Source organism: Thalassophryne amazonica, chromosome 9 (genome assembly GCF_902500255.1).
Source record: "Thalassophryne amazonica chromosome 9, fThaAma1.1, whole genome shotgun sequence".
In the NCBI taxonomy this organism is placed as follows: domain Eukaryota; kingdom Metazoa; phylum Chordata; class Actinopteri; order Batrachoidiformes; family Batrachoididae; genus Thalassophryne; species Thalassophryne amazonica.
The window spans coordinates 17,114,641-17,246,009 of NC_047111.1; the positions used below are offsets into that span (position 1 = coordinate 17,114,641).

The 131,369-nt window shown below is 41.5% G+C and overlaps 2 protein-coding genes and 1 long non-coding RNA gene across 5 annotated transcripts; 2 read left to right on the forward strand and 1 right to left on the reverse strand.

Moving 5' to 3' along the window:
* Positions 1-28,178: 28,178 nt before the first annotated feature.
* Positions 28,179-36,786, reverse strand: LOC117516825. The gene is made up of 4 exons (XR_004562551.1): positions 36,772-36,786; positions 35,800-35,808; positions 31,822-31,828; positions 28,179-28,491 (listed from the first exon to the last, which is right to left on the reverse strand). It is a non-coding gene; the product is annotated as an uncharacterized LOC117516825 (long non-coding RNA).
* rabep1 (rabaptin, RAB GTPase binding effector protein 1) lies at positions 35,641-92,916 on the forward strand. 3 transcript variants are annotated; one of them, XM_034177685.1, is made up of 19 exons: positions 35,641-35,800; positions 46,435-46,566; positions 55,003-55,206; positions 55,925-56,085; positions 56,349-56,468; positions 57,707-57,842; positions 58,754-58,932; positions 59,095-59,205; positions 61,380-61,841; positions 63,413-63,517; positions 63,714-63,830; positions 65,307-65,405; positions 65,550-65,684; positions 67,836-68,025; positions 68,755-68,766; positions 82,899-82,954; positions 84,790-84,888; positions 85,765-85,881; positions 92,537-92,916. In XM_034177685.1, the coding sequence occupies exons 1-19, from the start codon at positions 35,755-35,757 to the stop codon at positions 92,636-92,638; spliced, it is 2,583 nt and encodes an 860-aa protein (XP_034033576.1). In that variant the 5' UTR covers positions 35,641-35,754; the 3' UTR covers positions 92,639-92,916. The 3 variants fall into 3 exon arrangements, with proteins under 3 accessions (XP_034033576.1, XP_034033578.1, XP_034033579.1); XM_034177687.1 differs by lacking the exon at positions 68,755-68,766; XM_034177688.1 differs by lacking the exons at positions 82,899-82,954; positions 84,790-84,888; positions 85,765-85,881; positions 92,537-92,916 and adding an exon at positions 68,850-68,892 and having other exon boundaries at positions 68,755-68,809.
* A 3,709-nt stretch (positions 92,917-96,625) lies between these two features.
* mpzl1l (myelin protein zero-like 1 like) lies at positions 96,626-128,137 on the forward strand. The gene is made up of 6 exons (XM_034177689.1): positions 96,626-96,782; positions 97,873-98,054; positions 103,645-103,855; positions 119,273-119,402; positions 126,614-126,719; positions 127,089-128,137. Exons 1-6 carry the CDS (start codon positions 96,710-96,712, stop codon positions 127,182-127,184), a joined length of 798 nt encoding a protein of 265 aa, XP_034033580.1. The 5' UTR covers positions 96,626-96,709; the 3' UTR covers positions 127,185-128,137.
* The last annotated feature ends 3,232 nt before the right edge of the window (positions 128,138-131,369 follow it).

Here is a 131,369-nt window from a genome sequence, read left to right on the forward strand (position 1 = left end):
GCTTTTAATTTGACAAACAGAGACTGTGGAAAAAGACATTAAAAGCAATACACTTTTCACTTATGGTACTGGGACCATGACACCAAAGTCACTCATGGTAACAGCAATATAACACTTAGCTAAACTGATTAAACCGATTGAACTACAAAAACACAATAAATCAAAAACACTAACAACACTGTTACAGTAACACGAACCACAATAACATTTAAAACCCCAAAACCCAGAACTCCCATGGTGCATTGCAGCACAATGTCCATTGTTTACTGGTTGGCTAAAATCGCTAATTTCTCAAAAGTATTTGTCCGTTTCACAGAGTTCATCCTTGACCCAAAATACATAGGCATACCAAATGGCAAATATCAGCTCTCCCTGGTTTTGCCGTGATCAAAGCCACACACATGCACTCAGAGGCCACTTGTCTATTATAATATAGATGTTTCTCTTGTTTTATTTTCCCTTTTTTTTTTTTTACTTTTCCCTTTTTTGTCATATAATTTTCTTTGAATCTTTGGGGGGAGAGCATCTCCAAATCTCTCCCCCAGATCCACCCTGGCATTTAAGGATGAACATAAATAACAAGAAAGGTGCAGTTATTGGGGCAACTATGGAGTCAGATATCTTTGATTAAACCTGTTTGCTTTGTGAATTTGGCCGCTGGTATCATTTATGAATGTTACACTGAACATCACTGATTTATACCCCAACACAGGTATAAAACAAGCCATGAGTATTTCAATGTTGGTAACAAGAACCAGCCACGTTCAGGTCATTTTCTCTGTTCTCTTTGTCTGTGACGCTGTGCCCGCTCCTGCCTATTGTTATGTCATCGATCATCAGCTGTTTTCTTGAAAAGGACTGTTATTAGCGTCCGCCACTCTACTCATGCTGTTATGGTGCTGTTCCATTAGCGGAGGACACCTGCAGGCTTCAAAATGTCCTTCAGAATGTCCTTAAATCTCAACTCCTTTTGAACTCTCTGCCAGTTCTGTATATCAGAGAACCTTCACCAACTGTAAATGTTAACTGTGACGTTTGTGGTCTGGCTGAGAAAACTATTCCTTTCTTTTTTTCAATGTATTTATTGAAAAAATGTTTTGGACTGATGTAGAAAATTATTTCACATGTACAGTTGAGATGGATAAATTCTTTCTCTCTTGACTGGTTGAACAGAATCTTGATAAAGTTAAACATTTCTTTTAGAAAAATGTTTCCACCATTCTACTGAGGCCTTACACCACTTCTTCATAGTCCCTGTCACAGTCTTCATCTATGTCATCATAGCCGATGGAGGAGGAGTCTGAACCACCATCTGCTGCAGGACTGGGATGTGCAGGATGCAGGACAGTCTCATCCTGCTCCACCTCCACATAGTCAGGTACCACAGACAGGTCCTGCTCGTAGTCAGGCTCCGCAGCCAGGTCCTGCACATAGTCGGGTACTGCAGCCAGGTCCTGTTCGTAATCAGGAAGGTTCCGCTCATAATCAGAGCCATCTGCCAGGTTCTCATAACTTGGGGCCTCTGAAATAATAAATGACAGTCTCAGTCTAAATGGACTGTGTGAGTGTGTGTGTGTGTGTGTGTCTGTATGTATATATATATATATATATATATATATATATACAGACAGTGAGGAAAATAAGTATTTGATCACCCTGCAATTTTGCAAGTTCTCCCATTTAGAAATCATGCAGAGGTCTGAAATTTTCATCTTAGGTACATGTCCACTGTAAGAGACATAATCTAAAAAAAAAAAATCTGGAAATCACAATGTTTGATTTTTTAATAATGTATTTGTATGTTACTGCTGCAAATAAGTATTTGAACACCTGTGAAAATCAATGTTAATATTTGCAACAGTAGCCTTTGTTTGCAATTACAGAGGTCAAATGTTTCCTGTAGTTTTTCACCAGGTTTTCACACACTGCAGCAGGGATTTTGGTCCACTCCTCCATACAGATCTTCTCTAGATCTTTCAGGTTTGGAGTTTCAGCTCCCTCCAAAGATTTTCTATTGAGTTCAGGTCTGGAGACTGGCCAGGCCACTCAAGGACCTTGAAATGCTTCTTACAGAGCCCCCCGTTAGTTTCCCTGGCTGTGTGTTTGGGGTCATTGTCATGCTGGAAGACCCAGCCATGACCCATCTTCAATGCTCTTACTGAGGGAATTGAGGTTGTTTGCCAAAATTTCGCAATACATGACCCCATCCATCCTCTCTTCAATACGGTGCAGTTGTCCTGTCCCCTTTGCAGAAGCGCACCCCCAGAGTATGATGTTTCCACCCCCATGCTTCACGGTTGAGATGGTTTTCTTGGGGTTGTTCTCATCCTCTAAACATGGTAAGTGGAGTTGATTCCTAAAAGCTCTATTCTGGTCTCATCTGACCACATGACCTTCTCCCATGCCTCCTCTGGATCAGATGGTCACTGGTAAACTTCAAACAGGCCTGGACATGTGCTGGCTTGAGCAGGGGGACCTTGTTGCCCTGCAGGATTTTAAACCATGACAGCATCATGTGTTATTAATGTAATCTTTGTGACTGTGGTCCCAGCTCTCTTCAGGTCATTGACCAGGTCCTCCTGTGTAGTTCTGAGCTTTCTCAGAATCATCCTTACCCCACAAAGTGAGATCTTGCATGGAATCCCAGACCGAGGGAGATTGACAGTCATCTTGTTTCTTCCACTTTCTAATAAATAATCATAACAGTTGTTGTCTTCTACCAAGCTGCTTGCCTGTTGTCCTGTAGTCCATCCCAGCCTTGTGCAGGTCTACAGTTTTGTCCCTGGTGTCCTTAGACAGCTCTTTGGTCTTGGCTATGGTGGACATGTTGGAGTGTGATTAATTGAGTGTGTGAACAGGTGTCTTTTATACAGGGAACAAGTTCAAACAGGTGCAATTAATACAGGTAAAGAGTGCAGAATATAAGGGCTTCTTAAAGAAAAATTAACAGGTCTGTGTGAGCCAGAATTCTTGCTGGTTGGTAGGTGTTCAAATACTTATTTGCAGCAGTAACATACAAATAAATTATTAAAAAATGTTTTCCGGATTTTTTTTTTTAAATTATGTCTCTCACAGTGGACATGCACCTAAGATGGAAATTTCAGACCCCTCCATGATTTCTAAGTGGGAGAACTTGCAAAATCGCAGGGTGTTCAAATACTTATTTTCCTCACTGTGTGTGTATATATATATATATATATATATATATATATATATATATATATATATATATATATATATATATATATATATCTTCAACCAGTATCTATATCTACATCTTCAACCAGTTATCTGGGATCAGGCCCCAGCAAAGCCTAGAACTCCTTCAGCTGCGTCAGTCACAGTCAGTCAGAGCTGCAAAAAGTTTGTACCTGAGTTTTCAGAGGTGGTGTTTGTAGTTGCCATCTGCCACGCCGGTGTTTGCCAACCCGGACAGTGGGAATACCACCTCAACCGGCAACTTAGCCCCGCGACTGGACAGCAACAACGTCCGAGGCTCAACGTGGTGAATTCACTGAGGCCGCGCGCTGCGTCATTAGAGCCGCGCGTCACGAGTGCCGCTTCCCCGAGGCCTCGTGCAGCCAGCGCGGAAACACCGAGGCCGCGCGGCACCAGCGCAGTGCAGATCCATCCCGGTGACAAACAACGCAGGCTGTTAACATCGGCGATCGACAAGCTGCTCATAAGCCGACCATGGGGCCTAAGAAGGTTCTGACAGCGGAGGAAGGTGACGATATTAAAAAATCTCTGGACTTTCTATCAGAGGAGATTTCTGTTGTGAAGCAGCAACAGAAATCAATCATGGATCTGGTGGAGGAGGTGAAGGCATTACGGCTCCAGAATGCCGAGAAAGACCGGCATCTGGTGCAGCTGGAAAATAGAGTGGCTGAATTGGAGCAATACACCAGAATTAACGACGTCATCATCACAGGTCTTCATATCAAACCACGGTCCTACGCACGGGCGGTAACAGATGAGAGCGGAGGGGAGCCCAGTGAACAGGAGGTCAGCTCTGTGGAAAAACAGGTTGTTGATTTCCTCCTATCTAAAGGTATAGAAATGGATTTAAATAACATTGAAGCGTGCCACCCTCTGCCCCGGAGAAATGACGGTGATAAACGAACCGTCATCATGAGATTCATCAACAGAAAACACAAAACAGCACTGTTAAAACAAGGAAGAAAACTGAAAGGGACAAACGTATTCATCAATGAACATCTCACCAAACGGAATGCCGACATCGCCAGGAAAGCACGCTTCTTGAAGAAACAGGGAAAAATCCAGCACACATGGACTTCAAACTGTAAAATATTCATCAAACTGAACGGATCACCAGAACAAGCGAAAGTCATGGCAATAAGGAACATCGAGGAGCTGGACTAATATGAACAATAGTGTTTCTTAAAGCGAGGATCTGGACAAATATGACCAATAAGGTATGGGGACACAAACACATCACAACACCATGACACAGACCAGAGGAACCTATTCATCTACTACCTATTCATCTACATCTGGAGACAAGAAGGATATTACTCAAAGGATTGCTGATCATGGAAAAGTAGAACTGAGAACATTTAAATACACAGACCACAATGTACTGGACTTGGAGCACGATATAGACCCGGACAATAATTTCTTCTCAAATATCAATGACAGTTGTTGCTATTATACAGATGAACAGTTTAATCGGATCATTAAAACGGATAACAAATTATCAATAATCCATTTCAACAGCAGAAGTCTATATGCAAACTTTAACAACATTAAAGAATATTTAAGTCAGTTTAAAAAAATATTTAACATAATTGCTATATCAGAAACATGGATCAATGAAGATAAAGGAATGGATTTTGAACTGGATGGATATGAATTTAATTGTGTAAACAGAAAAAATAAGAGTGGAGGAGGAGTGGCTGTGTATGTGGATAAGAACATGGATTATAAAATAGTAGACAATATGACAACTGTGATTGATAACTTATTAGAATGTATAACTATTGAAATATGTGAAGAAAAAAGCAAAAATGTATTAGTCAGCTGTATATATAGAGCACCAGGATCTAGTATTGAAACATTCACTGACTGTATGGGAAAAATGTTCTCAAAAACTAATCAAAAAACTGTGTTCATTTGTGGTGGATTATTAATCAATGACATTAGTGATCATCTACCAGTTTTCATCGTTTATAATAGAAACCATCGGCGGAATCAGCCAGAGGAGAAAATAAAATACAGGCGAGTGCGGACAGAGGAAAACATGAACACACTAAAGAAGGATTTACAGGAGCAAAACTGGGAAAAGGTATACAGTGAAAGTGATGTTGACAGTGCATATGAAACTTTTTTTACAAATATTTACATCATTATATGATAAAAATTGTCCAATTAAACAAGACTACAGAAAACCAAAAATCCAAGCTCGACCATGGATGACGAAAGGGTTACGAAATGCATGTAATAAGAAAAATACACTGTATAGAGAATTCATAAAACTAAAGACTAAAGAGGCAGAAAATAGATATAAGAAATACAAAAATAGATTAACTAATATTATACAGGTATGTAGGAAGGAATATTATAGTAACATATTATATAATAACAAAAACAATATTAAAGGAATATGGGATATATTAAATAGCATTATCAAAAATGGTAATAAAAAACAGAGTTACCCTCAGTATTTCATTGATAATAATGTCAAGAAGGAAAATAAGGATGAGGTAGTCAACGGTTTTAATTATTTTTTTGTAAATATTGGACCAAGCTTGGCAGAAAAAATTCCCGATTCCCAACCTGAGGATTGGGATAATAATCTCATAGAAAGAAATCCCTGTTCAATGTTCCTCACAGCAGTGGATGGAAATGAAATTATAGACATTGTGAATAATTGTAAATATAAAACATCTACCGATTTTAAATGAAATTGATATGGTGGTGGTAAAACAGGTCATTGAATGGATTGTAGAACCATTAACATACATCTGTAACTTATCATTTCAAACCGGTAAATTTCCCAATCAAATGAAAATAGCTAAGGTTGTGCCGCTGTATAAGACTGGGGATAGACACCACTTCACAAATTATAGACCTGTTTCTTTGCTTCCACAATTTTCCAAATTATTAGAAAAGTTATTCAATAATAGATTAGACAAATTCATAAATAAACATAAATTACTTACTGATAGTCAATATGGATTCAGAGCACATAGTTCAACATCACTTGCATTAATAGAATCAGTTGAGGAGATTACAAACGCCATAGACCACAAATTACATTCAGTTGGAATATTTATAGACCTTAAAAAGGCTTTTGATACAATTAATCATGACATATTAATCAATAAACTTGAACAGTATGGGATTAGGGGGTTGGTGTTGCACTGGGTGAGAAGCTACTTAAGTAACAGAAAACAGTTTGTGAAGTTGGGGGAATACATCATCATGCTTGGACAATGCTTGTGGCGTCCCACAGGGGTCAGTATTGGGTCCAAAACGGTTTCTAATTTATATAAATGATATTGTCAATGTTTCCAAAATATTAAAATTAGTATTATTTGCAGATGACACAAGCATTTTTTGTTCAGGGGGGGATTTGCAGGAGTTACTGAGGAGGATCAGTATAGAAATGGGAAAATTGAAAATATGGTTTGACAGAAACAAATTATCATTAAACTTAAGTAAAACAAAATACATGTTATTTGGCTATTGTAATACAGACATACAGGTTCAGTTACAAGTCGAGGGGGTAGATATTGAAAGGGTACATGAAAATAAGTTTCTGGGGGTGATAATAGATGATAAGATAAACTGGAAGACTCATATAAAACATATACAAAGTAAACTGTCAAGAAGCATTTCAGTTCTAAACAAAGCGAAACATATTCTGGACCACAACTCACTCCGCATTCTTTACTGCTCACTGGTTTTACCATATTTACAGTACTGTGCAGAGGTATGGGGTAATACTTATAAAGGTACAACACAATCACTATCAGTAATGCAGAAAAGAGCTATAAGAATTATTCATAATACTGGCTATAGAGATCATACAAATCCACTATTTTTACAATCCAAATTCTTAAAATTCACAGACTTGGTTCATTTTCAAACAGTACAAATTGTGTATAAAGCAATAAACAATTTACTTCCAGCAAATATTAAAAATATGTTTTTTAACAGATCAGGGGATTACAGTCTGAGGGGGAAATTTAATTTAAAGCATCAGTGGGCACGAACAACATTAAAAGGTTTCTGTATTTCTGTCTGTGGGGTGAGGATGTGGAACAGATTGGGAGTGGGGCTCAAGCAATGTCCAAGCATGAACCAGTTCAAACAGCGGTACAAAAATATGTTTTTTTTCTAGGTATAGGGAGGAGGAAGGGTAATGAGGGTTAGGGTGTTTTTGTTTTTTGCTTTGGCTTGTAAATATATAGTATTTTGTATGTAAGTAGGTATGTGTAGGTGTATATTTATGTTTGTGTATGTATGTGTGTATATATATATGTGTGTATGTATATGTGTATGTATGTTGATGTGTGTATGTATATATGTATGTGTATGTGTATATATATGTATATATATATATATATATTGATATCGGTTTAGGTGTGTAGGAATCTATGTGTATATGTGGCAAAGGGTATTACTGGTTGTGGGGAAGAAGGGGTAGGGATAAATAAGCTGATGCTTCACCCTACCCCTTTTCGGACATGTTGGGTACACAGTAGGAACTTTTTTGTTGTTGTCTTTACTGATCTATCTTGTAATTGTTGTTGTATCAAATGTTCGAAATAAACAGTATTCATTCATTCATTCATTCATATATATATATATATATATATATATATATATATGAAAGAGCAGTACAGATGCAATGTTTGCTCTGAGAGTGCTGATGGAGAAGTACAGAGGAAGCCAGAAGGAGTTACACTATGTGTTTGTGGATTTACAGAAAGCTGATGACAGGGTGTCAAGAAAAAGAGTTGTGGTGTTATACGAGGATGTCTGGTGTGACAGAGACATATGTGAGGGTGGTGCAGGATATGTATAAGGACAATGTGACCACAGTGAGATGAATTATTGGCTGAAGGATGTGTAGCAGCTTTGCTCTATAGTATGTCTTTGACTCCTCCCACTTGTACCCTTGGCACACAAACTCATGATCTCCGGCGTGGGAGGCGGACTCTCTAACCAGAGGCCCAAAACCCAGGGCTCTGGTCTTGTGGCCAGAGAATCCTTTGAACTGCTGGGGAGTGAGGTTTACTCACTACTATTGCACGGGAACTCCTGCTGGCCTCAGTCTCACCTGCACCAATAAGTAGTCCTTTTCGAAGACTTTTGCATAATACTGTGACTGTCATCAGCAAAAGAGGAACAGCAGCTTTAAGCAGAGTAATGTGAAAAGGGGATCTTAGTTTGTTGATATGATACAACATTCACACTGTTCCTTGTGAACCTTCAGCTCATTAAAAGTACAGCAGCTAATCTGCTGCATCTTAATTTATGCAGAAATGCTTAAGCACAACTACTTTGAAATCAAAGGCTGCTGTTCTTTAAACAACAATGCAGTGATCTCATTCTATTTGAGCTTTGACCCAGCAAAAAAGTAGTACAAAAAAGAGATGATCCTTGTCTTCTTCAGTAACATCACAGTTTTTTAATAGAGCAGCTGTTCTTTTTCAGCTGGTCCACTAGGTGGTGCTACAGCAGATCATCTGTCTCCATCTCACCTTGTCTTCTGCATCTACTTTCGTCTCACCAACCACCGGCATGTCCTCCCTCAGCACCTCCATAAACCTCCTCCTTTGCCTTCTTTTTCTCCTGCTGCCTGGTGGCTCCAGCATCAGCATACTTCTCCCTATATACCCTGTGTCAGTCATCTCTGCATGTCCAGGACAATATGTTCATTCCTAATGAACACTTTCCCTTTCACTCTTGTAGATACCCTTCCATCACAAATCACTCTTCTCCATCTGTGCCACCCTGCCTGTATTCTCTTCTTTTTGTTCATACTGGCTTTTTCATTCCCTTTTTCTCCAGAGCACATCTCCACCTCTTCAGGCTCTTCTCAACCTGCCCTCTACTCTCCCTGCAGATCACAGTCATCTGCAAACATCATAGCCTGTCCTTCTTCATCAACCTGTCCTTCATCATTACAAACAAGAAAGGGCTTAGAGCTGATCCTTGACATAATTCCACTTCCACCATAAACCCATCTGTCCTTCCTACCACACACACACACACACACACACACACACACACACACACACACACACACACACACACACACACACACGCATTTCTTCACCAGAAATGGATCTTCACTCTGTCTTTCACTTGCATCTGATCCACACCACAGCACTGCCCACTGTGCAATCTGGTTTGACAGGTGACACACTGGCTGGTTCACTTCATGGCATTCCTACAAAATGCCCGGGAGTAATGAATTGATTAGACCCAACCCCTTTGCACACTGTTCCCCAGAAGGTTGAGTGGTTACAGGGAGATACTTTGTCATTAGAAGTTAGATTTGTGTTCCAGTCGAAACTCACCTGGTAGGAGGACGTGACTGCGGGGAGGAAGAGGTGGTGTGTGGTTTGCAATGTTTCTCCCGTCGTATTTGTTGCTTCTGAGAAGTTGAGAAATGTCAAAATTTTTAAAACTCACGATAAATTTGATGTACTCGTACATAGAGAGTCCACTGGGGATTATGAGGTAAAAATAATAATTAACTTCTACCATTCTTACTTTATTATCACCTATCTGGGGCTGGGTCAGGGTGGCAGACATAGGCGGTGGTATAATTCCACTTGGGGCTGCTGACTGAAGTGGTTCAGTGCTTCACCTTCTGTCAATGTTGACATGAAGTGGTCCAGTGCAAATTCATTCATTCATTTTCTGTACCTGCTTATTCCAATTAAGGGTCATGGGGTGGGGGGTGGGGGCTGGAGCCTATCTCAGAGGTCACAGGGCGAGAGGCAGGGTACACCCTGGACAGTACGCCAGTCCATCAATACAATTTTTTTTATTAATATGTATACTATAATAAATGGATTTTTTTACTCATTACTTCATTGCTCAAAGTGCTTTTCAATGATGCCTCATATTCACCCATTTACATGCGCACAGTTTTCATCTTGCTGCCATTCAAGGAGCCCACTGCACACCAGAAACAACTTGGGACTCAAGAATCTCACTTCCTGTTTCCTGCCATACTGGGAATCCAACTGAGGATCCCATGGCCACAAGCCTTCCTCGCTAAATGGTAAATAAATGGACTGCATTTATATAGCGCTTTTCCATCTGTATCAGACACTCAAAGCGCTTTACAATTATGTCTCACATTCACCCTGATGTCAGGGTTCTGCCATACAAGGCACTCACTACACACCGGGAGCAATAGGGGATGAAAGGCCTTGCCCAAGGGCCCTTAGTGATTTTCCAGTCAGGTGGGGATTTGAACCCATGATCTTCTGAACTCAAGCCCAACACCTTAACCACTAGACCATCACCTCCCCTCCCCCCAAGTGGATGTACACACATTTATCTTGTTCATACTATTGTGTCATTTGATAGGGTGTCAAAATCCAACCCTTCATCCACGTGGTGACACCTGGGTAACAGATCAAGTAAGGGATTGCGTGTTGGGGTGAAATACGGTGGCGATCTTGTGTGCCCCGTGGCCACTACAGTACCCATGAAGGCCCAACAGTAACCATTAACACGAGACGGCTAACAGGACTCTAGGAAAACAAGAAGTCCTCAACGATGGATCAGGTGGAAGAGGTGATAGCTTGTAACCCAGCAGCAGTGAAGGTGGATGAAGGCTGCAGCAGGTCCTCAGACCCTGATCTTCTGGGATTTCCCAGCTATCAGACTAGGTGAAGGATCTGACAAAGATTGTGTGTTTGTCAGTGTGCAATGATATTCCCATGTTAAGCAAATCCACACACAGACGTCTCCAGATTAATCTGCCCTAGATGAAGCCTTTCTGGGCTTGTTCAGTCATCTCCATGTCCACCATTCCGTCCGGGAATCAATCAAGAGACAACCTTCCTCACTACCGAGGGATTGCCACAACGATGTCATTTGATCATCTGAAGTTATGTATTCAAATTATTTTTTGAAAATCAGAAGTGGTGGTGGTTGGTGATGGGGGAACACTTGAAGTTTCGCCACCTTGAGTACATGCATGTACCCCCCAGTGGACTTGGCATTAATTACTGCTCAAAGTAAGACATGCACTGTGTGTGTGTTTATATATTACATGGAGTGAGGGTTGTCATTCTTCATGTACCGCGAGAATTTGTGTTTGCCTGTAGGGCAGAAAAAGTATCAAGTTAATGTCACATCAACTTAATAACATTCAGAGAGGAAACACTAATCTGCAGAGTTCATTCAAAATGCAACAAGAACCCATCTGGATTTTTGTTTATCCGTTCTTAAAAAGAACAAAACAGGAAGTTCTAAATGAACAGAGTCAGTTTGTCTTTTCACAATACCACCAGCTACATTTAGCTAGCAACCGCCATTAGCAAACTGACTGCATGTACTGCATACAGTACCTCGTGAATCATACTTACCAAAGTAAAACTTTTGTAGCAAGACACGTAGTGAGAGTAGAAGGTGACAATAACAGGAGGACTACAGTCCACAGTTTTAGCAGTAGAAGTTGCAGTAGTAACAGTATCTTAGGAGTAGTACTAGCAACAGCAGACTTAGTTGCAGCAGTGATTATATTAGCATGTGTAGCACTGGTAGTAACAGCAGTATTATATAGTAGAGGTATAGAACGACTAGCTGTAGTAGTGGTAGTTTTAATGGGGTAGTATGAGCAGTACCCGAAGAAGTAGTTGTATTTGTAAAAATGTAATACCAGCAGCTGTAGATGCAGTAGAACTTGGAGAAGTAGTCTTAGCAGCAGTAGTTGTAATATTAGCAGCAGTATGCAGCAGTTGTAGAGTAGTCATAAAAGTAGAATTAACATAGAAGTGTTTTTAGTACTTTGTAGTTCTCTCATGAATCTGAATGATATGAATAAAGACAGCGATGTAAAAAAAAAAGCAGATTTTATGTCTGAATTCATGTTCATGTAGCTTGTGTGCTACTTCATTATCATGACTGTTGTTAATTTGAATTTATTCCAAATAAACCAACACAACTGTTGGTTATATATGCATTATATAACGCTGCAGCTGAAGCAGTTTCCCCAAAAAGCATCATTAAAATTTAATCTAAGATGATCAAACCCACAAGGAACTGATACTAATAACAACTCATCAAAATTTAATGCGTCTGCTTCATGGAAAATGAAGTTGCTGTGTTGTGGTTTGATTTGGTTTTTGTTCCTATCCAGGTGTTGTTTCATTGCACATTCATTTTCTTTGTCACACAAATGTAAGTGAAATTAGCTTCATTGACTGGTTCATAAGAACATTGAACATACCCTTAGCAAAAAGAAGTTTGTTCAAGTGTAGTATAAGTATACTTATTTTTTACTAAAACTGAGGAAGTATACTTGAAGGTGACTTTTTATAAACTATATTTTATATACTTAAGAATAGTATAGTGCCGTATACTTGGCTTACACTGAAAAGTATAAACAAAAGTCTAAGTCTAAGTACATTAATACTAAGACTTACGCTTATACTTTAATACTAAAACTTATACTTTAGTATACTTTTTACATCTTTCTGCCACAAAGTACTAACACTTATTATGCACTTGGAGCAAGATATACTAAGTCAAGCCATTGACTCAAGTAACTGAAAAGAAGTCATTAAAGTACAGATTTTTTCCTATGTAGTTATTTATTTTTGGCTCCAAAGGTTCGCACTTTTCTTTTACCTTTTTTTTGACAAGGAAGGACTTTATTTCTCAGTTGAAGATGCTATGTTTACATTTTTACAAATAAGGACTTGATCTTGGAGAGACCATTATGTCTACATTTTACATGCACTTTTTCCTTTAATTTTCTCCACAAAGGAAGGACTTGATTTCATAGGTCTTTGTTTTTGAAATGTTTGAAAATATATCAAACTTGTTTTCAACATTCTGTCTTGTGATATTTTAAAATGCATCATACTCTTGTGTACATACAGTATGAGTAAACTTTAAGAATACTTTAAGGAGTATATTTTCAGTATATAAATAGTAAGTTACAAATACTATGCCAAGAAAAATTAAAGTATAAAGTAAAATAGTGAAATAACCAATGTGTATAACAGTATACTTTAAGTATACAATAATAAATAGGGACTCAAAGTATACAACTAGTACAATGGCAGTAGTATATCGATAAGTGCAATTGTGGTACACTTTAAGCATAGGAGAGGGATATATCAAGTACACTGACACTGATAAGTGTACTTGTGGTATACTTTAAGCATACAAGAGGGATATACCAAGTACATTGATAGTATATAGATGAGTGTACTTGTATGCTTTAAAGTGTACTTTTGCAAACCTAAAACGAACTTTAAAATATACTTTTATAAACTTGAAATGTTCCAATTTAGTCCAAAAAAATATTAAATTTGTGTACTTTCTAGTATACTAACAGTACACGGTCTGTAGTATACTTGCTATATTTATACTAAAGCATACTTAATAAAATGAACTTTAAGTATACTACTTTTTGCTAAGGGTAAAAAATATTAAAAATGTGGCTGAAAATATGCCTGATATAACCCAGAGGCTAATACAGGAGGAACCTGAACTGTTCACTTTAAGAGCAGAGTCTATGTACAGAATAATTTGTGAATAACATAAAACTGAACAAGAAGACACCAGATTAAAACTACACTCTTCACGACATAATTTGAACACAAAACAATGTGAAACCTTTATTTTTGTGTTGTAATTGATTTAGGCTCCAGCCCTCCAGTGACCCTTAATTGGAGTAAGCTGGTATAGAAAATTTGTTTTATTGGTAGTTTGACCAAAGCAGATGGTCGCCCCTCAGACTCTGGTCTGCTTGAAGTTTCTTGCTACGATCAAAAAAAAAAAAAAAAAAAAAATGCCAGAGGGAGTTGTTTCCTTACTATTGTCTACTTGCTTGCTCGGGGGGTTGGCACGGTTAGTCCTTGTCTGTCTGTTTGTTCCCAGTCTCCTCCCATGTCCTTTCACTGAATACTACCAAACTTGATATATGGATGATGGTCAACCCCAGAATTGTCCTTAGACAGTTTGTTTTTGGAAAGGTGACAGTCAGTGGGGTCAGTGGTCAAAATTTTGATTTTTGTTGTTTCACTGCAATGTTCACCAAAATTTGGTACATGCATGTAGGTGGATTTTTGCATTGCTCATGTGAGATCAAATTTACAAAAGATCAGTCAGTGGGGCTCAAGATAACTGGGTCAAAGGTCAAAACAGATTTTTCACCTTGATTTGTACCAAATATGTCACACATGGAGGTATGTTCCAGAATTGCCCATCAAGATCAAATTTACGAAAGGTCAGTCACTGGGGTCAAGGTCATGTCTACCTGACTGTTTGTTGGCTACTTCCAGGTCCCTTTTCTGATTTCTATCAAACTTGATATGTCAAAGAATTTATTTTTCAACCCACTTTGGGCTAAATGTAGCACATATTTAGGTGGATTCCAGAAATACCCTGGCAAGGTCAGCCAGAGGTCACACATTTGGGGAAAGGTCATGGTCCTTCAGATCAAATGTCAGATTGTCTCAGTTCTTACTGTCTTCATGACCACAGCTAGTACTTGGCTGTGTGTTTCTCCATGCACAACTGGAATTGCGTCAGGAAGGGTGTTCAGCGTAAAACTTGTGCTAAATTCTAATGTGGATCTGTACTGGATCCACTGTGAGAAATTGGAGCAGCAAAACACGGCCAGCAATTACAAATTGTAAGCTTTGTCAGATTTATGTCTTAAAAGACATAAATGTTTTGCTACTTTTTATAGTAGTAGCACAAACACATTGCTTATGGAGAGCCTATGGCCTTTTGTTAGTCATAAAAAAGTAAGTTCCTTCATCTGCTCCCTTGTTTTCACTTGGGGTCACCACAGCAGATCCAAGGTGGATCTGCATATTGATTTGGCAGATGCTTTACACAGGATGCCCTTCCTGACACAACTTCACATGTGGCAGAGCTGGGGTTTGAACCAGGAACCTGCCGCACTGAGACTAACCACTTGGCCACCACCTTCATCATCATAACATCACCTTCCTAAAATAATGGAAGGTGACGATTATTATTATTATTATTATTATTATTATTCCTCTTCTTTTTCTTCACAACTGTATATTGTGCTTGTCATGAGAAACTCTGTCCTTCTGGAAAACTTTTGCATCTTAAAACTAAACAACCATAACACTCTCAAAATCAAAATTTTTATCCATTAATTCTTGGAGGTCAAAGCTCTGCGTGCAAAAAACAAACAAACAAACAAACATGAATTTCTGACTTTAATAAATGCCTTTTTGGGTTTCAAGTAGGAAAAGTAGCAGAAGGCCTGGAATGCTCAGATTGACCACTAGATGCTCCAACGTCTCAACTGTTTATTCATTTGAGAAGTTCACTTTTGCTGGAAATAAGATGATCAATCAATCAATTTTTTTATATAGCGCCAAATCACAACAAACAGTTGCCCCAAGGCGACTGATGATGATGATGATTATTATGACTGTTGTTGTTGTTAAAATGACTTCCAGCAATGCTAGAGCTGCCACACTGTAAAAAACAAAACTGAGATAAACATTAAAACCAAAGACAACAAGCTGCAATCCATTTTTGAGTTTACTCAACTTAGAAATATGAGTTAGATGTTGTGTTTATAGGTTATGTTGTGAGAATTGTTGTGCCAACATTAAAAAAGTGCTTCAGGTAGTAACACTTACATGAACGAGGTTGATCCAAATAAACTTAAAAAGGGACTTTTTTTTAGCTTAATTTAGGCAAAGTGATTAAACTGAGTGTTACCAATTGATGCAGTTTCTTTAGGTTTCTCTTTTCTTCAGTGTAAAAGTGAAGGAAGATGAAAAGAATTTGTCCTGACACATGAATGAATTGCCACACAGAAGAACTCTGGCCTACCTGTTCTGGAAATGCACCTATTGATGAGAACGAAGACGAGGCTGATGACCAGAGAAACAAAAATCACCCCAATGATGACCCATAACCACCGGAGGTCATGCACCAGATCCATCAGCAGCCTGGTGAGGAAAGAAGACGAGATTATCAGTGTTACAAACTGAAGCTGCTTTTCAGTATGTGAAGCCGAGGCTCGGAAAGAAGACGATCACCACTTCCCCTTTAATGTTTTGCTTAAGCGTCTTGAGGTTATTTTTGTTTTTCCAGTATTCTGACAACCAAGCCTGCATCATGACACGCTGCAGGGACTTTTCTCTATACATACTTACATACATACATACATACATACATACATATATATATATATATATATATATATATATATATATATACAATAGCCAAGTGGACTCTGTATGCGTGTCTGTGTGTGGCTTCGACCATGGTGAAACCGTGGAGAGCTGACATTTGCTGTTTGGCATGCTTATGTATTTTGGGTCAAGGATGAATGCTGCAAAAATAGAAAGCTGATAGGACATTTTTTTTTTTTTTTTAGAAATTAGCAATTTTAGCTAACTAGTAAACAATGGATGCTGTGCTGCAATGCACCATGGGAGTTTGGGGTTGTAAATGTTGTTATTGTGGTTCATGTTAGTTTAACAGTGTTGTTAGTGTTATTAATTTATTATGTTTTTGTAGTTCAATTGATTTAGTCAGTTTAGTTAAGTCTCATGTTGCCATTACCATGAGTGAAATGTGTATTGCGTTTGATGTGTTCCATCACTGTCTCTGTTTGTGGATGTCTAAAATTAGAATCACCTGCTTGTGGCAGAATGCGGAAAAGACAAAAAGCATGCTGACATTTGCCGTTTTGTATGTTTATGTATTTTGGGTCGAGGATGAAAGTTGCTAAAACAGAATGTTGATTGGACTAATATTTTTGGAGAAGCTACGGGTATTATCGAACAACACTGAACAATGAACGTTGCTAACTACATTCTGGACTCACACACCATTCCATCTATATATTAAAAGTGTGAGTGAGTGATTTTATTTAGAAATTCAATGTAAGTGCATATTATAATTGTAAATACATTAAATATACATGGATGACACAAGAAAGTGAAAACACTTATTTCCATTGTAGTCCATTTAAAAATCAAATGACAAAATAGAAGTAATAATATAATAATAATAATAATAATAATAATAATAATAGTGGGTATATGATATCAACAACATAATTTATAAATACATTATGACAGTAAATTAACATTTAAAAATTACAGTGCATGTCAGAGTACAAACCAAACATGTCAGCCATTTTCAGATCTTTCCAGAGTTGTTCAAAGTGACCACACCCCCTTTATGACTTAAAATATCTTAAATTAAGAAGTTAGAAAAAAAAATCCCCCCAGCACAGACATCATGGAGGCAGAAACTAGAGACCAAAACAATTTTTTGTACCAGTCTGTAAACATGTTTATTTCTGCTCTAAAGTTGGACATTTTAACATGAAATTCTATGGAAATGTGCTCTGTTTTGGAGTCAAACTCAAGTGGCCAGTCAAGGAACTGCAAGGCTTTCTTCTTCCAGTAGGGCTTCATCTGACGGCATTGATGTTTCCTGCTAGACAGCAAAATGTTTGTATATGTACGCAAGCTGTGACTCACACGTACAAACGTTTTGGAGATGGTGAATGTTAGATGGTGGAGGGGCGGGGGGGGGGGGGGGTGTGATTCATCGCAACTGGTAAATCCGCTGAACGCATTCTGCTCATTCATGGAATGATGTGTAACATTGTCACAGTCATTTAAAAAAAAAAAAAAACAATCCAGTAAGTAGTAAGCAACTCATTGTGAATACTAGCAATTTTTTTTTTGTAAACCATATTTTTCATAGTTACTGGTGAATTTTTGACAAATTGTCCAGGAACCTTCAAAAACACTTTAATCTATATTAGTATCATGAAGAGTATAGAACTTTATCCTGTTTCTATGGACAGATGATACCGTGTTTAAATTATTTCATATGTTCAGCTGTTTTTAGTGGAAGATAATGATGAAGAAATTGTGGCAAACATTAAGTTATCAAACTTAAGAACTGTCTTTTGTTTATGTTCAGTTTTCTTCTTTTTTTTTTGTTTTGGCTGGTGGTGGTGAAAGGTGGGGGGTCACCCCATCCCCCCCCCCCCCCCCCCCCCCCCCCCCCGCCCAGCACTGTTCAAACTGTATGATTGTGTATAAACTTTTTTTTGAATTCAATCTGGTATTTTTTCATATGCCATTTTTGGCTTTTGTTCCCACGTAGGTACTTTTCCTATGAATCCTACGTGATGTTCCATAAATAAGGCTTCTGGTGTTTTTCAGATAATTTGGCTCAGACCTGTTGGGGGTTTTGCGTTTCTCTCAAAAGAGGAAAAAACTGTTTTCTAGTGAACTGCTGTGGAGATATTCTCATGTATCTCAGGGAACAGAATGACTTAAGAGCTTATTTTTTATTTATCTACATCCTCTTTATCGTGTCACAACAATTTCCTGCCAACGTCCTGCACAAAGACTGCAGATTATTACTCAGCATTCTTCTGTACTTTTATCAGCATATTTGCACTTCAATTATCTTTGAAAAGAGTCACATGACACATTTTAAATTTTAATTTAATTTGATTTTTAACATGCTAGCGTAGGTCAACATGATTGTTAGATTTGTAGCTCAAAATATCCACAGTGAGGAAATAACTATTTCCTTCTTATTTATGCCATTTTTTCACGTGCATTTTCATTCTTGTGTCTTTGTAAGACTCAGAGGTTCTTGTAACATGACAACAAACTCTACTGCCTCTGTTTGATCAATAAACAGGTTAAAATCATCTTTGTGTAGGTTAACTGGATTAATTAAACCGGTAAGAAGCAGCAGAGGCTTTGGTGGCCACCAGATCTAGGCTTGGAAATGAAAGAAACTGACAAACGTATGTCATGTTACATGTCACTTCAGTCACACCTCATTCCCATTGTGATTGTGATGACAAGATTATTCGGTGCAACAAGGCCAGACATGTCCAGCACATATATCATGGCAGACACATATATCACATATGACATAAACACAACAAAGATGACTTTTGTATTGATATGTCGCATCAAAGTTCATCCATTCTAATAGGTTTGCCCTCGTTACATGCAATTTTAATTTGGACGTTTGCAAGATGAAGGCATTTCTTCAAGCTCTTTCCAGAGCTTGATAAAAATATTATGAGAAGTTTAATTCATCCACTAGACTGTTGAAACCTTGACTGTACCCTAATTTAGGCTCTAGGAAAGAATGTTACACAAAACTTTAGTTAGTTTTTCCATTTTTATTTTACACAGTTAAAAAAAATTGTACTTTAATACTTTCAGTTGGTGTTACACAATATTTTGTCAGATGCTGCACTTAGTGTAGCCATGATGAGAGTGTTGTGTGGGCCGCTGAAGAGGAGGTACTGCTGGCCCACCACCACCAGAGGGCGCCCTGTCTGGAGTGCGGGCTCCAGGCACCAGAGGGCGCTGCCGCCTCACAGGAGCAGTCGGGGTGACAGCTGTCACTTATCGCCTACGACAGCTGTCACCAATCATCTGATCAGCAGGGGTATATCAGCAGGACGACATCTCCACCTCTTTGCCGAGATATCGCTCTACCTAGAAGGTACCGTACTCAGCCGACTGTGTTCTTTGACATTAACCCTTTGTTACTTTTGTGCATTAAATAGCAGACATTCTTCCAACAAGAGGTGGAGGTGGTTTTCCCGCCATACGGGTTGCTGGGTGCAAACGCACCCACATTTAACTGTTTTTGTTCCTCGCCAGCAGTACCAGATCCAACACGCGGAGGCAGTGGCCACCTGGGAGTTCGGGACTTGGCGGCTCCAGTATTCCCGGGGTTCGGTGGCGGAGGAAATCATGTGGTTCCGGTTCTGCTTTGGACAGACGTCTCTTATCTTCGAGCCTGCCCACGTGACACATTTTTGTGAATTGACTTCTTTGTCTATTGTTGTTATCCGTTGTGTTTGTTGTGCTTATTCACAACAGTAAAGTGTTGTTATTTGACTTCCTCCATTGTCCGTTCATTTGCGCCCCCTGTTGTGGGTCCGTGTTCCTACACTTTCACAACAGGATATCTCGGCCAACGTCATGGACCCCGAGGGGCGTCAACGGCTGTTGAACGGCCAATGGAAGAGCAGGGCGCACAGGCGTCTGCAGGAGGAATGATCGGTGAGTTGCAGCGAATCCTCACCGCTTTTACGGCTCGGTTGGATCTAATGACCGAGCAGAACGTCCTCCTTAACCGCAGGGTGGAGGCTTTCGCCGCGCAGGTGGAAGCGCGCCCTCAGGACGCTGCTGCGGCTCCCCCTCCTGTCGATCCTGTGCGCAACAGTGACGTTCCACAGGTCGTTCAGCGACCCCTCCCACCTTCCCCTGAAGCATACATGAGCCCTCCAGAGCCGTACGGGGGTTGTGTGGAGACATGCGCGGACTTTCTTATGCAGTGTTCGCTTGTCTTCGCACAACGTCCCGTCATGTACGCGACTGATGCTAGTAAGATAGCTTATGTGATTAATCTGCTTCGCGGCGAGGCACGCGCTTGGGCTACAGCGCTCTGGGAGCAAAATTCACGGCTCCTTCTGACATATGATGGGTTTGTGAGGGAGTTCAGAACAGTGTTCGATCACCCAAATAGAGGAGAGACCGCTTCAGCCGTGCTGCTGTCAATGAGACAGGGGCGCCAGAGCGCAGCTGCTTATGCAGTCGACTTCCACATCGTGGCTGCGAGGTCCGGCTGGAATAGCACTGCCCTCCGTGCCGCCTTCGTAAACGGACTGTCGTTGGTCCTGAAGGAGGACCTGGTGGCCAAGGACGAACCGCGGGATTTAGACGGGCTTATTGATCTCATTATACGATTAGACAATCGGTTAGAAGAACGCCGTCGGGAATGAGACGAAGGGCGTGGCCGGGCACGCGCCGTCCCTCTCCCTTCCGGTTCCGACCGAGTTCCGCCCTCCCCACGCTCCACGGCCTCTACGCTCCATGTGGTTACAGCTCCCCCTGCTGACGAAGCTATGGACACGAGCAGGGCCACATTTAGGCCACCAGATAGACAGAGGAGGCTGGTCCGCGGAGCGTGCTTTGTTTGTGGCTCAATAGAGCATCAAGTGAGGAACTGCCCCGAGCGGTTAAACACCAACGCCCGCCCCTAGAAACTGGGTTAGGGGTGGGCCAAAACATTCACGTGGGACATACCCATATTGCCACATGACTCCCAGTTACAATCCTTTATGAGGATTTAACCCTGAAGGCCCCAGCACTGGTGGACACGGGCTCTGAAGGGAATCTGCTAGACAGCAGATGGGCCAGGGAGGCAGGGCTCCCTCTGGTGGCGCTTCCTTGCCTGTGCAGGTGTGGGCACTAGATGGCTCCCTACTCCCTCTAATCACACATAAGACACCACCAGTAACTCTGGTGGTGTCAGGAAACCACCGGGAGGAGATCGAGTTTTTTGTGACTCCTGCCACCTCCCGTGTGATTCTCGGGTTCCCGTGGATGTTAAAACACAATCCCCGGATCGATTGGCCGTTCGGGGTAGTGGTTCAATGGAGCGAGACCTGCCATCAGGTATGTTTAGGTTCCTCGGTTCCTCCCGGTTCCCAGGCTAAGGAGGAGGTCAGAGTCCCGCCCAATCTTGGGACGGTGCCGGTGGAGTACCATGACCTTGTGGATGTGTTCAGTAAGGATCTGGCGCTCACCCTTCCCCCGCACCATCCGTACGATTGTGCCATTGATTTGGTTCCAGGCGTTGAGTTCCCGTCCAGCAGGCTGTACAACCTCTCACGACCTGAGCGCGAATCAATGGAGACCTACATCCGGGACTCTTTAGCCGCCGGGTTGATCCGGAATTCCACCTCCCCGATGGGTGCAGGTTTCTTTTTTGTGGGTAAAAAAGACGGCGGACTTCGTCCATGCATTGATTATAGGGGGCTGAACGAAATCACGGTTTGTAATCGATACCCGTTGCCCTTGCTGGATTCAGTGTTCACGCCCCTGCATGGAGCCCAGATATTCACTAAGCTAGATCTTAGAAATGCGTATCACCTGGTTCGGATCCGGAAGGGAGACGAGTGGAAGACGGCATTTAACACCCCCTTAGGTCACTTTGAGTACCTGGGCATGCCATTCGGCCTCACAAACGCCCCCGCGACATTCCAAGCATTAGTTAATGATGTCTTGCGGGATTTCCTGCACCGATTCGTCTTCGTATATCTAGACGATATACTCATCTTTTCTCCGGATCCTGAGACTCATGTCCGGCATGTACGTCAGGTCCTGCAGCGGTTGTTGGAGAACCGGCTGTTTGTGAAGGGCGAGAAGTGTGAGTTTCACCACACCTCTTTGTCTTTCCTGGGGTTTATCATCTCCCCCAACTCCATCGCTCCTGATCCGGCCAAGGTTGCGGCGGTGAGAGACTGGCCCCAACCCACCAGCCGTAGGAAGCTGCAACAGTTCCTCGGCTTTGCGAATTTCTACAGGAGGTTTATTAAGGGCTACAGTCAGGTAGTTAGCCCCCTGACAGCCCTGACCTCACCAAAAGTTCCCTTCACCTGGTCGGATCGGTGCGATGCCGCGTTCAAGGAGTTGAAACGGCGCTTCTCGTCTGCACCTGTTCTGGTGCAGCCCGATCCTAGTCGCCAGTTTGTGGTTGAGGTGGACGCCTCGGACTCAGGGATAGGAGCCGTGCTATCCCAGAGCAGAAAGGCCGATAAGGTCCTTCACCCGTGTACCTATTTTTCCCGCAGGTTGACCCCGGCCGAACGGAACTATGACGTCGGCAATCGATAACTCCTTGCGGTGAAAGAGGCTCTTGAAGAGTGGAGACATCTGTTGGAGGGAACGTCCGTGCCATTCACGGTTTTCACTGACCACCGGAACCTGGAGTATATCAGGACCGCCAAGCGTCTGAACCCCAGGCAAGCCCGCTGGTCACTGTTCTTCGGCCGTTTTGACTTCCGGATCACCTACCTTCCCGGGACCAAAAACCAGAGATCGGATGCCTTGTCCCGGGTACATGAAGACGAAGTCAAAACGGAGTTGTCGGATCCACCGGAACCTATCATCCCGGAGTCCGCTATCGTGGCCACCCTCACCTGGGACGTAGAGAAAACCGTCCGGGAGGCCCTGGCACGGAGCCCGGATCCCGGAACTGGGCCGAAGAACAAGCTTTACGTCCCACCAGAGGCCAGGGCTGCAGTCCTGGACTTCTGTCACGGCTCCAAGTTCTCCTGTCATCCAGGGGTGCGTAGGACCGTGGCAGTTGTCCGGCAGCGCTTCTGGTGGGCGTCCCTGGAGGCCGACGTCCGGGATTATATCCAGGCCTGCACCACCTGCGCCAGGGGCAAGGCTGACCACCGCAGGGCATCGGGACTGCTCCAGCCGCTGCCTGTGCCTCATCGCCCCTGGTCCCACATCGGCCTGGATTTTGTCACGGGCCTCCCGCCGTCCCAGGGCAACACCACCATCCTCACGATAATGGACCGATTCTCCAAGGCGGCCCACTTTGTGGCCCTCCCGAAGCTTCCGACTGCCCAGGAGACAGCGGACCTCCTGGTCCACCACGTCGTCCGGCTGCATGGGATTCCAACAGACATCGTCTCCGATCGCGGTCCCCAGTTCTCCTCGCAAGTCTGGAGGAGCTTCTGCCGGGAACTGGGGGCCACGGTGAGTCTCTCGTCCGGGTATCATCCTCAGACCAACGGGCAAGCAGAACGGGTCAATCAGGAGGTGGAACAGGCCCTGCGCTGCGTGACGGCCGCGCACCCGGCGACCTGGAGTACCCATTTGGCCTGGATCGAGTATGCCCATAACAGCCAGGTGTCTTCAGCCACCGGCCTCTCCCCTTTTGAGGTGTGTCTGGGGTATCAGCCCCCGTTGTTTCCGGTGGTTGAGGGAGAGGTCGGTGTGCCCTCGGTCCAGGCCCACCTGCGGAAGTGCCGTCGGGTGTGGCGTGCCGCCCATTCTGCTTTGCTAAAGGCCCGGACGAGGGCAAAAGCCCATGCAGACCGTCGGCGGACCCCGGCCCCTGCGTATCGGCCAGGGCAGGAGGTGTGGTTGTCCACAAAGGACATTCCCCTGAAAGTGGACTCCCCCAAACTACAGGACCGTTACATCGGTCCCTTCAAAATCCTTAAGGTCATCAGTCCAGCCGCAGTGAGGCTTCAGCTTCCGGCCTCACTGCGGATCCATCCTGTTTTCCATGTGTCCCGGATAAAACCGCATCACACCTCACCCCTCTGTGCTCCGGGTCCGGCGCCGCCTCCTGCCCGGATCATCGATGGCGAGCCGGCTTGGACTGTGCGCCGGCTCTTGGATGTCCGTAGGATGGGCCGGGGCTTCCAGTATTTGGTGGACTGGGAGGGGTACGGACCCGAAGAACGCTCCTGGGTGAAGAGGAGCTTCATCCTGGACCCGGCCCTCCTGGCCGATTTCTACCGCCGCCACCCAGACAAGCCTGGTCGGGCGCCAGGAGGCGCCCGTTGAGGGGGGGGTCCTGTTGTGTGGGCCGCTGAAGAGGAGGTACTGCTGGCCCACCACCACCAGAGGGCGCCCTGTCTGGAGTGCGGGCTCCAGGCACCAGAGGGCGCTGCCGCCTCACAGGAGCAGCCGGGGTGACAGCTGTCACTTATCGCCTACGACAGCTGTCACCAATCATCTGATCAGCAGGGGTATATCAGCAGGACGACATCTCCACCTCTTTGCCGAGATATCGCTCTACCTAGAAGGTACCGTACTCAGCCGACTGTGTTCTTTGACATTAACCCTTTGTTACTTTTGTGCATTAAATAGCAGACATTCTTCCAACGAGAGGTGGAGGTGGTTTTCCTGCCATACGGGTTGCTGGGTGCAAACGCACCCACATTTAACTGTTTTTGTTCCTCGCCAGCAGTACCAGATCCGACACGCGGAGGCAGTGGCCACCTGGGAGTTCGGGACTTGGTGGCTCCAGTATTCCCGGGGTTCGGTGGCGGAGGAAATCGTGTGGTTCCGGTTCTGCTTTGGACAGACGTCTCTTATCTTCGAGCCTGCCCACATGACACATTTTTGTGAATTGACTTCTTTGTCTATTGTTGTTATCCGTTGTGTTTGTTGTGCTTATTCACAACAGTAAAGTGTTGTTATTTGACTTCCTCCATTGTCCGTTCATTTGCGCCCCCTGTTGTGGGTCCGTGTTCCTATACTTTCACAACAGAGAGCTTATATAGTTAAAGGGGCCCAGACCCCCCCCCCCCCCAGAACCGCCACTGTTCTGTTCAGCACCAAATGAGTCTATTCTGAAACCAAACAGTTCACATTCTTACATTTGATTTTGTTTGTTTGTTGTTAACAGGAATTCTCAGAAATGGATGAATGTTTTGGAAGGTTTGTGTTGAATAAAATCTTTATATTCACAAGTAGGTCACTAAGAAAAAGTAGAGCTGTGCATTTTTAAACATTACAGCATTTTTTTTTTGTTACGAAAAATACAAGAAAAAAGAAAGAAAAGAAAAAAGAATTAAGTGATTTAGTGGAAAACACAGAGCTTCATCCAAAATAGAAACATTTAAATTTTAGGCCAGAAATCAATAAAGGAGTGAAGTTAATATATTTATTTTTACTATTTAAATACAACATAAAATGTGAGATGTTTTACCACATCTGGGTCCGGATCGTTTATCTGTGGCCCTGAAATCTTTATAAAACAAAAACATACAGTATGCACTCTGAACTTTGGGTTAATGAAATAAATGATCAAAAACAACATTAAATTAATATCAGGAATACATCTGCCAATGCTCTCGATATTTACTCCTTTATTCTTAAAATGATTTTAAAATGTCTTTACAAAAGTAAAATAACTGACAAACTAAAAGCAGAAGCTACTTCTTCAGCTGCCATCATGTTGCTTAATCCTTCTTCCACCTCCTTAAACAAACAATGTGCTTTAAATTCAGTGTATTTAAATGTGATATTTCTTATTAATTTCCCTGCAGAAACATATTCTTAAAGACTCAGAATGCGACGTACCTTCAGAGAAAATGACAGTTGGGTTAAAACATGAAGTGTGATTTCTCTCAGTCAATAATAAAAATGAAAGCGAAAAGAGACAAAAAAAAAAAAAAAAGGGGCACGTTGTGAGAGAACAGCTTGTAAAGTTTTCCTCAGAAGTTCTGAGTATCTCCTCCCTCTTCCACGCTCCAGTGACCACAGGATGTCTGTGCGGGCAACACACCAAGCACGTCCATCTGTCAGAACTCGCACACAAAACATCATCTCCTGACGTTCAGTATATTAAAACCAGTATTTGTACACATGCTGGAGGTTTTAGATTTCATCCTGTCCTCAGTTTATCACCTGTTTTTTCTTCTTGCATGGACTTGATGCTGCATGAAGATGGCCCTCAGGATTTGAAGGCCCCCCTCAGGGGACAAAAGACCATCCTGACTGCTGCTGACAGCAGGATGTGCTGACGAACATGATTTTAGATTTTATTAGTCTTTTACAGATCAGTTTTTAGTCATTGTGTTGTGTAAGTTGTCCATGCCATGGGCACTAACACACCCCCATACCATCACAGATGCTGGCTTTTGAACTTTGCGCTGGTAACAATCTGAATGGTCTTTTTCCTCTTTTGTCCAGAGGACACGGCACCCATGATTTCCAAAAACAATTTGAAATGTGGACTCCTCAGACCACAGCACACTTTTCCACTTTGCATCTGTCCATTTCAAATGAGCTCGGGCCCAGAGAAGGTGATCGTGTTTCTGGATGTTGTTGATGTATGGCTTTCACTTTGCATGGTAGAGGTTTAAGTTGCACTTGTAGATGTAGCGACGAACTGTGTTAACTGACAATGGTTTCCTGAAGTATTCCTGAGCCCACACGGTAAGATCCTTTACACAATGATGTCGGTTTTTAATGGAGTGCCACCTGAGGGATCGAAGGTCACGGGCATTCAGTGTTGGTTTTTGGCCTTGCTGCTTACGTGTTTAGGTTCAGGTGACTTTATTTGTACTCGTAGGTAGATTTGACTTGCAGCAAACAGAAAGAGGTGTAGAAAGTTCTCCAGATTCTCCGAATCTTCTGATTATATTATGGACTGTAGATTATGGAATCCCTAAATTCCTTGCAATTGAACGTTGAGAAACATTGTTCTTAAACTGTTGGACTATTTTTTCATGCAGTTGTTCACAAAGTGGTGAGCCTTGCCCCATCTTTGCTAGTGAACGGCTGAGACTTTTGGGGATGCTCCTTTTATACCCAATCATGACACTCACCTGTTTCCAAACAGGTGTTCTTTGAGCATTCATCAACTTTCCCAGTCTTTTGTTGCCCCGTGCCAAGTTTTTGAAAGGTGTTGCAGGCATCCATTTCAAAATGAGCAAATATTTGCACTAAAACAATAAAGTGTATCAGTTTGAACATTAAATATCTTGTCTTTGTGGTGTATTCAATTGAATATTGTCATGGTTCTCCGGAGTGCAGGGCACAGCAGGAGGCAGGAGGCACAATGCAAACTCACAGACAGGTGGTTGGATATAGAAGGCTTTAATAAAAAATACTGGCAGAGGGTATGGTACACAAAAAGGCAGTTGGTGAGGCGAAGGTAAAGGCAGGTGTAATACAAAGGCGTCGTCAAAAATACAGGCTGAGGTCAGAGCACGGCATTCAAAGTTTCAAAGGCATGACAAAAGGCGAGCTCGAGAAAAAACAGGCATGGAGTGCAACAAGGAGCTAAGCTTGGAACAAAGAACAAAAGTATGTGAGCTGGAACGGAGATAGGAACGTCAACGAACAACCAAGCGACGTTAAAAGTAGCAGGGCTTAAATACACAGTGTTTTAATTAGGAAGTGATTTGGAGCAGGTGTGGTGAGCAGGCAGGAGGGTGTGGACAAACAAAGATGAGACACTGTCAGACAAGAGAGTGCAGTGACAAGATGGCAGACAAAACAGGGTGTGGACAACAGAGATGAGGAAGTGCAGGACAAGAGAGTGCAGGGATCAGAGGGAGACAGTGATACAAGAAACACGGCGTGATTATATGTGAACAGAGATGGGGAGTGTAGACAAGGGAGTGCAGCGACAATATGGACATAACTAATAACCATAAACTAACAATACAGATGTAACAAGACCGGGATACATGGACTCAGAAAAGATTAATACTTGACCATGAAAAGAAAAGCAGACATCCAGAAATTCAAAGGCCCAAAACTACAACAGAACTGACATGAATAATACAACTGAAGACTAATGTGGTAAAGCTGACAAATCAAACTAGTGACAAAAGCAATCATCAAACAAACAAAAACAGTGGATCAAAACTTAACAAGAACAGAACTCAACATGTGGCTGAAGTGTGATGAACAGAACAACAAGCTTCAACAAAAGCAATATGAACAAAAATCAAAGACAGTGGAACAAATGCTAAACTAAACCACAATGAAACTCAACATGTGGTTGAAGTGTGATGAACTGAAAACCTGCAGCTGTGACAAAGCAAAATAAATAGATGATCAAAAAGCAGACAAAAGAACTCAACAAAGACAAACTGACAGAAAATCATAATGATCGCGGACCGAGCAGGGCAAATCATGACAAATATAGGTTGAAGAGGATTTGCAAATCATTGTATTCTGTTTTTATTTACATTTTGCACAACGTCCCAACTTCATTGGAATTGGCGTTGTACATGGAGAAGTGTGACAGGGGTGGGGTTTGAACCAGGAACCATCTGCACTGAAACCAAGTGCACTAACCGCTTGGCCACCACCCCTGCACTGAGTTTAAAGTCCCTTTGGCTGCCCTTGTTTCCACTCGGAGTCGCCACAGCAGATCTTGGATCATTAGTTCATGAATGTGTTCATTATAAAACAACCATTGATGCATCTTTGGTGTTCATTCAGCTGCTCCCGTTTTTTTTTTTTTTCGGGGTCACCACAGCGGATCCAGCTAGATCCGCATTGGTATTTGGCACAAGTTTCATGCCGGATGCCCATCCTGACACAACTCCCGTTTTACCTGGAGAAACACACACGTCCACTGGTGTTCCAGAGAGGTCTCCCATTCAAGTACTAACCAGATCCTACTCTGCTTAGCTTCTGAGATCTAACGGGATCAGGTTGACACAGAGCAGACCAACTGCATCTACCGTTGATGCATCTTGATGCATCTTTTTTCTAAACATAATTTCTTTTGTCTCACTGACAAATTTAATTATTTTTAATAATCCGAGGTGTGGCCAAGTGGTTAGTTCACTTGGTTTCAGTGCAAAAGGTTCGCAGTTCAAACCCCACCCCTGCCACATTTCTCCATGTAATGTGGAGGTGCGTGAGGAAGGGCATCCAGTGTAGAATTTGTGCCAAATCAACATGCAGATGCAAATTGGATCTGCTGTGGCAACTTTGAGTGAAAACAAGGGGAACAGCTGAAAAGTGTTACTTTTTATGAATAAAGAGAGAGTAAAATTCAATGAAAATATTCAATTGATAATTGCGAGTAAATGTTACTTGAGTTATTCTTTTAAATAAACTAATATATGCAAGTAAAATTTACTTAAGATTTCTCCTTGTAAAATTTACTTGGAATTTCTGAGTGTGAGGTTTTTTCAAGTAAATATCACTCCAATTTTTTTCAATATAGTTGCATCCAGTAATCATTTTATATTTATTATTTATTGTGATTAGATTAGTTTGGCAATAAAGTACATGCACATAAAACACCCATTGCTGAGGATCGCACAATAAAACATAAAACTTGTTTCAATTGTGGCCTTCAGAATAATGATGATGATAATAATAATAATAATAATAATAATAATAATAATAATCATTGACAGTCCATCGTTTTTGATGTTGACTGTTGGTGTGCCTACACTTTACACGATCGCTCATATGCAGCCAGTCCAGCTTTAGAGCGGCAGGACCGTCCACAGCGTCTGCACTGGGTCAGTGACTGGGTCAGTGACTGGGTCAGGGGTGTGTGCCTTCTATTGTGAGCAGCTTGGTAGGGGAAGCCGGGGCACAGTGGATCAGAAATGTTGTTTTGTGGCAGCATAAACACATTATGCACAGGTTCTATTGTGGATTTAATACAGCAAGTTATTGTTTATAAGGCTGTGTTATTTATGTCTTCCCAAGTGTAATTTAATTTACAGGTGTTTAAAATCGATTTTAAAATTTGTGATTTACTGTGCCCCGGACACTAATTCACAGGGCACAGTGAACCAACTTAGAATATAATGAAAAAACACATGATTATAAAGATTTCTTCAAAATTATTAAATATATGCTGATGCATATACAAACTATAATCCAGCAAACCAGCTGTGTAATGTGTGAGTGTCTTATATAGTGATATAAGTCCTTTAGAAGCTATTATAAATACAACTGTGATAATTTCTGTTCAAATGTGAAAACAGTTGTTTATATACACAAATTATAGAAATAATTAATGGAAAAATAAATGTATAAGCTTCAACAAGTAATATTTTCATCCACTTGATACTGGGCTTCGTAAATCACATTCTAGACTGTTTCACTGTGCCCCGATTCACTGCACCCCGGGTGCATATGACACATGAGTCATGTTATCAAATAGCTGATAGTCCAACCTGGTCTCACTGTATGTCGTGATTCAGCACCACGAAATATACATTAATCTATTGGTTCATGATATGGTGATGAAAAGTGCCTCATTTTCATCACAGCAGCACAAATTCATTCTAATTCATTCCATGATAGCTGCATGAAATATAATCTGGAGAAGACATAACACATGCTCATCAGTTGGACGGGGTAGTCTTCTCACTAATAAGAATTTTTTGGGGGCACCTTTCCTCTGTTGTGAGAAATAAATACAAAGACACTGACATCCACAAAATTTACTTTTGATAGGAAAAACTGACTAGTTTTACCCTTAATGTATCCAAAAACAAAACACTAATTTATAAGGGGGATGTCTTTATGCAGGGCAGCATGAGCATGGTTGCTTGGTGGTTAGCACTGTTGCCTCACAGCGAGAAGGTCATGGGTTCAATTCCCATCTGTGGCCTTTCTGTGTGGAGTTTGCATGTTCTCCCCATGTTTGCGTGGGTTTCCTCTGGGTGCTCTGGTTTCCTCCCACATTCAAAGGCATGCGGGTTAGGTGGATTGGAATCTTTAAATTGTCTGTAGGTGTGCGTGTGTGTGTGACTGTGTTTGTTTGTCTGTTTGTAGCCCTGTGACAGACTGGCCTCCAGTCCTGGGTGTACCCTGCCTCACGCTCTATGACTGCTGGGATGGGCTCCAGCCCCCCGCAACCCTTAATTGGACTAAGCAGTTGAAGATGAGTGTGTGTATGTCTTTATGCATACAAATATGGCATAACTGCTGCAAATATATATGTAGATCTGCAGATATACAGTGAGGAAAATAAGTATTTGAACACCCTGCGATTTTGCAAGTTCTCCCACTTAGAAATCATGGAGGGGTCTGAAATTTTCATCTTAGGTGCATGTCCACTGTGAGAGACATAATCTAAAAAAAAAAAAAAAAAAAATCTGGAAATCACAATGTATGATTTTTTAAATAATTTATGTTTGTGTCTAAGGACACCAGGGACAAAACTGTAGACCTGCACAAGGCTGGGATGGACTACAGGACAACAGGCAAGCAGCTTGATAGAAGACAACAACTGTTATGATTATTTATTAGAAAGTGGAAGAAACACAAGATGACTGTCAGTCTCCCTCGGTCTGGGATTCCATGCAAGATCTCACTTTGTGGGGTAAGGATGATTCTGAGAAAGCTCAGAACTACACAGGAGGACCTGGTCAATGACCTGAAGAGAGCTGGGACCACAGTCACAAAGATTACATTAGTAACACATGATGCTGTCATGGTTTAAAATCCTGCAGGGCAACAAGGTCCCCCTGCTCAAGCCAGCACATGTCCAGGCCTGTTTGAAGTTCACCAGTGACCATCTGGATGATCCAGAGGAGGCATGGGAGAAGGTCATGTGGTCAGATGAGACCAGAATAGAGCTTTTTGGAATCAACTTCACTTACCATGTTTAGAGGTTGAGAACAACCCCAAGAAAACCATCCCAACTGTGAATCATGGGGGTGGAAACATCATACTCTGGGAGTGCTCTTCTGCAAAGGGGACAGGACGACTGCACCGTATTAAAGGGAGGATGGATGGGGTCATGTATTGCGAGATTTTGGCAAACAACCTCCTTCCCTCAGTAAGAGCATTGAAGATGGGTCATGGCTGGGTCTTCCTGCATGACAATGACCCCAAACACACAGCCACACTGAAAAAATGTTACTTTGGATCAACTTAAAAAAATTGATGTAATTTGTTACAGCTAATTTTTTTTAGTTTCTCACAATGTATATTTAGGATTTTATAAAGTGATTCCAGCAGATTTAAACTGGAAACCACAATTTTCCATTAGACCAATGTAAACAAGTACTTTGAATGAAGTGCACTGTGTTTCACTTTTTTCAGTGCAGGGCAACTAAGGAGGGGCTCTGTAAGAAGCATTTCAAGGTCCTGGAGTGGCCTGGCCAGTCTCCAGACCTGAACTCAATAGAAAATCTTTGGAGGGAGCTGAAACTCCAAACCTGAAAGATCTAGAGAAGATCTGTATGGAGGAGTGGACCAAAATCCCTGCTGCAGTGTGTGAAAACCTGGTGAAAAACTACAGGAAATGTTTGACCTCTGTAATTGCAAACAAAGGCTACTGTACCAAATATTAACATTGATTTTCACAGGTGTTCAAATACTTATTTGCAGCAGTAAATCAAATACATTATTAAAAAATCATACATTGTGGTTTCCGGATTTTTTTTTTTAGATTATGTCTCTCACAGTCGACATGCACCTAAGATAGAAATTTCAGACCCCTCCCACTTACAAAATCGCAGGGTGTTCAAATACTTATTTTCCTCACTGTAGCTACTGATTCACCACGCCCCGGTTTCCCCTGTTCCTGCAGGCGCTTATTTTCAGTCATGATGGACTTCCTGTTACACCCCATCATAGGGGTCTGTAGCTGCTTGTTCGTCCCATGTATCAGGGTCGATGTTACACTTCTTCATGTGTCGCTTCAGCACATCTTTATACCGCAGCTTCTGACCATCTCTGCTTCATCTTCCAGCTGCCAGCCCACCATAAAAGACTGTTTTGTGCAGCCCTTCATCCAGCATTCTTCTGCCATGGCCTGCCCATCTCAGTTGAGCTGATGTGATCAGTGCTTCAGCACTGACAGTCTTAGCTCAGCTCAACACCTCCACATCGGGAATTCTGTCTTGCCACCTGATATGCATGATTGCTCGTAAGTAACGCAACTGGACTCGCGTGATATTTTTGATGTGGGGTCTATAGAGGGTCATGGTGTCAGATGAATATAGCAGGGCCAGCAACACAGCAGTGTTGTACACATTAATCTTGGTTTGTAGCTTAATGTCATGGCAGGACCACAGATGTCCGTGTAAGGCTCCAAAAGCTTTTGTTGCCGACTGTATTCTTCTCTCAATTTCAGCATCTGATGAGTTGTTGTTGGTAACTGTACTCCCCAGATATGTGAAGCTGTTGGCACTTCTCAAGACCTCTCCACTGACAGTTATGTCAGGTCTGCTTAGGTCATTGCTGTCTGGGGAGGCTGAAAGAGCAGTTCAGTCTTTGTAATATTTATCTTTATTCTGAACTGTGTTGCAGCTGCATGGAATTGGTCCACAGTCTCTTGGATGTCAGAAGGATCTGTGGCAACCAGAGCAGAATCATCAGCATATAGTAGTTCTCTGACACAGATGGTTCTTGTTTTCGTTTCAGCCCTCAAACGTGCCAGGTTGAAAAGTTCCTTCTGTGCGCGAGTGAATGTAAACGTCTTTGCTGAGGTTTTCAGACATAGTTTCCAGAACAGCAGCTAGGTAGATATGACGAGTGTTCGCGCAAGTACACAGCCCTGTTTAACGCCATGGCTGATCTAGAAGGGCTCACTTCCGATTGACACTTGTCCCGTCATTCCATCATGAAACTGCCTGATCATGTTGACAAACATCTCTGGACAACCATAGGCTTTGAGTACCTTCCACTGTGTTTCTCTGTTGACGGTGTCAAAGGTCTTGGAGAAGCCCACAAACACGATGTACAGGGGTTGCTGTTGTGCTGCTGCTTTTTCCTGGAGTTGTTGAAGGGAGAATATCATATCTGCTGTAGATCTTCCAGCTCTGAAGCCACACTGGCTTTCTGGAAGAATCCTCTCAGAGAGTATCTTTAACCTGTCGAGCATGATCTTAGCCAGCACTTGATAGAAGAGATATAGCTTGATGGTTACCACACTCACTCCGATCTCCCTTCTTTTTGTAGATGGTGACTATCAGGGCATCTTTAAAATCCTGGGGAAGTTGTTGTTTTTGCCAGCAGATGTTGTAAAGTGCAAGCAGTTGGTTCTTCAGAGCCTGGCCACCTTGCTTCAGGACTGCTGGTGGAATGCCATCTTGACCTGGGGCTTTGCCTCTTCTGGTCTCTTTCAGTGCCTTCTCCAGCTCTTCCATGGTAATTGGAGTGCACAGCTATTCTTTTGTGGGGTGAACTGCGAGATTGGTGACAACATTTTTGACAGTGGCACCCTGTTGGTTAAGCAGGTTTCAGAAGTGCTCTTTCAAGCGCTCGCTGATGTCTTTCTTGTCAGTCAGTAAAGTGCCATCAGCGGATTGTACTGGGGCTACGGCATTAGTTCTTGGGCTGTAGACTGCCCTCAGAGCTGAGAATAGGCCCTGGGAGTCATTCTTATCTACATGGTTTTGTACCTCTTCAATCTTGTTGTTCCTCCAGCTGTCTTTCATTCTACGATCCACCCTGGCTTTGGTGGACAGAAAAACTGCTTGACTTTGTTCTTTGCAGCAAGAAGTTCTTGAATGTCCTCATCATATTTTTGAAACCAGTCTGGAATCTTACAATTTGGGATACCCAAGACCTCTTTTGCTGTGCTGTAGGCGGTTGTTTTTAGATTGTCCATATCTCCTCAATGTTATCCAATTCTTCCTAGTTGGTGTTTTGCCAGGCTAGTTTCATTGCTGAGATTAAAGATAGAAACAGGGAAATCATTCCACAACTTAGTACCACTGTAGAAATAATAATAATAATAATAATGGTATATAAACTTGTGATACCTTTAGAGCTGTCTTATGAATGTATTTTTTTTTTAAATGGCAACACACACACACACACACACACACACACACACACACACACACACACACACACACACACACACACACACACACACACACACACACACACACACACACACACACACACACACACACACACACACACCTGTCAGCAGTGAGCCATCCTGCCGTGGTTGTGGTCAGTAAGTTTTTTTCTGTTCTTTTTTTGTAACCCACTGTCGGTCATACATTACATTTATTTTATAATGAAAATTATTTTTCGCAATGACTCGTCCTCCTCTGTTGCCGTTTTATTATCCTGTTGTGCGGACGCGTAGTCGGCTTTATTTTGAAAGTCCGGCGGGAAGCCGCCCTTGCTGCCGCTATCTTGACGGCGGTGCAGCTGAGTGATGTTAGCCTGTTTTCTTGGACACTCGTTGCTCTGTTCCACGCTGATTCCCTGAAGCTCCCCTCAGGAGACCATGGCCGAACCGGCCTCGGGGTCGCCTCCGTCGTCCCACCCTGACGGTAAATGTCTGGTTTTTGTGGGCTTTGACAGCGGCTGTTGGTGGCTTTGAGTAGCGGCCTCTACATCCTTGACAACATTAGCTTGTTAGCATCTGCAGGTTGACGTGTCACTGCTTTTATGTTCAGCACATTTCGACACCTGTTTTTAACGGATCCGCGTTAAACTGACTAACAGCGACCAGCGTAAACAACTAGTTAACGTGACGCAGCTAACGTGTGTTTAGTAGGTTAGCTGTCGACTTAGCCGGACTCGTTAGCCTGGCCCAGTCTGCTCCTCTTTAACTGGATCAGTCCGCCTCTGAGGCTGGACCAAGTACAGCAGGTGGATCCGGCAACAGGTTTGTCAAACCTGGGTCTGCGGCCTGTTCTGTGGTCCTACACCCCCCCCCCCGGAACTTTAAGCAACTACAGTACTGGTTTTCTACCAGTTATCCGTGGATTACTTTGATAATTAACAGATTCGTCATATATATGGACTGGGGCTGGACCTGATGTACTGCAGGCGCTGTACTGGACCATTGTGGTGAAGAAAGGGCTGAGCCAGAAGGTGACACTTGATTTACCAGTCTGTTTCTGCTCCTATTCTCAACTGTGGTCATGAACTTGGGTAACAACCAAAGATACAAGCGGCGAAAATGAGGTTCCCCCGTTTGTATCTTGGCTTACACTTTTGGACAGGGTGAGAAGCTTGACTATCTTTTTTGGATCACACTGAGCCAGCTAAGGTTGTTCTGCCATCTGGTGAGGATGCTCCCCCCACTCCCCTCCCTAGATAGGTCTTTCAGGCACTTACAGCTGGGAGGAGGCCCTGGGGACAACCCAGGACACGCTGGAGGGATTTTATTTCCTAGCTGGTTTGGGAATGCATCGGGATCCCCCAGAAGGAGTTAGAGGACTTGGGTGAGGATAAGGAAGTATGGGATGATCTTCTTAGTTGCCTGTCACATGATGCAGACATGGATAAGAGGCACAAAATGAATGCATGAATAAGTTGTTTAATTAATGCTCAGATTGGCGCTTGTGGATGCAGTATCTCATTAAGACCTGAAATTACTTTACTCATCAGTTTCTTTGTCAAGAAAGTTAAATCATAATAACATAATCTAGTCTGGATTATGCTACCCCCATATGGTCGCCCATTACCTGGAACCTGGCAGACAAGATGGTGGGGGTGGGGGGGGATCAAAAACAAAAAAGTTTGATTAGTGCAGTTTGTCTGAGTTTTTCTGCTTCTATAGACATACCAAGTCATCTTAATAAAAAGTCTTACTGTGATGGAGGAATTTACACAGACAGTGGAACTCTTGAGGCTCAGGATGTATATTTTTGGGAGAACCAGCAGCGTTTGTTTTCATTCATGGTGCTGGTTAAAACCTCTCTATTCCTTAATACAGTCAGTTGTAATTAGTGTTGATGTTTCCTGAGGAGTCCTATCCAGGTACTGAGGCCCATTGGGGCTGGTATGAATCCTCGGACACCATAGTGTGAAGTGGATGAGTCTACTGCTCCCTCAGGATGGGAGTCTAGTTCAGTTAAGGTTACTTCTTCAGCCAAGACTAGTACAGATATATTACATGTAAGGGCCCTGTCACACCTTGACGATTTAGCCAGCTATGCCGATCGCCCTGTTTCCACAGAGCGGTCCAGGTCGGTACTGCATGGTATGGTACGTGTCGGAACAGTTAAGTCTGGCTTGGTTTGTGTTTCCACCACCAGCAGAATCCTTTTGTTTGGCAGGTGGAACACTTAAATATTGACGAACACGTCATTGAGCGCACATGCATTGTTGCGCGGTGTCTCTTCTCCACACAGAGGCAACACAGAGTAATTTAACATTATTTTATTTTTACCTTGGTGGATCATGAGATTTATTTTCATTGCATGCAGACTGCTGAAACAGACTGCTGGAATTGACTGTCTGTGGTAAAGGTTGATGTGAATGAATTGTTTTGTTGTGGCACAAAGCCGGCGTCCTCTAGTTCAGGTTGAGAAACACACCTGGAGCAGACAAAACACAGAGGGACTTCTTTAAAAATGCTATGTTTCTTCAGCCACGACAAGGAGTTAAAGTATTTTCAGGCATTGTTTTCCAATATCAGGACGCTTTATGTGGATAAGTTTTTGTCAGGCTGTGATGATGAATCTGGCTGAAACGAAGTGGTCAGATTAACGCTTTATATTTACTCCATGTGTGAATGGTTTTAGTATTTGAAACAGTCTTTCCATGAGGACTGCAGCTTTCAGCCAATCAGTGGACAGCATTAATTGATGTATTTCGACTTATGAGTAATTTACAAGAAACGTGTGTCAACAATCACATAATTTACGTACAACTTATGTCCCACCTATGCAGGATGTATCGGTCATATGCTGGCATGCGTCTTAAATATTGTGCATGCCCAAAATTTTTCGAGGTACTCGGCCTATTACAACATATATCAGTGTGCTTCAATGTGCTCTTAACTGAAATAAAAGTTACCCATAACTTATTAGATGTATGACACCATCGGCATTCACTGGCTAAATTGTCAAGCTGTGACAGGGGTGTAAGCAACTAGTACGGCAGAGAGCAGAATAATTTTGTGAGCTCGCTCTCGATCTCAGTCCAAAAGTTCTTCCATGCAAACTTTGCTCACATGGTTATAAATTAATGGAGTCTGTACTTAGTCCCCCCACCCCCCGCCCCATTTATATTTCCTACAGAAATTGGATTTTTTTTTTTTTAAATCAGGGCCCAGTTTGCAAAATGCTAACTTTGTGATGCTAATTGGAGGGTTGGTTCATTCACAAATATAAACATCAAACATTGTTCTTTTGGTCAATCCAAAAGGAATGGGCTACAGGTACTTAAAAAGTTCTGCTTTTTAACAGATTTAAAAAAAAAAATCTAATGTTTTAAGGAAATTGTAATTGCTTATGTCTCAGCCTAGCATTCTGGCCAACAGATGTTTGTTTGTTTGGGTTTTTTTTTTCCTAATTGTTTTTCCTGAAGTTATCCAGGTTCTGACAGATTCACGTTTTTGAGGCTGTAACAAAGTTCAACATTTTTCTCGGTCAGCGATGAGTCATCAGCTGTCCACATTATATCCTGTCAGTTGACTGGCTGCGGCCTTGTCTTAGGTTGTTGAGTCACGTGAGCTTTTTGTGTTTCCCAGTGTTTAACAGACATGATGAGCACTTCAGGAGCCTCAGAGCAAAAAGCTCAGCCGTCTGATGTAATCAGGCAGTTTTGAGTTTTGTATAAAATTTTTTGGATTATCTTTGTGGTTTGCTGCATAACTCCCAAAACACACAGTGAGCATCACGCTGGTGTTAAGGCTGCGTTGTGTGTTGATTTTCATTTAGGCATCCATGCTAACAGATTAAATTTTGCAGACAAGCAGCATGAGGGACTCCTCCCAGACACGTGTGTTGTTGCTCCCTTCTGGAGAATAGACCTGGCACCTATTATTTTCAGGTGTGCCAGAGGTTTTTCTAGGAAAATTTAGCAAGGGGGCCAGCGCCAGATGCAAGAGGGCGGAGTGACAGAGTTGGAGGGAAGGGGGTCGTGTGGAACGAGGGCCCTCCCTGCTTCCTTGTTTAGCTTTTGAAAATTTGAGGTCAAAATTGGGCATTCTGAGGCTTTTTGAAGGACCGAAACAACAACAAAAGAGTGTGGGAGCTCTGTGAAATAGGACATATTTACACATTCTTACTGTCATTTTGCTACTTTTTTTTAGTATTTTGGAAAAAAAAAAACTCTATTTCAAACGGGCTTGCTATTTCCTGGCATCAGTGTTATATATTCATGGAAGAATTTGATCGGTGAGGGGACGGATGTATGCTAGGAATAGCGCTTAAAAAAATTGCATTTTGGCAAGGGGACTTGCAGCCAAAACATGGGGGCGTGCTCTCCCTATTTCCCGGTTTAGCAAAAAACCTCCGCGTGCCGTGCACAGTCATTTTGACATCGTACTGGCAATGTTAAATAATTAATTGGGCACCGCAGTCTCGTTTTAGGGCAGGCGGTAAGGAACAAAATATGATGCATATGACATAATTTCTCCACTTCCGGGGAGACCAACCAATCGGGGGAGGTGATGGTCTAGTGGTTAAAGTGTTGGGCTTGAGAGCAGAGGCTCCTTGGCTAAAATCCCAGACTGACCAGAAAATCACTAAGGGCCCTTGTGCGACATCCTTAATCCCCTAGTTGCTCCCGGTGTATAGTCTGTGCCTTGCATGACTGCAGCCTCACATCACGGTGAATGTGAGGCATTGATGTGTAAAGCACTTTGAGTGTCTGATGCAGATGGAAAAGCGCCATATACAACCCCTGGCAAAAATTATGGAATCACCGGCCTCGGAGGATGTTCATTCAGTTGTTTAATTTTGTAGAAAAAAAGCAGATCACAGACATGACACAAAACTAAAGTCATTTCAAATGGCAACTTTCTGGCTTTAAGAAACACTATAAGAAATCAGGAAAAAAAATTGTGGCAGTCAGTAATGGTTACTTTTTTAGATCAAGCAGAGGGAAAAAAAATATGGAATCACTCAATTCTGAGGAAAAAAATATGGAATCATGAAAAACAAAAGAACGCTCCAACACATCACTAGTATTTTGTTGCACCACCTCTGGCTTTTATAACAGCTTGCAGTCTCTGAGGCATGGACTTAATGAATGACAAACAGTACTCTTCATCAATCTGGCTCCAGCTTTCTCTGATTGCTGTTGCCAGATCAGCTTTGCAGGTTGGAGCCTTGTTATGGACCATTTTCTTCAACGTCCACCAAAGATTTTCAATTGGATTAAGATCCGGACTATTTGCAGGCCATGACATTGACCCTATGTGTCTTTTTGCAAGGAATGTTTTCACAGTTTTTGCTCTATGGCAAGATGCATTATCATCTTGAAAAATGATTTCATCATCCCCAAACATCCTTTCAATTGATGGGATAAGAAAAGTGTCCAAAATATCAACGTAAGCTTGTGCATTTATTGATGATGTAATGACAGCCATCTCCCCAGTGCCTTTACCTGACATGCAGCCCCATATAATCAATGACTGTGGAAATTTACATGTTCTCTTCAGGCAGTCATCTTTATAAATCTTATTGGAACGGCACCAAACAGAAGTTCCAGCATCATCACCTTGCCCAATGCAGATTCGAGATTCATCACTGAATATGACTTTCATTCAGTCATCCACAGTCCACGATTGCTTTTCCTTAGCCCATTGTAACCTTGTTTTTTTCTGTTGAGGTGTTGATGGCTTTCGTTTAGCTTTTCTGTATGTAAATCCCATTTCCTTTAGGTGGTTTCTTACAGTTTGGTCACAGACGTTGACTCCAGTTTCCTCCCATTCGTTCCTCATTTGTTTTGTTGTGCATTTTCGATTTTTGAGACATATTGCTTTAAGTTTTCTGTCTTGACGCTTTGATGTCTTCCTTGGTCTACCAGTATGTTTGCCTTTAACAACCTTCCCATGTTGTTTGTATTTGGTCCAGAGTTTAGACACAGCTGACTGTGAACAACCAACATCTTTTGTAACATTGCGTGATGATTTACCCTCTTTTAAGAGTTTGATAATCCTCTCCTTTGTTTCAATTGACATCTCTCGTGTTGGAGCCATGATTCATGTCAGTCCACTTGGTGCAACAGCTCTCCAAGGTGTGATCACTCCTTTTTAGATGCAGACTAACGAACAGATCTGATTTGATGCAGGTGTTAGTTTTGGGGATGAAAATTTACAGGGTGATTCCATAATTTATTCTCAGAATTGAGTGAGTCCATATTTTTTTTCCTCTGCTTGCTCTAAAAAAGTAACCGTTACTGACTGCCACAATTTTTTTTCCTGATTTCTTATAGTGTTTCTTAAAGCCAGAAAGTTGCCGTTTGAAATGACTTTAGTTTTGTGTTATGTCTGTGATCTGCTTTTTTTCTACAAAATTAAACAACTGAATAGGGATGGGTATCGAGAACCGGTTCCTTTCGGGTATCGTTAAGAAATGGTTCGATCCACCGACATCAATAACCTTTTTACTTAACGATTCCCTTATCATTCCTTCAGAGTGGCCGTTGTTTTTGTGGGTGTTTGTCAGGAAAATTATAACTTCTCTACATTGATTACAGACCCTGCAGCGGGTCTGTAATCAACTTTTCTGCAGCGCGGCTTTGCTTTGAACCTTGAACCAATTGAAGCAGTGATTCGCAGATCGAAGCAGTGCTTCGATTATTGCTTCGTTTAATTTTTTTCTTTCGCTTTCCCGCGCTAAAACCCTAAAAAGCATATGGTTGTGAGTATTATTTACCTTTTTTATGTTAAACCGACCTGTTATGGTTTTCTGAAACAGTTGATAGATGTATTTTATAACTTAAAAACGGGACCGATGCTAACATGTTAGCATGTCTATGGCATTTTCAATGTTAAGTTAGCATTAAGCAATTGCAGCTGTCAAGTGTTTGTTGTTGTAAAAGAGTCAAATGTATTACAAATTGTAATGTTTTAATTTTTTTTATTTATATATTAATAATAATAGCAAACACAACAATAATAGTAATAACTAATCTAATGATTATATACAATTTTAGAGACAGAGACAAAAACAACCTGAATGAAAACACAACAGAAAATATAAAACCAACTAACAATGAACATACATAAATAAATAAATACATACATACAGAAATAAATGTTTCCTGTGAACACCTAGTGACTCTTACACCTCCATTTCATCCCTGTCTTAAGTTTAATGACAGTTTGTTTCGTTCAAACCATATTTTCAGTGTGTTAATTTCTTCAGTGATTTCCTCCAGAACTATCTGCCAAGATAGAAAACTGCTGCATCCTAGTAAGAGCAAAATACTACTGGAATTAATTTGAATAAAGAAAGTTCTTTTTGTTTTTTCTCACCTAAATGGATGCTGCACTCACTGCAGTTTATTGTCTGGAATAGTCCCAGATTGTATTTCAGAGCTTGTAGAATTCAGACATTTTTGTGCAGGTGATGTTGGGGGGTAATTTTGGGTATTAAATTTATTTAATTTATTACATTTATTTAAATTTATTTGGCTCTCTGCCGAGTCAAGTTAGAATGATAGAATCCTGTCGGGATTAATAACTTCAAAGCAAAACACCATTTTATTTTTATTTATGTCCAGAGATCAAGGATACAGTGACCAATTTCATATTTATTTACTTTAAGACTCAATGAAATACATATAACCCTGCAAAGCCTACTTTTAGTACAAAATTCACAAGAGGTATCGATAAGGGAATCGATAAGGAATCGGATCGATAAGCAGAATCGATAATGGCATCGATATCGATAAAATCTTATCAATACCCATCCCTACAACTGAATGAACATCCTCCGAGGCCGGTGATTCCATAATTTTTGCCAGGGGTTGTAAATCCCATTTACCATTTAACTGCGGCATTTTCAATGGGTTTTTGGGCAAATTACACATAAACAAGGTGAAAATGCAAAGAGAACGTGACAGTGCGGTGGGAAAGTGGACACCTGTTGCTGTTTGTTTGTGACCTGGAGCACAAACTGTCAGGGTCTGAGATTTTGCCATGTTGTCTGTTTTGTTTTTTTGGTCTGTTTTGTTGTTTTCTTTCATTCATTGGTTTTCTGTGGGTTTATTGTCTTGCTGGGTTTTTCCTGCTTGGGTCTGTCTGTCTCTATTTCTCTTGTATGTCTCTGGGTTCTTGGTGGTGGGCGCTTCTCTCCAGCTTTTGTTCTGGTGCTTTCCACGCACACCTGTTCCTAATTTGCAGGTCATCATCTGGGGTTATATAAGCTCACTGGGTGCTGTTGTTCCTTGCCAGATTGATGCACCTTGTGCCTTCTCTCCAGCTCTGGTTCTCGTGTTCCATAGTCCTGCCTGCCTCAGTGTGTTTTTCGACCTCCAGCCCATTTTTCCGACCTCGTCAAGCCTGATGTTTTTTGTACTTCTGCTGTGTATTTGGACTGCCTTTTTGTGTACCTACCTCTGCTATCCTCCTCACTAAAGCCTTCTGTCAACCAGAGCTGTTTGTGTGAGCCTCGCATTTTTGTCCAAACGTCTTTGACCAACCTGCCTGTCACAAATGTGTTGAGGCAGTTTTGCAGGCGAGAGAACGGAGCTACTCTGGTTAGCTGTGTAGGCTAACACTTACCGACATGACATCTCCCACTCGTTTTCTTTCCTTCTCCACTGGGAACTGAAAAAAAAACCCTTTTTGCGACTGCTTCGGTGACTGCAGCCGAAAACAAAACAGTACACTATTTATCCATGTGAAGTTATGCTGTGTATAAGAGGTCTGTTAGAAAAGTATCCGACCTTTTTATTTTTTTCAAAAACTATATGGATTTGAATCACGTGTGATTGTATCAGCCAAGCTTGAACCTTCGTGCGCATGCGTGAGTTTTTTCAAGCCTGTCGGTTGCGTCATTCGCCTGTGAGCAGGCTTTGTGTGAGCAGTGGTCCACCCGTCTCGTCATTTTTTTTATTGCGAATAAATGTCTGAACGATTTGGAGCTTTGCTGCCTCAATTTTTTTCCAGAAACTGTGAGAGACCTCCAGGTGGACACCGTTCAGAAAATTAATATGGCTTTCAGGGGCGATTTTGTGGGGATTACACAGATTGAGTGTTACTGCCACTTTAAGGATGGCCCACAGCGTCTGAGAGCATGCTGCGCTCCGAGCGCCGATCGACAGGCTCACACCCTGCTGAAACACCCAGATCATTTCCAACGTGAAGGCTTTGTTGAGCCGGGACATTGGCTGACTTTCACAAAAAGGCAGGAGACATGGACATCAGCACTTTTTCGGCACATTCCACTGTTACAGGAGTTTTTTTCATGGAAAGAAAAGCGGAGGATTGCGCCACTGTGCCGTTCATGGCGCGGGACAAAACCACCTCCATGTTGGTCTCACAGGACGGCTTTCAGACGGCTTCTCGTTGCTTTTCAGTCGTGTGATTATCCGAGAAATTGCGCATGAGCTGGACATGCCCCAACATGTCCTGTGAGGCTTCACCACGGCGTTTCTTTGCGCCATGCGGCTCCACCGCGATGCGCGGAACTCCTCCGCTTTTCTTTCCATGAAAAAAAAACTCTTGTAACAGTGGAATGTGCTGTTAATTTCTAAACTGGACGCTGTCTTGATCCGGTATGTCATCTGACTAGCACAGGAATTGCGGAAGACGTGGACTTCAGCACTTTTTCGGCACATTGAGACAGACGTGTGGAGGCCTTCACGTTGGAAATGATCTGGTTGTTTCAGCGGGGTGTGAGCCTGTCGATCGACGCTTGGAGCGCGGCGCGCTCTCAGACGCGGTAGGCTGTCCTTAAAGAGGCAGTAACACTCCTTAATCTGTGTAATCCCCACAAAATCATCCCTGAAAGTCATATTAATTTTCTAAATGGTGTCCACCTGGAGGTCTCTCACAGTTTCTGGAAAAAAATTGATGCAGCAAAGCTCCAAATCGTTCAGACATTTATTCGCAATAAAACGATGAGAGGGTGGACCACTGCTCACACAAAGCCTGCTCACAGGCGAATGACGCAACCGACAGGCGTGAAAAAACTCACGCATGCACACGAAGGTTCAAGCTTGGCTAATGCAATCACACGTGATTCAAATCCATATCGTTTTTGAAAAAAATAAAAAGGTCGGATACTTTTCTAACAGACCTCATATATTGCACAATGGCAGCAGCTGTCCCCATAAGTGGTCAAATCCCGCGATATCACACAGGGTTCAGACAAGACTGCGGTGCCCTATACCTTTTGCTGGACTTTCTGTGACTGGGACAGAACACGCAGACAAGAAAAATAGAAACAATTTCTTTAAAACTATTTCAGTGATTGAAAAAAGTCACATGACTGCTGTCCATTTACAAGAAATCACTTTCTTCTCTTCACGAGTAGTCCCCAAACCTACATGGAGCTCTGCAGCTCACAAAATCTGGATTATAAAAATAGTCTAAAATATAAAAAATAAATATAAAAATAGATTATAAAAAAGTGACAAGTTGTTGGCAAGCCTACTTTATATTTTTAAGTTTATATGTTATAAAACATGTTACGCGACTGTTGCGTGAGATGTGTGCAAGTGGCATAAGTAGCGATTGTGTGATGAGCGAAGTTGAGTTGCCGCCAACACTTGCTGGTGGACACCAGTGACAACCGTGTGATGTTGAGTGATGCGGGTAGTGGCTCTTTGGTGGTGAGTGCTACATGCACCTGTAAACTCTGTGCACACACCTCCTGTGTGAGAGGGACTATAGAAACTAAACAAAACACTCTGGCAGAATCAGCGCAAAGTTTGTGTCGCTACATGAAAGTAATCATGTTGATTTACTCCATTAGGAAGTTTAACGTTGCTGCTTTTTTGATATTAGCGCTTATGTAGCTGTAGCATAACAAACATTCTGATAGTTAAAAGTGAATGATGTTCACAGTGATGATGAGCCTGGATACCGCTAACAGATCTGCACGTTAGTGGAATATGCCAACCTTAGCATTGGACACTGAAAGGATTAGTCGGTGTTAGAGAGGACATGGATCTGAAGATTCTCAACTTAAACTTCTTGTTGATCTCTTTGAAAAAAATCGTGCTTGTTGAGTCTTTCATCCCTGTCCTCCTTCTCTTCGGTGTCCAGATGCTGAACTCCAGCAGCGAGTAGCGGCTCTGGAGAAGGAGCGGGCCGCGTTCAGCAAACGCAAACAGCAGCTGGAGGCAGAGTTCAATCAGAAACGAGCCAAGTTCAAAGAGCTCTATCTGTCCAAGGAAGGTAAGACCCACCTATGTGAACACATTGATGGATAGGCGGGTGCTGGCATTGCATGGGCTCCAAATCCAAAAGCGTGCAGATGAGACGTCTGAGCGGTTTGTTTTGAGTGTTGTTGGTTTTGGATGTTGTTTTCCTCGGTATAGCGCTGGTTTTTGGATTCTAACTGTGGATTGGTTGGGGCGAGTGTGGAACACCTGGTGTTTTTCACCTGGTGGTAACTTGAGATGTGGTGAGTGATTCTGACATGACTGTGAGGGTGGGATCTAATGGATCCTGGAAAGTGGTTAAGAAGGCTGGTAAAGGTCAGACGTTTGACCTGATGTTCTGTTATTGATGGTAGATGATCTGCTGATGTGCATCTTAAACCTTAAAATAATAATATGAAGTCGGAATACAGTTTTGGGAATTACACAACTTGAAAGTACTTGAAAATTTCACAATTTGTGAAATTCAGACTGTGCAGTTGTGGTCGGACGTTTATTTACTCATAGAAATGAAAGTCACTGTAGTATCTGGGTTTGAATCTTTTTTTTTTTAAACCCTGTATAAACATGTTTTGTTTTTTTTTTCAGGTGTGGTGGGGGGTTGTTCATTCAGTCATTCAAGCTGTTCACACCTGCTGGATCTCAACAAGACTAATTTTCATTCTGAAGAGTGTGTGTGTGTGTGTGTGTGTGTGTGTGTGTGTGTGTGTGTGTGTGTATATATATATATATATATATATATATATATATATATATATATACACTCAACAAAAATATAAACGCAACACTTTTGGTTTTGCTCCCATTTTGTATGAGATGAACTCAAAGATCTAAAACTTTTTCCACATACACAATATCACCATTTCCCTCAAATATTGTTCACAAACCAGCCTAAATCTGTGATAGTGAGCACTTCTCCTTTGCTGAGATAATCCATCCCACCTCACAGGTGTGCCATATCAAGATGCTGATTAGACACCATGATTAGTGCACAGGTGTGCCTTAGACTGCCCACAATAAAAAGCTACTCTGAAAGGTGCAGTTTTATCACACAGCACAATGCGACAGATGTCGCAAGATTTGAGGGAGTGTGAAATATGCATGCTGACAGCAGGAATGTCAACCAGAGCTGTTGCTCGTGTATTGAATGTTCATTTCTCTACCATAAGCCGTCTCCAAAGGCGTTTCAGAGAATTTGGCAGTACATCCAACCAGTCTCACAACCGCAGACCACGTGTAACCACACCAGCCCAGGACCTCCACATCCAGCATGTTCACCTCCAAGATCATCTGAGACCAGCCACTCGGACAGCTGCTGAAACAATCAGTTTGCATAACCAAAGAATTTCTGCACAAACTGTCAGAAACCGTCTCAGGGAAGCTCATCTGCATGCTCGTCGTCCTTATCGGGGTCTCAACCTGACTCCAGTTCGTCGTCATAACCGACTTGAGTGGACAAATGCTCACATTCGCTGGCATTTGGCACGTTGGAGAGGTGTTCTCTTCACGCATGAATCCCGGTTCACACTGTTCAGGGCAGATGGCAGACAGCGTGTGTGGCGTCGTGTGGGTGAGTGGTTTTCTGATGTCAATGTTGTGGATCGAGTGGCCCATGGTGGCGGTGGGGTTATGGTATGGGCAGGCATCTGTTATGGACGAAGAACACAGGTGCATTTTATTGATGTGCATTTTGAATGCACAGAGATACTGTGACGAGATCCTGAGGCCCATTGTTGTGCCATACATCCAAGAACATCACCTCATGTTGCAGCAGGATAATGCACGGCCCCATGTTGCAAGGATTTGTACACAATTCTTGGAAGCTGAAAATGTCCCAGTTCTTGCATGGCCGGCATACTCACCGGACATGTCACCCATTGAGCATGTTTGGGATGCTCTGGACCGGCGTGTACCAGTTCCTGCCAATATCCAGCAACTTTGCACAGCCATTGAAGAAGAGTGGACCAACATTCCACAGGCCACAATTGACAACCTGATCAACTCTATGTGAAGGAGATGTGTTGCACTGCATGAGGCAAATGGTGGTCACACCAGATACTGACTGGTATTCCCCCCCAATAAAACAAAACTGCACCTTTCAGAGTGGCCTTTTATTGTGGACAGTCTAAGGCACACCTGTGCACTAATCATGGTGTCTAATCAGCATCTTGGTATGGCACACCTGTGAGGTGGGATGGATTATCTCAGCAAAGGAGAAGTGCTCACTATCACAGATTTAGACTGGTTTGTGAACAATATTTGAGGGAAATGGTGATATTGTGTATGTGGAAAAAGTTTTAGATCTTTGAGTTCATCTCATACAAAATGGGAGCAAAACCAAAAGTGTTGCGTTTATATTTTTGTTGAGTGTATATATATATATATATATAATATACAACCCCTGGCAAAAATTATGGAATCACCGGCCTCAGAGAATGTTTATTCAGTTGTTTAATTTTGTAGAAAAAAAGCAGATCACAGACATGAATGAATGAATGAAAACTGTTTATTTCGAACATTTGATACAACAACAATTGCAAGATAGATCAGTGAAGACAACAAAAAAGTTCCTACTGTGTACCCAACATGTCCGAAAAGGGGTAGGGTGAAGCATCAGCTTATTTTTCCCTACCCCTTCTTCCCCACAACCAGTGATACCCTTTGCCACATATACGCATAGATTCCTACACACCTAAACCGATATCAATATCAATAAATATATATATATATATATACACACACCTACACATACCTACTTACATACAAAATACTATATATTTACAAGCCGAAGCAAAAAACAAAAACACCCTAACCCTCATTACCCTTCCTCCTCCCTATACCTAGAAAAAAACATATTTTTGTACCGCTGTTTGAACTGGTTCATGCTTGGACATTGCTTGAGCCCCACTCCCAATCTGTTCCACATCCTCACCCCACAGACAGAAATACAGAAACCTTTTAATGTTGTTCGTGCCCACTGATGCTTTAAATTAAATTTCCCCCTCAGACTGCAATCCCCTGATCTGTTAAAAAACATATTTTTAATATTTGCTGGAAGTAAATTGTTTATTGCTTTATACACGATTTGTACTGTTTGAAAATGAACCAAGTCTGTGAATTTTAAGAATTTGGATTGTAAAAATAGTGGATTTGTATGATCTCTATAGCCAGTATTATGAATAATTCTTATAGCTCTTTTCTGCATTACTGATAGTGATTTGTGTTGTACCTTTATAAGTATTACCCCATACCTCTGCACAGTACTGTAAATATGGTAAAACCAGTGAGCAGTAAAGAATGCGGAGTGAGTTGTGGTCCAGAATATGTTTCGCTTTGTTTAGAACTGAAATGCTTCTTGACAGTTTACTTTGTATATGTTTTATATGAGTCTTCCAGTTTATCTTATCTATTATCACCCCCAGAAACTTATTTTCATGTACCCTTTCAATATCTACCCCCTCGACTTGTAACTGAACCTGTATGTCTGTATTACAATAGCCAAATAACATGTATTTTGTTTTACTTAAGTTTAATGATAATTTGTTTCTGTCAAACCATATTTTCAATTTTCCCATTTCTATACTGATCCTCCTCAGTAACTCCTGCAAATCCCCCCCTGAACAAAAAATGCTTGTGTCATCTGCAAATAATACTAATTTTAATATTTTGGAAACATTGACAATATCATTTATATAAATTAGAAACAGTTTTGGACCCAATACTGACCCCTGTGGGACGCCACAAGCATTGTCCAAGCATGATGATGTATATTCCCCCAACTTCACAAACTGTTTTCTGTTACTTAAGTAGCTTCTCACCCAGTGCAACACCAACCCCCTAATCCCATACTGTTCACGTTTATTGATTAATATGTCATGATTGATTGTATCAAAAGCCTTTTTAAGGTCTATAAATATTCCAACTGAATGTAATTTGTGGTCTATGGAGTTTGTAATCTCCTCAACTGATTCTATTAATGCAAGTGATGTTGAACTATGTGCTCTGAATCCATATTGACTATCAGTAAGTAATTTATGTTTATTTATGAATTTGTCTAATCTATTATTGAATAACTTTTCTAATAATTTGGAAAATTGTGGAAGCAAAGAAATAGGTCTATAATTTGTGAAGTGGTGTCTATCCTCAGTCTTATACAGCGGCACAACCTTAGCTATTTTCATTTGATTGGGAAATTTACCGGTTTGAAATAAGTTACAGATGTATGTTAATGGTTCTACAATCCATTCAATGACCTGTTTTACCACCACCATATCAATTTCATTTAAATCGGTAGATGTTTTATATTTACAATTATTCACAATGTCTATAATTTCTTTTCCATCCACTGCTGTGAGGAACATTGAACAGGGATTTCTTTCTATGAGATTATTATCCCAATCCTCAGGTTGGGAATCGGGAATTTTTTCTGCCAAGCTTGGTCCAATATCAATCAATCAGTCAATTTTTTTTTATATAGCGCCAAATCACAACAAACAGTTGCCCCAAGGCGCTTTATATTGTAAGGCAAGGCCATACAATAATTATGTAAAACCCCAACGGTCAAAACGACCCCCTGTGAGCAAGCACTTGGCTACAGTGGGAAGGAAAAACTCCCTTTTAACAGGAAGAAACCTCCAGCAGAACCAGGCTCAGGGAGGGGCAGTCTTCTGCTGGGACTGGTTGGGGCTGAGGGAGAGAACCAGGAAAAAGACATGCTGTGGAGGGGAGCAGAGATCGATCACTAATGATTAAATGCAGAGTGGTGCATACAGAGCAAAAAGAGAAAGAAACAGTGCATCATGGGAACCCCCCAGCAGTCTACGTCTATAGCAGCATAACTAAGGGATGGTTCAGGGTCACCTGATCCAGCCCTAACTATAAGCTTTAGCAAAAAGGAAAGTTTTAAGCCTAATCTTAAAAGTAGAGAGGGTGTCTGTCTCCCTGATCTGAATTGGGAGCTGGTTCCACAGGAGAGGAGCCTGAAAGCTGAAGGCTCTGCCTCCCATTCTACTCTTACAAACCCTAGGAACTACAAGTAAGCCTGCAGTCTGAGAGCGAAGCGCTCTATTGGGGTGATATGGTACTACGAGGTCCCTAAGATAAGATGGGACCTGATTATTCAAAACCTTATAAGTAAGAAGAAGAATTTTAAATTCTATTCTAGAATTAACAGGAAGCCAATGAAGAGAGGCCAATATGGGTGAGATATGCTCTCTCCTTCTAGTCCCCGTCAGTACTCTAGCTGCAGCATTTTGAATTAACTGAAGGCTTTTTAGGGAACTTTTAGGACAACCTGATAATAATGAATTACAATAGTCCAGCCTAGAGGAAATAAATGCATGAATTAGTTTTTCAGCATCACTCTGAGACAAGACCTTTCTGATTTTAGAGATATTGCGTAAATGCAAAAAAGCAGTCCTACATATTTGTTTAATATGCGCTTTGAATGACATATCCTGATCAAAAATGACTCCAAGATTTCTCACAGTATTACTAGAGATCAGGGAAATGCCATCCAGAGTAAGGATCTGGTTAGACACCATGTTTCTAAGATTTGTGGGGCCAAGTACAATAACTTCAGTTTTATCTGAGTTTAAAAGCAGGAAATTAGAGGTCATCCATGTCTTTATGTCTGTAAGACAATCCTGCAGTTTAGCTAATTGGTGTGTGTCCTCTGGCTTCATGGATAGATAAAGCTGGGTATCATCTGCGTAACAATATTTACAAAACAATTATTAAAACCGTTGACTACCTCATCCTTATTTTCCTTCTTGACATTATTATCAATGAAATACTGAGGGTAACTCTGTTTTTTATTACCATTTTTGATAATGCTATTTAATATATCCCATATTCCTTTAATATTGTTTTTGTTATTATATAATATGTTACTATAATATTCCTTCCTACATACCCGTATAATATTAGTTAATCTATTTTTGTATTTCTTATATCTATTTTCTGCCTCTTTAGTTTTATGAATTCTCTATACAGTGTATTTTTCTTATTACATGCATTTTGTAACCCTTTCGTCATCCATGGTCGAGCTTGGATTTTTTGTTTTCTGTAGTCTTGTTTAATTGGACAATTTTTATCATATAATGATGTAAATATTTGTAAAAAAGTTTCATATGCACTATCAACATCACTTTCACTGTATACCTTTTCCCAGTTTTGCTCCTGTAAATCCTTCTTTAGTGTGTTCATGTTTTCCTCTGTCCGCACTCGCCTGTATTATTTTCTCCTCTGGCTGATTCCGCCGATGGTTTCTATTATAAACGATGAAAACTGGTAGATGATCACTAATGTCATTGATTAATAATCCACTCACAGTGTTATTCTCAATATCATTGCTGAATATATTATCAATTAAGGTGGCACTATGGGATGTAATTCTGCTTAGACACAGCTGACTGTGAACAACCAACATCTTTTGCAACATTGCGTGATGATTTACTCTCTTTTAAGAGTTTGATAATCCTCTCCTTCGTTTCAATTGACATCTATCGTGTTGGAGCCATGATTCATGTCAGTCCACTTGGTGCAACAACTCTCCAAGGTGTGTTCACTCCTTTTTAGATGCAGACTAACGAGCAGATCTGATATGATGCAGGTGTTAGTTTTGGGGATGAAAATTTACAGGGTGATTCCATAATTTATTCCTCAGAATTGAGTGATTCCATATTTTTTTTCCTCTGCTTGGTCTAAAAAAGTAACCGTTACTGACTGCCACGATCTTTTTTCTTGATTTCTTATAGTGTTTCTTAAAGCCAGAAAGTTGCCATTTGAAATGACTTCAGTTTTGTGTCATGTCTGTGATCTGCTTTTTTTCTACAAAATTAAACAACTGAATGAACATCCTCCGAGGCCGGTGATTCCATAATTTTTGCCAGGGGTTGTGTGTGTGTGTGTGTGTGTGTGTGTGTGTGTGTATGTATATATATATATATATATATATATATATATATATATATATATATATATATATATATATATATATATATATATATATATATATATATAATTTTTTTTTTTTTTTTTTTTTGAATGACTTTGTGTCATACAAGGAGGTTACTTAGGGATACTCGGATCAGGAAAACATGCTGGGCAGGTGATATCCAGGACCAGGGTTGGAGGGCCCTGAAATAGATGGCCACTGTTGATTAGTGGGGGTGGATTGTAGTTTGGTGTATGCAGCGACATGCAGCAGCATTCTTCCTGACCTCAGCGAGACTCAACTGTAAGTCTTGTCCCCTTGACTATATGTCAAGGGGTCAAGTGAGTGAATGGTGCTGTCAAACTTGTGTGTGTTGCCCCGTCTTGCATGACATCAGAAGTTAATTTTCATGCCCATTTTGAATGAAATCTGGTTTTAAAAAATGAATGTATTACAGTGATGTTCCTGGGGCTGCGGAAGTGTTTCTTGGTTAATCGATTTAGTATAATTGAAACTCAATTCACCAAATCTGTGTGTGTTTCCTCGTCTTGTGTGTGTGACTCTCTTGGACGGCACACGCGATGGAACTTCTTACTGTAGCGCTTTACACATAAGTAAACTCCTTTATCAGTCTGTTTTCTTCCTGCTAATGGACTGTCACAGTCTGACCTGGGCACAGGCAGGGGGGCAAGGGGTGATCAAGCCCCCGCTCCACCCAACCCCTCTAAAAGTTACACTTTTGGAGGCATTTTAAAGACATTTTTGCACCTATGCTGCTACTACTACTAAAAATTATTTTTAACAAAACAATCAATGAATATTACTGGCGTTCTCCTAGTTTTACTCCTATAATTCTGTGCTAATTTAATGACTTCCTCTGCATTGTGTTGTGTTTGACTCCTCTCGCTCGCTCCACTCAGGAAGCAATCTCACCATCTCCGGCATGGCAGGTGGACGCTCTGTCCGGTCGGCCAAAATCCAGGTTCTGGCCTGAGTGGCCAGAGAATCTTTTGGTTGTCGGGGGAGTGAGGCCTGTTGACTACCATCTGCACAGGTTGAACACGTTGAACTGAGGAGGAATACAACAAAAAAAATCTGTGTACTTCAGAAAATTAATAAGACCCAAAGGAGCAGCTTTTATTGAAGGTGATTTCCTCCCCAAATGCGTGGCAGAGCTGTTAACTTGTCAAGCATGTGACATGTATATTTGACTGCCAGCTTGCCCACCATGGCGAGTGACCTTTGGGGCTAAGTGTTGATCCCTGCTGACCCGTTTTTAATGAGCGGGGTTTAAGGTTTTTTGAGTATATGTGGATGTTGATTTCTTTGAGATATTAGTATATTACTTATTTAATTGCTCTCCAGACAGACTGCAGGTCTACTTAAGCAAACTAAGACTCTGTAGATAAGAATTGTGTTCATGAATATACAGTAGTTAACTTCTCCTGGTGTCTTTGTTTTTTGACTCCATGCACATTTGGCTCGTCCCCTCTGATCCCCCTTTTCCTCCTGCAGAGGAGCTGAAGAGGCAAACTGTTGCTCTGGACAGCGCCCAGGCTGAGCTCAGCTCCATCCAGGCCCAGCTAGATCAGGCTCGGGCTGAAATCGAGACCATCAAAGCGGTGGCGACTGTGTCAGAACACACCAAACAGGAAGCCATCGACCAGGTCCGCAGCCAGTGGCAGGAGGAGGTGGCCTCGCTGCAGGCTATAATGAAAGGTTAGGAGGCTCCCTGAAGAACTGACCGGCCAGCAGATGAGTCTTATGCTGTTATACATGATACAGGGTTCATAATGTTATTCACTTTTATTATTATTATTATTATTTTATTTATTTATTTATTTTTTTTACACAGTTCAGATGAAAATCAACATTTTGGTCACATAGGTCTAGAAATTGGCTACTGGGTTTATCATCTTTAAAAAGAAAATACTGTTGGTAAAGAGGTCCTAAAACAAAAAGTGGGCTTGGTTCCACCGAAGGGGTTCTGAACTGCTGGAGGGTCAAGGTCCAAAATACTTTGGGACTCCTCAGATACAGAAAGAAACTGTCAGGATGCCAAAGTCCTCCAGGTGTAGTTTTATTCTAACTCTCTGCTCTCCCTTCATACTATCAATTCATCAACTGTTTACCCCCTGATGAAAGTAGTAAATTTATCCGTGGAGATCCCAGAGCTCGCCCCACGTCAGGAACCGGGAGGATCCGTTACCTTGCAAATCTGGCCTCAGGACCTCAGATGGTCAGAAAAGCTGGCAGGACCTGCAGACTGTGTTAGAACATAGTTTATTAAGTGGATGTGTCTGGAATGTCCCGACCTGCAGAGATACAACCACAAAGAAACCGTGTTTGAGGCGGAGGAAAAAAAAAAAAAAGGGTTTTGAGGTTTGACGCAGCATTAAATGTTTTTGTGACTGCCTGCTCCCTGTCTTTTCTTCAGAAACCGTCTGCGAGTACGAGGTCCAGTTTCACCAGCGACTTGAGCAGGAGCGAGCGCAGTGGAACCAGTACCGAGAAACAGTGGAGCGGGAACTTGGTGAGCTCAGACGCCGACTGAATGAGGGTCAGGAAGAAGAAAACCTCGAAGACGCGATGAAGAAAGTACGTGTCTTGTTTTTTCCCCACTTCTTCTGGAAAGTTATTTGTTATGAAGCTGTTAATACACCATTTTTGACAACTGTCTTTTGGTGAACAAACATGTACGTGCACCTTCTTCAGCAGAGCTTGAGAGCTGAAACTTGTCCAAACGCTGCTGGACCTGTCTTCAGTCTGACTGTGAATTTGACTTGGACTTTAATTGCTGTATTGAGGGTGTGTGCTCATGTGTGTGTTATTCATGATGAGGTCTGTGTAACTGTTGAAAGGCCCAGGAGGATGCTGAGAAGCTGCGGTCTGTGGTGATGCCCATGGAGCAGGAGATCGCTGCCGTGAAGGCCAAACTCATCATTGCAGAGGACCGCGTGAAGGAGCTGGAGGCCTCCAAGGTGAGCCTGAGCCGTTTTCATAAAACTGCTAACTTATACCACTGGCGGTAATTACCTGGGGGTGATTCTATTCTGATTGGCTTTTATTTATTTATTTTTTGGAAATAACTGTTGTAAATTGGGAGTACCATATTTTCCAGAGTATAAGTTTTTTTTTCTTTTTTTCTGTACTATCAACTTTTTAATTTGGGATTTTTGTGCGTCGTTGTTGTGTACTTCTTATTACTCACATTTATCATTTTATTATTATTAGACTTTATTTTTAGTGCTGTGATTTCTGGGAAATTCTGAGTATAAATATTCATTAAATTTATTCTTATAACCAACAAATGTTGCAGGGCCTCCCAAACTAGTAAAAAAAACAAAAAAAAAACATGTTATACTGATAGAGTTGAAATTAATTGTATATATGTTTAGGGTTTTTTGTTTTTTTGGTGGTGGTGGGGTGGTATCTTGTTTTGATTTTAGTGTTCTACGATCTTTCAGGGATCCAGACTGCAGGAATAATTCTGGTCGTTACATCTTGTTGACAGATGCGATAACGTTAACTGTGTTGTTTAAACATAAAATTTAAGTGTCGAAAGACCAGTAATTGGGGGGGGGAAACCCAGAATTAAAAAATATTCATAAGTCACCGGCACATTTTTGGACGTCAATGAACTTTATGAACAAACTCTATGAATTTAACTGAATCCAGCTTAACTCCTTATAGCGCCTTCAATATGCTTGACTTACTGTATCACTTCTGCTCTGGTTACAGCACACAGAAAAAGTTGTGAACAGCTGCGTTGCTTCGGAAAGCTTTGAGACTGATCCCCCCCCCCCCCCCACACACACACACACACACACACACATCTGTTCACAGCTGAGTGTCTGTAGACTGAGAGAGGAACTAGTCCCTGCACGCAAGGAACTATTTCCCCAGAAAGCGTCAATTTATGGATGTGTTTAACTGTAAGAGCACTTTGACATTTAGAATCTGTTATTTGTAACCTACGGTGAGCAGAACAAACATCAATGGATTAAGTGCTACAGGAGTGGACTCCACAGACTTTTCAAACTCATCTGTGTCTTGAGATTTTTAAAAACCTTGAGGCACACAACACATTCAGAGTGTATTTTTCCTGCAGTTCTCCACGGAGTCTCCTCGGGAAACAATCAGCCAAACATTTGCAACAGCTTGAGGCTTATTTAAACTGGACTTGCAGCTTTGTAATTTTTATTTATTTATTTTCCAGGTGCAGGAGCTGAACCATGTTCTGGAGGCTGAGAAGTCGTGTCGGACAGACCTGGAGATGTATGTGGCCGTGCTGAACACTCAGAAATCTGTTCTGCAGGAAGATGCAGAGAAACTGCGGAAAGAGCTTCACGATGGTACTTCTGCTTTTTACAGAAACCATGGCTGAGTTCAGGTGGAGCTGTGGCAGTTCAGAGGTGACTCAGCCATTAGTGTGGGTTCTCTGAGGGCAGACACGTTTCCTGTCTGAGCCGTGCCACATGCTGCTGGTACAATAATACGTGGTTGGCGGCAACTGTGTAGTATGATGGTCCCCACCATGGAAATCATACAGAGCTCCTGGGGGAAGGAGAGGAACAAGCGAACAGCGCTGATAATTACAGTAAAAAAAAAGACTGCGCATGTCCATGCCAAAACACATGGTGGCGCTGTAGTACAATGCTGTTCTGAAACTTGAGTACTTTTTCACCTTTTCTTCCCCCTCAGTCCATTCATCCAATTGCTACACCTGCCTTACTCCAGTTAAGGGTCATGGGGGCTGGAACGTATATCCAGCATTTAAATGCACGCTGTGTGTTTCTCATTTCAAGTGTAAAGTAAATTTATATATATATATATTTTTTTTTTCCGTATATAAGTCGCACTGGACTATAAGTTGCAGGACCTCTCAAATTAGTAAAAAAGAAATGCGACTTCTAGTCCAGAAAATATGGTGCAAGCTGGAGCTCTTGGTGAAATTCTATTGTACCTGAATTAAAGGTAAATGTTCACCAGGTGGAGATATTACTCCATTTCGAGAACCTTGAGTGCAGGATGCTGTGGGACATGATGACTAACCTGTTATAGTGTGTGTATGTATGTACATATAAACACACATGCACTCATGCAGCGTCCACGTTGGGTGTTTGTCCCCGTTTTCATCGGCACATCAGTGTGATGTAAACAAAATGCACGGCAGACTCGTATTTATGTCCTGAGTCGACATCTCCATACTGTGACGTGTTCACTCGCTTCTGTGGATCATGTGACTTTGTGTTTGTCTCTTCAGTGTGTCACAAGCTGGAGTTGGAGCGACAGCAACACAACCAGCTGAAGCACACATGGCAGCGAGCAAATGACCAGTTCCTGGAGTCTCAGCGGCTCCTGATGAGAGACATGCAGAGGATAGAGAGCGTGTTGTCCTCAGAACAGCTCCGCCAGGTGGAGGAGATGAAGAAGAAAGACCAGGTATACACATACACACATGCAGTGGTTTAATGGTAAGAATCTGTTCCAGGATCCAGAGAACCTAGGGTTACGTCTGTACCTCTCAACTTTTGTTGTTTGTGGGAAATTTAGACGCGTTTGAGTGAATCTGATGTACATAAATGTACGGTTTCTCCATCTCAGGAGGAGGATGAAAAGCGGAGGCTGAAACGGGTGAAGGAGACGCAGGAGGAGGACAGAGGAGATGGCACAGAGCCTCTGGAGGACTTGTTCCTTGGGATGAGTGTTGAGGAGGTATGAGTGTGGTGTCATTTGATATGTCCCTGTGAGAGGACAGGATATGATCTCATCACCTCTGAGTAATGTGAGCTTCACACAGACGTGTCTGTAGGAGCAGAAAGTCTGAAGATGATGATGACAGAACTCACCATAAACGTAATTTTTTTTTTTCCCCCAGTTGACATCATGACTAAGTATTTACTGTAGAATATCATTCACATCAGCGTGTAGTCTTCTTATTGTCCATCATGAGACCTTACATCTCCTGGGTGTGACACATATCTGGTCTTTGGTAATATGACCCGAGTGGGTTTCAGGTCAGTTTTTCCTGCTTCTTTAAGCTAACAGCAGAGTTACGACTGTGATGCGCATTGTTTCTGTTGATGATAATTTGCTGTTTATAACAATCTATTCATACTGTTTTCAGCAATATGTCACAGGATTGTTTTTTTTTAACTAGTTTGGAAGGTCCTGTGACTTAAATACCTAAAAATTACACTTTGTCATTAATAATAATAAGAATATATTTTTTCCTGCTTCTTTGACTGTGACGCGCATTGTTTCTGTTGATGATAATTTGCTGTTTTTACGTAATGTATTCATACTGTGTTTTCAGCAGTATGTCACAGGGTTGTTTTTTAACTAGTTTGGAAGGTCCTGTGACTTAAATACCTAAAAATTACACTTTATTATTAATAATAATAATTATCTATTTATGTTGTGCTTTCCCATGAATCAACACACTAAACAAAATAAACTCCAATAATAAAAGTACACCATAACACTGCACAAAAACCTCAAATTAAACCTGATTTAAAAAAATAAATAAAAGGACCGCAATTTCCAGAGTATAAATTGTGGTATTTGTTTGTTTATTTATTTACTGGTTTTGGAGGCCCTACCACTTATATTCCAGTGTGACTTGTATACTGAAAGTTACAAGTTTGTTATTAATAATAGCCATTATTATAACTACTTATATCAGACTTTTCCAAGAATTAAAAGCACTAAACAAAATTAAACTCTAATAATAAAATAATAAATACCAGTAATATAAAGTTACACTACAACAATGCACAAAAACAAGCCCAAATTATAAAGAGAGTCCCTTCGGCTGCTCCCTTGTTTTCACTCGGGGTCCCCACAGCAAATCCAAGGTGGATCTGCATGTTGATTTGGCACATGTTTTATGCCGGATGCCCTTCTTGATTCAATTCCACATTACATGGAGAAATTTGGCAAGGGTGGGGTTTGAACTGGGAACCTTGCGCACTGAAACCAAGTGCATTAACCACTTGGCCACCATCACCTGTTACATCCCAAATTAAAAACATAATACAGAAAAAGGTGTGACATATTTGATATGGGTTTTCTTTTTTTCATCCAGGAGGCTTTTTTTTTTTTTTTTCCAGATAAGTGCGCCTTTATGATCCAAAAAAATACATTACTCACTTTTATACGAAAAGCAGGAGTAACGCTGGTCAGTGTGTTCTAATGTCAATGTATAATTTGGGAACATGGACTATAACTCCTATGGCAGCTGTTACTGTGAAAACAAACTAGAGTCTTCTTGGTGATGACTTACAGGGATTATTAAAGTAAAGAAATCGATCTGACCAAATATTTACATTGGTATTTCTTAAAGTAAACTGTAAACACTTGATTTTTTATTTTTTTTATTTATTTATTTATTTTTTTTAACAAATGCTTTAGTTTCTGATGAAGGGTTTTAATCTGACAATAAAACAGTAACAGTTTTTACAACTGGAGGAACTGAATATAATGTGTGTATTGATTTCATTAAAAACTCCACTGACTCCAAAGAAATTAACAAATTATTACTGATGAAGTTTTTGGAAATTACTTAAATGTAAATTTTTCTTCATGTCCTAATTTCTAATTAAATAGTTGTTTATTATGTTTGTTTGTTTATTTACTTATTGGTTTGCTGAGGCACAATTAGAGTTTATCCTGGAATTAAATGCCAAAAAAATAAAAGCAAAATATGTCAGATAATTTGGCCCAACACACTTTATGGAATTAGTTTAACTTAAATAAAAAAAGTTTTATTGACCTTAAATGAAATCCTTTTTTTTTTAAATATATGATTGAACTAAACTTACGGTTGTCAGGTTTCTGATTTTTTTGGGGGGGTAATCATGATTGTGTTGCCTTGTGCACTCTTTTAGCCTCATGCTAACCACAGCGCCCACGGCTCAATGCACTCCTTGGATGCCGACATGGTGGTCGGGGGCCCCGCTGACCCGTACAAAGAGAATCTGCGCAGAGTCCAGTCCACAGACAGCCTCGGCTCCTTGCCGTCTGAGCAGCAGGGCCTCGGTGGCTACAACCACAAAGCGAAGTCAGCCAGCCACCTGGACGAGTCAGAGTTTGGACCCTTGGTGGGTGCTGACTGCGGGGTTCTGGACTCTAGTTTTGGTGACACCTTGTCGATTAGCTCAATCAAACTGACAGCGAGCCAGTTCTTGTTGACTAAAGATCAGGAGAAGGCCATCAAGGCCATGACGCCCGAGCAGGAGGAAACGGCGTCCCTGTTGTCCAGCATCTCGCATGCTCCTGACTCCACCTACTTACCGCCTTCAGGCTACCGGCTGGTCAGCGACAGCAAGTGGAACCTTCTTCAGCAAGAGGTGCACGACTTCTCTTCCTGCTTCATTTGTCTCTTCTCTCTTTATTGGATCATTTTCAAACTCTGCAAGATTTTTCTAATTATTGTTTTTAATCACACAACAGTTAAAAAAAAAAAAAAAATCAAATGTAGTCGTCTTTAAAAAAACAAAAAAAAAAACAAACGAACAAAAAAATAACACTAAAACATAATTTCCAATGGAACTACTTTAAGGCTGTCAGGTTTAAACTTGTTTTTAACATCTGATGTGTTCAACACCAGATTACACCAATTACAAAGATTTTATGTTTGTTTTTTTCCAAGTTCAACATATTATTGTGTCTGATCCACGCCCATCTAAAGTGTTTCTTTATTTTACAACCCAAAATCAGAAAAAGTTAAGACTTTGGAAAAGAAAAAAAAAAGCAGTGATTATTGCATTTACTTTTTTTTTTTTTGCAGACATAGTCAACACAAGATATTTCACAATTGTATTTATTTATTTTTTGTAAACTTAATTTTATTTGTTAATATTCATCCATTCCTGCATTTATGACCTGAAACATTCCAAAAAAGGTTGTGATAGGGGCAACATATTCTAAATATGTGGATTAAATCATCACTTTTACGGCCAGTTTTCTTGGCAAGTTAGTGGATGAACACATGAACATTTCAGAGTCTCTGAATGTGTCTGACTTCATTTATATCAGTCATTAAGGAATACAAACCGTGTGGTACTTTGGTAAATCTGCGTCAAGTTGGCAGTTCTCAAAAATTGAGTGACCATTCTGGAAGGAGACTAGTGAGAGGAGCTACCAAAACACCCAGACAACTGAAAGAGTTCTAGGCTTCTGTGGATGGGAGTGGAGAAACTGGGAACAGTGCAGCATTGAACAGGTGCATCTTTCTTCACAGTTTCATGTTTGAGTGGAGTAAAGAAGGATTGTGCAACAAGAAAACAGATCAAATCTAGGCTCTGGTTTCCCATGTACCTTCTGGCAAATAGTAACTGAAATTTCATGTGTTCTTTGAAAGTCCTCCTCTATACTGCTTCATCATGAAGCTGTGTAACAGTTTCTCCACTCCCGTCCACAGAAGACTATAACTCCTGCAGAGGTGTCTTGGTGGCTTCCCTCACTAGTCTCCTTCCAGCCTGGTCACTCAGTTATTTAGAACTGCTTGCTTGGCACAGATTTCCCCCACAGGAGTACACTGTATTTCTTAATGACTGATTATAAATGAAGCCCGAGATGTGTTCAGTTACTTGGAAATGTTCATGTGTTCATCTTGTCTCAAGAAAACTGGCTGTAAAGGTGATGATTTAATCGGTATATCTTTGGTTCATAGTGTCTGCAGTGAACAAGAAACCTGTCAGTAATGAGGTTTTTTTTTGTATTTAAAGTGTTCATTTACGCGGTAACTGCACATTTTTAAAAGTTGGTGGATTTTTTGCAATTATTTTTAATTTTGTCCTGGAGTGGTTACCATTACTATTACATACATGTGGCGTGCTGTCTCTTGGTGGAGATTGATGCTTTAAGGCGTGCCCTCTTCAGTAAGTCCTACCTGTTGATTTTGTTAATCTGTCATTAGGTGAAAAATGCTGGCAGGAAGCTCGGCCGACGTTGTGATATGTGCTCCAACTACGAGAAGCAGCTGCAGTCCATCCAAGCACAAGAGGCGGAGACACGAGATCAGGTTATTTATTTATTTTAAGCTTTTTGTTTTAATGTAATTGTATTTAATGTTGTTAAAATGAAGTCAGATGTTTTTCAGAGCATATTTGTCTGTGTTCTGGTCCCTAATATAGTTGCAGTTGTGGAGGGGAGGGGCGGGGCGGGTGTTGTCAGGAGAAAACTTTTTTTTAATGGTCGTTCCTCCGTGCCGTGTCCAGGTGAAGAAACTGCAGCTGATGCTACGTCAGGCCAATGATCAGCTGGAAAGGACCATGTCTGAGAAACAGAGTTTAGAAGATTCCTTTAAGATCAGCAACGAGGAAACTGCCACCAAGGTCTGGACAGCTGGGGCCTTCAAAATCTCACTCAGTGACATTAAACCTTCTCTTCATGTCAAGATCTGAAGGGTCAAAAGTCAGCATTATGTCAATGCCGCTGTTTTGGTGTCATATCAGCTTTATTCACTGCAGTTAGTAGGGATGGGTATCGAGAACTGGTTCTTTTCGAGAATCCTTAAGAAATCCACCGGCATCAGTAGCCTTTTTGCTTAACGAGTCCCTTATCAGTCCTTCAGAGCGGCCGTTGTTTTTGAGGGTGTTTGTCGGGAAAATGATCATTTCTCTACGTTGATTACAGAGCCTGCAGCGGCTCTGTAATCAACCGCTTCTGTAATGGCTCTGCTTTGAAGCTTGAACCAGTGAAGCAGTGCTCTAACCTGCTGCCTTGTTGGTTCACTGCTTCGATGCTTTTCAGAAGCGGCAAGTCCGCTTTTTAACCCTCTCAAAGCTATTTAAAGATGTCAATCATGTGTCACTTTTGTGTGGATTAAAGTCACTAACTGGGACTCTTGTCTTGTTGCAGGCAAGAAACAAGAATCATCTTCCGTTCCATTGGCACGGCTCCAAACACTGCGTCGCTCTCTGGCCAGTCAAGTTAGAGTCCAGTTGGAATTAATAACTTAAAAGCAAATCGCGGTTTTAAATTAAATGACACCTCTTTCCAAACGTTGTAACACAGACAACAAACTACAACAGAGTAAATTTTTTTTTCTCCCAAAATGAGACGTCCTGCGTTCTTTATGAATTACATTGTTGCTGACTTGCAGCGCAGCCAGCTGAGCTCAGCTCAGAGGTATGACATGATATTCATGCCATTAATGTCCGAAAGGAAATGCTTTTGACAAAAACTACAGATTTTATTTCTATTTATGTCCAACAGATCAATGATCCAGTAACCAATTTCATATTTATTTACAGACTCAATAAAGTGTTATTGACATAAAAAAACCTGTAAAGCCTACTTTTAGTACACCGAAAATTCACAAGAGGTATTGATAAGGGAATCGATAAGTAATCGGATCAGTAAGCAGAATTGATTAATGCATCTATCGATAGAAATCTTATCAATACCCATCCCTAACGATTAGCAGGACATGCGTAGAATTAACGGAAGCAGTAACAACTTCTGCATATTCTGTTCTTAAAATTTTGGTTTCTGGTAGATCCAGGTGAGGACCAGTGGATCTCATGGTGGCATCTTTTAACAAAATTATAATAGACAAACAGGCCTGTCAAGCTGTTTATTAAGCCTTGTTGCTAATCACAGCGTGCTGGTGGCCACTGGAGGCCACTGTTGCTCAACTACTTCGCATTACTTCAGTAACTCATTCACACCTTTATGTTTACATCCTTTAAACTGTGAAGTAATTTTTCCTCTTTACTGTGAGAATGTAGGAAAAAGTTGATGAAATGATCACTTTTGTCAGAAACTAATTATAATGTCAGAAACTTCTTGTTTTGTTTCTGTTGTAGGTGTTGGCCCTCACTCACAGAGTCCAGGAGTCGGAAGCGCTGCTCGGCACACTACAACAAGCTTTCACTGATGCCAAGAGGAGCACACAGGAGCAGATGGTGAACTCCACTTTCCTCCATGAAACCTTCTGAAATATTTGGACTGCAGGGTGACTGTGGTTCCAGAAGCATCCATTCAAAGTGAGTGATGATATGTGGCTTCCACCCTCGCCCATGATAGTTGTTTTTGTTTTTTTGACGCAGGCCATCCTGGTGCACTCCAGGGAACAGGTGGTGGACGAGCTCAGCCGACTACAGAGAGACAACGACAGTCTGCAGGGAAAATGCAGACTGCACTTAGAACTGCAGGAGGACTTCCAGATGCCCACGACTGTGCAAGTACATGAAATGGCATCAAAATTGTGTTGATAAACTCGAAATCGGCATCATGAAGATGATTTTTGTGTTAAATAGTTGATGAATTGAGATTAACGTTCATTTCCATATTCCAAACCTCTCACTCACTCATCTTCAACCGCTTAGTCCAATTAAGGGTCGTGGGGGGCTGGAGCCTATCCCAGCAGTCATAGAACGTGAGGCGGGGTACACCCAGGACAGGACACCAGTCCTGTGACCTGTCACATTGCCACAAACAAACACATACACACCTACAGACAATTTAAAGATTCCAATTCACCTAACCCGCATGGCTTTGGATGTGGGAGGAAACCGGAGCACCCGGAGGAAACCCACGCAAACACGGGGAGAACATGCAAACTCCATACAGAAAGACCACAGGCGAGAATTGAACCCATGACCTTCTAGCTGTGAGGCAACAGTGCTAACCACTAAGCCACCGTGCTGCCATCTTCCAAACCTGTTTCACTTATACATGTACAGTCACATGTCATCAGTATACAGCTTCACATTTTCCATCCACCTTCTATGATAATGTGAATTAATTGATATGATATGAACTTAAGATAAAGCATCATAAGATCAAATCAATTTTATTTATATAGCGCCAAATTACAACAAACAGTTGCCCCAAGGCACTTTATATTGTAAGGCAAAGCCATACAATAATTACGGAAAAACCCCAACGGTCAAAACGACCCCCTGTGAGCAAGCACTTGGCGACAGTGGGAAGGAAAAACTCCCTTTTAACAGGAAGAAATCTCCAGCAGAACCAGGCTCAGGGAGGGGCAGTCTTCTGCTGGGACTGGTTGGGGCTGAGGGAGAGAACCAGGAAAAAGACATGCTGTGGAGGACAGCAGAGATCAATCACTAATGATTAAATGCAGAGTGGTGCATACAGAGCAAAAAGAGAAAGAAACACTCAGTGCATCATGGGAACCCCCCAGCAGTCTAAGTCTATAGCAGCATAACTAAGGGATGGTTCAGGGTCACCTGATCCAGCCCTAACTATAAGCTTTAGCAAAAAGGAAAGTTTTAAGCCTAATCTTGAAAGTAGAGAGGGTGTCTGTCTCCCTGATCCAAATTGGGAGCTGGTTCCACAGGAGAGGAGCCTGAAAGCTGAAGGCTCTGCCTCCCATTCTACTCTTAAAAACCCTAGGAACTACAAGTTAGCCTGCAGTCTGAGAGCGAAGCGTTCTATTGGGGTGATATGGTACTATGAGGTCCCTAAGATAAGATGGGACCTGATTATTCAAAACCTTATAAGTAAGAAGAAGAATTTTAAATTCTATTCTAGAATTAACAGGAAGCCAATGAAGAGAGGCCAATATGGGTGAGATATGCTCTCTCCTTCTAGTCCCCATCAGTACTCTAGCTGCAGCATTTTGAATTAACTGAAGGCTTTTCAGGGAACTTTTAGGACAACCTGATAATAATGAATTACAATAGTCCAGCCTAGAGGAAATAAATGCATGAATTAGTTTTTCAGCATCACTCTGAGACAAGACCTTTCTAATTTTAGAGATACTGCGCAAATGCAAAAAAGCAGTCCTACATATTTGCTTAATATGTGCATTGAAGGACATATCCTGATCAAAAATGACTCCAAGACTTCTCACAGTATTACTAGAGGTCAGGGTAATGCCATCCAGAGTAAGGATCTGGTTAGACACCATGTTTCTAAGATTTGTGGGGCCAAGTACAATAACTTCAGTTTTATCTTAGTTTAAAAGCAGGAAATTAGAGGTCATCCATGTCTTTATGTCTGTAAGACAATCCTGCAGTTTAGCTAATTGGTGTGTGTCCTCTGGCTTCATGGATAGATAAAGCTGAGTATCATCTGTGTAACAATGATAATTTAAGCAATGCTTTCTAATAATACTGCCTAAGGGAAGCATGTATAAAGTGAATAAAATTGGTCCTAGCACAGAACCTTGTGGAACTCCATAATTAACCTTAGTCTGTCTTAGTCTGTTCAGCAGATGACCTGTCAAATTGAAGTTACGTGTTTGTAAGAGGGGAAAAACTTGGATTGGTATCAGTTACAGCCTCATCTCATTGCCAGTTTTTCTGTGTGTTGTCATTGTTGGTTCTCACATCAATGGCTATAATGCCATTTGATTCCACTCGCAGGACCTACAGAGTCTGGCGTTGCATCTGCGGGAAGACCTCGTTGCCGTACGTGCAGCTGCTGATCACATGGAGGAGAAACTGAAAGCAGAGATTCTGTTTCTGAAGGAGCAAATCCAGGCAGAGCAGTGCCTGAAGGAAAACCTGGAGGACACGTTACAGCTGGAGATCGAGGGCTGTAAAGAGGAGATAGGTGAGCCTCACCTCGTCCGTTAAAATGCTGATGACACAAACTGTAGGAGCTCAGGAATATGTTCTGAATATAGCGGCAAAGGTCGACTGGATTAGCTGTGCCTCATCTTAAACAAGAACATCATCTGCACTAACTCATGACACAGTGGGAAAACGTTAACAAGGTCACCAATGACAGGTGACACTTTTACAATGTACACTTCAGTGATTTTTGACCTTTGACTTTTTTCTACGAAAATCAATAGGCTTTGTTGGGTCATAATACCCAACACATATACCAAGGTTGGTGACAATTGGATGATTAAGAAAGAAATGACTGCATTAACAAGATTTTTTTACAAAGTATACTCCAGTGACCTTGACCTCTAAATCCGAAAGACGATGTTCTTTTTTTGGGGGTCGTAACACCTGACACTCATACCAAGTTTGATGACATATCAGGTGATTACAAAATAAGTTACTGCACTCAGAGGTTTTTTTTTTTTACATAGTACACTCCAAAGACCAAGAAGGTTTGCAGTGTATAAGAACCAGAGTCTGACTGTAACGAAGACACGAGTGTTAAAACATTGGCTTGTTTTTTGCACTGTTAAAATCTGAAAATCTGTGCGTGGTAAAAAAAAAAAAAAAAAAAAAATTTTGTTAATCTTCTGAGATTTTAATTTGTGTTTGAGACGATTCTCCTGTGTGTTTTTCTGCTTTGGTTCTTCTCTTGGTCACTGCCACTCAGACATCTTGGAAGGTAAATGCCAGATTTTAAACTCACTCACCTGCAGTTTGTGTGTGTTTAAATGTGTAGCTTTCAGACAATGTGAACTGTGGTAGAACGGCTAAAATGTGCTTCACTGATTAACCTGTTAACGTGTTGCCACACAGACAGACGGGTCACCGTGTGCTTTGCAGTAAATTCTGATATTCTGGATTATTTATTTATGTATTTGTGTGGTTTGTGGTTAACTGTCACTGACTGAATGCATTTTGCGCTCACAACCTAAACCTCATGGATTTCAAGCTTGTTGTACTGATTTGTCTGATACCACTTACTGGCCACTTGAGAGGATGTTAACTAATCACAGAACGACTTCCTACTAACTTTACTCACAGTACCTGTCGGGTTTAGTTTCGTAATTTGGACAAGCTAATTTTGGTGTCATGAGGGTTTACGGAACAAATTAGTGAGTTTTGAGATTGATAGGATGAGCTAACCTTAGCTTTTAAGAGTGACAGGATGCGCTAATGCTAGTGCCATACCCTGAACTATCTCTGATTTCATGGACAAGTTAAATTGGTATTAGCTAGCTAGTTTTAGCTTCAAAGATGAGGAACAAATAAAAAGGTGTTTTTCAGAACAAGCCATTTTAAGGATTCCTCACTGGGGGAACTTCCCAAAAACTAACAATTTTCAAGGCATATTTACACCATTGCTGAGAGTTTGTTTCAATTTATGGGGAAAAATAATCTGTCTTTAAACCATGTTTTTGGTCTGAACACAGGAAAGTTAAACTCGATTCAGGAAAAACTTTCCATTTTTCATGGAGATAAGATCAAAATGTATTCACATTAAACCTGATTTTGGTCCGCACCGCACAGAACAAAGTTGCTGTTTTTCTTTTTTCTTTTTTTTTTTGCATATGTGCAGATAGTATATATGAAAAATCTGGTACAATATCGTGAACAAGGACAAAAGTGGATGAATAACAAGTCATGATGGATGATATAGCAATAGTGGATTTTTTTTAATAGTTGCACTGAAAGAATAAAACACACTTAACTAGTTACAGGAAAGTTGGTTTTTGCTGCAGTGACGATATTTATTACACACAGCTCTGTGAGCTTCAGCCTAATATTAGTAATAAATCTCATAGCAACAATGCCTAAAGCTCCAAAACTATGCACAAGTAGACCTTATAAATGTCAACGAAGCCCAAACAAAACAAGAAATCTGGACATTCGTTGGTATTGTTTAACCTTCGCGCAGCTTTGTTCCTGCAGCTGGTGCTTCCTCAGGATTTTTAAACTGTTGAAAAATTTGATTGAATGCCACTGAAAACCTCAATTCGTCCGTATTTTGTTTTGCTGTCGTTCTTGATGTTTGTTTGTTTTTTTTTATCGTTTGCTTAGCTTTTGTAATGTTAGCGTTCACTTTGACTTCGTTCGATCAGCTGAATGTTTTCACACAGTACAGAAGCCATTTCTGAGTGCTGCTGCCGCTGCGTTCATGTACCATCGGAAATTACAGGGCAAACTCAGCCTGTTTGCTTGGATTTTTTTTTTTTTTTTTTTAATGGGGGGGGGGGGGGGGTGGTCAGCTTCAATGGGCTCAGTCACCTTATATAAGCCAGAATTAATCTTTTGTGTGGATACAATTAATTATTTTGCCACAAGCAACTGCTGAATATGAAACAACAAAAAAAGTTGTGTAATTTCCGATGGTACTTGAACGCAGCATTAGCAGCAGCCATCACCACCTGCGTGCGTTTATTTTTTTTAATTAAAAATAATATGAGTATAGGAATGACAATGCACCTTATGTACATGTGGCAACAGGTAGACGATTCATATGATATAAAGAGCTGTTCTGGAAGGAAGAATTAATGTTGTGGATCAGTGGCAGCTCATGGAATAACCGCATATGGGGAGTCAATGCGCATTCACAGGGACTGATCAATTTATTTGATATAACAGTCATCTTTACACTTATTCCCCCATTTCCCCTTTTAACAGTTTTGTGTTATAAATCAACATATATGGCTTAGTAACGTAATGATGAGATGATCCCTCTTTTGTTCTGGACAAGGAACCAGAGCAGGTGGACCCACCGACGTGCACACAGATCTCCATCGTGGGTCAGATCACACACTTCTGTTTGCAGTTTCTCCAGGACTCGGTGCTATGAGCTCCATCCCAGCGCCGAGTCCTGGAATACAGAGATGCAGACACATGCTGCTCCAGCTGTGGCTCCAAGCGCATTTCTTTTAAAGCGCGGAGATTGTTAGCTTCAGTTTAGATTTGTTCCTCTTTCGTCCCTTTTGCGCTCTTGATTTGCAGGCTATTCCGCGATAAAGCTTGTTCGTCCACCTTTTCTCAACGAATTATTTTTTTTATTTTTCTTTTTAATTTTTTAATTAATTTATGTATTTTCCCTTCATTCAGGAATGTATGTCGTGTGACTGGGCCATAACACAAAACTCAACATGTGGCTACACACAAGCCACTTATTATTATTGTTATTATTATCTGTGCCTATATGCTGGAATAAGGGATAGAACTTGTCAAATGATTTTTAATTACTTTCTATTTCAGTCATACTCACAGCTGAATGTTCATCCACAGCCTTTGAACTGGCGATTTGCGCAGTTTATAGCTACACATGAAGACATTTTTGGCAAAATTACAAAGAATAAAGTTACATTTGCCTGGTTAAAGATCGGTAGAAAAGACCGTTTAGGAGCGGTACATGTGAGTGGTAATATGGTGGCAGATTTGCTTCACAATGGCCATGAGCGATCCAGTGTCATATAGAGATCAGTGGGTAATCTCAGTCCATGACAATGGTCTTTCAGTTCTTGTTCTTTGGATTTTAATGGCAGTTGGCAAACCAGCTGACAGGTGCACTACTGCCACCTACTGGACTGGAGTGTGGACAGGAGACTTGCAGTGAAAAGGACCAAAAAAACCCACAAAAACTATATTCTCCCTATCAATCATGTAGCAAGAAGGCATTCCAATAAAAGATTGCGTACTTCCTGTGTTGTTGATTTGTCCTTAAACCAAACCACTAAATTTCTTCTCTCTAGCTCATACTTTTTGCAGTGGATCAGTGTGTGCTCAACAGTTGGTCTTTGAGCTTGAGAACATTTCTTAAATATTCTCCAAGATGCAGAATATGTTTGTCCTTCAGGTCATCATCTTCTACTTGTTTTATGGTGGTTGGTACCCAGCTTAATGTTGCGTTTCCACCACCACCTACTCTGAAGTAGGAATAACAGTACCTCATTTAGTACGTAAGAGTAGCTTGTCATGTGTGTAGACATTGCCATCTTGTGGAAATGGATGACAATACAGTATTTTTTCATGAATAAATCCCTTTGGAATATAAATCACAGGACCTCCCAAATAAGTAAAATACCAAATAAAACACCAACCAAGTGTCTTTTTTTCTGTTTGCATTTGTAGCACCATGTATGGTTCCTGTTTTGATGGTAGACTTCCTGTTCGAAGCTAAACAAAAGTTCCCAGAACTGCTTTCTAAAAACTATGATCTTCCCTAGTTCTGTTTGGTGGGAACACACAAAAAAGGTGGTACTTTGTCCGTCAGCTCTAAGAATTATGAAAAAGTTCCTCCAGTTTGAAATCACTTACTTTGACTTTGATGGTGATGAGCTCTTTAGTACAGACATTTTCATTTATTTATTTTTTACTTTGATTGAAGGCTTGCTGTGTCTTTGAGTTTTTAGGGTTTATGATCTGGCAGGAGGTAGCTCAGTGGATATGTAGACCTGGGTTGGAATCCTACTCGTGTTAACTGTCTGTGTCTTTGGACAGGACACTTATTTGGCATTGTCTAAGTCCACCCAGCTGAAAATGGGTACCGGCCGTGGCTGGGGAAGTAACCACAAAGTCCTGGTTTAATGGACATGTGCAGTCACTGCTTAAAGCTAGAAACGCCGCCTACAGGTCAGGGGACCAGCTGGAATGCATGCTGCCTGGAAAAAGCTAGTAAAAGCCATCAGAGAAGCCAAGGGCAGGTACAGGCAACAGATAGAGGGCCACTTTGAGAATCATGACCCCCGCAGCATGTGGAGTGGAATTAAAACCCTGACTGACTATAAAAGCAACACCTCGCAGATCAGTCAGGACAGAGATCTCCCCGACAGCCTGAACCCCTTTTTTGCTCACTTCGATAAGCAGCAGGGAAGAACCCGGCCTGCTGAAAGAATCCAGCCTGAGGAGGAGCCGACACTCGTCCTCCAGCAGCACCAGGTGAGATCCACCTTCAAATGGATCGACACCACCAAAGCAGCTGGACCAGATGGGGTGACAGGCTGCCTACAACAAGCTGCTGTCCCCACCTGCCTCAAGTGGACTACTATTGTTCCTGTGCCCAAAAAGCCTGCTGTCACAACCCTCAATGACTGTTGCCCTCACCCTGGTCATTATGAAGTGCTTTAAGAGGATGTGTTAGCACACATCAAAAATAGCAGCCCTGCAGATCTGGACAGCCATCAGTTTGCATACCGGGCAAATAGAACTACAGAGGTTGCTGTGGCGCTTCACACAGCCCTGGCCCACCTGGAGCAGCCAAACACATACGTCAGGATGCTCTTTGCAGATTTTAGCAGTGCATTTAATACTGTAATCTCTCATAAACTGGTCCATAAATTCACCAACCTCAGACTCTCAACTCAATTCATACATTATGGATTTCCCGACCAACAGACCTCAGAAGGTCAGGATGGGGAACCTGACATCTAGCACTATAACCATGAACACAGACACACTGCAGGGGTGTGTGCTTAGTCTGGCATTCATCACTCTCTTCACCTAGGACTCACTCCTCCAACACCCTAATAAGGTTTGCTGATGACACTACGGTGGTAGGCCTTTTCAGGGACTACGAGACATGGTACAAGGAGGAGATCAAATTCCTGTCAGTGGTCTACAAACGATGACCTGGTACTTAATACCACCAAAACCAAGGAGGTTATCATAGACTTTAGGAGGACCAGGAGAGTCTCACAGCCCCCTTTACACATCAGCGGAGAAGAGGTGGAGAAGGTGGACTCCATCATGTTCCTTAGCATCAGTGGTGGGCACAGCTTACCAGAAAGTTAGCTTGGATAACCGCTAATCTGCTAACTGAGAATTTAACTTTTATACCGATTAACCGATATAAAAAAATTAGCGTAAGCAACACCTAACTGCTAACTTTTAGTATTGACTCTGCTACACTGTCATCTACTGACAAGCCAGTTTTGAGTTTAAGCACCGCCAACGCTTCTGAGTAGAATCAAAGGCTATCACAAACGAGTCAGCGCTTCTGTCTTTGTGCGCCCTGCTAACTGCTATAAAGAAGAGTCACTTACATTCAACATGCAGTGCCCCAGACGTGTGGCAAAAGGCATAAACAGCAAAGCAGGTTTGACGTAAAACTCAAAATGCCAAAAGGCATTATGGGAAAATGAGCTGCCTCATCACTGGTTGGTTGGTTTATTTATTAATAAAAACCAACACACAAGTTACTGTAACGTGTGTTGTTTTTTTTTACAAATAAATGTGTATTTGTAAATATGTCATCTTTTTCCATTTGTTAAAAAAGGCATTTGCAAATCTGAAAATTTTGTTTAAGTGTGATTCAACGTAATGAATAGCGTCTGTGTGACAGTTGGATGCTATTCACACTCCCAATCCAGTAGATGGAAGGGTTCTATGCATTTTGACCCAAAATGCATGGAAGGGTTCTATGCATTTTGACCCAAAATGCATGGAAGGGTTCTATGCATTTTGAACCAAAATGCATGGAAGGGTTCTATGCATTTTGAACCAAAATGCATGGAAGGGTTCTATGCATTTTGAACCAAAATGCATGGAAGGGTTCTAAGCATTTTGAACCAAAATGCATGGAAGGGTTCTATGCATTTTGGGTCAAAATGCATAGAACCCTTCCATCTACTGGATTGGGAGTGTGAATAGCATCCAACTGTCACACAGACGCTATTCGTTGCGCTTAATCACACTTAACAGAATTTTCAGTTTTGCATTTTTTTTTTTAACAAATCAAAAAAATGGACATATTTACAAATACACAAAACCAACATGTTATAGTAACTTTTTTTTTTTTTTTTTTTTTTTTTTTTTTTTTTTTACAAATGAACCAAACAACCAATGATGACTCATTTTCCCATAATGCCTTTTGGCATCTGTGAGTTTCAATGCTCAAACCTTCAGAATTAGCGCGTGACTTCAAACCAAAAGGTTATTTGTGATATTTTCACATTGTAAAAATGACAGAGTTGACATTAATATCAAACCATCTGGAATTACTTTGGTTTTTAAATCAAACCACAAGTCTAACCTGCTTTGCTGTTTATGCCTTCTGCCACATGTCTGGGGCACTGTATGCTGAATATAAATGACTTTTTTTTTTGTAGCAGCCTGGCAGCCAGGCCACCTCTGCTGGGGTAGGGTTGAGCCACAGAGGTTAATAATGAGTACTAGAGTCCGTACTCCCAAAGCTGCCTACTAAACGCAAATATCCCTTCATGGACAGTGACATGACACCTCCTAACTGGGCAAAATATTGACGAAGTGCCCGGATGTTAATGCATTTTCAATGCGGATACGTGACTGGACACACTCGGAAAAAACGCTCGGAAAATATGTGTTAAGATGCCATTCTGACCTGGATATCGAGCCAGTAAAATTAATTTACCTTAAATTAAGTCAGGAAAGTATTAAACGTACTCTGACACACACACACATTCCAAAATATTAGTGTTGAAAGTTACACAGATCTGATCAGTTCCAGCTGCTGAGCTGAGACGTCCTGCTGCTGCGTTCAGCGCAGCGCGACTCATCAATCCATTACAATACATTTATATATATTTATACACAATTATCCTTAATTGACCGAGTTTCATTCATCAAGACAGTGGTGTGGGTACACATCTCTGTGTGAGGGTGTGACTGAGCGGCACAGTGCGGGTCATTTTTAATCTGCGAGCAGTGGCTCGGTTATTTAATGCGCAAAAAAAAAAAAAAGTTGGTCTTGTCAAACAAGTCTAATCACTAATGACAAGTATTTTAACTAGACATCAGTCTAGCAGGGAAAAATATCAACTAGACATAAGAGTTAATGGTACATGTCCTCGGATGACACGGGCATGCATTCATCACAGGTTTATTGACCAAATGTCATGGACAAAGTGACGAGAATAACCAAAATCACTTACTTATGGAAGAAAATGTCTCCCTTCTTCCTCCATTTGTGGCTTTGCCAACATGTGCATCTTTCTGGCATATCCCACCTGTTTCTTGACAAGACTAATTGAGCGTCAATGCACGCTGCCTACTGAGTTGCCTGGATCTAAAATGGCAACCACACCTCCTTGCCGGGACATGGCTCAGCGCGACTGTGGACTCTAGTACTCATATTAACCTCTGTGGGTTGAGCTCAGCTCCTCATAGTTGCCTGACTGCTGCAAAACACATAACAGACAGGAACTAACATGTATGATTTTAGGGTTTCCAAATGTTTTTGACCATTCGGCTTTACTAACTATGCCAGCAAAAAAAACATTAGCAGACTAATGCTGCGTTCACACTGGGCGCAACGTGTGCGACAGCAGCGACAGGTTGCCATGTAATCCCTATGGAACAACGCGTTTTGGCGCCAAGTCACGCAGCGCGACGCGATGGATGCGAATGAAGCGACGCGAGTGAAGCGATTTTGAGTGATTGGCGCGTTTGTGGCGCGATATTGCGTCGCATCACGTCGCGTTGCCCTCCTCCCCAAGTTGAAAAATCTGAAATTTTCATCTTGTCGTGCCGCGATGACCAATCAGGGACTGAATATGTAGTGACGTGAAGATGTCTGGAGTTTGACTGAAGATGTGAACATGTCCTGTATCTGGTAGTCAGCCTGTGAGCAGGACTTGTCTCTTTTGTCCTTTATTTCACACTTCTGACAGTTTTTGGAGCGAGCAGCAGCCCCACAGCAGCGGGAGTGGAGTTTGTTTTACTTTTTACTTTACGTGCGCGCGCGACCGAATCGTCCATGGAGATTATTTTACTTATTAACTACACAGATGTATAATAAAACAAATGGTGACTGGTTTCTAAACGCAGTTATGACAGAGTTTTTTGGGAAAGAGCGAGGAGCAGCAAGCAGCGGAGTTTCTTTATTTTTTTTACGTGCGCGCGCGAGCAAATCGTCTGTGGAGAATATTTTATTAACTACACAGATGTAGTAATGTAATTTTATTAAATCTTCGAAACCGTGACTACCCAGGGTTGGGACCAGGAAGCAGAGTTGTAGTCATACACACCTCTCTGCAGCTTCTCTCCCGCTGCCATCCCCTCATTACCCCATCCCCGTAGAGACGGTGCCTGCTCCCAGACCACCAATAACCAGCAAAAATCTATTTAAGCATAAAAATTCAAAAAGAAAAATAACATAGCACCTTCAACTGCACCACAGACTAAAACAGTTAAATATGGTCTATTAAACATTAGGTCTCTCTCTTCTAAGCCCCTGTTAGTAAATGATATAATAATTGATCAACATATTGATTTATTCTGCCCGGATGCTGTAACCAGAAACCTGGTTACAGCAGGATGAATATGTTAGTTTAAATGAGTCAACACCCCCGAGTCACACTAACTGCCAGAACGCTCGTAGCACGGGCCGAGGCGGAGGATTAGCAGCAATCTTCCACTCCAGCTTATTAATTAATCCAAAACCCAGACAGAGCTTTAATTCATTTGAAAGCTTGACTCTTAGTCTTGTCCATCCGAATTGGAAGTCCCAAAAACCAGTTTTATTTGTTGTTATCTATCGTCCACCTGGTCATTACTGTGAGTTTCTCTGTGAATTTTCAGACCTTTTGTCTGACTTAGTGCTTAGCTCAGATAAGATAATTATAGTGGGCGATTTTAACATCCACACAGATGCTGAGAATGACAGTCTCAACACTGCATTTAATCTATTATTAGACTCGATTGGCTTTGCTCAAAATGTAAATGAGTCCACCCACCACTTTAATCATACCTTAGATCTTGTTCTGACTTATGGTATGGAAATTGAAGACTTAACAGTATTCCCTGAAAACCCCCTTCTGTCTGATCATTTCTTAATAACATTTACATTTACTCTGATGGACTACCCAGCAGTGGGGAATAACTTTCATTACAGTAGAAGTCTTTCAGAAAGTACTGTTACTAGGTTTATGGATATGATTCCTTCTTTATGTTCTCCAATGCCATATACCAACACAGGGCAGAGTAGCTACCTAAACTCTGTGAGTGAGATAGATTATCTCGTCAATAGTTTTACATCCTCATTGAGGACAACTTTGGATGCTGTAGCTCCTCTGAAAAAGAGAGCCTTAAATCAGAAGTGCCTGACTCCGTGGTATAACAAACTCGCAGCTTAAAGCAGATAACAAGTAAGTTGGAGAGGAAATGGTGTCTCACTTAGCCTGGAAAAAGAGTCTGTTGCTCTATAAAAAAAGCCCTCCGTAAAGCTAGGACATCTTACTACTCATCACTTATTGAAGAAAATAAGAACAACCCCAGGTTTCTTTTCAGCACTGTAGCCAGGCTGACAAAGAGTCAGAGCTCTATTGAGCCGAGTATTCCTTTAACTTTAACTAGTAATGACTTCATAACTTTCTTTGCTAATAAAATTTTAACTATTAGAGAAAAAATTACTCATAACCATCCCATATCGTTATCTTTGGCTGCTTTCAGTGATGCCGGTATTTGGCTAGACTCTTTCTCTCCGATTGTTCTGAGTTATTTTCATTAGTTACTTCCTCCAAACCATCAACATGTCTATTAGACCCCATTCCTACCAGGCTGCTCAAGGAAGCCCTACCATTAATTAATGCTTCGATCTTAAATATGATCAATCTATCTTTATTAGTTGGCTAGTACCACAGGCTTTTAAGGTGGCAGTAATTAAACCATTACTTTAAAAGCCATCACTTGACCCAGCTATCTTAGCTAATTATAAGCCAATCTCCAACCTTCCTTTTCTCTCAAAAATTCTTGAAAGGGTAGTTGTAAAACAGCTAACTGATCATCTGCAGAGGAATGGTCTATTTGAAGAGTTTCAGTCAGGTTTTAGAATTCATCATAGTACAGAAACAGCATTAGTGAAGGTTACAAATGATCTTCTTTTGGCCTCAGACAGTGGACTCATCTCTGTGCTTGTCCTGTTAAACCTCAGTGCTGCTTTTGATACTGTTGACCATAAAATTTTATTAGAGATTAGAGCATGCCATAGGTATTAAAGGCACTGCGCTGCGGTGGTTTGAGTCATATTTATCTAATAGATTACAATTTGTTCATGTAAATGGGGACTCTTCTTCACAGACTAAGGTTAATTATGGAGTTCCACAAGGTTCTGTGCTAGGACCAATTTTATTCACTTTATACATGCTTCCCTTAGGCAGTATTATTAGACAGCATTGCTTAAATTGTCATTGTTACGTAGATGATACCCAGCTTTATCTATCCATGAAGCCAGAGGACACACACCAATTAGCTAAACTGCAGGATTGTCTTACAGACATAAAGACATGGATGACCTCTAATTTCCTGCTTTTAAACTCAGATAAAACTGAAGTTATTGTACTTGGCCCCACAAATCTTAGAAACATGGTGTCTAACCAGATCCTTACTCTGGATGGCATTACCCTGACCTCTAGTAATACTGTGAGAAATCTTGGAGTCATTTTTGATCAGGATATATCATTCAATGCGCATATTAAGCAAATATGTAGGACTGCTTTTTTGCATTTGTGCAATATCTCTAAAATTAGAAAGGTCTTGTCTCAGAGTGATGCTGAAAAACTAATTCATGCATTTATTTCCTCTAGGCTGGACTATTGTAATTCATTATTCTCAGGTTGTCCTAAAAGTTCCCTGAAAAGCCTTCAGTTAATTCAAAATGCTGCAGCTAGAGTACTGACGGGGACTAGGAGGAGACAGCATATTTCACCCATATTGGCCTCTTTTCATTGGCTTCCTGTTAATTCTAGAATAGAATTTAAAATTCTTCTTCTTACTTATAAGGTTTTGAATAATCAGGTCCCATCTTATCTTAGGGACCTCATAGTACCATATCACCCCAATAGAGCACGTCGCTCTCAGACTGCAGGCTTACTTGTAGTTCCTAGGGTTTTTAAGAGTAGAATGGGATGCAGAGCCTTCAGCTTTCAGGCTCCTCTCCTGTGGAACCAGCTCCCAATTTGGATCAGGGAGACAGACACCCTCTCTACTTTTAAGATTAGGCTTAAAACTTTCCTTTTTGCTAAAGCTTATAGTTAGGGCTGGATCAGGTGACCCTGAACCATCCCTTAATTATGCTGCTATAGACTTAGACTGCTGGGGGGTTCCCATGATGCACTGAGTGTTTTTCTCTTTTTGCTCTGTATGCACCACTCTGCATTTGATCATTAGTGATTGATCTCTGCTCTCTTCCACAGCATGTCTTTTTCCTGGTTCTCTCCCTCAGCTCCAACCAGTCCCAGCAGAAGACTGCCCCTCCCTGAGCCTGGTTCTGCTGGAGGTTACTTCCTGTTAAAAGGGAGTTTTTCCTTCCCACTGTCGCCAAGTGCTGGCTCACAGGGTGTCGTTTTGACCGTTGGGGTCTTTCCGTAATTACTGTATGGCTTTGCCTTACAATATAAAGCGCCTTGGGGGAACTGTTTGTTGTGATTTGGCGCTATATAAATAAAATTGATTTGATTTTGATTTGATGTATAATAAAACAAATGGTGACTGGTTTGTAAACACAATTATGACAGTGTTTTTGGGGGAAGAGCAAGATGCAGCACTGCAGCAGGCAGCAGAGTTTATTTATTTATTTTTAATTGTTTACATGTGCACGCGTGAAGGGGACAGGAGGTCTTCAAACTGGGTCCCGCAGAGGAGGAAGGACTGCTGAAAGCAGCCATCATCCAGACTGCAGCAAATAATGATACTCCCTGAATTGGGAACATCTCATGACGTTTGTCATCTTTCCACAACAACTCGCACCGTGTGATCAAGGTCCGTCATGTTAACTTGACTGACAACCGGAGCCAGCGAGCGGAATGGAAGCTCCTCCTATTTGATGACGCACCGGGGTGAATTTTCGCAGCAAAAGCAGAGCGACACACCAGGCGAAGGAGGCGCGTCCGTCGCTTGGCGACCCACGCAAATTTGTAGCGTCTGATCGCGCCCGGTGTGAGTGCGGCTTAAAGGTTAGCAGAAGCTAATTGGTCTGCTGATGGTAAATTGAAAACCTAATCCGCTACCAAAAAGTTAGCTTCGCCAGTTAGTGGATTAGCGGAACTATGCCCACCACTGCTTGGCACCCACATCAGCAAGGATCTGACATGGGCATTACACACCCACAACCTGATGAAAAAAGCCCAGCAGAGGATGTTCTTCCTGAGGAAGCTAAAGCAGGCTGGTCTGGCTCCACAACTGCTCAGGAACTTCTACAGAAGCACCACAGAGAGCATCCTCTACCACGGATGCACAGTGTGGTGCAGCAGCTGCACAGCAGAGGACAAAAAAGATCGGTTCCGGGTGGTGAAGACAGCACAGAGGATTGTAGGAGCTGACCTTCCAGACCTGGACTCTGTGTATGTTGAGCACTTGCAGAGGAAAGCACGGCCCAAGGATAACAGCCACCTGGGACATTCCCTGTTTGCTCTTTTGCTATCAAGGAAGAGGTACTGCACTATAAGGACACAGACTGTTAGGCTAAAGAACAGCTTTTTCCCCAGAGTTGAAGCCTCCATCACCCACCCCGTCCCCCTCCCACAAACACAGACATTCAGTAACTGATATCAACGTGCAATAAGTAATAGTCCGTTTGCATATCTCAAACTATTCTACCTCACTAAGCATTAAGCACCTTAATAATTTATTAAGCAATTTTTTCTTGCTATTATTTTGGGCGGTACGGTGACTTAGTGGTTACCACTGTTACCTCACAGCGAGAAGGTCATGGGTTCTCCCCGTACTTGCGTGTGTTCTCTCCGGGTGCTTTGGCTTCCTCCCACATCCAAAGACATGCAGGTTAGGTGGATTGGAAACTTTAAATTGTCTGTAGGTGTGCATGCGGGTGTGAATGTGTTTATTTGTCTATATGTGGCCCTGCGACAGACTGGCGTCCTGTCCTGGGTGTACCCCGCCTCCCGCTCGATGACTGCTGGGATAGGCTCCAGCCCCCCCACGAGCCTTAATTGGATTAAGCAATTGAAGATGAGTGTGTTATTTTAAGGTCTTGCCATCCTGTGAAGCTGTTTGTTTTTTAAAGCTGCTGCTGCTGTTGTTTTTTGTGTATAGCTGTTTGGAAAGTGCCACCAGAATTTCATTGCAGAAATGCAGTGACAATAAACATCTATTCTGTGTCTGACTCCTAGACTCTCATCTGTGTCATCCTACAGAATCCGGAGATAATCACCCAGTTTTACCGACTGAACGGTCCCCTCTAAAAATCGGTCCACCCTGCCTTCACTGCGCATGCATCATTAACTGCAGTTCACCAATTATGACCTCGTTTCTGCTTCAAGCTGCCTCCAGTCATCATCTGTCTGTGACAGATATCTGAAGCTTTTGTACAACAGTCATTTCCATTTCCAAATTCAGCATTATTTCTTCATAAAAGACAGGAAGCGATCCGAGCGTGGCGGCTACACGAGCTGCTCGCTGATGCATTCACTGTGCTTCGGTCATTTCAAAGCGTCACCGACTGTCGCCTAGTTTCTCCTTAAAATGGCCTTGTTTCTGATTAAAACTGACTTAGAATGATTTAAGAGGTTTTACTTTGTCATCTGATGGTTAATAATCCCATTAATCTATTTGATCGCTTTGCGTGAATAGACTGTCTCAGACGAGCGGGTGAGCTCCGAAATGATGCATGCACAGTGGAGGCAGGGCAGACCAATTTAGGGGTGGACCGTTTGGTCTGCGACACCGGCACCAGCAAGCCTCGGGGCCTGTAAAGGTCTCACTAACACCTTCACTACAACTCGCACACACCGTGCACAGTGTGAATTTTCTCATTGAGTGATGACTAACAGGAGGACATTAAGGTCCTGTATGTGGAGAGACCAACACTGATGATCCTCTCAACATCTGTTTGTCCCACAGCGTCTTTCTCCAGTTTGAAGACTGAGCTGGAGCGAGTAAAAACAGAGAAGGAAGAGGTACGTCTGTCTGCTCTTTAGCTCCAGAGAACCTGGTCTTTGTTTCAGACAAGATTCCTAAGTTCTAACACAGAAAGGTCTGTGGATCCTGGTTCAATTAACAGGCTGTCTCTGTAGCTGAGATAAAAACGCAAGTCAGAACTTGATGTGATACATTAGAATTGGTGTTGGTAACAGATCTGGTATAATTTGGTCTCTATGGATTAGACATTTATTTCTAAATTAAAGTGTAGGTGACACAATATGTAATGTTTTTTTTTTTTGAGTATTTACGACTAAAATTAAAAAAGTTTGAAATTTATCCTTTCCTGGTGCGCAGTTACTGAAGAGATATTCAGATTTTGAACTGTACACCACTAAAAACCAGGAACTTCCTGGCAAGCCCCGACATTGGAGAAGGAGGAGGAAGTGGCATCTGCGCCGGAATCATTATCTTAATAGTTCGATTAATTTATGGATTTTTACAAGCTACTGACAGCCTCATTTCTACTGAGTGGTTCAGATTGGAGCTGCGCTGTGTTTTCTCTGTCAGAACAGTAAATTCTCACCGGCAGAATTCTTTTGATTGGTAGGTGGAACACTTAGATTGATGAGCGCACACGCACCGTGTCTGCAGCTTCTCCACTCGACACAGAGGCAAAACTGAGTGTTTACACATTTTGTTTTGTGAATCATCATGGGATAATTCACGTGCCTACAAATGTTAGGAGCAGATGAGGGACTGGGAGTCTTTTAACTTGCAGTGCAAAGTGACTTGTGGTGGAACAAGAGGATACATTCACAGCAGAGACTCGATCCATCAGACGCAATTAGCGGTTTACACCTGTAGTTGACCGTGCCGGTCCTGGATCAGTACAGCAGAGACTCAACCCATCATGGACTTTTCTTCAGCCAGGACAACGAATTAAATTATTTTCAGATGTTTTCATCAGACTGAAGATGATCTCACTGAAACGGACAGGTAAGACTATATTATTTACTCCTTGTGTGAATGGTTTTAATGTTTAATAATAACGTGTTGCGCTACTAATATACAGTACACTAACTGTATTCAAGAAGGAAACAATATTTATTTTTTAAAAAGCTGATATTTTTAGTCCCTTGCAACATAGATTTGAAATGTATGTACCTGTTTCTCAGGAAAAAACAAATAAAAAATCCACACTTCCTCATTACTTTTTTCTGATGTCACAGATAGTAAAACAATTTTTTAATCAGTTGATTATGACCAAAGAGCTGGCAAAAAAAGTAATCTCTACCTGCATGCTGAAATTGCCTGCATTATATATTTTATATTTCTGTGTTCTGAACTCTGCCAATAAATATCATCACTGTTGTCAGAATGAAGGTTTTCCTCCAAGGTTTATTCTCCCTCATTGTGGTCTAAATAAGGCTCAAAACCATAAGGCTGTGGTCCGCACTGCTGCTTCAAAATCACCTTCAGACTCCACACTTGATAAAAATCATCCGAAAATAGCTCGCCCTCCGCCGTGTTTACAATTGATTTTGGCTTGACTTAGCAGGTCCCGTTCTGGTGATGATGTAGCAACAATATGGCCACGGCTGAGGGCTGAAATGGAGTGCAGGCTTCAGACAGCTGCTGTTTATCCTTCACCTGCACATTTATTGTTCAGGATTTTTTTTTTTAAATAGCAACATTTCATCATTTTTAGTGATTATTTGTGCACATTTTTGCACTTTAATTCTGTGTTTTTGTGATTATTTGTAACAGATGTTAGGCAGGTGGAAGACACTGTGCCATACGGTTTGTTTGTCGACCCCCCCCCCCCCCCCGTATGGTTTGTTTAATGGGTATTATTGTTGTCTTTGTATAGTTGCAGAACAGTCTCTCAGAGAAGGTTGAGGCTTTGGAGAAGATCCAGGGCTTGAAGATGAGTCTGGAGCAGCAGCTCACAGAACTCTCCTCTGCAAAGGTTTGTCATTGCTACAGTGTCAAAACACTAAAAGTGAAAAGTGTTATTCCAACTTGTCAAATCGAAGGGAAAAAAAAAAGTTGAATACACCGACGGGTAAATGTCAATTTGAAGCCTCAGTGAATATGTGCTATGACATCCACACTAATTAATTTAAATTGTTCTCAGATTAATTAAAATAGTAAAATTATTAGTTAATTTGAAGAAACCTGGTGTTGAATCATTTCCATCCATCCTGTGTTGGCTGTAATATCTATGACTTCTAGTGTGTAATACCATTGTAAATGTGCTATACATTATTTGACCAGTAGATGTCAGTAGTCTCTAATGTACTCTTAAATGAAGCTTTTGGTAAAGCAGCTGGCTGAACGACTCAATGGTGTGTTGAAGCCTCGACACCCAGGCTTCATCTCGCTATCATGGCTCCGTGTTTGTCAGTGTTTGATGCTCAGTTTTATTAAATATTTGCACCAAAGACTGTTTTCTGAGAGAGGTGATGACTGTACGCTCCATCTGCATTTTTAAGTGTTTTTCATCCTCGTAGAGGAGTGTTAAGAGAATCTTGAAGCAAGTTGAACACAAACTCACATTTTCCTTAGATATAAATTTAAAAAATAAAAATTTTAACCACTTTAAACTTGATTTGTGCTGGTCTCAGACAGCATGATTTTGTATTCTTGTTGTCCAAACAGGTTTGTTCCAGACATTAAAAGTATCAGTTCGAGGGTTTTTCTCATCAGGATTCACACTTATGTAATATCAGATTTCAACAATGGTCTTCAGAATATTTAATGTTTGTCTCCTATCTTGATGGAGAGTGCACTGGTGAAAGTGAAGGCTTTTCTTCCTTTCTGGTTGTGTTTGTGTGTCCTGCAGAGTGCGCTGGAGAGTCAGGTTCTGGACGAGCGAGGCAAAGCTCAGCGGCTGCAGACGGAGCTGGATGTCAGCGAACAGGTTCAGAAGGATTTTGTCAAACTGTCTCAGACTCTTCAGGTAAGGATGTGTTGTTTCATTGAGAATAAATATGTAAAAATCAAGGAGATAATTTTATTTTCTCATTCATCTGACAGGGAAGTTTCATTTTTGCTGCTGTGGAAAACATTTTCACATTATAGATGTCTAAAATTCTGTTTTAATAGCTATTTGTTTTTGTTCCCTCAAGTCCTGATGCAGTTACTGGATTTTCCAGAGTACAAGTCCCGTTTTTTGCTTTGTTAGTTTGGGAGGTCCTGCAACTTTTACTCTGGTGCAGCACACATACTAGAAAAATCACATGTGTGTTATTAATAACTCTCCAGGAACCATCACCTTATCGTGGTGGAGAGGTTTGTGTGCCGTTATGAACCTGAGAGCTGTGTTGTCTGGAGTCTTTGAGCTCCTGGGAGGGTCTCCCATGGCAAATTGGTTTCAGTCAAGAGGCCAGACTAAGAATGGTTCACAAGACACCATGACAAAACAAGGCAGAGGAAATGTGACCCGGCCTGGAGGAAGCCCGGGGCCCCATCTGAAGCCAGGCCTGGATGTAGGGCCCGTCGGCGAGTGCCTGGTGGCTGGGCTTGCCACTGAGCCCAGTTGGGCACAGCCCAAAATGGTAACATGGACCTTCCATCTCCACAGTGTGGGCTCACCACCCGCAGGGGGAACCGCTGGTGTCGGGTGCGCTGTCCCTTGGGTGGAAGTGAAAGTTGAGGACCTCGGCGGACCAGACCCAGGCGGCAGGGGCTAGCTCTGGGAGTGTGAAATGTCACCTTGCTGTGAGGGAAGGAGTTGGGGCGATACCAGTTAGATCTGGTGGGCCTTGCCTCCACTCACAGCCTCGGCTCCAGAACCACTCTCCTTGATAGGGGTTGGACCTTATTCTTCTCTGGAGTTGCCCAGGGTGTGAGACGCCGGGTTGGTGTGGGGATACTCACGAGTACCTGGCTGAGCGCAGCTACGTTGGAGTTTACCCCAGTAGATGAGAGGGTCGCCTCCCTGTGCCTTCGGTTGGCAGGGGGGAAAACTGACTGTTGTTTGTGCGTATGCACTGAACAGCAGTTTGGAGTATTCGGCCTTCATGGGGTCCCTGAGTGGAGTCCTGTATGGTGCTCTGGTGGGGGACTCCATTGTTCTGCTGGGGGACTTCAACGCACATGTGGGCAATGACAGAGACACCTGGAGAGGCGCAATTGGGAGGAACGGCCTCCCTGATCTAAACCCGAATGGTTGTTTGCTATTGGACTTCTCTGCTAGTCACGGACTGTCCATAACTAAACCTGTGTTTGAGCATAAGGATGCTCATAAGTGTACATGGTACCAGAGCACCCTTGGCCAAAGATCAATGATCGATTTTGTGATCGCATCATCTGATCTAAGGCCGCATGTTCTGGACACCCGGTTGAACAGAGGGGCAGAGCTGTCAACTGATCACCATCTGGTGGTGAGTTGGATCAGAGGGTGGGGGAGGACTTTGGACAGACCTGGTAAGCCCAAATGGATAGTACAGGTGAACTGGGAACATCTGGAGGAGCCCACTGTCCAACAGATCTTCAACTCACACCTCCGGCGGAGCTTTTCTAGTATCCCTTTGGAGGTTGGGGGCATTGAACCAGAATGAGGAATGTTCAAAGCTTCCATTGCTGAAGTTGCAGTGGGGAGCTGTGGCCGGAAGGTCTTAGATGCCTCAAGGGACAGCAACCCTCAAACACCATGGTGGACACCGGTGGTCAGGGAAGCCGTCCGACTGAAGGAGGAGTCCTTCCGGGATATGTTATCTTGGAGGACTCCGGAGGCAGTTGCAAGGTACCGACAGGCCTGAAGGGCGGCAGCCTCTGCTGTGAGGGAGGCAAAGCAGCGGATCTGGGAGGAATTCGGAGCAACCATGGAGAAAGCCTTTCGGTCAGCACCAAGGTGCTTCTGGCGGACTGTGAAGCACCTCAGGAGGGGAAAACGGGGAATCGTCCAAGCCGTCTATAGTAAGGATGGGACTCTGTTGACCTCAAATGAGGATGTAATCCAGCGCTAGAAGGAACATTTTGAGGAACTCCTGCATCAGACTAGAACGCCCTCTGTAGTAGGGGCAGAGCTGGAAGCTGAGGGAGGATTATCATCAATTTCCCTGATGGAAATCACTGAGGTAGTCACACAACTCTGCAGTGGCAGGGCCCCGGGGGCTGATGAGATACGTCCAAAAATGCTGAAGGATCTGGGTGTGGAGCGATTGTCTTGGATGAGACATCTCTTCAACATTGCGATGAGGTCTGGGACAGTGCTTTAGGAGTGGCAAACTGGGGTGGTGGTCCCATATTTAAAAAGGGGGACCAAAGAGTGTGCACCAATTACAGAGGCATCACACTACTCAGCCTCACTGGTAAAGTCTACTCCAGGGTGCTGGAAAGGAGGGTTCAACTGATAGTTGGTTCTCCATGGTTCTCAGCAGGAAACCAATGTATTGCCTACTACATGTAGGGAATACGGTCTTGCCCCAAGTGAAGGAGTTCAAGTACCTTGGGGTCTTGTTCACGAGTGAGGGGATAATGAAGCAGGGTGGGTGTTGCGTTCACTCTACCGTACTGCTGTGACGAAAAGGGAACTGAACCAAAAGGCGAAGGTCTTGATCTGCTGGTCAATCTTCGTTCCTACTCTCACCCATGGTCATGAGGGTTGGGACATGACGGGTATTAGTGGCTGAAATGGGCTTCCTCAGGAGGGTGGCTGGTGTCTCCCTTAGATATAGGGTGAGAAGCTCGGCCGTCCGTGGGGAGCTCAGAGTTGATCTGCTTCTCCTTTGCTTTGAAAGGAGCCAGCTGAGGTGGTTCGGACATCTGGTAAGGATGCCTCCTGGGCGCTTCCCTAACGAGGTGTTCCAGGCACATCCATCTGAGAGGAGACCCCGAGGAAGACCCAGGACAAGGTGGAGAGATTATATCTCCACACTGACCTGGGAATGCCTCGGGTCCCTCAGTCAGAGGTGGTGAATGTGGTATGGGAAAGGGAAGTCTGGGGTCACCTGCTAAAACTGTTGGCCCCCACGACCCGATCCCGGATAAGCGGTTGAAGATGAGTGAGTTAGTGAGTGTTATTAATAATTATTATTTATATAAAGCTTTCCCATGAATCAAAACACTGAACAGAATAAAACACCAGTAATGAAATTACACTACAACAATGTACAATGAATCCCAAAATTCAGGAGCTGCTTTAAAAAATAAATCAATTAATTAAAAAATAATGTAATTGGCCTCATAGTTTTCTTGTACTGACCAAAGTGCTCTCACAATGTACCGAATGGCACCATTTTTTTTTTCCCCAAAACTTTCATGGGGGGGCTTGTGCTGTGTGGTTTTTCCGCACAGAAAATGTTCAGTCAAAAAGTTTTCAGTTGCTTGCAGCCATGGATTTCCCACGAACAGATGCTGCAGCCTCTTGCAGGAATCAAGAAGGAACATACCCATGTGACCTTCTCTGGCCTCCACACTGTAAAAAATTATCTGGATGATTCAAATTAAAAACATAAGTAAACTCAACTTGAATAAAAGCTGTTATTTAACTCAAGAAGGTAAGTTATATATGTTGCCAACTGTGCCACATATGTGACTCTGTCAGATTGGCCTCCGCTTTAGGATATGGCTTGCACATAGCATGATGATGTGCATCCTTCATTATGAAAATTTTGAGAATTAATTTTCAAAACCTTTATTTTGATTAACATTGAAACATTCATAATTCCAGGATGGCGTGGCTCACTGATGTTCCTGGTAGCAAAGTTAAACAACATCAGATAGTTCATGTTGCTCGCACCATTTCACAATAAAACATTTGCCAGCACCCCAGCAAATACTTTTACTGTGAAACGCATGCTGTCAGTGCTCTTTGCGATTGAGTTTAACTTGACAACACTCAGGAGACGTTAGCTAAAGTCCGTTTTTTGCTAACACAAACAAATTTCTCATTATTTGTACAAAGTTTCAGTAAGTACATTTGCTGAATAAAATCATATATTTGCCGTGAGTCCAAGTTTAAATAAACTGTTCAGTAGGTGGAGTACTGTTTCACATATTCTAAAAGTTCTGTTTAATTTGGTCTGAGTCTTTTCCAATAATTTATTTAATATGAATCCTTTTATTTTCTTATAATAAAACTGATTTTTGAAACTATATGAAATAATATATTAAAATAATAATATAACATAAATCAAAGCGTAGACTCGAATGACATAAAACATGCCTATTAATCAGCTCGGACCTTTATTATGAAGTTTTTTTGGATTTATTTTCAAAACTTTTATTTTGAAGTTTTTTTGGGGACCACACACACACACACTAATAATGTCTGTATTCTTGCACTGTTCTTCTTCAAGCTCCAACACTGAGTTCAAGAACTAATATTGTTTCATTTGATTTTAAGAAAGCATGTAATTAGTTTGTGGTTATCTTTACAGAACACACTAAGGAACGTTACCTTACTGTCAGCACCTCCTACCAAGTTAGATAGTTAATGATAATAACTTGAACAGTTCAATTCAATTTTATTTATATAGCGCCAAATCACAACAAACAGTTGCCCCAAGGCGCTTTATATTGTAAGGCAAGGCCATACAATAATTACGTAAAAACCCCAAAGGTCAAAACGACCCCCTGTGAGCAAGCACTTGGCGACAGTGGGAAGGAAAAACTCCCTTTTAACAGGAAGAAACCTCCAGCAGAACCAGGCTCAGGGAGGGGCAGTCTTCTGCTGGGACTGGTTGGGGCTGAGGGAGAGAACCAGGAAAAAGACATGCTGTGGAGGGGAGCAGAGATCAATCACTAATGATTAAATGCAGAGTGGTGCATACAGAGCAAAAAGAGAAAGAAACACTCAGTGCATTATGGGAACCCCCCAGCAGTCTAAGTCTATAGCAGCATAACTAAGGGATGGTTCAGGGTCACCTGATCCAGCCCTAAATATAAGCTTTAGCAAAAAGGAGAGTTTTAAGCCTAATCTTAAAAGTAGAGAGGGTGTCTGTCTCCCTGATCCGAATTGGGAGCTGGTTCCACAGGAGAGGAGCCTGAAAGCTGAAGGCTCTGCCTCCCATTCTACTCTTACAAACCCTAGGAACTACAAGTAAGCCTGCAGTCTGAGAGCGAAGCGCTCTATTGGGGTGATATGGTACTATGAGGTCCCTAAGATAAGATGGGACCTGATTATTCAAAACCTTATAAGAAGAAGAATTTTAAATTCTATTCTATAATTAACAGGAAGCCAATGAAGAGAGGCCAATATGGGTGAGATATGCTCTCTCCTTCTAGTCCCCGTCAGTACTCTAGCTGCAGCATTTTGAATTAACTGAAGGCTTTTCAGGGAACTTTTAGGACAACCTGATAATAATGAATTACAATAGTCCAGCCTAGAGGAAATAAATGCATGAATTAGTTTTTCAGCATCACTCTGAGATAAGACCTTTCTAATTTTAGAGATATTGCGTAAATGCAAAAAAGCAGTCTTACATATTTGTTTAATATGCGCTAATGAATGACATATCCTGATCAAAAATGACTCCAAGATTTCTCACAGTATTACTAGAGGTCAGGGCAATGCCATCCAGAGTAAGGATCTGGTTAGACACCATGTTTCTAAGATTTGTGGGGCCAAGTACAATAACTTCAGTTTTATCTGAGTTTAAAAGCAGGAAATTAGAGGTCATCCATGTCCTTATGTCTGTAAGACAATCCTGCAGTTTAGCTAATTGGTGTGTGTCCTCTGGCTTCATGGATAGATAAAGCTGGGTATCATCTGCGTAACAATGAAAATTTAAGCAATGCCGTCTAATAATACTGCCTAAGGGAAGCATGTATAAAGTGAATAAAATTGGTCCTAGCACAGAACCTTGTGGAACTCCATAATTAACCTTAGTCTGTGAAGAAGATTCCCCATTTACATGAACAAATTGTAATCTATTAGATAAATATGATTCAAACCACCGCAGCACAGTGCCTTTAATACCTATGGCATGCTCTAATCTCTGTAATAAACTTTTATGGTCAACAGTATCAAAAGCAGCACTGAGGTCTAACAGAACAAGCACAGAGATGAGTCCACTGTCTGAGGCCATAAGAAGATCATTTGTAACCTTCACTAATGCTGTTTCTGTACTATGATGAATTCTAAAACCTGACTGAAACTCTTCAAATAGACCATTCCTCTGCAGATGATCAGTTAGCTGTTTTACAACTACCCTTTCAAGAATTTTTGAGAGAAAAGGAAGGTTGGAGATTGGCCTATAACAGTGTGAAGTTAATTATCAAATGACAGAAACAAAATGTATTAACTAATATCTTTTTGTTCCGTGTCATTTTAATTTGATTTGGCAACACAAACTGAATCCTGTTCTTTATTATTTTGCAGAGCAAGTGGTATTTGCTCCCCCCATATAAAAGTACACAAACTTCCTACGGGCACTGCGCTAGTACTTCAGAAAATACGGTAGAAATATCATCACAGTTCTTCACAGAATAATGTCTTGAACATGTCAAACTGAGAAACTGTTTATAAAAGTATCCAGCCCTTGTGTATTTATATTCTGTGTTAATATTGTTGTCTCGCAAAGCACAATCAAAATTTTAAAACTTCTTTGACAAATTCTAATTTAATTTTTTTGTTGTGGTTGTTCTTTTTGGGGGGGCATGTACAGGTCCAGCTGGAGCGGATACGACAGGCCGACTCTCTGGATCGGATCAAAGTCATCCTCAATGACACCAACTTGACTGACATCAACCAGCTTCCAGAGACATGATACCATTAAACCCTAGCTCCTTCCAGGTTCATTCCCGTCGTTCTCGATCTGACCCTTAAGCTCCTCCTCCCCAGAACATCCACGGAACTGTTTGGAGGGACACGGACCAGCATGGCTCCAGGAGTTCCTGGTCTTCTCTGTACATTAAGAGTGTTGGGACAGAGCATGATGATGAAACGCTACTAAAAAAGTAAATAAAACGCCCGGACAGAAGGCGTGAAGCTCCTGTGGATGTGTATCTCCTTATTACTGTAGATAAATGCGTCTGTTTGCTCAACCAAAAAGTTCTGTTGTCTTCTGCAGCACTTCTCATCTGCAGCTTCTCTTTCTAGGTAAATACATCATCATTGGATCTGCTGCTATTCTCTTCCCTCAACCGTGTGTGTGTGTGAACAACTTAGATGCTCAAATGAATCATGGTTGATCTTTCCCCTTCTGGTCATTCCAACCTGTGGCAAACAGATGATTCACGGAAACTGGCGGGACATCAGTTTTGTAAAAAAAAAAAAAAAAAAGACAGGATTCGAGCACAGTAACCTCCAGTTGTCCTTCCATGAAGCTTTTGTCTTTTCCAGGGGCATGTGAGACAAACCTCGTAAGTGTCAAATGTACATTTTTGTTGTTGGTGAAATTCCCACCGACTTTAGTTTTTTTTTTTTTTTAAGTAATTACAGGTCCCATAAAAACTACTCACCCTATATGGCTTTTATGTTCATTTTTTGTTTTTACGTTAAACTTAAAAAAAAAAGTTTTTGTAAGTCATGCTAAATCTCGAATAAATTATAATCTATCAAAAATAATGGAAAGCTTAAATATTTACCCAATTTGACTAAATCATCACTTATACCGCTAACTCAGTTTAGTAAATCAGATATGAAAATTACGTTAGCTAACAGTTTCCGGTTACATGAAAATAAACATCTTTGTACTTTATTACAACTGACTACAAACTGTATTGATGATGTACAGTTTATATTCCAGTGCATTTTTTTTAACTGGCATAAATAGCTAACAACTGGAAAAGTATTGCAGATGTGGTGAGGGAGACAGCAAGGAAGGTACTGGGTGACATCTGGACAGTGGAAGGAAGACAAGGAGACGAAGATGTCCAAGAAAGCACAAGGAGAAAGAGGTTGGCAAAAAAAGAATTGTCATAGTTAGAGAGATGAAGAAAGTAGACAGGAGTACAAGGAGATGTGGCGTAAGGCAAAAAGAGAAGTGGCAAAAGCTAAGGAAAAGGCACTTAGTGAGCTGTACAAGAAGTTGAAGAGTAAAAAACGAGAAAAGCACTTGTACCAATTGGTCAGATAAAGGGACAGTGCTGGGAAAGATGCGTGGTGGGTTATGGTAATCAAAGACGCAGATGGTAACGTGCTCACAAGTGAGGAGAGTGTGCTGAGAAGGTGGAGGGAATATTTTGAGCTCAAAGAAAATGAGAGAAAAAAGGCTGCATGATGTGGAGAGAGTACATCAGGAAGTACAAGAGATTAGTAAGGATGAAGAGTGGAAAGGCAGTTGGTCCAGATGACATTCCATTGGAGTCATGGAAATGTCTTGGAAATGAGATGGCAGTGACGTTTCTAACCAGATTGTTTAATAAAATCTTGGAAAGTGAGAGGAAACCTGATGAATGGAGAGGAAGTGTGCTGGTTCCTATGTTTAAGAACAAGGGTGATGTGCAGAGCTGCAGGAACTACAGAGGCATAAAGCTGATCAGCCACAGCGTAAAGTTATGGGAAAGTAGTAGAAGCTAGGCTCAGAAAACGGGTGAAGATCTGTGAGCAGCAATATGTTTTCATGCCGAAAAAGAGCACTACAGATGCAATGTTTGCTCTGAGAATACTGATGGAAAAGTATAGAGAAGGCCAGAAGGAGTTACAGTAGTGTTCAGAATAATAGTAGTGCTATGTGACTAAGTCCCTTCGGCTGCTCCCTTGTTTGCACTTGGGGTCGCCACAGCAAATCCAAGGTGGATCTGCATGTTGAATTGGCACAAGTTTTAATCCAGGTTTTCATGTTGAATTGGCACAAGTTTTAATCCAGGTTTTGAGTATATTTCTTATTGTTACATGGGAAACAAGGTACCAGTAAAGTCAGGAGATTCTCACAAATCCAACAAGACCAAGCATTCATGATATGCACACTCTTAAGGCTATGATATTGGGCTATTAGTTAAAAAAAACAGTAGAAAAGGGGGTGTTCACAATAATAGTAGTGTGGCATTCAGTCAGTGAGTTTGTCAATTTTGTGGAACAAACAGGAGTGAATCAGGTGTCCCCTATGTAAGGATGAAGCCAGCACCTGATGAACATGCTTTTCTCTTTGAAAGCCTGAGGAAAATGGGACGTTCAAGACATTGTTCAGAAGAACAGTGTAGTTTGATTAAAAAGTTGATTGGAGAGGGGAAAACTTATATGCAGGTTCAAAAAAATTATAGGCTGTTCATCTACAATGATCTCCAATGCTTTAAAATGGACAAAAAAAAGACGCGTGGAAGAAAACGGAAGACAACCATCAAAATGGATAGAAGAATAACCAGAATGGCAAAGGCTCACCCATTGATCAGTTCCCGGATGCTCAAAGACAGTCTGGAGTTACCTGTAAGTGCGGTGACAGAAGACACCTGTGTGAAGCTAATTTATTTGCAAGAATCCCCCACAAAGTCCCTCTGTTAAATAAAAGACGTACAGAAGAGGTTACAATTTGCCAAAGAACACATCAACTGGCCTAAAGAGAAATGGAGGAATATTTTGTGGACTGATGAGAGTAAAATTGTTCTTTTTGGGTCCAAGGGCCGCAGACAGTTTGTGAGACGACCCCCAAACTCTGAATTCAAGCTACAGTTCACAGTGAAGACAGTGAAGCATGGTGGTGCAAGCATCATGATATGGGCATGTTTCTCCTACTATGGTGTTGGGCCTATATATCGCATACCAGCTATCATGGATCAGTTTGGATATGTCAAAATACTTGAAGAGGTCATGCCCTTGAAATTGGTGTTTCAACAAGACAATGACCCCAAGCACACTAGTAAATGGTCAAAATCTTGGTTCCAAACCAACAAAATTAATGCCTCGCAGATGTGAAGAAATCATGAAAAACTGTGGTTATACAACTAAATACTAGTTTAGTGAGTCACAGGATTGCTAAAAATGCAGATTGAACATAATAGTTTTGAGTTTGTAGCTTCAACACCCGCTTTTCTATTTTTTTTTTTTGCTAATAGCCCATTTTCATAGCCTTAAGAGTGTGCATATCATGAATGCTTGGTCTTGTTGGATTTGTGAGAATCTACTGAATCTGCTGGTACCTTGTTTCCCATGTAACAATAAGAAATATACTCAAAACTTGGATTAATCTTTTTAGTCACATAGCACTGCTATTATTGTGAACACTACTGTACATACCTCTATAGGCAAACATGGTATCTCTGTGAGAGGGGGTGTAATTAAATAAAAATAAGACCATAAACTACAACAGCTAAAATCTAAACACCAAGAAAGAGTTTAAATTATTTCGAACTAAAAGGCTATGCTAAAGACAAACCCAACACTACAAACCTGCAATCTGATTGGTTAAAGAATAGGATAGTCCACAACCTCCTTTGTTTTAACTGCGTCAGAGACAGCAGGGAGACATCTGATTGGACAAAAACGAAGTTAATTTAAATGAGCTGATCTAAAAGCAGCACAGCTGAGTGAGAGTAGGAATTAAATCATTTCTTTGCTATGTGATTATAAAACCCATTAAACAAATTATGAAAATAAATATTCCACCTCCAATCAAGTAATTACTTGTTCAATTGACTGTATATTATGACAAAAATGCTTAGCTTAGTGGGTTTTTAAATAAATATAAATTTTAAAATGCACAAGTGTTTTTCTTACATTTTCACAGTACATTTCGCAGTTTTTGTGGTTTTCTGTTTGACGCCAGATCTTAGCATGAGAATCTCAGCCTGTAGGGGGCAGCAGTATGTATCGGAGCTATCCACGCTGCCACTGGACTCTTCGATGAAGGAGTGTCGCCAGAGGAAAAATCGGTGGAGCTGCTGCTGTTTACAACAAAATAATGGAACCAAAATGGTCCAAAACCGTCTACGAGCGGGTATTATTGTCCGGGTTTACGCTGTGTTTGCTATTAGGTAAGTGCTGAGCCAGATGTTAGGTAACATTAGATTTGGAAGTGTTTGATTTTGGGCTCCTTTTTTCAGGTGGGAAGTCAGGTTTAGCTAGCTAGCGCCGTTAACGTTATCTCACATCCCCGCTTTTATTCACAGTCTCAAATTGACGCCTTTTCTGTGATGTACTTTCGCTATCTTTGTTCTGTAAACGTTACTGTTTAAACCGAGGAGACCTCGGTGAATTTCAGATTGATTTTAAGGGAACTCGTAGTTCCGCCCTCCGGTGGGGCTCAAAGGAGGTGTTACAACACATTCTGTGACCCGTCACGTTCTGTATTTGCTTGCTGAATGTTTTAACTGCTGTGTTAGTTTAGACGGACCAAACATTCGATAGAGGCCAACAGAAACTGCAGAATAGTGTTTCTAATATAAATCAGGCTTCCACACGACAGCACCCAGCTCATTTTTCGAGCGTGACGTCAGTACGTCAGTACCACATTTTCAGTATCTCTAGTTCCTGACGTGATCATTTATGTATATTAGATTATGACCTCTGATTTGTCCTGAGACCTATTGTGAGAGCACAGTCCACTGAGTTTATCCTCAAAGTTTGATTGAAATTGCTTTTTGTGTTTTGAAGATATTGCTACAGATATGTCCATGTATATTGTCAATCTATGTTGTGGAGGGGATATCAGTTGTTATCGCTATAATTGCATTCACTTGGCGCTAGAGAATCCGGAGATGAGCACTGGCATCAACGGGCCTCAGGGCCTATATAAGACTTACTTCTAGGAGGGATATCTGTATCATCCCTAAAAATTCCATATTGGTTGGTCTCTAACTTTTATTTTCATATCTATTTTGTCTTGATCTGTCGCCAACCTTTCCTTCTGTTAATCTTTACGTCCTGTTAAAAATGTGTTTCGGCTGCTGTAGACTTGGATGAGCATTTCATGGTGAAATTAAGATGTAAATTTCAATTTTGTCAGTTGATTTGCATTTATATGAATCACACAGATGATCTGTTGTTATATATTTGATGTTGACACATTGTATGTACAAAAGTACTGATTCTTCTTTTCTGTTTTACGTTCTCATTTGCTGACAGTCACTAATCCTACATCAGCAATTGACATCCACGCTGACTCTGAAGTGATGATTGAGAACGGCACCACAGGAATCCTTCGCTGCTCCTTCAGGTCCAGTGAAGTAGTTAGCAACACCACCTCAGTGACGTGGTCATTCCAGTCGACTCAGCCTGATACTCCATATTCCAAAGCTCCATATGTAGTAAGTCTGCATTTTATCAACATCAGAGCGCTGTTCTGTTGAGATATACTGACCTCTCGAATTTTGCTCCTTGTAGCCTCAATTGACAGTTACGTGGGACGAGATGACCTAATCCCGTCGAGTTGAGCTTCGTGACACGCTTCATTTTCATTCACTAAATGTATGATTCTTGACAAAGTTAGCTTATATTGATGGGCAAATAAATGTATAAATTGTTCATCCGAAAGTAGTAATGTGTAAAATGTACCCTCTATTAAAAGATAACTATTCTTAACCTGGAGACTGTTTTTTAAATTATTATTATTATTGCGGTAATTGTTCATCACAATAATCCTCACTTATTTGCACCTCAGTGTCCTTTGGACTTTATTGGATAGAGAAATTATTATAATTGATTTAAGTTCAGTTGATATTGGCCCATACGAAAAATGTGTACAATAAAAATATTAGTTTCAGCCTATAATAAAGTGTACTGTTGTGATTCCACCGTTTTAAAATCCTTTTAAACTTGTACAATGTTTATTAATTATTGTAATATTATCGTTAATCTCAATTTCGATTCCATGCATAGTATACAGATTGGTAAATTGCTGTGTACACTTCTCAAAACTGCATTTTGTTAAAACACTTAATACATTTTGTTGCTAAACTTGGACATGTGAGGTGTTAAAGCACATGCGCAGTAGAACTCATCTCGACTGGACACATTAAAAGTATTTAATAAATGCAGGCTCCTAAAGTCGCATAAAATACATACTCAGTAAATAAAGATAAACATAATGTGGAAGTATCTTATTTGTACAGGTGAAACATAAATGTACATTTAAGGTTGAGTCCGATCCGGTATCGGGATCAGCTTCTGATACAACGTAATTCACGTATCGGAAAATACCGATCCACCCGCGACATTTTCCGATACCGGAGAAGAGCCACTGTGAATCCTCTCAACTGCTGTTGTTTGCTCTCTGCTGTTTGCTTCCGAGCGGGGGGGGGGGGGTTCTGAAGCCTGGCTGTTTAAGAGAACTCTCTTCTACGGTGTTCTAGCTGTGGGTAGCAGCAAATTTCTGCCCAGCTCTCGGGTTAAAATTGTCTGTTCGCAGAGCATGAATTTTCTGAAAAATTAACTGAAAAGTTGCTGAAAATGTGTGCTAAAAGGTTAGATGCTTCACTGTCTCGAGGCTGTGAAATGTCAGCTCACCGTGCAGCCGAGGAGGAGCGGAACAGAGATTCTGTCCGCTGAAAGGGAAAAAAGTCTCCATTAAAATTCTGAGCGTGAACGTTGCTGATGATACACTTATTTTATAGTTTTAGTTTTTTTAAGGTTTCGTGTTTCCAAAAAGTTTGAAGTTTACGCAGCACGAAAACAGTGAGAGCAAAAGAAAGAGAATGAGACAGAGGAGAAAGAAAAAGAGAGAGGGAGAGAAAGCAAATGAGAGACAAGCAGACAGAGAGAATGAGAGAGACAGAGAGAGAGTGCTGTCTTTTCTCTTTAAGTCTATAAAAATACGGCTGTAAAAGTCTGTAAAAATGAAAGTACTTAATTCTTTCACCAAAACATCAAATCTAGGCTTTCATCTTAGATACGCCTTCTGGCAAATGGTAGCTCAACTTTCAGGTCTTCTTTTTAATAAAATCCTCATATAATATCAATAATAATAATAGATATACAAATTCAGGTATCGGGATGGGATCATAAGTGAAAACAGAGGTTCACAACTCACCAGTGTCGCCCTTCAGTATAGAAGGGGCAAAGCACGTAAGCGGCAATCAACATGCGGGATCGTTATCTGGTTCCGATACCGATGTAACTCGCAGATCAGAATTTCCCGATCCAACCTGTGGGATTTTCCGATACTGGAGAGAAACCACTTATGTGAAACCTCTGTTGTGCTGTCTGCTTTCTCCTGTTTACTGCTGAGTGGCAGGAGAGGAGGGGGATGGAGGTTTCTGTGCTCAGGGTGAGCTGTTTCTTCCGTGCGACGCCTCACAGATGAGTTTTAATCCACCGGTAATGGCAAATTTCCGCCCTAAAATTTTCTACCTTAAACTCAAACTGAGAGAACATTTTTACAACTTGATATAAAGTAATTACAAATATAAAAGCCGATGCAAAGTAATAAAGTGCTTTGGTATAATACTTGTAAATAATCAGTTTTATTGACAGTTTCAGACTTGACGGCTGAAGTCTTCAAGTCCGTTGCAGAAAAATGCAGAAATGTGCATGGGCAGTTGCTCAGTAAAAAGAGGCATATAAACTCGATGGGAGGAGGTGTGAAAGTCTGGGTAGAGATAACTGCGCATGCGCAGTTGCGCAGCGGATGGCCTCTCAACAAGTATGGCATCTCTTCGGGACACTGGCAGGGTGAACTCCGCCTCTCACCCTTGGACTGCTGGGATAGGTTGTTGACGTGTGCAAGATTGCCATTTACGGGCGCCTTTCAATCAAATTGTGATTAATTATTACTCTAGTCTCCAGGGCTCTCCCCAGAAATGTAGAGTATGATTGGTGCTGGGTGTGCGGTATCAAGGTGTTTTTATTATCCCCAATGGGGCATTTGAATTTAGAATTTTGAAAGTAATCCATGTTGTGATGTCATTGTATCAGTCATATGAAAATAACAAATGACATCATAACCTTAAAGATCCGAGATTACTTTGGAGTGCTGGAACGAGGACGGATGAGAAGCTTATCATGTCTGAAATAAGCAATGTCACCTCTTTCACGTGCAGCTTTCAGTTTTGGCATTAATTCTTTACTTTTTAAACGTACAGTAGTCAATATAATCTTCATTAATGAATATCTTTGTACCTTTGAGATTCTTTGCACTCTGTAAAACTGCAGCTTTGTCCTTAAAATGCAGGAATTTGACGACAATAGAACGCAGTCTTTCTCCAGAGGCTCCTATTTTACCTGTGCGATGTGCACACTCCACCTCCACCTTCCTCTGTAACTGCAGTTTCTGCTTAAAAATGTCTTACTTTTACCTCTGAATCCATCCAGGATTCACCAGGCGATTCAGGGATGCCTTCGATGACAATGTTATTTCGCCTAGATTGACCCTCTCGGTAATCCTGCTTGTTAAGAATGACTTGTTGACTCTCACTCATTTTAACCATTTCATTTTCAGTGATCTTGAGATGTTCAGACTGTTTGGCTTGGTTGATTTTAAGATCTTCTACATCCTCCTGAGTGTATTGGATGCTGGCTTTCAGATCTTGAATTTAGTTAAAGCATCAACTCTGGTGTTAGTTGAGTGATAACTTTAACAAATTCATTCATGAATTTGCTTTAAATAATTGAATTCATGAATTTGCTTTAAATAATTGAATTCATGAAATTGCTTTAAATAATTCATTCATTCATGAAAGCTTTAACAAATTCATTAAAAAATTTGCTGTTGCTGCTGTAACAGAGCAGTAAACATGTCCTTCTGATGATGCAGCAATTCATTTACCTGAGTCAAAGATACATAATCCTCCTCAATGTTTCTCTGTTTCGGTGGCATTTTGTCAGTGGCTAGCTCCATCCGCTAACCAGTAGCTGCGGGGCTAATAAGAGGTAGCTGTTGCTGCAGGCCTGATTGCGGCTTCCAACAATGCCGTGGGCTTGGCGGCGAGCCACAGACGATGCCGCGTGCCTGGTGGTGGCCTCAGATGACGCGGCGGGCCCGTAAGGCAGTCACTGACGTAGCCATGGGCAAAAAAAGCCAGTTCTGCTCCGCCTTGTTCCTGAAATAAAAGTTTGGTGATTCCTCCACTAAAGCACCAGCTGTGCATAGATAGCTGTTCAAAAATCTTAAGAAACGTTAAGTTCTTAAGTTCACTGGACAGGTTGTTGTTGGACTTGTTTCCAAGGGAGATTGGGGCTCTCCTGGGCTGTATTCCCATCATTGAGAAGCTTAAGTTCCCTTTTTTACTTGTTTCTGTAGCTCTCTTATCTTGGTTGTGTCACATTGGTTGTATCAGATTTTGTGCTGGTTAGTTGTGTTTTTGATGGGTTTGGACACCCAGGCTTTGTTATTGGGATAGATGGAAATATATTTATGGGGGGTGACTAAGTCCTCACACAACGTTATGTATGCTGTGACTGTCTCTGTGAGATCATCTAGGTCACTGCATGCACCTTTGAATAAGTCCCAATTTGTGCAAATGAAGCAGTCCTGCAGACTGAGAATTGCTTCCTCTGACCAGACCGGAACCAAACATTGCACTAGCTTGTGCTTCTTCCTTACCAGTTTGTAGGACAGAAGTAAATACAGTGTTATGATTCGACAAACCAAGCGGGGCTGGAGAGACTAATTTGTAGCCACCCCTCACTGAACTAAAGCGAAGGTCTCAGCGTTTTCAATTACAGGTCGACATGTCACAGATTGTGAAAAGTTACATCGCGTCTTTCCTGGTTGACAGTGATTGAAATCGCACATAACAAGAATCGGCGCATCAGGGGACCAAGCCTGCAACCGCCGCACAGTCTCATCTATAACCTGGGTATCTACCTCAGCATTAGCTCCTGGGTGAATGTAAACAACTGTTACCAATAACTGGGAATTTCCGAGGTAAATAAAAGGGTTGAAGAGACACCACGAGGAGTTCAATGTCGGGTGTGCACAGTGTCTTGCTAACAATCACTGTGTTGCACCAGTGATTGTTGACATAGAGACATATACACATGTCAAAGAGAGGCCTCTATCCAGGCGGAAAGGCTCCCCGAAGCTAATTCCACATTGGACCAATGGTCTTGTTCTTTGAGCCTTGTCTACGTTAAGGCAAGGATGCAAGCACTTTTGTACTCCTCCACGAACTTAACATTTGCCTGGAGTTTGTTGATTTTGTTTTGGAGTGACTTGATGTTAGCTGGGATAATCGTAGGCAGAGGTATCTGACGAGGCCCTGTCTCTTTAGCCTCTGGTGCATGCTGCCTCGTCTCCCCCTGTTCCTTACCCCAGATGGCCTGTAAGCTTCAGCATGGTTCCTCACTGGAACCTTAGGACATGGCAAATGACCCCTGGAGCTAAGCATAGAGCCCTGTATATGATGATGTTTGTCCTGTTGAATGCACCAAAGACGACTCAAATTTTAAAAAATTCTCAGGGGGTTTAACCCCCCCCCCCCCCCGTTTGGCTATAATTATGTTATGGCCTTTTCCATTTTGGACACCATTTTGTTTATTGTCTCGAAGGTCATCTTAATCCACCAAACACTGACATTATTGCTGAGTGTGAATAGACCGCTCAGTATATCTGGAAGGTAAATTTGTTTAGTAGCTTTATACATCTTTTCTTGACTAAAGCTGCACTCTGGAGCCTCTCACACACGTCAGGTCTTTTATCCTCCACAGACTGTGTAAGTGGGCATGCTCTGACCGGCCTCACCTGGCTGATGCTTGATACACAATAAGACTTCAGTGTCCTCTGTTAATGTTGTCAGCAAACAGTGACCGCGCTCTCATTGTCATCATAAGAAATTGGCATCCTCTAGAAATCCCTCTAATAGTTTAAGTCATTGGCTGATTGTGAGTGTTTTGTGGTTTCTGATGGAATTTGTTTGTACTTTCACTTTTAAACTTCCGATGCATTTCCTCCCTTTCCAGATTTTCTACTTTACCAGCGGGAAGGCATACCCAGGGCCGCCCGAGTTCAAAGAGAGAGTGCAGTTTGTTGGAGACATCAACAAGAAGGACGCCTCCATACAACTGAACCGTGCTCAGTTCAGTGACAACGGTACCTACCTCTGTGATGTGAAGAACCCCCCAGACATATCAGGAACCCCAGCCCGAACAGAGGTGCGGGTTGTTCTGAAAGGTAAATATTAAAATTTGTTTCGTTTTTGTTCATGTCAGCTTCTCTTTGTGATTCATCTCAATGCTCCGTTCCCAGGTTGTTTATACGTCACTGCAACATTCTGATAATCACCCCGAGTTTTGTCAAAAACAAACTTGTACTCAAAAAGTTTAAAATGACACTGAAAAAAAGCTACATGGGAGTAAATTATTTATGATAAATGATATGGCTACAAATTACAAACTGTCTTCATGTGATGCCCGAGGTCTCTGTGTTTATGTATATTTCCTTCTTCTTTCCTTCAAATATGCAGTGTGTGTGTGTGTTTGTGTGTGTGTGCTTCTCTTGGATGGCACATGATGGAAACTTGTTGCACCAGCGCTTTACACATCAATCAATCAATCAATCAACTTTTTTTTTATATAGCGCCAAATCACAACAAACAGTTGCCCCAAGGCGCTTTATATTGTAAGGCAAGGCCATACAACAATCATGAAAAACCCCAACGGTCAAAACGACCCCCTGTGAGCAAGCACTTGGCAACAGTGGGAAGGAAAAACTCCCTCTTAACAGGAAGAAACCTCCAGCAGAACCAGGCTCAGGGAGGGGCAGTCTTCTGCTGAGACTGGTTGTGGCTGAGGGAAAGAACCAGGAAAAAGACATGCTGTGGAGGGGGGCAGAGATCGATCACTAATGATTAAATGCGGAGTGATGCATACAGAGCAAAAAGAGAAAGAAACAGTGCATCATGGGAACCCCCCCACAGTCTACGTCTAAAGCAGCATAACAAAGGGATAGTCCAGGGTCACCCGATCCAGCCCTAACTATAAGCCTTAGCGAAAAGGAAAGTTTTAAGCCTAATCTTAAAAGTAGAGAGGGTATCTGTCTCCCTGATCTGAATTGGGAGCTGGTTCCACAGGAGAGGAGCCTGAAAGCTGAAGGCTCTGCCTCCCATTCTACTCTTACAAACCCTAGGAACTACAAGTAAGCCTGCAGTCTGAGAGCGAAGCGCTCTATTAGGGTGATATGGTACTACGAGGTCCCTGAGATAAGATGGGACCTGATTATTCAAAACCTTATAAGTAAGAAGAAGAATTTTAAATTCTATTCTAGAATTAACAGGAAGCCAATGAAGAGAGGCCAACACGGGTGAGATATGCTCTCTCCTGCTAGTCCCCGTCAGTACTCTAGCTGCAGCATTTTGAATTAACTGAAGGCTTTTTAGGGAACTTTTAGGACAACCTGATAATAAAGAATTACAATAGTCCAGCCTAGAGGAAATAAATGCATGAATTAGTTTTTCAGCATCACTCTGAGACAAGACCTTTCTGATTTTAGAGATATTGCGTAAATGCAAAAAAGCAGTCCTACATATTTGTTTAATATGCGCTTTGAATGACATATCCTGATCAAAAATGACTCCAAGATTTCTCACAGTATTACTAGAGGTCAGGGAAATGCCATCCAGAGTAAAGATCTGGTTAGACACCATGCTTCTAAGATTTGTGGGGCCAAGTACAATAACTTCAGTTTTATCTGAGTTTAAAAGCAGGAAATTAGAGGTCATCCATGTCTTTATGTCTGTAAGACAATCCTGCAGTTTAGCTAATTGGTGTGTGTCCTCTGGCTTCATGGATAGATAAAGCTGGGTATCATCTGCGTAACAATGAAAATTTAAGCAATACCGTCTAATAATACTGCCTAAGGGAAGCATGTATAAAGTGAATAAAATTGGTCCTAGCACAGAACCTTGTGGAACTCCATAATTAACTTTAGTCTGTGAAGAAGATTCCCCATTTACATGAACAAACTGTAATCTATTAGACAAATATGATTCAAACCACCGCAGCGCAGTGCCTTTAATACCTATGACATGCTCTAATCTCTGTAATAAAATTTTATGGTCAACAGTATCAAAAGCAGCACTGAGGTCCAACAGAACAAGCACAGACATAAGTCCACTGTCCGAAGCCATAAGAAGATCATTTGTAACCTTCACTAATGCTGTTTCTGTACTATGATGAATTCTAAAACCTGACTGAACCTCTTCAAATAGACCATTCCTCTGCAGGTGATCAGTTAGCTGTTTTACAACTACCCTCTCAAGAATCTTTGAGAGAAAAGGAAGGTTGGAGATTGGCCTATAATTAGCTAAAATAGCTGGGTCAAGAGATGGCTTTTTAAGTAATGGTTTAATTACTGCCACCTTAAAAGCCTGTGGTACATAGCCAACTAACAAAGATAAGTTGATCATATTTAAGATTGAAGCATTAAATAATGGTAGGACTTCCTTGAGCAGCCTGGCAGGAATGGGGTCTAACAAACATGTTGATGGTTTGGATGAAGTAACTAATGAAAATAACTCAGACAGAACAATCGAAGAGAAACAGTCTAACCAAATACCGGCATCACTGAAAGCAGCCAAAGATAACGATACATCTTTGGGATGGTTATGAGTAATTTTTTCTCTAATAGTCAAAATTTTGTTAGCAAAGAAAGTCATGAAGTCATTACTAGTTAAAGTTAATGGAATACTCAGCTCAATAGAGCTCTGACTCTTTGTCAGCCTGGCTACAGTGCTGAAAAGAAACCTGGGGTTGTTCTTATTTTCTTCAATTAGTGATGAGTAGAAAGATGTCCTAGCTTTACGGAGGGCTTTTTTATAGAGCAACAAACTCTTTTTCCAGGCTAAGTGAAGATCTTCTAAATTAGTGAGACGCCATTTCCTCTCCAACTTACGGGTTATCTGCTTTAAGCTACGAGTTTGTGAGTTATACCACGGAGTCAGACACTTCTGATTTAAAGCTCTCTTTTTCAGAGGAGCTACAGCATCCAAAGTTGTCTTCAATGAGGATGTAAAACTATTGACGAGATACTCTAACTCCCTTACAGAGTTTAGGTAGCTACTCTGCTCTGTGTTGGTATATGACAATAGAGAACATAAAGAAGGAATCATATCCTTAAACCTAGTTACAGCGCTTTCTGAAAGACTTCTAGTGTAATGAAACTTATTCCCCACTGCAGGGTAGTCCATCAGGGTAAATGTAAATGTTATTAAAAAATGATCAGACAGAAGGGAGTTTTCAGGGAATACTGTTAAGTCTTCTATTTCCATACCATAAGTCAAAACAAGATCTAAGATATGATTAAAGTGGTGGGTGGACTCATTTACTTTTTGAGCAAAGCCAATAGAGTCTAATAATAGATTAAATGCAGTGTTGAGGCTGTCATTCTCAGCATCTGTGTGGATGTTAAAATCGCCCACTATAAGTATCTTATCTGAGCTAAGCACTAAGTCAGACAGAAGGTCTGAAAATTCACAGAGAAACTCACAGTAACGACCAGGTGGACGATAGATAATAACAAATAAAACTGGTTTTTGGGACTTCCAATTTGGATGGAAAAGACTAAGAGACAAGCTTTCAAATGAATTAAAGCTCTGTCTAGGTTTTTGATTAATTAATAAGCTGGAATGGAAGATTGCTGCTAATCCTCCGCCCCGGCCCGTACTACGAGCATTCTGACAGTTAGTGTGACTCGGGGGTGTTGACTCATTTAAACTAACATATTCATCCTGCTGTAACCAGGTTTCTGTTAGGCAGAATAAATCAATACGTTGATCAATTATTATATCATTTACCAACAGGGACTTAGAAGAGAGAGACCTAATGTTTAATAGACCACATTTAACTGTTTTAGTCTGTGGTGCAGTTGAAGGTGCTATATTATTTTTTCTTTTTGAATTTTTTTGCTTAAATAGATTTTTGCTGGTTATTGGTGGTCTGGAAGCAGGCACCGTCTCTACGGGGATGGGGTAATGAGGGGATGGCAGGGGGAGAGAAGCTGCAGAGAGGTGTATAAGACCACAGCTCTGCCTCCTGGTCCCAACGCTAGACAGTCACAGTTTGGAGGATCCAAGAAAATTGGCCAGATTTCTAGAAATGAGAGCTGCTCCATCTAAAGTGGGATGGATGCCGTCTCTCCTAACAAGACCAGGTTTTCCCCAGAAGCTTTGCCAATTATCAATGAAGCCCACCTCATTTTTTGGACACCACTCAGACAGCCAGCAATTCAAGGAGAACATGCGGCTAAACATGTCACTCCCGGTCTGATTGGGGAGGGGCCCAGAGAAAACTACAGAGTCCGACATTGTTTTTGCAAAGTTACACACCGATTTAATGTTAATTTTAGTGACCTCCGATTGGCGTAACCGAGTGTCATTACTGCCGACGTGAATTACAATCTTACCAAATTTACGCTTAGCCTTAGCCAGCAATTTCAAATTTCCTTCAATGTCGCCTGCTCTGGCCCCTGGAAGACAATTGACAATGGTTGCTGGTGTCGCCAACTTCACATTTCTCAAAACAGAGTCGCCAATAACCAGAGTTTGATCCTCGGCGAGTGTATCGTCGAGTGGGGAAAAACGGTTAGAGATGTGCACGGGTTGACGGTGTACACGGGGCTTCTGTTTAGGGCTACGCTTCCTCCTCACAGTCACCCAGTCGGCCTGCTTTCCCGACTGCCCGGGATCCGCCAGGGGGGAACTAACGGTGGCTAAGCCACCTTGGTCCGCACCGACCACAGGGGCCTGTCTAGCTGTAGAATTTTCCACGGTGCGGAGCCGAGTCTCCAATTCGCCCAGCCTGGCCTCCAAAGCTACGAATAAGCTGCACTTATTACAAGTACCGTTACTGCTAAAGGAGGCCGAGGAATAACTAAACATTTCACACCCAGAGCAGAAAAGTGCGGGAGAGACAGGAGAAGCCGCCATGCTAAATCGGCTAAAAGCTAGTAGCTACGCAACCTAGTGGATTTCTAAAAACACTCAAAGTGAATAATGTGTAAATAATTTAGAGGTGATTCAGCAGAAGGAGTGCTTTAGTTAAGGCACCAGACAGGCCATGAAACAGCACAAGTAACGCACGGCAACAGCGAACGCACGACAACGGTGCAAAAATAAAATAAAAATCCACTAGACAGGCTGTGGAGCAGCACAGGTAACACACGACAACGGTGGTAAAAAAAAAAATAAATAAAATAAAATAAAAATCCACTAGACAGGCTGCGGAGCAGCACAGGTAACGCACGACAACGGTGGTAAAAAAAAAAAAAAATAAAATAAAATAAAAATCCACTAGACAGGCTGTGGAGCAGCACAGGTAACGCACGACAACGGTGGTAAAAAATAAAATAAAAATCCACTAGACAGGCTGTGGAGCAGCACAGGTAACGCACGACAACGGTGGTAAAAAATAAAATAAAAATCCACTAGACAGGCTGTGGAGCAGCACAGGTAACGCACGACAACGGTGGTAAAAAATAAAATAAAAATCCACTAGACAGGCTGTGGAGCAGCACAGGTAACGCACGACAACGGTGGTAAAAAATAAAATAAAAATCCACTAGACAGGCTGTGGAGCAGCACAGGTAACGCACGACAACAGTGGTAAAAAAAAAAATAAATAAAATAAAATAAAAATCCACTAGACAGGCTGCGGAGCAGCACAGGTAACGCACGACAACGGTGGTAAAAAAAAAAAATAAATAAAATAAAATAAAAATCCACTAGACAGGCTGTGGAGCAGCACAGGTAACGCACGACAACGGTGGTAAAAAAAAAAAATAAATAAAATAAAATAAAAATCCACTAGACAGGCTGCGGAGCAGCACAGGTAACGCACGACAACGGTGGTAAAAAAAAAAATAAATAAAATAAAATAAAAATCCACTAGACAGGCTGTGGAGCAGCACAGGTAACGCACGACAACGGTGGTAAAAAAATAAAATAAAAATCCACTAGACAGGCTGTGGAGCAGCACAGGTAACGCACGACAACAGTGCTAAAATAAAATAAAAATCCACTAGACAGGCTGTGGAGCAGCACAGGTAACACACGACAACGGTGGTAAAAAATAAAATAAAAATCCACTAGACAGGCTGTGGAGCAGCACAGGTAACACACGACAACGGTGGTAAAAAATAAAATAAAAATCCACTAGACAGGCTGTGGAGCAGCACAAGTAACACACGACAACAGTGCTAAAATAAAATAAAAATCCACTAGGCAGGCTGTGGAGCAGCACGACAACAGTGCTAAAAAATGAAATAAAAATAAAAACGAAAGCGTTAGCAAGCTAGTTAGCTTGCCAACGCTGATGAAAGTTAGCTGATAAAAGTGCTCCGTCGCGATGTTTCGACCGATTAGAGGTCTTCTTTAGGCGTTGGAGCACGGTGAAAAAGTAAAAAAAAAAAAAAAAAAAAAAAAAAAGTAAAAAAGTCTTGAAAAAGACTGTTAATTCAAAGAACTCAAACAGCTCAGTTCAAACAGCTAACAGATACAGCAGAACACCGCTGTGCTCCGGAACCAAGCAGAACCAGAACAGAACACATAAGTAAACAAGTTTATCCGTGTGTGGGTTTTCTTCCTGCTCACAGACTGTGACCGTTTGTGACATGGGTGTAGGCAACCGAGCGAGGGATCGGAACAGCCCCCCCATATCCTTATGCCGCGTTCACACCGGGCGCGATCAGACGCTACAAATTCGTGTGGGTCGCCAGGCGACGGATGCGCCTCTTTTGCCCGGTGTGTCGCTCTGCTTGGGTGGACTTTTGCTGCGAAAATTCGCGGCATTCGGTGCGTCATCAAATAGGAGGAGCTTCCATTCCGCTCGCCGGCTCCGGTTGTCATTCAAGCTAACATGACGGACCTTGATCACACAGAGCGAGTTGCTGTGGAAAGCTCCCAATACAGAGAGTATCATTATTTGCTGCAGGAGCTGTGTCTGAGTGACAGCCGCTTTCAGCGGTCCTTCCACCTCTGCGGGAGCCAGTTTGAGGATCACGCGCACACATGTAAAAAAAAAAAAAAAAAAAGAAACGCAGCTGCTTGCTGCAGCTGGCTCTTCCCCCAAAAAAACTCTGTCATAATTGTGTTTAGAAACCAGTCACCATTTGTTTTTTTTATACAGCTGTGTAGTTAATTAATAAAATATTCTCTACAGACAATTCGCTCGCGCGCGCACATAAAAAATAAAAGGAAAAAGCTCCACTCCCGCTGCTGCAAGTAGGGCTGCTGCTCGCTCCAAAAACTCTGTCATAATTGTGTTTAGAAACCAGTCACCATTTGCTTTATTATACATCTGTGTAGTTAATAAGTAAAATAATCTACAGGACGATGCGCGTGCACGTAAAATAAAAATAAAAAGAAACTCCGCTCCCCGCTGCTGTGGTGCTGCTGTTCACTCCAAAAACTGTTATGATTGTGAAATAAAGGACAAAAGAGCCTGCTCACAGGCTGCTACCAGATACAGGACATATTCACATCTTCAGTCAAACTCCAGACATCTCCATGTCACTACATATTCAGTCCCTGATTGGTCATCATGGCGAGACGAAAAAGTTCCTATTTTTCAACTTGGGGAGGAGGGCGACGTGACGCGACGCAGTATCGCGCCACAAACGCGCAAAACGCTCAAAATCGCTTCACTCGCATCCATCGCGTCGCGCTGCACGGTTTGCCGCCAAAACGCGTCCTTACATAGGGATTACATGGCAACCTGTGGCTGCAGTCGCTTGCGTCGCGCCCGGTGTTAACGCGGCATTAGAGAGTAAAGATATTTTGCACATACTGCTATTACTATTAATAATAATAATATGTTAATAATGATAATAATATATAATGATAATGACATCAGTGGTCTGTTTTTTTTTTTTTTTTTTTTTCAAGATGGCGCTGCCGATGCTGCTACTTCTTACTTCAGCTCTGCCCCCTCTGTTCCTACGTTCGCTATTTTTAATACTTTTTAATAGTGTTTTAGCGTTTTATTTGCAGTAGGGGGTACCCTGTGCAAGTGTGCACATGGGTAACCCACTTTTGTAACTCTTGTAATTATTCTTCTGCTTCTTTCGGCATTATTTGAGGCAGCGCGGGGAAATCCCTTTGTCTGCTGCTCCAGATGTCCCGTTGTTTACAGCTGGGATCAGCTGCTTGGACTAAGACTCTATGTACAGTGGGCTGGGTCCCCACTATGTTCACATGAAGGATCAGATCTGCTCCTCGGACGTGGAGCTACTCGCGGTGAGCATGAGGCCGTTCTGTCTCCCACGGGAGTTTGGAAGTGTGATTACGCTCTGCGCATATATTCCTCCCTCTGCAGACACCACCGCTGCCTGTAAGCGGATCCACAGTACAGTCACGCGGCTGCAGACACAACACCCCGCGCCCTCCTCCTCATCACTGGGGACCTTAACCACGCCTCCCTTTCCGCCACCCTCCCCACGTTCACCCAGTATGTCACGTGTAAAACCAGGGACAATAGAATGCTGGACCTTTTTTAACGCTAATGTTCAGAACGCTTACACCTGCGCCCACCGCTCGTACACTCGGATTACAATCTTGTCTACCTGCTCCCCCAATACACACCCAGGGTGAGAAAAGAACCAGTGCAGAAAAGGTCAGTGAAACTCTGGACTGAAGAGGCCACTGAGAGGCTGAGTGACTGTTTCAGAACCACAGACTGGAGCATGTTTCAAACTCTTATGGTGAAGACATCAACAGCCTGACCCAGTGTGTCACTGACTACATAAACTTCTGTGTGGAGAGCACTGTGCCCACCCGGAGGGTACGGTGCTTTCCCAACAACCACCCCTGGGTGACCCCCGAGCTGAAGGTCCTGATGAACCAGAAAAAGAGGGCTTTCAACTCGGGAGACAGAGGAGCAGCGTAGAGTCCAACAGGAACTCCAGTGGAAGATCCGGGCAGCCAAGAAGGAGTATGGAAGGAAGATGGAGGAGCAGCTGGCCCGCAACAACGTCAGGGACGTGTGGAGAGGCCTCAAGACCACCTCCGGATTTGGGCAGGGTGCTAGCAGGACTGCAAATGGAGATTCTCGGTTTGCAGTGGAGCTAAACAGTTACTTTAGCCATTTTGGCTCCTCCACACCTGCCCCCCTGCCTGCTCCTGGCTCGCCACATGTCTCCAGCAGCCAGCCCTCTAGTCCCTATGACCCCCCCACCTTCTTCCCCCTAGTCACCTCCACTGCACCCCGGTCTTTGTCTCCCCCCCACTGTAACTCCTACTGAGGTGAGAGGCCAGCTTCTGCGGCTGAAGCAGAGGAAAGCAGCAGGACCTGATGGGATCTCCCCGAGGCTGCTGAGGACCTGTGCAGATGAGCTCTGTGAGGTCCTCAGCCACATCTTCAACAAGAGCCTCAGCCTGGGGGTGGTCCCCACCCTGTGGAAGACTTCCTGTGTGGTCTTGGTTTCCAAAACACTGCACGCCAAGGCACCAGCCCACTACAGACCAGTTGCCCTGACCTCCCACCTCATGAAGACCATGGAACGGCTCGTCCTGTCTCACCTCCGCACCGTGGTGAGCAACATCCTGGATCCACTGCAGTTCGCCTACAGGCCCAACATCGGGGTAGATGACGCTGTCATCTACCTGCTGCAGCAAGTGCTCACCCACCTGGAGACCGGCAGGAGCACTGTGAGAGTCATGTTCTTTGACTTCTACAGCGCTTTCAACACCATCAGACCAGCGCCGCTGCGGGGGAAGCTGGAGGACGTAGGTGTGGATGGACATCTCGCCGCCTGGACCATTGTCTACCTCACTGACTGCCCGCAGTACGTGTGGCTGCGCGGCTGTCAGTCTGAGGTGGTAAGGTGCAGCACCGGGGCCCCTCAGGGCACCATCCTCTCGCCTTTCCTCTTCACCCTTTACACCTCAGACTTCACCTACAACACGGACAGCTGCCATCTCCAGAGGTTCTCTGATGACTCTGCCATTGTGGGTCGTGTGTCTGAGGGGAACGAGCTGGAGTACCGGTTGGTCATCACAGACTTTGTGGACTGGTGTGAGCGCAACCACTTGTGTCTCAACACCAGTAAGACGAAGGAGATGGTGATCGACTTCAGGAGGAAACCACCACCTCACCCACTGGTGAACATCCAGGGGGAGGACATAAAGAATGTGGACAGTTTCAAATCCCTCAACAACACCTCAACAACAAACTGGACTGGACTCACAACATTGACGGCCTATACAAGAAGGGACAGAGTTGCCTCCACCTCCTGAGGAGACTGAGATCCTTTGGAGTTAGCAGGCCTCTGCTTAAGACCTTCTATGACTCTGTTCTCCTCTATGCTGTCGTCTGTTGGGCCCCGGGCAACGCGGAGCGGGAGAGACAGAGACTGAATAAGCTGGTCAGGAAGTCCAGCTCTGTCCTGGGCTGTCCTCTGGACTCTCTGGAGGAGGTGGCTGAGAGGAGGGTGTTAGCCAAGTTCAAATCAAATCAATTTTATTTATATATCGCCAAATTACAACAAACAGTTGCCCCAAGGCACTTTATATTGTAAGGCAAAGCCATACAATAATTACGGAAAAACCCCAACGGTCAAAACGACCCCCTGTGAGCAAGCACTTGGCGACAGTGGGAAGGAAAAACTCCCTTTTAATAGGAAGAAACCTCCAGCAGAACCAGGCTCAGGGAGGGGCAGTCTTCTGCTGGGACTGGTTGGGGCTGAGGGAGAGAACCAGGAAAAAGACATGCTGTGGAGGAGAGCAGAGATCAATCACTAATGATTAAATGCAGAGTGGTGCATACAGAGCAAAAAGAGAAAGAAACACTCAGTGCATCATGGGAAACCCACAGCAGTCTAAGTCTATAGCAGCATGACTAAGGGATGGTTCAGGGTCACCTGATCCAGCCCTAACTATAAGCTTTAGCAAAAAGGAAGGTTTTAAGCCTAATCTTAAAAGTAGAGAAGGTGTCTGTCTCCCTGATCTGAATTGGGAGCTGGTTCCACAGGAGAGGAGCCTGAAAGCTGAAGGCTCTGCCTCCCATTCTACTCTTACAAACCCTAGGAACTACAAGTAAGCCTGCAGTCTGAGAGCGAAGTGCTCTATTGGGGTGATATGGTACTATGAGGTCCCTAAGATAAGATGGGACCTGATTATTCAAAACCTTATAAGTAAGAAGAAGAATTTTAAATTCTGTTCTAGAATGAACAGGAAGCCAATGAAGAGAGGCCAATATGGGTGAAATATGCTCTCTCCTTCTAGTCCCTGTCAGTACTCTAGCTGCAGCATTTTGAATTAACTGAAGGCTTTTCAGGGAACTTTTAGGACAACCTGATAATAATGAATTACAATAGTCCAGCCTAGAGGAAATAAATGCATGAATTAGTTTTTCAGCATCACTCTGAGACAAGACCTTTCTAATTTTAGAGATATTGCGCAAATGCAAAAAAGCAGTCCTACATATTTGCTTAATATGCGCATTGAAGGACATATCCTGATCAAAAATGACTCCAAGATTTCTCATGTTCAAATCCATCATGAACAACTCCTCTCACCCTCTGCACCCGACTGTATTGGAGCTGAGCAGCTCCTTCAGTGACAGGCTGAGGCACCCTCAGTGCAAGAAGGAACGATACCGCAGGTCGTTCCTCCCTGCTGTTATTAGACTGTACAATAACACTGTGAAATAACTACAAATCACGTGCAATATTAATATGTCCACAAATCATGTGCAGTAACTCGTTTACAAATCCCTGCACTAATGTCACCTTATCACATCTAAATTCCACTACACATATTGTAAATAAGATGCTCCTATTTTTTAATTCCAGTTCCAATCATGTTTATATATGCATATATACTTATATGTGTGTGTGTGTATATATATGTATATATATATATATATATGTATATATTTCTACCTCATTTTCTTATTTTATTGTATTGTTACAAGTATTATTATTGCTTATCCTTGCACACGCTGTTTGATGCACATTTTCCTCGCACCCATCTTGTGTGTTTTTTTTTAAGAGCTGATGTAACATGTAAATTTCTCCTCTGTGAGATCAATAAAGTCTTATCTACACATAATGACTGTTTCCATAATATATTAATCTGCTTCAATTGTGTAACCATTTTTCTACTGTGTAAAACATCAAAGACTAACACATGAAGCTCACAGCTGTACTGATGTAATAAAGACGAACCAGTACCGGCTCCAACAAGTGACTTTTATCTCCGCAAAGCCAAAGGAAATTATTTCCAGGCAGATTTGAATTGAAACAAACAATTCCTTCTTCCTGATCAAAGGGCCATCTCACCAAAGAATTTCATCAGAGTCTATATATTCTTTTGTGAAGTAACGGCCCCTTCCCTCTGGTTCAGGAGGTAAAATGTCCGTTGTAGTTTGATGCAAGTCCAACATTCTAAAATATTATTGACAAGCAATCAAAACAAGTTTCTTAAATTTAGCCAGGCAGAAGGTAGTGTCTTACTTCCATGCCCTAATATGTATCTGTGGTGTAAATTTGGTGAGAATCTGTGAAGTAGTTTTGAAGTAATCCTACCAAACCTATATAAAGAGAAACCTTGATCCAGAATATAGATCCGGATCACCTCCAAAAATTTGTGGTGTCTTCCATGCCCTAATATGTGTCTGGTGCAAATTTGTTGAGTATCCATGAAGTAGTTTTGAAGTAATCCTTCCAAACCTATATAAAGAGAAATCTTGATCCAGAATCGGGATCTGGATCATCTCCAAAATTTAAAGGAGTCTTCCATGGCCTAATATGTAGTATGTGTGCTGAAAATTTCCGTGAAAAATCCGTGTAGTAGTTTTGACATAATCCTGCTAAACGACAGACAATTTAAAAAAACGCCACTGATTTTATTGCGTCCTTGGTGGACATAATGAGCTAGGAGGATAATTAATACTTTTAAAGTTTGTTTCTGTGACAGTGGTTCAGTTCTGATGCGATGGCTCTTTGGCTGTAGGTGGTTTATTTATGTGGGATTTACCAAAGCTTAGTTTTTAATGTTGTTATTATATTGTCTTCCTTTCTCAAACAATGTCTAAAGTGAGTAACTGGGATACAAAATGTCCTGCTGAAAGAACTTGGACAGGAAATACTGAACAAAGAACCCTGTGACCTTCTGGGTTGGTGTCCCGTGGACAGTGTGTCAGCTGTGGGTCCACAGTGATGCAGCCGAGTCCAAGCTACTCTACGGCACATGAAGTGTCTCAGTGTGAATGGTCTCCTGAGGATCCTAAACTTTGTGACTTCAGTAACTCATGAGTCATGTTGAGGCAGGTCTTCAGAAACCCTGTTTAGACTCCAGAACCTGTTCACAATATCAGACCAGTCTGACTTCATTTTAGAAAGCAAGTTACATCATGAAAAACAGAAAAGACGCAAATTTTCACGTGAAAGGCTGAAACGAGCCAGATGCTTTTCTTTAAAATAATTTAAAATTGTGTATTTATGCTGTTTGACTTATTTTTATCTCATCAAAAAATCTCTGTTTTTCCTGTTATGACACAGAATCAAGCGTTCATATCAGCCGTGACTTCAGATCATCTCCAGCAGTAACTGAATTGAACACCTTTGTGGTGCGAGCGGCAGACAAACATAAACGCTGATAGTGACGGGAAACAAATCCTGCAGCTCTCAGGAGCTTTATCTCAGAATGCACATTTTAAAAATGGAACATGAGCTCCATGTCGACAGGTGAAGAGGCGCAGATGTGGAGGACGTTTAGTTTTTTGTTTTTCTCTTTCTGTCGTGCACTGATGTTCCAGACCGCCTCCGTGTATGTGAGAGCTTGTTACCTGTCGGCTCCGCATGGATTTCACAACCACCCCTGTGAAAATTTTGACTCTTATCTTTCTCGAGATAGAGATACATTTTTTTAGTAAAACAGTGCTGCCTGTTTCGATACACTGGCGTTAGTTTTAAAAAATTCTGAAAAAAACAATTAACTGCTGATTGAATTGATAGGAAGATAATTGTAAATACTGATAGAAGTTTAACTTTTGCCCCGAAAGCTCAGAATATCACCATATGAAATATATACCGACATAAAAATCTCTCATTTTCATGAAATTCAGAATGTATGTTTGTTTTCCCCCCAAACCTCAAAGATGGGGATGGGGGGTACTTATTTACTTACTTTCTTATGTAAGCCTGTCTGGTCCTTGTGGAGCGTAGTCCACCAACAAGCTGTCTCCACTTCCTTCTATCCCTCGACATCCCAACCATGGAGTGCCAGTCCAAGCAAGCTTCTTTCATTTTGGCCTCCCAGAAGCGACGCCAGGTGTTGCTTGGTCGTCCACGTCTTCTCTTGCCAGGCAGGTTCCAACGCAGGGCATGCCAGTTGATGTTCAACTCCTCATTCCTCAGGTTGTGGCCAATACAACCCCACTTTCTCTTTCTGACTTCCATCACTGGAGGTAGTTGTCTCGTGTGCGGCCACAACTCTGCATTTGATATCTTCTCGGCCCATCTTATCCCAAGGATTTTGTGGAGACACCCGTTGACAAATGACTGAATTCTTCTGCCGAGGACTACTGTTATCTTCCAAGTCTCTGCACCGTACACGAGGATAGACTTCACATTCAAGTTAAAGATGCACACTTTCCTATTTTCCCCCATCTCTCTTGACTTCCACACTCGGTGCAGCACCTTGAATGCAGTTTGTGCCTTTCCAATTCTCACTCCGATGTCTGTAGTTTTCTTGTTTGCTTTTTTTTTTTGTGAAAAAGGGTGTGGCAGCCAAATATCAAATGGCCATAATTCCTGAACCATTTGCCCAATCTGGACAAACAGTGTATCTTTGGAAATGAGCAAATGCCAGGAATTCAGATATGGTATTAAACATTCTGATCAACATGGATCAGTTTTGGGGTGATGACCTTTTGACCTATATTTTGACCTGAAGTTGACATTGTGGATCAAATTACATCAGGATGGTGGCCATTATAAATATGGTACCCTTCTTTACAAAGTGCCCCCCCCCCCCCCAAAAAAAAAGATTTTTCTTTGGATTGACCTGAAATTTTAGATTTAGCTATTAGGAGTCAAAACCAATATATATTCTGAATTTCATGAAAATTTGAGGAGGTGAGGTTGAACCCACTGAAAGGTTTATTTATTTATTTGGTGGAATGATACAATTTTACAGTTTACTATACATCTCGTCTTTTATTTGATATTAACTGGATTTGACTGTAACATTGTAACAGAATAATTTAAAATGTTTTAAAATTTCAAACACATTATAAACAGGTTTAGATATTTGAAGATTTATTTATTTTATGGAATTGGTTTATTCCAAACACTGCTTTAACACACTGAGAACAGACTGGTCCAGCATAAGCCACTTTAAATGGGTTTTAAAACAAACATATTTTAATTGACTACAATGGTGAGGAAGTGGTTTGTTTTGCCTTTAACTTGGTTAAAATGGTGATAACAGGGTTTGAACGTCTCCGTCTTCAAATCTCTAAAAAAATGGTGATAATGGGGTTTGATCATCTGCGCCTTCAAACCTCTGTAAGACTTAAGGACACTGTATTTCTTGTCAGTGATGAGCTGGATGGGATGATTACCTGTGTGTGTGTCTTTTTTGTCTGTGTTTAGAGTCTCTTCCTCAGAAGAACATGGCCGTTATCATTGGAGCGGTTTGTGGTGCATTAGCCGTACTTGTCCTCATCGCTGTAGGAATCTGCCTCGTCATGCGGCTCATGCACAACCGCCATGAATATGAAGGGTAAGTGTGCCATCTAAAACGTGTCTACATGTGTCATACTGGATGTCTCAACACGGACACCACACATAAAAACGTAAGGTGCAGTCGCACATATTCCACAACAAGATATGATACAGAGGAATTACAAGACGTGAAGCAGAAATGTTCTTAAACGTCAGAAATTTAAATTGCAGTTGTTACTTTTGTAGCCACCATGAGGCAGTGTTATGATTTCTGTTGTCTGACATTGAGCAGTACAACCCCTGGCAAAAATTATGGAATCACTGGCCTCGGAGGATGTTCATTCAGTTGTTTAATTTTGTAGAAAAAAAAGCAGATCACAGACATGACACACAATAAAAGTCACTTCAAATGACAACTTTCTGGCTTTAAGAAACACTATAAGAAATCAGGAAAAAAATTGTGGCAGTCAGTAACGGTTACTTTTTTAGACCAAGCAGAGGGGGAAAAAAAATATGGAATCACTTAATTCTGAGGAAAAAATTATGGAATCATGAAAAACAAAAGAACGCTCCAACACATCACTAGTATTTTGTTGCACCACCGCTGGCTTTTATAACAGCTTGCAGTCTCTGAGGCATGGACTTAATGAGTGACAAACAGTACTCTTCATCAATCTGGATCCAACTTTCTCTGATTGCTGTTGCCAGATCAGCTTTGCAGGTTGGAGCCTTGTCATGGACCATTTTCTTCAACTTCCAAAGATTTTCAATTGGATTAAGATCCGGGCTATTTGCAGGCCATGACATTGACCCTATGTGTCTTTTTGCAAGGAATGTTTTCACAGTTTTTGCTCTATGGCAAGATGCATTATCATCTTGAAAAATGATTTCATCATCCCCAAACATCCTTTCAATTGATGGGATAAGAAAAGTGTCCAAAATATCAACGTAAACTTGTGCATTTATTGATGATGTAATGACAGCCATCTCCCCAGTGCCTTTACCTGACATGCAGCCCCATATCATCAGTGACTGTGGAAATTTACATGTTCTCTTCAGGCAGTCATCTTTAGAAATCTCATTGGAACAGCCCCAAACAAAAGTTCCAGCATCATCACCTTGCCCAATGCAGATTTGAGATTCATCACTGAATATGACTTTCATCCAGTCATCCACAGTCCACGATTGCTTTTCCTTAACCCATTGTAACCTTGTTTTTTTTTCTGTTTAGGTGTTAATGATGGCTTTCGTTTAGCTTTTCTGTATGTAAATCCCATTTCCTTTAGGCGGTTTCTTACAGTTCGGTCACTGACGTTGACTCCAGTTTCCTCCCATTCGTTCCTCATTTGTTTTGTTGTGCATTTTCGATTTTTGAGACATATTGCTTTAAGTTTTCTGTCTTGACACTTTGATGTCTTCTTTGGTCTACCATTATGTTTGCCTTTAACAACCTTCCCATGTTGTTTGTATTTGGTCCAGAATTTAGACACAGCTGACTGTCAACAACCAACATCTTTTGCAACATTGCATGATGATTTACCCTCTTTTAAGAGTTTGATAATCCTCTCCTTTGTTTCAATTGACATCTCTCGTGTTGGAGCCATGATTCATGTCAGTCCAATTGGTGCAACAGCTCTCCAAGGTGTGATCACTCCTTTTTAGATGCAGACTAACGAGCAGATCTGATTTGATGCAGGTGTTAGTTTTGGGGATGAAAATTTACAGGGTGATTCCATAATTTATTCCTCAGAATTGAGTGAGTCCATATTTTTTTCCCCTCTGCTTGGTCTAAAAAAGTAACCGTTACTGACTGCCACAACTATTTTTCCTGATTTCTTATAGTGTTTCTTAAAGCCAGAAAGTTGCCATTTGAAATGACTTTAGTTTTGTGTCATGTCTGTGATCTGCTTTTTTTCTACAAAATTAAACAACTGAATGAACATCCTCCAAGGCCAGTGATTCCATAATTTTTGCCAGGGGTTGTAATCTGGTGCATTTTCTTTTAACACCTCCTTCTCACCACAAAGACATGATTTGAACAGATTTTATTACAGTTTCTGAGAGCAGAAGCGCAGCTTGAAGAGAAAATATCAATGTTTTTTGTAAACGTAGCTGTTGCAGCTTTAAGACAGCATCACAAGGGAGTACCCCAACAACATTCCAGCACCACATGGTCCTGGTTCGTTTAGATCACATCCAGTAGAGAATTTTGTTCTAAAATATAAAAATTACAAAATGGTTTTGAAACTAAAACATAACTGGAGCTATAGCAGTAAGAAAAACGAATTTTTCAAGGGAGAGTCGTGGGTTTTTAAAAACGTCGACATAGGAAGAAGACAAAAATGTGGACAAAACATCTTATGAGGTGTACTCACACTAGGCCTAGTTGACCTGGACTGGTCGCAAGTACAACTCCCCCCCACTCTCGCTCTGGCCTGCAGTCCACACCCCAGAACGCGGGCATCAACACAACGTGACTTTTGTTTTGAGAAAGAATAATGGAGCATGTCATTGAGAGATTACCGAGTTTAACCTGATGCTGAGGAGGTTATTTTGATATGAGGGGGTAAAGTCATGTCCTATTATGACCAAATAAGAACAGCTAGTTATGAATGAGAAATTAGCATCGTTGCTAAATAAATAGGCCAGATGCACAGAGAGATGCACAGCAGTGTCCGCTTCTTTGCAGAGAAGGTCAGGTCATCTGAACACCTCCCATCCAGTCACATACAGACCTGTTCTGTGCCGCTGGCTTTGGATTTTATTTTTTATCTGCATGCTAAGCTATGAATTTCACAGTGTGCTTTATTTGTATGACAAAGCAGGTGACAGACGTACAGTGTGTTTTACAAATGCGCCTTTAAGTGCCTCCATACAAAGTAACCGATATACCGGCATAGATGCACATAGTCCATATGGCCTGAATTATTTTGCAGTTTTGTTCACTGACTATGATTCACCAGAACTCTTTTTAATCCAAAGGTTGAATGAATTAAAGACTGTATTGTCCAAGAAGTAGTAGTAGTAATATTAATTTTTCTCAATTCATTTTCAACCTCTTATCTGGGTCATGGTGGCAGCAGAGCAAGCAGCTCATCCCACACTTTCCTATCCTCAGCCAAGTCCTGTATCTTTTCCTGGAGTAATATTAGTTGCAGTTGTTAAATTGAACAGTTATGTTTGTAATCACTCTACACACGGCTGTGGCCGAGTCCAGATGATCTGCAGCCATGACCACCTCTGCATGTTTGGCCAGACCCGCACTAGCAGGCCGGTCCGGCACTCAGACTAGTCAAACAAACTGGTCGTTGGTGGAGTAGTGCACTTGGTGTGGTCCAGAGTGCCTAGTGTGAGAACACCCTTAATATTGATGTTTGGGAACATTTATTCAGTGGCTGCAGTGCGTTTGATTTTAATATTAAACAAAAACAAATATAAATGGATGTTAAATTGCATTAACTCTTTTTCTGCATGTTGGAATTCTGGATTTATTCTCTCTCTTACAGAATAAAAACACATTTTTGGCTGTTTGGACAATTACATATTTTACAATTATTTTAACAGTTCCCCTCCTGCTTCCTCCTTATTGTTGTGTGTCATTAACTGTGAGATTAACTGCACATTGAAGTGTACAAACTGACCCGGGTCACAGAGAGCTGAAGGTTCTGCTCACTGGGGTTTGCTGTGGTGCCGTCACTTTCATCACACTGTTTAACGCCAATAATTTCACACTTCACTTTTCTTACTAACGTCATTTTGCCACATTACCAAACATGAGTCTGTGTATTCTGTTTTCTTAACATCTAAATTGTTTTCTTTTGAGAGATATGAGTCACAGTTTGCTAATGTGATACATATACGTGACAGGAGGGGTGAATTCTCAAACCTGGGAAGAACATTGTGTTGGAGTTTTTTGGGGTTTTTTTTAGCTGTAAATATAGCCAACTTCCATAACAAATATGGTTCAAGTCACTGACAGACATTTTAGTGAAGTCAAGCACAGGAGAAACTTACTGACAAGTTTGGAGGGCAGAGTGGGCTGTAATATGACACACGTGAATAAAATGAATCAAACCAGTGCACGCTGACCCCACTCACATCTGATTTACTATCAGTGATTTCCAGGGATAATATAAAATATTTGTTCTACAGAAATCTTAACTTACCTGGCGTAACAGCTTGCACATTGGACTGGGATGCCAGCGACTCGGGTTCGCTTCCCGATCGCAGCCATGCTCCCGACTGGCACTCTTAATATCGGTGCTGGGGAGGAGGGAGAGACACGTGCCGTGGGCCCTTCTGGAAACAAGCTTCGTGCTTTCGTTGGTTACCCACGTTAAATATGATCCTCTTCTTCTTCCTGTGTGAAAATTTGCGTTGAAATGTCACAATTTCACGTATGTCAATTTTTGGACAGACCCATGTGTGTGAGACGGTGGCCATTGTAGAGGTTCTTCACAAAAACTGATTACATCATCATGTTGTGTGCACATTGAGCTCCAGTCATGCTGAGTCATAGCTTTTTGCTGCTTATGCACTTGATAATAAAGGTTGTGTTCACGTATGTTAAATCTTGATGGAATTTGGAGGGAGTAATTTGAAGTGAGCATTAAGTATTGTTCTGGCTTAGGGATATTGGGGAGAGGATTGGACTTTACAGCTTGCTGTATTTCTAAGCATTTATCACTGCAATATTGCTACTCAGACTACTTTGCTAGATTTGGGACCACTTGGATTTTGAGATTTTTGTGACAGAAATAAAACAAAATATAACCCTAACCTTCTAAAAAAAACAAAAAAAACAAAGCCAATATACCATTCATTTGGCAATTAATATATATGTATGATCCATATATGTCAATAGAAACTGTATCCAGTTAATCAGACCAACAAAACAATTCAAATTTGAAGCTTGAAAATTGGGTGTCCAGGTATGTCACAAAATAAACATGTCTGACTAGTGACTACCCATTTTTTTCAAATGTTTTGTTTAAAAAATTAGCTATGAAAGATTCTGAGGCAAGACTGTTTCTAGATATGCAATATAAAACCGAATAGATAGACTTAACGAAACAAATGTGTTTTCTTGCATCTTATTTATTTGAAGACCATTTACAGAATCATAGCACAAAATAACACATTATCAAATTGTGACTCATGCTATTTTATTTAAGGAAAGAAAAATTCTATCTTACCAATTTGAAAATGTTGCTCTTGATTTCTGTTGAATTGTACAACTAAATTACACAATTCTTAAAAAAAATTTTTCTACATTTTTTAACTTCTTGTTACCAGTTTTCTTTTTCCCTCCACAAAAGAGAAAATAAGATTTGTGTCTATTGATAGAAACTGACACTTTTTTTTTTACATTATCTACTGATGAGTCTGAAATTAAATTCTGATGATAAAATCTGGCATCATTAAAAAAAAAAAAAAAAAAAAATTTACACTGACTCTCATGTTGTCATCATTGTCTGCCGCTGCTCGAGTTCTTCAAAGTTAACCGCTGCTCCTTTGCCGCTTTCATCTCTGGTCATATTTGAAGTGTGTGTGCTGCTCACATCTGTGTTTTGCTGCTCTTATGTCAGAAACTCTGAAGTAACTGAAGAAAAGCTCATTGTTTAGCTCATATAGTTGATTTGAATTCTTCCAGGTGTGTTTCTGATCTCCTGAGCAGAGAGCGTTCTTGCTTTAGTGCAAAATGTGTCACAATTAAATAGAAAACAGGCTTTAATGCTCAGTGTGGCTGTTGCTTGTTAAAATATATAACAATTATTTTGGATTGCGTCCAGTCTACTGTATTTTCCAGACTATAAGTCGCATTAGAGTATTACATACATCTGTCTAAAAAAATGCTTCATAAAGAGGAAAAACATATATTAGTTGCACAGGTCTGTCAGTTCAATTTGTTTTTGAAATGTGGTGCTACTGCTTTATTCATAATGCAGGCACAGCATTAGCGAGCAGAAGCTAATGGGATAATGAATGTTATTGTATGAGGCACAAATAACTCAAGAATAAACTGCTTCTTTTCACCACTGAACAGACGAAAACATCTGTTTAGAGCTCAACACGGCCATGCTTATCCCACTAAATGTAATTCAAGATTTTTAAAATCCTATACATTTTCAAAAATTATAATTATTAAAATTATAGCCTTACCTTAACCTAGCTGTTCTCGTTATTGTGGTCCACAAATACCAAACAAGTGGAATGCTGAGTAGTATGATGGTCTTTCAGTCTGCGAGCAAGATTCATTAATTTCACTTGTTCTCTAAGACCCAGCACATCCTCCTCATTAAGATCTTCTTGTTTTACGATGGTTGGCATCCAGCTTAATGCAGTATTACCGTCACCTTACTCCAGAGTCTGAATCACAGCCTCATGCAGTATACAGGAGCAACTTGTCGCTCATGGAGACAGTGCCATCTTGTGACCATAGATGATAACGCAGTATTTTCTTACAGTGTAAGTTGCTTTGAAATATATCTTGCAAAACCAGTAAATTCTTGAAGTGAAAAAAACATCTTTTAGTCTGGAAAATATAACAGTTAGAATTCATCCAGTTTGAGTTATTTTATTGTTGATTTACAGGAATTTATATCTAGTTTAAAACATGTTTGAAAACAGGCTAATCGATTCATTCATTCATTTCTAGATAACATTTTAGCACTGATCATATCTGGTTTAACCAAAATGAAGCAGAAAGTGGGGGGGAGGGGGGTACGCAAACTGTGCTGCTAAAACGTCTCCTACGCAAGTAACCAGGTACGATTTAGTTGTTGCTGATAATTCTGATCTGGTTTATAAGAAACACGATGAGAGGGGAGGTTACGAGTTAGTGTGAATTTTATTAACTACACACAGCACAGTGAAATCAGACCTGTTACCGCAGGGGAACATGGTTTATATCAGATTTGATTATTGTTAGTCCACTAACTAGTTGTTTAATTACATCATTATGCTTCTGCTGATAAATGATTTTGAATTATTATAACACATCAATCAATCACGTTATGTTGAATGTCATCATGCACATCAAGTTGTCTGTTGTGGCTTTTCGGGCCAAATTGTTGTAAGCTGCTACATTTGCATTCAGTGTCTCATGTGCTTGTCTCTCATTGTTTTATTTTGTCTATCTCGTGATTTCTGTTTGTCTCCATTTTCTTTTTCTTTTTTTTCTCTTTTTTTTTTTTTGGTTGTGCGCGCCACTGATTCCTGAACCGCACTATTTGCTCCACACCATGGCAAATCCTAACCCTAAACTAGATGCACATCCTTGGAAAGCGAGAACACTCGCGCTCCACAACCACGAAAGAAGGTGGAGTCCAGTCTGGCAGGCTCCAGGTGTAGCAGTCCCTCGGGTCCCGTGCAGGTAGGAAGGAGCTGGGGGACGAGGACGTCAGCCTTTACTGTCAATATTTGATTTGTGTGAGCTGAAGAAGTGATTTTTTTTTATTATTATTGTTTTTATTTCTGTCTAAACAAAAAGAACTTTCATGAATATGCTTATTTTTATCTTTTTGTATCATCCACCCACCAAAAAACAAAAAACAAAAAATCACTTGATTTATTTAAAGTCTCAAAGTGCTAAAACTTCAGTCACTAAATCCTCAAACAGTTTGGGAGCCACAACTTCACATGCGCTTTTAGTTTTGAGTGTCACCAGGCCATACCGCCACCTACAGGCAGCGGAGGCCGGATGCTGTGATTGTTTGATGACGACTTTGGCGCTGTGTTCCAGGGCCCGGTGATATATGCCCAGCTGGATCACTCGGGCAGCAAAAACTCATTCCATAAGATGGAGCCAGTGGTCTACGCTGACATCCGCAAAAACTGAAGAGGACATCAGCACCACGGGGAAAAAAGACAAAAAAAAAAAATAATAATAATAATCAGACCTCTATCAGCTGCTCTCGGGACAGGTGAAAATCCACAGAATTGGTGCATTTTTCTTTACTGTCCACAGAAAGCATGTTATATTATAAAATAATGTTTTCATGTGCTTTATGTTAAAGTCATAAAAAAAAGCAAAGGTAAGGAATCACTATAGTGGACGTGATAACACTCCAATATGTTTGAGTTTATTCTGCATTACAGGGATCAAATTAAGGAAAACAAAGCCTTTAATGACATCATTCCATGTGTAAAAATATTTTATCATTGTGGCTTAAAAAAATCAGGCTCTGAAGCTTGGTGACGGTTTTGGGGCACGTGCAGCGTGATGCACGCTGCCTGCAGTGTTTTATTTTATTTTTTTTATTTGTTTTTTTTTTTTGCATGCTGTCATGATGTCTGTAACTTGAGTACTCGTTAGCGGATCGTAACACATGACGTTACTGTGAATGCTCTGGTTTCCTGTAAAGTTCCAGCATGTTGGATTTTCTTAAAAAAAAAAAAAAAAAAAACTGATCCTCACCTCAGCTTTATGTTTTAATCAGAAAAATCAATGTTTGTCTTGAATCTAATGAGTGCACGCACAGAAAAGAAACCCAGCATCAGACTTTAAGGCAGTTTCTGTCCATTTCTATTTTATTTATTTATTTTATTTTTATTTTTTTTTTGAGTTGCTGCTAATGGTCATAGACTGGGCAGGTTTTTTTTTGTGGTAAAATGTTACATTGAGGTGAAATATCTTTTTATGAAGACATTTTCAGACATGCAGGCTATGTTTTGGCTTTCCAACGTGCATCACGTCTTGCGCCTCTCGCCTCGCCATTCATCCGCCATCTTATTCCATTTTCAACAGCAGTTGTCTGTTTGGTTTCAGGTCAATTCTAAGCTATAAAAAAATTTAATACAATGGGCACAGTGTGAACGTCTCAAAATATGACCAGGAGTCTGCTGTTGCAAAATCACATTTTAAAAAGACACGTCCCCGTTTTTTTTCTTCTTCTTTCTTAATATTAAATCGTCTTGGGTACGAGTGTTGGATGAAAAGATTTGAGTCAGATGTTGACGCCCTTTAGTTCTTCAGTGGTGCTGTGGTACCTGGATCAGTGTAGCTCAGGAGATTTCAGACTACAAATCATCATTTATATCATGTCTTTGAGTTTGTCAGCTGTCAATCAGCTGCAGCTGCAGACGGTAACCAAGACAACAAAATTGATGAGGCTACAAACCTGATAACTTTAACCGCGCCATAAACTCGTGTAGCTTTTTCTTTAGAGAGTTCTCCACATTGATGTTCTGGTTGTTTGAAAAGTTACAAATGCAGTCCTCAAAAAAACTTTGACTTCAGATTTCTGACCCAACGTTTGATGAAATCAGCCAGATCCATTTCAGAACCCTCGAAGTTCTGCCTTCACGTGGATCTGCCTGCATGTCCGTGTGATCAGTCAGGTGATGCAGCACACGGCGAGCAGAAACATGTCAGTCAGCTGTTGAAACCAGACTCCATTTTTACAGCACATTTCCATCTGATGCAAACACTCAGTGATTTACGACGATGCCTCACATTGACGGCGATATCTGCTTGCAGTGCAGCCACGCAGGGTTCTCAGTCCACGTATGGATTAAGGAGCCTGTCCAGCGGAGCTTAGCGGTTTTACTGTCGCCCAGGGAATTGAACTGAGGAGCCTCTTGTCACAAGCCCACCATGGGAAGATAACGGTCTAGTGGTTTGGTGGTTGGCTTGAGACCAGATGATCATCTGTTCAAACCCCAGCCAGCCCAGACAATCACTAAGGGCCTTTGGAGAAGCTCCTTAATCTCCTTGTGTGTGTGAGGCATCATTGTATAGCAGTTTAAGGTTCTGCAACCACTTTATGAATGCAGTCCATTTACCATTTAAATGGTTTTAAACTTCAAGCTCTCCAAAACCAAGGTCAGGACTTAACAGGTCTGGGAATCTGGGACCGCCCTGCGCCTCGCTGTCGGCAGGTCGTGGAGTTTGGTTTGTTTTCTTAAATAACCTCCAAATTAGTGCAGGTTAGTTCAGCTCAAAGCGTTTTTCATTCAAGTCTCGTACGCGTTCAAACTCTGTGAGCGGCGTTTGACAGAAATTACAAATAACAGAGTAAAAATTATTATTAATATATCTAATGTTTTGTTTTTTGCCTTTTTCAGAAGCAACGCTAAGGTACCGGTCTGAAAGAGTCCGGTGAAAATGGTTCAGTGTTTGCATGCGGTTTACTAACAATGTAAAACTATCCATCCTTATTATATATTTTTTTTAAAGGAGTTTATTTCATTTTTTTTAAATAATGGGCCAAATATCTCATTCTCACTGTAGTCTAAGGTGCCGGTAAGTCCTTTTCAGATGATTTTTCAGCTTTAATAATATACATTCCACATCTCTCTTATTTGTTGTCTTTTGAAGCCTTTTAAACCAAATTTCAGCCGCGTCCCGTCCCCCCACCCCCCATGAATTCCTGGAAACGGTGTTTCTTAAATGTTCTCAGCCTCAGCTTGTGATTCTGAAATGCAGTACATAATCTGTGTTGGTAGTAATTGTTGTGAGGTGGTGCTTTTTACTGTAAGTCATTCCCGCACCGTAGCACGCTGTGGACACGTGGTGGCGTGCTTCCTGTTTTCTTCTCTCATCTCAATTTTTTTTCCTCAACCAACACACACAAACTGTCCGAAACACGTCAGTTCAAAATGGTTTGAATTGAGCTTTTCTGGAAGAATAAAAACACTTACTGTATTTATTTTTTGCTACATCTGAAGCGGTTAGCTAACAAAACACTACAGATGATAAAAACACTAACTTTGCTGAACTAGTGCAGAGTTGTTGGAAGTCGAGTATGTCAGTATTTGGGACTGTTGCAGTTTTTGTATATTTATTTCTTTGCTTCTAAAAACCACCACAATGGAGTTGAAATGCAACAAACAAGATTTTGTTGCCATGGCGACGTGGTCTAGGGAAGCCACGTAGACTACTGGTGGATCTAGGTGGCTTCCCTCAGTGGTCTGCTGGCTGCGTTTAGAGAAATTGTGCATCATGCAACTTCTGTCTGTTGCATCATCACTCACAACTTGGAGTGAAACCCATCACATCTAGGCTCGGGTCGCTTGGTTTTTGGTGAACTGCAGCTTAAATTTCACATCTTTTAGAAAGGCCTTGCTTGTTCCAGTGCACCATGAAGCAGTCTGCAGTCGTGGTTGTGTTTTGAGGCAAAGCCACAAAAACATTGACTGTCCAATTACTTTTGAGCCTGACTGCAAATGTCGGGCAAGCACAGCACGCATTGATCACCCTTCTGCTCGGATGCCTTTTATCTTTAATTTGTTCGCGGAAAGTCGCACTGAACTGACAAAATAAATTTTCAGATGTTTATGTCCAGACTTATTTTTTGCTGCTGTCCATCAGCATTAATATTTCAACAATATTAAAATATTTTTGATGACACGCCCATTAGTCTGACACAACTAATCAGATGTGCAGGTGACTGGGTCACCCCTCCCCTCATAAAATGGGCAAGATTGCTCAAGGGCAGCTTCGTAGAGCGAACCTGTGAAAGGACGCCGTTCTTTCATGTTCTGCCTCCGCGTCTGTCTGCTCAGGGCTCGAACATGTGACCTTTGAATCACAGGGTCACATCTCAGGGACATAAACATGTTTTGTAATCGTAATACTCACCAAGCTTTGCTCAAGCTGGGTTTTTGATTTTAATTAGAATTCTCTGAGGCAAATCAGCTAATGTTGCTTTTTTTTTGGGGGGGGGGGGGGGGGGCACATTTTTGTTTCAGCTTCTCAAGTATATTGGCTACATTTTAAATTTACTGTAAATTTAATGTATTTTGATTTTTAGCAGTTTGTTGAAATAACTCCACTCTGAAATCTCAGTAATCTTGTCGCTGTCTTTTTTTTTTTTTTGGAAGGAACTGCACAAAGACGTATAATTTTAGTTGCCTTCACCTTTTGTTCATGGACAGCAGTTTTTTTTTTTTTGGTCTCATTTTATAATTTGTTGCTTCTGAATGAATCATGTAAATTTCATGTAAAGTCTCGTGTGATTGGCTTGTGTGCCAAAAACAAACATGTCTTACGTGTGGCTAACCCGTGATGCCTTTATTGGCA

Excerpts from the sequence above, each read along its gene's own strand:
- rabep1 (XM_034177685.1), top strand. The coding sequence starts at position 35,755 with ATGGCCGAACCGGCCTCGGGGTCGCCTCCGTCGTCCCACCCTGACG. Across the intron at positions 57,843-58,753 it reads GCGGAAAGAGCTTCACGATG|TGTGTCACAAGCTGGAGTTG; the intron begins GTACTTCTGCTT and ends TTGTCTCTTCAG. Across the intron at positions 58,933-59,094 it reads AGATGAAGAAGAAAGACCAG|GAGGAGGATGAAAAGCGGAG; the intron begins GTATACACATAC and ends TCTCCATCTCAG.
- mpzl1l (XM_034177689.1), top strand. The coding sequence starts at position 96,710 with ATGGAACCAAAATGGTCCAAAACCGTCTACGAGCGGGTATTATTGTCC. Across the intron at positions 103,856-119,272 it reads GGTGCGGGTTGTTCTGAAAG|AGTCTCTTCCTCAGAAGAAC; the intron begins GTAAATATTAAA and ends GTCTGTGTTTAG. Across the intron at positions 126,720-127,088 it reads GTCCCTCGGGTCCCGTGCAG|GGCCCGGTGATATATGCCCA; the intron begins GTAGGAAGGAGC and ends GCTGTGTTCCAG.